At 40.2% G+C, this 135,993-nt stretch overlaps 1 protein-coding gene across 2 annotated transcripts; it reads left to right on the top strand.

Annotated features, from left to right (window-relative positions):
• Nucleotides 1-29,234: 29,234 nt before the first annotated feature.
• Nucleotides 29,235-135,663, top strand: ATXN7 (ataxin 7). Of its 2 annotated transcripts, XM_063122059.1 has the most exons (13): nucleotides 29,235-29,284; nucleotides 29,369-29,461; nucleotides 52,339-52,611; nucleotides 54,774-54,842; nucleotides 74,591-74,695; nucleotides 117,773-118,025; nucleotides 119,122-119,381; nucleotides 120,647-120,729; nucleotides 122,304-122,569; nucleotides 125,471-125,669; nucleotides 126,068-126,189; nucleotides 128,457-129,411; nucleotides 130,509-135,663. In XM_063122059.1, exons 3-13 carry the CDS (start codon nucleotides 52,350-52,352, stop codon nucleotides 130,524-130,526), a joined length of 2,592 nt encoding a protein of 863 aa, XP_062978129.1. In that variant the 5' UTR covers nucleotides 29,235-29,284; nucleotides 29,369-29,461; nucleotides 52,339-52,349; the 3' UTR covers nucleotides 130,527-135,663. The 2 variants fall into 2 exon arrangements, with proteins under 2 accessions (XP_062978129.1, XP_062978130.1); XM_063122060.1 differs by lacking the exons at nucleotides 29,235-29,284; nucleotides 29,369-29,461 and adding an exon at nucleotides 51,413-52,042.
• Nucleotides 135,664-135,993: the final 330 nt, after the last annotated feature.

Below are 135,993 nucleotides of genomic sequence, written 5' to 3'. Positions count from 1 at the left end.
CCGAAGCTCTCTGGGCAGTTTACAAAGATTACCATGTTTTTGTGGCTTCTTTCATCCGCAGCTTCATTGCCATATCATGACTGTTGCCTGTTATCACTTCCTGGCCTCCTGCATTGACGCCATTATCATCATTTGTCATGGATGCTGGCAGGATCTACACTACTGCTTTATAACGGTATTGAAGTGCACTGACAACTGTTGGGGCCCATGACAGATTCCATATACTGTTTTCAAACTGCTTTCAAAGTCTTATATCCTGCTTGGTGTAGATCTGGCCGCTGTCACCTCTCTTGCCACCATTACTTCAGCTTGCTTCCATTTCTTAGTTGGTGATATTGTCCCAAAGGAGTTTGCCATGGTACCATCATCTTCCTTGCTGCTGCCACACTGACCACAGCTTTCCTTGAATACCCCCTCACTGTTTCACTAGCTTGTTTGAACCATTTCAACTTTGTGTCATCATGATTGGAGTTGCTTCTCTTGTTGCATTCATTTACTCGTTTCCCACACCACTATCACCTTGTATTGCAATTGCTGTGCTTCTTTCAGTGCTGTGGTATGACAGCTCTTCTATTTCCCTTACTGCCACTGCAGTAACACAATCAGATTGGCATATCCATTAAAAATATTGCCATGATTTCTTTGTCATTACTTTTTTGGTCATTTCTGCCAGTTGTCTCATTACCATTACATTTTCAATATTGCTTTATAAAAGTGTTTATTATCTTTTCCTCCTCACCTTAAAAATGTTGTAGTATTTGTTTCACATTACTGCCTCTGATAACGTTTGCATCATTAGTCTAGTGGCCTTTGTTAGGTTAACACAGTTTCCTTTCTTTATTTCATGCTTCCTGTATCTTCAAATACTTTAAGAAACCCTTTATTTCCGATCAATTTCATATCATACATCCCACGTCTATTATTATTTTACTAATAATGCTGAAGTGATGTCTACCATTTCTATTATTACTAACATGGTTGCTTCCACTTTCTTAACATTATTTCTACTATGCTAGCTTTGTCATTTTGATCTCCATCAATGTAAATATTTTTTGACCTGATACTCTTCTGAAGAATTACTAATGGGTTAAGTGCTAGAATGCTTTTGTGGTTTCCTTTGCTTTGCCATTGTTGTTTAACTCTTAACTGTTGCCTTTTCTCTTTTTTTTTACTTCCCTTGCATGTGTTTCTCTAGCAACATTTACTTCTGTTGTAATGTATAGTACTGCATACCTTTAGGGTTGGGTCTAGATTTAGTCATGCTTAAAGTACAGCCATTAAAATCAATGGTACTTAAGTTACCATTGATTTCAATGGTTCTACTTTTAAGTATGACTAAAACTGGATCCAACCCATAGATTATAATGTTCAGCTAAGCTTCTGTTGTTGTTTTAGAACTGGTGGTGATAATATTGGTAAATTAAAACAATAGAAGAGTATTTGGCCACAGAATTCTTCTCCTGCTCATTTGTTTGGGGGAATCCAGGCATGCTAAATTGGGCAGATACCTGTAACTCATCCCACTGAATCCACTTCTCTTGTAATGACTGTATTCTAAAACTAAAAGGTATGGTTGGATTCCAAAAGTCACTAATACCAAATACTGGATACCAAATATAAACTACCAAACATAGCATTTTAGAGATCTAATTACACATATTCAGTGGCTAAACTCGCATTAGGAGCTGCAGCAGTAATTCTCATGTGGATTGAAGCAAGGGTGAACTTCAGTAAGCATAACAGTTTTCTTATTTAGGCTGGTCTTCAAGATTTCACTTATTGTTTTCCTGACAATTTAAGCATCAGCTGCAGACAGTGGAATAAGGAAGGGTGTTCATGCTGAGAGATGTCAGGCATAGAGGCATAAGTACGCCTTGTTTTGCTTATGTTCTTATTGCCTTCTTGTTCTTTAGAACTGCCTCTGGCCTAGTCGAAGATCCAACTGTGATTTAGGGTGGGTGAGGCTGTAGGAGAGAGACAGTTATGGAAATATATGCAAAGAAAAAAGAAGTTAAAGAGGTATTGAAGCTACCTAAGCACTGTAGGGGGCTGTAGCATGTAGAAGGACAGCCCCTAAATATTGCAGTGATGGTAGTGAAAACTGTATTCCTGTTTAATCACAGGCTTTGATATTCAACCATCATGAGCTGTGCCATATGGGATCTATTTATTTTCTTTCAGGCAAATGTGTCTCAAATTTGAAGGTATGGCAAGCATGTTCATGCACATACCTTTTTTGAATAATTCCATTTTTGTTGACATTTTATAATGAACTAATCAGTATTTTAACATATTCAAAATGTTTCGTTTCCTTTGCAGGGCCTTTCTTTTGTTTTGACAGTTTCAAGAAATGTTTTATAATGCTCTGAACACTGATAAGGAAAACATGAAGGTGCAGATTGTCCTGCTTTGAATGTGAACTTGATTAGGGATTCATTTTGATTCTGAGGATAATCTCTAATAGAAACACAGGGAATGTTGTACAAGATCGGTCCAGTTCGGATAGTTCAGTATCTTATTCACATTTTAGAGCCTCAGGCCATTATTATAAATATGCCTTTGTGCTCATAGAAGTTCTACTAGCCATCACAAGTATGTTCCAGGCTCCAATTGTAAAACTACTTCTTAATTTATGGATCTCATTATGGCAATGATAGCTTAGTAGTATTAGGGTTGTATTTTAGACTTTTAACCTTTAGCAGATCTTTCAGAGAGAAAGTTCAGGAATCCCTCAGTGGACCGTTCATTTTCTCCTAGGTCCAGAAAACAAATGGAGGTGTTGTCTCTATGTTATTACTCTGACTAATAGCAGTATGAAAACATGAATGGGTTATATACCAAACACCAAGGTTGGGTTTGTACATGAAGTTATACCCAGGTTTATGTTAACCATGGTTCGTTTTTTTAGCCATGAATTGGCCCAGTTCAACACATCGCAACAACCCAGGGCTTTTTAAGAACCTGGATTATTGTGAATTGAATGGGGACAAGCTAGTGTGCTGGCTCCCACTTTCCAAGTGCTCCTGCTGCAAGTGGGAGTAGCTAAATAACCTAAGGATACTCTGTCCCTGTGTTATTTAGGCTTTCGTGCAAACTGGAAACTATGGGTTGTTGGGAGAAAGACAACTCAGAGCTTGAACCTGTGTTTTAATTCTGTAGGTGTGATCAGGTAAGAGGAGTCAGGTTGCTTGTTCACAACAAGCTAGAGTTTGTTTGTTTTTTAAAACACACACACACACACACAGAGGTTGTTGTGATGTGCAAACTGGGCCACTGTCTTACAGACAAGAAAGCAAACTATGGCTTTTTTATTATTTGTTTCTCTATGCTCATTTTGCCAGTCTTCACTGTGGTTTTATTCTCAGGCTGCATACATCTGTTTCCAGGTGGAAAATAGTGCAAACAAGCCAGGGATAAGCCATGGTTCTGGACTCAGACATAACAAAAAGCCAAGATTTAAACAGGCCAGATTTTGTAAGCCAACAGTGAACCATTACTTAGGGTTATGTGTGAACCAGGCCTTGCTGTGTTGTACATGACAATATTTTCTCAGAGATGAAATTCAGTGTCCAGTGAAATTGGTGGCAAACATCCTATTGTTTCATGCAGAGATCCTTAAGCGATTTATTCTAGAGAGTCCTGGATCAGTTCTGGCTGCACTGGATCAAAATTTGAAGGCCTAAGCACCTAGGTCGCTGTCCACATACTGTCCACCGCTGTCCACCGCTGTCCACATACTTATTATTTATTAAAAACAATATGATGCAATATTTTTGCAATTACTAACACAGATTACAAATGCCATTTCATAATTTTATTTTATTTATTTTTTATTTATTCCCTTTCTATGACTCTCAATAGCTGAAGTTCTCTGGGTCGTTCACAACAATTAAAACCATGAAATGCAACATAATAAGATGCAATATAACAGTTTAAAAATACTGTATAAAATAAAAATAAAATCCAAAATAAAGCCTTGCAGCAGTGCAAAGATTTAAAATATAGTAACAGACTTAAAACAACAAAAACTGAATGACTAAAATACCTGAGAAAATAAGAAGGTCTTCACCTGGCACTGAAAAGAGCACAAAACACAACAAAATGATAAAAGCAGAAGATTAAAACAGCTAAAATCAAATAGCACCATATACACTATGGTTGCAATACGGTCCTAATTCAGAGGCCAAGATCAGTAGGTGAATTCGTTTGAAGGCCTGTATTGATGGGTCCAGGCAGCAATATTCTGCTCTAGCAACAATACAAACTGCCCCTACAGAATGAACATTATTTTATGTAGTTTGTCTCTTGTATTTTTGGTTTCTAATAGCCTAACTCTACTTAAGTATACTTCTTTCTAAGTAATACTTTTCTCACAGCTTTGAGTACCTTGTTTCTAAAGCTGCCTAGTATCATAATAAGACTTTTGCCATTAGGGAATGTGGCTTCAATAGTCTATGTTCTGGTAACCTCCAAGGTAGATAATTACAATGCGCTTTGTGTGGGGTTACGCATGAAGACGATTTGGAAGCAGTAAATTGTGCAAAATATGGTGGTCAGATTAATGGTGGGGGCTGGAAGGTCTGAACAAATAACACTGATTCTGGCCTGCTTGCACTGGCTGCCTGTAAGTTTCTAAACCTGGTTTAGAACCTGATGGAATGCTACTCCCAGTATGAACCTGCCCATATACTGCGCTCATAATCTGAGGGCCTCCTCCAAGTGCCTCGTCTGAGGAAGGTTCAGAGGATGGCAACAAAAGAGAGTGCCTTCTTGGTGAAGGTCCCCAGATTGTGGAATGCTCTTCCCAGTGAAGTCTGCCTGGCATCAACATTGGCATCTTTTCAGTGCCATATTAAGACTTTCCTGTACTCCTGGGCATTTGAAGGTTAATGATGGAGCTTTTAAAGTCCCCCCCCCTCATATCCTGATAGTTTTATTGATAAGTGTTTTAATGCTTCAAACTTTAAATTTTGTTTGAGAGTTCAAGTTTTATATTATGTTAATCATGTTGTGACCACCCAGAGAGCTTTGGTTATTAGCCAATATAGAAATGTAATGAAAGAATGAATAAATGAATGGGTCAAGTAGGAGAACCTGACTCGCCAAAGCTAAACTGATCTCTCATATTTATCTGTCTTATCACTCTACACTGATACTTACATTTTAATTTAGACTTTGACCATTTCCATAACTTTTTATTACTTCAGTTCTTCCCTCCTATCAACTTTCATGTGTTTTTTAAAGAGAGAGAGAGAGAGATTTGAATTGTCAGCCTATGCAAGGTGAAGAATCAGTGTTCTATAATTGCATACAATAATTTCGTTTATCAGTTTTAATAATCTTCAGTTCTGATTTGCTTTTAAAACAATCGTGTGTGTCCTGTATGATGAGCAAATCTCAATGGCAATAAAGAGGCCTAGTCTAACAAAACTTACTTTATATTCCTGGTAGGTTGTATAAAACACTTGCACTTATTCCTTCTGGAGAATTTAGCTTGAGACTGCACTACACTACCTTTGGGATGTCATTGAATGTTGCAATGTGGGCAGGGATATTTTTATATTTGTGAGTTTGTTATAACCCTGCTCACTTTGCCAAGAACTCTGCTGTGTGTAGCTGTAACACCACAGCATGTCATGGGCAAGGTTTGATGAAAATGTTTGTAGGTCTATGACTAGCTTGTTGCACTTTCAGGCTAAATAAATCCCTGGGTTGTCAGCAGCAATTGAACAAGTTGAATATTGTTACTTGTATCTTGTAAGAACAGAGAGTTTTAACATTTTTAACCCCCAACTCATCTCCCCAAGCTATTATAGTTGGATGATGACTCACGTAGCTTTGATAAAAGCTAGTACAGCATGGTAAAGGATTTTTTGCTTCCCTACCCACTGCAGAACTGAACCTGGTGACATACAACCTGGGGTAGGAGAAGTGGGAGATAGTGGCGATGGCAGTGCTCCAGTTGCCCAGCAGAGCATCCATCTGCTCTTCTGCTTGGCAGTACGTAAATAGCGGCTGAGTTCGGACGACACACTAATCAACGGTTGTTTCCTATTCTGTTCCTATTACCCTCCCTACAGTTGATTAGCGTGTCGTCCGGACTCATCCAGCATCTGCTGCTGGGGATGCTAGGAGAGCCTGCTTCTGCTGTCTTTTCTTCTCGTACCCCAGGTAAATTTGGGCTGTGAGAGGCAGGGGAAGGTGGTAGCAGAAGTTGTACAGGTGCTCGAGATGCAGGTCTAGTAGGGCTCTGCTTATAGCCTGGTGCAAGCCACCTTCTGTTTATGAAGAATCTAACAAGTGCCTTTTCTTTTGTAAGTTGCTTTCACTCTAAACATAAGAACATAAGAAGTGCCATGTTGGGTCAGACCAAGGGTCCATGTAGTCCAGCACTCTGTTCACACAGTAGCCAGCCAGCCATCGGCCAGGAATGAACAAGCAGGACATGGTGCAACAGCACCCTCCCACCCATGTTCCCCAGCAACTGATGCACACAGGCTTACTGCCTGGAATACTGGAGATAGCACACAACCATCAGGGCTAGTAGCCATTGATAGCCTTTGCCTCCAGGAATTTATCCACCTCTGTTTTAAAGCCATCCAAATTGGTGGCCATCACTACGTCTTGTGATAGTGAGTTCCATAATTTAACTATGCGCTGTGTGAAGAAGTACTTCCTCTTATTTGTCCTGGATCTCCCACCAATTAGCTACATGCGATGACCCCAGGATCTAGTATTTTGAGAGCGGGAGAAAAATGTCTCCCTATCCACATTCTCCACACCATGCATAATTTTGTACACCTCTATCATGTCTCCCCTTAGTCTCCTTTTTTCCAAGCTAAACAATCCCAGCTGATGTAACCTTCCCTCATAGGGGAGATGCTCCTGCCCCTTAATCATTTTAGCTGCCCTTTTCTGCACTCTAAAGTTTTCTCTACACATGTTTTTCATCGATGACTGTCAATTTCTAGGGATTTGATGGTATTCTGTATAGCGTTTGTGTGGAAATATTCTGATACCTGATGAAAAAATAATAATTTCTCCTTCAAATTTTGATTGTGATTTTTTCCCCTTCAAATGTGAAATTTCTGTGCTTCACACCCGCTGCATTTTTTTTTATTTTGTCAGGCCTCAAATTTAAATTTTTTCAAACAGTTAATTGTAAAATATTGTTAAATGCCACTACATTTCAACTATTATAATCTCTTAAAATACAACATTATGGCGTATCAACGCTGAAATCAATTTTTTCTCAATACAAAATATTTAAAATTTAAATTTCATTATATGTCAATTACTAATATCAAATATTGGATGAATATGTGGTGAAATCTTTATTGAATATTTAGTAAATATTCAAAATCAAAATTTACAGAGGAAAATTTGGAGGAACAATTTTAGGATGCAGTATTTTTTTAAACCCTTTACTGATATCCATTTGAGTGGTAAATGGTCATTTCCAAATGTTTTGTTTCATATGGAGATAATTAGCTGTGATCTTCTGTGACAAAGAATGTGACATTCTGGGGAAAGGGAAATATATGTTTTCCATACGTTCTCCCAAGGACCTCCCCCACCCCACACATTTTTCCAGTTGAAAAAATTGTTAATGTTTTGTTGCAGTGGAACAAAAAAAAATCTCGTATGAAATAATTTCTTTTGGAATGAGTGATATACTTTTTAAGACCTCACTCACTCAGAATGTACCAAGCATATTTTTATTTAAGCCAGTCTATGGAACAGTATTATAGAACACTGAGAACCTCTTCTGCACCTAGAACATGTTGACATCTTCATGAGAGGAGCATACAAGGCCTTCACTGCTTATGAATTGCTGCTTGCCTTCTTCTGATGACCTTTGATCTAGTTTGGAGATAACCAAAAGCAAATATCCTGTGTCTGATGGCCTTTTGTTCTAGCCTCTCCCTTGTGGCCAACCTCTTCACCTCTCCTCTCAAACAACTGACACAGACATTCAGCCACAGACTGGGAAACAAGCAGCTTATTGCCCTGCCTTGCTGGATAATAACAAGGTCAGTTGAAGGTGGGGCAGAAACTGAAATATACCTGTTGTGGATACCAAAGCCTTAGTTTAAATTGAAAGTCTGAAACATTGGGTGGAAACTAAGCTTTAACCAAGACCCATAGAAGGAAGTGGATTAGGTCTAGCTGGATGTTATAAGTAAACATGCTTTGGATTGCTCTATACATTTAATAATGTCAAAAAGAACAATTTCATATGCTAAGATATAAGTGATGTATTTTGTGTTCTTAAAGCAGTACTTTAAACTTAGGCTTGATAAAATATTGCATATATATTCCATCTATCAAAAAAATTTCAGGTGTTTCCCCCCTGGCTTCAATATTTCTGGCAATTTTACATCTCCAATTGTTGTAGAAAGCAGTTATACAATCTCCTTCCATCCTTATTATTTTCGTTTAAGTAATATTTATGTTTAAGGATTGTGCTGATACTTACCAGGTAACAGAATAGTTTCACCTTCCCATTTAGTATGTGGTATTGCTCATTACCTTATGCCATCTATATTTGTTTTACTAAATTAGTTTTACATTGTTTGCCCTAAAGGCACTTCTGATGTGATGTGCCTTTATCACTCACTCATAGGCCACAGCTAGACTTAAGGTTTATCCTGGGATCATTCAGGGTTCACCCCTGCCTGAGCACTGGATCCCCTGTGTGTCACCTAGATGAACAGGTTTGACTCCTGGACGATCCAGGGATAAACCTTAGGTCTAGCTATGGCCTAAGACACGATAACCAAAGGTGGGTTAAATAGTCAATGGTGGGTTATTATGCAGCAGTGAATACTTTAGCATGGACTAATACTGATCTTAAAACAATTAAAGCCTATGAAAACAAGCATATTTTATTTAGCATCTAAAAAAGATCAGATTTGGTGCCAGGAGAGTAGGTAAGGAGAGGGAGTTCCAAAGTTGAGGTGCCACCACCAAAAGTCCTCTCTCTCTCTCTCTCTCTCTCTCTCTCTGTCTCTGGTAGCCACTCACCTTACCTCTGAAAATGAGGCACTCAGAGGCACTCAATATTCTTATTGTTGGGTAGCATACAATTTGAGTCAGAGGAATCTCCATAGTTTAAAACAAGAAAACTAGAAATCTCCATAGCTTAAAACAAATTACGTGTTTTCAGTTCCAGAACTTGTTCTTGAGAATAGTTGATGTAAGAAGAGTGCTATCAAATATGTATGATATGTCTTTCCTTCACCAAATGTCCAGTGAAGTATTAGTCAAATATTGAGCCTGTTCAGATAACATGCTAAGCCATGGCTAGGTCACTAAACCTTTTGCAACAAACAGTGAGTGTGTTTAAACTGTTGTTATGTAGCCGCCATAGATGTAGCGATGGCCAACAATCTGGATGGCTTCAAAAGGGTGTTGGGTAAATTCCTGGAGGCAAAGGCTATCAATGGCTACTAGCCCTGATGATTGTGTGCTATCTCCTGTATTCGAGGCAATAAAGCCTGTGTGCACCAGTTGCTGGGGAACATGGGTGGGAGGGTGCTGTTGCACCATGTCCTGCTTGTTCATCCCTGGCTGATGGCTGATTGACCACTGTGCGAACAGAGTGCTGGACTAGATGGACCCTTGGTCTGATCCAGCATGGTGCTTCTTATGTTCTTATGTTAGGAATGGTTCAAACGACACACTAATTCATAGTTCATATGACATGCTAAGCCATAATGTTTAGCTCAAAATGTTTAACCACTATGGCTTATTATGTTGTCTGAACAGGGTCATTGTCAAATAATGAAGTATTTTAAGGCATTCATATTATGAAAAAATCCATAAAGAAGATAATCATTGATAATTATGTATCATAGGTGTGATACATAAGCTAATTATAGAAAAAAGCTATTATTGTGAAACAGTGAATTTACATTTAAAGAAAATATTTAATTGTTATTTTTATTACACTTCTTTTTTGCTCTTTCTCCAAGGACCCCAGGTCAGTGTAAATAGTTTCTTCCACCTTATTTTATCATCATAACAACCCTTGGGATAGTTTAATCTGAGAGTGTTTGGCTCTCCTAATTGGCTTTATAGCTGACTATGGATTTTTACTTGGATCTCCCTGATCCTACTCATAGATCAGCCTTTCCCAGCCTAGTGTCCCCAAGATGTGTTGGATTACAACTCCCATCATCCCCAGCCATGATGGCCATTGGTGATGCTGGTTCAGGCTAATGGGAGTTCTAGTCCAACAAATTTGGGGGGCATCAGGTTGGAGAAGGCTGCACTAGATAGTTCCCTTTCCCACTAATGAGTGCTTGCATTTTTCTTTGAATATCTCTGAAGTTATAGAAGGTAGCTTTGCTATGCTGCTATGTTTGCCTGTGATTACTACAGAGCTAGGGCCTCTTCTTGATGTTTATCCATTGCTGCCTCTGTTCAGACTCTGACGATTTGTTTTTAAAAGTTGGGGTTTTTTAGATTGATAACCAAGTTCTTTTCTCACAGGTTGGCCTTATGTTGTTGAAGAAATGTTGTTAAGTGTAATTATTGCGGTCATATTTTCTGAGGTTTGGTCCACAACCACAGGAGCTAAAAGTTTACTTAAATTAATAGATTAAGAGTCATGAAAACCTTAGTTCAGTTGTTGCCCTGGTGAGAATTACAGTTCCACATTTTCAATTACTTCATGTAAGGTTTGTGGAAATAAATAGACGTTATATAGCAGCAATTTTTCATGAATTTTTCCTGAAGCAATTAGTATCTCCTATATCTGCTCTAACATTTTTAGATAGCTTCGGCTATGGGGCGGTATATAAATGTAACAAATAAATAAATAACATTTTTTAAAAAATAAAGTAAACTCTCCAATTATTTTGGTGCTATTTATGAAGCACTCCTTTATTGTTCTCTTCAAGCATAACAAGGTGTGTCATACTGCAATAGCTCCACTGTCAGGTTTCAGAAATTAGACTTGTGTCTCAACCTGAGGAACTGCCTGTTCTAGGATGACATAAGCACATTTAATGTTTCATAATATTACACTGTGTAGAAGCTTCTAGATAGAAGGCATGTTTTGTTTAATTGTTTTTTCTTTATAGGATGGGCTTAGTTAATTATTAGTTAATTATCTCTTAATTATTAAGATAATTATTTTTATATATTAGCTGAGAGCAATTGAGCTAGTAATTAACCTTCCTTATGTGGACTGCAAAACAGGAGATAAGACATGGGTAGAAGGTAGATCAGGATCTACTGGTACATCACTGCATATCTTGCAGCAGATCAGCAAGGGATTTTGACTCTGAATTGTTTAATAATAGCAACAAAGGTTCCCCCCCCTCTTCTATATCAGTCTGTTAGAGTCTCTGATCTGTATTAATTCAGATGTAGATCTGTAGCTACTATGGAAGTCAACCCAGTTCATGGGGTATAGTATGTAACTCAGCCTCATTTAACATCTGGCTTCACTCATCTCCCAGCCACTATTTTGAACCTTGCTCCAGTTGGTGGATCCTAGGTTTTTAGCATGGGTGGGGGGAGGAGAAGTAGTTCTCTGATGCCTGGAGTCTGCTCATATCTGATTTATCTTATAACCTGGATTGTGGTGGCTTGGCTGAATTGTTGTAATTTCTGTTATGTAGTTTTACTTTGTCTTTTGAAATGTCTTTTTAAAAGACCATCTCAGGGATCCATTTTAAATCTTCTGGTTATTATCAAGAAACATTTTAATCTGTTATGCGCTTTCCCTAGAGTGATGGATGATGTGAAAATGAATTAAACTCTATAAATGTACATGAAGGCTGAAAAGTGCCATAGGTATAATTATAATTATTATTATTACTACTTGCCATTTGCCATGCAAATGGTGTCATATGCTAATGGCACTCAGCTCTATTGCTCTTTGTTACCTAACTTAAAGAAAGCAGTTGCCTACATTTGATAATGGGCTAGATGTAAGCAAACGAGTTGAGAATAAATCCAGAAAAGACAAGTGCTCTTGGTTAGTAGAATGCCTGTCCCATTGATTGGGATTCAACCTGTTCTGGATGGAAAGATGGAAAGATCAGGTTCGTAGCTTGGGAATGCTCCTGAATCATATGTTGTCATTGGATCTTCAGGTGACAGCAATGGCGAGGAGTGTATTTGCAACTATGTCTTGTGCACCAGCTGCATCTGTTCCTATTTAAAACCTATATACACATTACCTGTGAGTAAGCACTCTTGAATGTAGTAAGAATTCTGAGTAGATATACATAGGATTGCTCTGTGAAAGTAGTGTATTTTCAAATGCAAGACTCAAGAATGAATTACTGACTGTTAACAGTACAATCTTATGCATGTCTACTCAGAAGTAATGTTGGGTTCAATAAGGCTTACTCTCAGGTAAGTAGCTATAGAATTGCAGCCTAAATGGAAAGTTTGTATTATAGAGTTGTGTAGCTGGTAGTAATTGCTGTACATTTAAGAATTGATAATAAAGGGCTTTGTTTGTTTATTTTTTATTATTATTATGCTTCTATACTGGCAAAACCCAAAGCACTTTGGGCAGTTCACAGAATAAAAGTTGAAATCATAAAAGTACAGCAGCATGGTAAAACGTAATATAAAACCTTAAATTTAATACAAAATAAAACCTATGTAAAAACTAGAGTAAAAGCCAGGAGCAGTGCAGAGATCTAAAAATACAGTTTTTAAAACTGAAGGACTAAATGGTTTGGGAAAATAAAAAAGATCTTCACCTGGTGCCATGTGGGCCTCTCTGAAAAGTGCATTCCATAACCTGCATGCCATCACAGAAAAGCCCCTCCTTAGTAGCAACTGGATCAGGTATATATGAAAGAAGACGATCCTTCAGTTAACCTGGCCACAAGGTGTTCAGGCCTTCGAAGGTTAATACCAGTACTTTGAATTGGGCCTGGAAACAGAGTAGCAGCCAATGCAGATCATAAAGCACTGGCGTAATACAATAAAATCAGCCAGTAAATTATTAGTGTCCCATTCAATTAAGAATTGAATTGTTGCTTTTTCAGTGTATTTGGCAGTTTTGCTTTGCCTCACTGTCACAACAGGAGGTAATTTCCATTGTATAGATGGAGAATGGAAGTTGTGAGGGAGCGACTCCGTAGCTTACATGATATTTGAACAGTTCTTTCAGGTCCAAATTCAGCATTCTGTCCACAATATTGTTTGTCTACTCAAAATTGACCAGTGCTACTCTGAAGAGGTGTCTGAAGAAGTAGAGAACACATTGTCCCTCAGTTCAATTAGGAAAAGCTTGTGTTCTTTTCCTGTATACTTCTCACCTGAATGAAGGACTGAGGTATACTTCTCAACTTTCACTGTTATGGTATAAAGCAGGAGTGTTGAGTCCAGGAGTTGAATTGCCCCCCCACTTGATGTCACCTGGTCCTGCCCCCCACCTGTTTTCCTTTCCTCCACAGCTCTCTCTGCATGGAGAAATAGACTTTGCCAGCACTTGGAGAAATGTGCCTCTAAGTGCTGCCTGAGTAGCTGGCTTTGTGTGGTGTTCATCATCCCCAATTGGGATAACTAGCGATGCGCGAAGCCAAATCCCTGCTGTTCACTCAGTTCAGTGACTGCAGATAACAGCAAGGATTCCCCTGCATGCCACTCAACCGCCCAATTGGGAAGGGAAGCAGTATGCTAAATCTGCAGTCACTATAAACTGAAGGAGAGCTGACTTCTTGATGGATGGTGTTATGAAGTATGCTTTAATATACATAGACCTACATATTATATACATGTAAACCAAACACATACATGAGGAATCTTTTGGTGCTGAACACTTGGCACTTGAGAAAACCTGATACCCCTAAAAGCTGGGAGAATCAGAAACTACAACAACGTCTTTGAAAGCCATTCTTTGCTTTATTAAAGAAGAATTTAAAGTGAATTAAAATCACACATTAGAGGAATTAGAATCATACATACATCTGGGGAATTAAAATCATGCATTAACACTAAGAAAGTTAAAGATAAGCATTTAAAGTCAGTAGTGAAGCTAGGTGCACTGATATGCATAGAAAATCATGTGTGTTTTAAAGAGGTTTGATTGAAATGCAGCACCTCAAAGAACAGTTTTAACTCCTAGCAAGGTGCAAGCTGATCATGGAGGAAATGGGGAAAGAAATAAGTTTCAGCTTGGGATAATTTGAATGGGAGAAAAACAGACTCTTTTGGGGGATTGTGAGAGACTTTTTGCAGAATGGGATAGAGCAAATTTATTTATTTATTTATTTATTTATTACATTTATATACCGCCCCATAGCCGAAGCTCTGGAAACGTATAGGCAGCCAATGCAAGCGGGCCAGAATCGGTCTTATATGTTAGAATCTTCTGGTTTCGGTTCAGGGGTTTGGGAGCAAAGTGAATGGAGTGGTGAAAGAGCAACAGGGAACTCCCAAACACAAAGGCTTTTGCAGTTTCTAGTGGGATGGAATATTCGGAAAAAGGGAGGAAATGAGAAACATTGCAGTATGGACCACTTAGAAGGAAAACAGAAGATAATGCAAAGATTTACCTCTCCTTACCTATTGACTTGTGAATTGCTGGGAAACTTTATTGAACTTCTTCTCTGGAAAATAAGGGGAGACAGACAGGAAGAAAAGGGAGGGGGTTGCTCTTCTGAGCAGAAAGGATGGAAGAAATCCTCTCTCTCTCTCTCTTTCTCTCTGAATTTGGGTTACTCTGTTTATCCTTCTTCTTGAGATTTAGAAATCAAAATGAAACAAAGCAAGTTCTTCCAAGATTGCTCAGGGATGTGACAGGCATTAAGGGAAGAAAGAAGACAATTTGCTTCTCTTTCTTTCTTGATATGAGGAAAGGGGTAGAGTTGATGGGTACATATCTCTGGGTACCACAGGTTCAGGTGAGTAAGATAGACCAGGGGATTTTGGTGATTGTCTTAAACAAAGGTGACAAAAGACTCTTGTAGGCATGCCTGCTTACAGTATTGGGTTTCACAGCTTTAAAATAATTGGATTCTTTATTTTTCCTTCTATTTGGCTTAAACAAGGCTAGAAATCAACATAAATATTTCAGTGGTGGTGGGGTCCTCTGGTTGTAGCCTTGAGGCAAGATCTGAAATTTGCAAGTGTTAATGTTCAGATATTAAGGCAATCAGTGGCTGATCAGAAAGTTGTTTCCAAAAAGTTTGTAGCTCCAATTGACCTGTGCAAAGCCTCAATATCCTATGCAACATCATTGTTTGCTCTTCTCCAAGTCCAAAAAACCCTGGTCCCCTTCAAGATGCTGGCCTTTTCTTCCCAAAAACAGCAGACATTGGAGTTCCTTCGTAACAATGCATGCAATTGCTTTCCATTTTGTTTTCTTTAAGGAAAAGTAGTTCCTGACAGTTTGGATGAAGTTATATATCATATAAACGATGTTCAGGGGGTAAGATTCAAAATTTTAAATTCACTTATATAGGTCTTGATTTCAGTAGAACTATCTTAAAGTAAGTGCAGTTAGAATTGCTGGCTTAAAACCTCAAAATTGAAAATGCAGATTTATTAAGTAGGTGATTCAATAAGTGAATCTCCTGCTAAAGATGCTATATACTATGGTATTTACTTTGACTAGTTTACATTACAGTGATTGGTAGTGTTCAGCTAGAAACTTGTTTTTAAGTTTTTTATAGTTAAAATCCATAAAAAAATATTATCAATATTATTAGAGGTTTTTTCCTTTTAAATTAGTTCTTTGAAGACAGTACTTTTAAGTTTTCTTATTGGTTTTCCCCCTCCTTGCGCCATGACATGTATTTACCTTCCTTGGTAAATTAGTCCTTTCCTTTTGCATCATTCACCATCATCAATGATGCCAGCAGGAATGTGAAAAGCTGAGCTGTATACTTTCAGTGGAATTTGCAGGGAAATATTCGTTTATGTTTGCATTCATGACAATAGTTCAATAGTTTATTGTTTTGTTCATCAAAAAGTTTTTGTTTTTAAATCCTGGCTATTATGTATGTATGTATGTATGTATGAATGAGAGAGAGAGAGTACTAGCTAGCTTTGTTTGCTACCCTCTTACAAATTCATCTTTTAAGGACTTTGAGTTTGTGTTTAAAGGCCTGGAAAGAGAAACAACTAATCATTGCTTGAAAGAGGAAGGATATACCTTTGCTTATGAAATCAAGCAACTTCTGGGAACTGAACTCTTAAACTTTCAGTTTCTCTCTCTCTTTTGAAGGATTTTAATGCCATGAAACTTAAAGCTGATTTATAGAAAAATAAACGTCATAGATTGTTATGTTCATAAAAAATGTCCCATTGCATATACATACAATATGGCATGTATGTAATGGCATTTTATTTTTATTTTTTAACTTGCTTCTATTGTGGGGTGGGGGAGCAGTAAGGGACAATTAATTCACACAAGAAAAAAATAGAATTGCTAGGCAGTTTTATTTTTATATTTAATCTGTAAAGATCTATATCCTATTATGAGTTCCTGCCCTCATTTGTTATATTATTTCTCCATTCCCTCTCTTAAAATTGAAACCACTTAAAAAGTTTTGATTTCTTTTGAGAAATTCAAAGAGGCCTCCCCGCTTTTAGAATTACAATATAAATGTGTATTAAGGAACAAACTAGTAAGCATTCAGCAGGTAAACTCGTAAGTGAGCTTTACCATAATGCTACCTATGGCAGCTCCAGAAAGACTTTCTGGAGCCAGAGAATGCTGTCTCCTTGCAGGATCAGACCCCTGATTCTGCACTCTCACCAAGAGACCTTCTGCCACCTTGAAAATATTGCATCAGTTTCCTGCAGCTGGTGCATAAAATGCTGGGCAGCCTGGGTGGTTGCCACTTCAGGTGTGAATGAGGGCAAGCGCCATCCTGTTGGTTGGACAGAGGTGAGGAGGGAAGGGGTTGCCTGTACATTTGTCTGCTTGTGTGTATATATAGTATTATTAGACCCGCATTTATTGCCTGCTGTCTGGAGATGTGTTTTTAAAAGGAGACAAAGAGGTGGAGGGATACAGTGTGCAGCCATTGAAACAGGGCAGAGGGAAATATGGCAGCAGAAGGCAGCTGGATCATTGCATAGAATCATAGAATAGTAGAGTTGGAAGGGGCCTATAAGGCCATTGAGTCCAACCCCCTGCTCGATGCAGGAATCCACCCTAAAGCATCCCTGACAGATGGTTGTCCAGCTGCCTCTTGAATGCCTCTAGTGTGGGAGAGCCCACAACCTCCCTAGGTAACTGGTTCCACTGATGTACTACTCTAACAGTCAGGAAGTTTTTCCTGATGTCCAGCCAGGATCTGGCTTCCTTTAACTTCAGCCTGTTAGAGTGCAACAGTATGTTGGTTGCTCCCAAGGTATCTCCCATATTAGAGAGCTTTAGTTGGCCTGGTAGTACTTTTCAGTTTCTGCTGTCAGAGGTTAAACAGGATCCTTGGAGAGGTGAGGTTTACTACTTGTGTACTCTATCCCTTCCTGGCTTATAAAAGCAGCTGGTGTGTGTGTGTGTGGACTGATTGAGTAGGTAAGGGTTGTGGTGAATGCCTCTTTACGGCAAGATGTGATTCTGTCTTAGAGGAGAGGCAATGGTTAGACCTTTGTTTAAAAACAACAACACACCTCTCCATGTTTGGTGATGAGAGAGGGCCTTCTCGGTGGGTGCTCCCAGGCTAGGTTTGGAGGCTAGGTTTGCTCCCTCTCTGCTGTCCTTTCGTCAACAGGCAGAGACCACTTTAGTCAAGAAAGGTTTTGGCATATAAATGGGTATGTTGGGTTGGATGGTGTTTTACCCTTCTGTTGCTATGTTTTTATAGTATTTTAATGTATTGTTTCATTATTGTTTTAATCAAGACTTATTTATGATTGTTAAGCTGCCTTGAGTGCCATTTTTCTTGTTAGAAAAGGCAGGATACAAATAAAATAAATATGAGAATCCACTATAGCTGGGCAATTGGGGTCTAAATTTATATCACCCTGTACCAGCTATAGCATCTAAGTCAGCATGGATACAATCAATTTTATCTGCAAAGTGTCTCATAAATTGGTCACAATGGGCTATTGAATAGCCAATATTTTTCTCCAGTAGGCCAGAGCATAGTTGGCCTTTCATCTCCTGAAAAACTCCATTGGGCGGTTCTGTGCAGATGCAGTGGTGATGGTGAAGTTTGATTTCTTTGCCATTCTCATTGCCATGGATTAGGCTTTCAAATGAGTTTTAGCCCATGTTCTGTTGGGCTCATTTTGCGTTTTCACTTAACTTCACTGTCTCCGTTGTTTCGTTGCCCCAGCTCCCTGGAAGACTAGAAAGCACTTTTGGCTCAACTCATGGGAGAGGATGCTTGGGAGTGATCATATTAACCGCCGGGCCATTTCCTCATTCCAAAAGTTAACTAGGGCTTCATCAGAATTGACTACCAAGGTGACAAGAAAATTCCCAAGATCCATCAGAAAACTATCCGGTTCCTTCCTGGGGCAGACCATCTTAATTGCCCTTTCCGTCCTACAGAGGCTCAGAGTGCCAGTAAGTCTAAACCTCACTATCCATGACAATGGAACTATAGAAAGTTCCTCCATTCCTGGATCATCATCATCCTACTCAACACAGAAAAGCAGATCCACAGTATGCCCTGCTGAATGAGTGGGGCCAGATATTAATTGGGATAGACTCATGGTTGCCAGGGAGGCCATGGAATCTGAGCCATTCCTGACAAGGTAGCCTCAATATGAATAGAAATTTGCCAGCCCAACAAGCTAGGAGACTCCAGCCCCATGAGACCAAACCTGTTAGCTGGGCTTTATAACTTGGAAGGTTTCAGCCTTGGAAACAGGTTCCTTTCTTAGTTTGAATAACTACCATTGGGGAAGGTGCTCAGTAAGAAGGTGCTAGAACACTTCTCCTGTAACTACTAGAAAACAGAACAAGTTTGTGATGGTAGTGAAATGATTGGTAGCCATATGTTTACTGATGAGCCCAAGGAAATATTGTTGGACAAGAGTATGTCATTTGCAGACATTGTGTCATGTTGACATTTATATTCAGTTGCTGTGTGTGTGTGTGTGTGTGTGTGTGTGTGTGTGTTTTGGTAGAAAATTCTCTCCTTCTGGACTTCTGTAGAAGCTGTCTATTTTAGTCTTTGATTTGGAACAAGAAATGCTTCTGGCCTAGAGAATTTACATTTGTCCACTCTTAATGAGTACTGAAATTATTCTAAACTGATAGTGAGATATCTAGTGCTCAGAATAGTAACTATTTCTGCCCAGGCCAGAATTTCATGGCTGGAATATTTATTCGGTAACAATAGATACAAAAGGAAAATTAAATGTAATTATTTTTTTTCAAGGATGTAGCATGGGAGCCACACAGAAGTGTGTGTGTTAGTGTAGAACATAGTATTGGAATAGATTCAGTACTAAATAGTTATGCATCTGCATAGAAGTGCAAACTTCCAGTATCCTGGTCATGAGATCTATTACCTGAGAGAGGAAAAAAAGAACACGATGTTCTCCTTCCCCATTGTAGTGACACACAGCATTCAGAAAAAAATGGCTGAGTTGCAGAACTCACCCTTGCCTGTAGGTGGTGTTACATGCATTCAAGACTCCCCTAGATTATCTCCCTTGATGTTTACCATCACTCTATGGGCCAATTTGCAAGTCAAGAGAAGCCATCTTGAAAATAATCTATGGTGGGTTGATTGTTTCTTTGCTAACCCACATTACTCCTGACAGATGATCAGGTGCTCTGTAGCTTGCTGTAAATTGTTTCCCCCTTAGTCCTCCCATCAACTCCTGGCATGTTTCCTATGGACTTTTGTGGCACAATCTTAACAACCTACTCCACTACTCTATTAATGAACGCAAATATGCTCATTAGCAGCGCAGAGTTTATTTTGTAGACTTTGTAGTTACTGGGTTTTAGGGAATTAGCGCAAAACTCTCCAAAGGTAAAAACAACAACATATATTTTGTGCAGATCTCCCTGAAGAGGTGTGTGTGTGTGTGTGTGTGTGTGTGTGTGTGTGTGTAAAATAATGTTAAATCTGCACAAATCTCCATAAAGTGGGGGGAAATGTTAAATTTGTACTGATCTCCCCAAAAGTGGGGAAATGGTGTTGCTGTATAGGGAGGCAACAAAATGAAGGAGTAAATTGACTAGTATCATGTCAAGTCATCATAGAGAGGGGATATCAGTAGCGAAATCACAACAAGTGACCAGGGTTTTGCCTCCCTTGCCACACAGTTCGGTAGCCCTTGTCGACAGGACGTGCACAAGCCATCTTGTCGGGTTCACATGTCATGAAAAGGCATCTGAAAACAAGCCACCCATCACCTCTGAATAGTCCTGGGTAGCTGTGGGGATGCCATTTAAATTCCCCACAATGTCCCAGAGAAACATTAGGTTGGGGGCATGGTGGGAAATATAAAAGGCAGTTAGATCCAACAACCAGGTGCTTTTTGGAGTGCCAGACCAGAATTTTTTTAGAAAGAGGGTCCAAAGCAGGTGTCATCAGCCCTGTGGAGTGTTCAGACATCTTCACATTCATTATCTTGAAATCCCTGTAAATTTAATCAGTACTATTATCCTAATATTACCCATGGTAGGCTGAGAGAGTGTCTCAGTTCGACGCAAAGGTGAGATTCAAGTCAGGGACTTCTTGATTTGTAGCTTAGTCTCCGAGTCACTATACTACACCAGTTCTACATCGTGGTCTCTATGCATCACACATATGGGCTTTGCGCCTGCGCAGAGACCGAACCGGAACCTACTATAGCTGAGTGGAATGTTTTTGGCGGGAACCCCTCCCCCACGCTACCATGCATGTCCATGGGGTTCCCGCCCTTACCTCAGTTCTTTGTCGTCCGCCATTGTGCCTAGACCTGTAGAACCGAACCTCTAGTGTTTTTCTCTTATAATTCTTCTTTTACCTTGTTCAATCTTCTTCTTCTTCTTAATCTCTCTTTATATTCTTCTCTTTCTAAAAAAAAAAAAAAAAGATTTTTTTTCTTGTTAGATAGTTTTTCTCCTCAGCAACTTCGGTCGCGGGTGCCTGAGCTGCATGGCAGTGAAGGCCCCTTTCCGTAAATGTGTTAAATGTGGAGCTAAGCTCCCTCCTACCGACGGACACTCCCTGTGTGTTCTTTGCCTGGGCGAAGGCCATAAAGTCGAAGCTTGCCATCATTGTATGGCCTTCACCAAACAGACCAGGAAAAATAGAGCCGACTGCCTTCGCGCCATCTTGTGGGAAAAAGCCCTCAGGGCCACAGACACAGCGAAGATGGACAAAACGGCATCAAATAAGTCCGTTGTTGACCGTAGCACCGAAGTGTGCGAGCAAACCAGAGCGGCTAATAGGGCACAGATACCCCTCACGCCTGGTCGGTCATTGGCGAGCTCCGCCGCCAAGAAAATCTCAAAAAAGGCCCGGACTCCCAATACTTCCTCCGAAATGGAGAAGAGAAAGAAAAAGAAGAAGAAGGATGCGGAAAAATCTTCTCTTGGGTCTTCCCGACCGTCCGAGTCGCCTCGGAGGCAAGCAACCCCTCCTACCGTACCGACCGTCTTGGTACCGAGGCCTCACTCGACGCTGAGGTCTCAGTCGATACCGATAACCACGCTACCGACAATCCCTCCCAGCTTATCGGAGGGTGAGCTATGCGATTCGGCCTCAGCAGCCTCAGTTCGAGAGCCTGTAAGACCTCAAGAGGCTCAGGAAGTTCTTCCCTTACCACCCTCGCCGAGACATACACCGAGGCGTGAATGGGACAGGGCTTTCCAATATTCAGACCCCCATTCTAGACAGGATTATTACAATTGGGATCGTTACCAACCTCAACGATATTTTCAAGGTGATCAAGGTTACCAATACCCACCGGAAGAGTATTATGCTCAGCCTCCACCAACATCGAGGGTCTGCCCGTTGCCGCTAGCGCCACCTTCGGTCCAACAGATGTCATCGGTATCGACTCATCGACACCGTAGCCATTCTTCGGTACCGCCCGCTGCGACCGCCACGATACCGATGCAGCAAGAACAACACCAGCTACAAGTGGTTACTCTATCCTCGCCTAAGGACAATTATCCTTCTGACTCCGACTCAGGGCTCTCTCCTACGCCGTCGATACCGTCTCCAGGCGATGCTGTTCACGATCAAGATCCTTCATCACTGTCGGACGATATGGTCAGATTTTCTGATCATATGCTCAGGATGGCCCAAGCACTCTGATTGGACATCCAACAAACAGACGACCCTGTGGACGATCCAATTTACAATGTTTTCCATGCCAAAACTAACTCAGCAATTGCCATTCCTCTTCCTCCTGCTCTAAAACAAACAGCGCAGCTATCATGGAAGACACCGGCCGAGACACAAGCTACGTCAAGGAGGTTAGAAACTCTCTATCGAGTTCAGGAAAGGGATGCAGGATTTTTAGCCCAGCACCCAAAACCAAACTCTATTGTTGTAGAGTCAGCTCAGGGTCAGTCGCGAAAAGCACATTCCGCCCCGTGGATAAAGAAGGCAGAAAATTAAACCTTACGGGCAGGTGGATTTACTCCTCTTCTTCCCTTGGTATCAGGGCCTCGACCTACGAGGCAACCATGGCCCGATACCAACTCTTTCTCTGGGAGAAAGTGGGGTCACTATGTGACTATCTCCCAGAGGACAAGAGAGAGTTGGCCAGAGTTTTTCAGGCGGAAGCCTCCGCCATAGCGAAACAGCAGCTTTCGACCGCTCGACATCAAGTCGACTGCCACTCAAAGAGTATGATGGGGGCCATATCTTTGAGAAGGCATGCCTGGCTAAGATCTGCTAATCTCGCATACGAGACCAAGTCCAGGATCGAAAACATGCCCTTCGATGGCGAGGGCTTGTTTAACAGTAAGACAGATGAGACCTTGGATTCCATCTATAAGGCTCACACAAAGGCGAAGAAAATGGGTTTCTCTGCTGCTCCTGCACAATACAAGCCGAGACGGTGGTCGAGGCCACCTATTCAACAACAGCAACAGCGTCCTCATTACCAAGGGCAGCCAAGGCAGCAACAGCAGCAGCTCCAAAGAAAGCGGCCGTACCAAGGCCGATTCCAGCAGGACAAGCGTCAGCCCGACTTTAGCAAAAAACAGCGGGTTTGACTTCTCCGTCCCAGATCCACCTCCCTTTGCGAACTGCCTAGCACCGTTTTACCATCAATGGGAGTCAATAACATCGGACTCCTGGGCTCGATGGCCTTCCTCCTTCTTCGGGGGTGAATGTAACGGCGCCATCCCCTCCTCTGCTTCTCGAGGTACAGACCCTACTAGCGAAGGGAGCCATCTCCCCCGTACCCGCAGAGCAACTCAACCAGGGTTTTTTCTCCCGCTACTTCACGGTCCCGAAGAAAGATGGAGGTCTTTGACCCATCATGGACTTAAGACAATTAAACAAATACATCACCCCGAAGAAGTTCCGTATGACAACGGTTACTTCTATTCTGCAGCTCCTACACAAAGGAGTTTGGTTCGCTGTGGTGGATCTGAAGGATGCGTACTTCCATATCTCCATCAGGAGGTCGCATCAAGCTTACCTGCGATTCTCAATCGGTGCGTCCCAGTTCCAATTCACCGTTCTTCCCTTCGGGCTTGCCACGGCACCGAGGGTCTTCACAAAGGTGATGGTGGTGGTGTGCGCCCACCTAAGACAAAAAGGAATCTATATATACCCGTACTTGGACGATTGGCTTCTGGTAGCGGACATCGATACCGATGCTGCTGTCTCGACACCAGGGCAGGGTTCGACACGCAAACCTGTCGACCCTCAAGATGACGGCGTGGAGAATAACATCCACTCCTCCCCTCGTACCAAAAATTTAACTGTGGACCATACATTGTTGGCCTCACTAAAGCCTTCAACAAGAAAGTCTTACATGACAAAGTGGCAAAGATTCCAGAAGTTTGCCTTAGAGAATAATCAACCATCAGAATCTTGTCCTATATCATTAATTCTTCAATACTTATTGACACTTTATCAGCAGGGACTCAAACTCACCTCAATCAGAGTTCACTTAGCTGCTATTACGGCCTACCATCGTGGCATGGATGGTTTTTCACCCTTTACACATCCAACAGCCAGAAAATTCCTAAAGGGACTTAAGAATACGATACCGACAGTAAAGTGTATCGTTCCACCATGGAGCCTGTCAGTTGTATTACAATCACTGACAGGTAAACCCTTCGAGCCCATGGCCTCAACAGACCTTAGGCTTCTGACTTACAAGGCTGTCTTCTTAGTGGCCATCACATCGGCTAGACGCGCAAGTGAGCTTAGAGCTCTCAGGATAGATGCTCCTTACACTATTTTTCACAAGGACAAGGTCGTGTTACGCACAGACCCTGCCTTCCTGCCTAAGGTAGTGTCAACCTGTCCCAGCATATCACTCTACCAGCCTTCTTCCCAAATCCTACGACACCTGTTGAGTCTTCATTACATACACTTGATGTAAGGAGAGCTCTTGCCTTTTACAAGGCTAGGACAGAGAATTTTAGGAAAACAAAGCAATTGTTTGTTTGCTATGGAGAGCCTTTTAAGGGACTCCCTGTTTCATGCCAGCGACTGTCACGCTGGATTGTAGAGACAATTGAACTTGCCTACTCTATCTCTAAGCTAGATCTTTTAAAGCCTGTGACAGCTCACTCTACTAGAGCCATCGCAACATCTGTTGCCTTCAGCAGAGGTGTTCCCCTGACAGAAGTCTGTAGAGCTGCAACGTGGTCCACTCCGTCCACGTTTGTTAAACACTACAGTTTGGACACCCGTGCGAGACAAGACTGCTCATTTGGGAGGACAGTGCTGTCAGAGATCCTGAGATGATGCACCAACCCACCTCCAAGGTATGTCAGCTTGCTACTCGCCCATATGTGTGATGCATAGAGACCACGATGAAGAAATGCAGGTTGCTTACCTGTAACTGTAGTTCTTCGAGTGGTCATCTATGCATTCACACAACCCACCCACCATCCCCACTTGGTGGTGTGAAACTTACAAATGACACAGTTTTATGTGGAATGTACTTTATTAAATTTACACTCATGTTTATGGGGGCACAATGTCGGACTCCTGTAAACTGAGGTAAGGGCAGGAACCCCATGGACATGCGCGGTAGCGTGGGGGAGGGGTTCCCGCCAAAAACGTTCCACTCAGCTATAGTAGGTTCCGGTTCGGTCTCTGCGCAGGCGCAAAGCCCATATGTGTGAATGCATAGATGACCACTCGAAGAACTACAGTTACAGGTAAGTAACCTGCATTTCATGTAAGGGAAGAAGGAGAGATGAAGGAAGCAGCAGAAAAGAGGAAGCTGTGGCAAATACTATGATTGTCTTTCAAAAGACGTTCAGCTATTGGGCGGTATAAAATACAATACATACATAAATAGATAGGAATGCTTCTAGTTCCAGCTTCTAAAGCAGGGGTAGCCCTCCTGTTTTAGCCTACAACTCCCATCATCCCTCACCATTAGCTATACTGGCTGGGGCTGATGGAAGCTGTAGGCTAAAACATCTGGAGGGCCACATGTTGACCACCATTCTAACATTTGTGAACATTTCGGTATCCCTGGTCATACATGAAAAGATACCTGTAAAGATACAGTAGCCAGACAAATCACTTCTTTTAATAGCGAATTCAGGTAGCGAGTGTGGATAACTTGGGGTCCTTGGAAAAAGAAGAAGAGATATAGGCCTGCTCAGGGAAACCTCAAGATTTGCAAAAACAAACAAAACCTTTTTAAAGAAGAACCAATGAGGCCTGAGCATGCTCACTAGCCATGGAATGTAGAGTGACAGTTGGAAAAGTAAAAATGAGATGTGGCGGATGAGCGGGAGAGTGGAATGCCTTTCTTGGTGAGAATGATTGGTTGGAACCTTGAACAGGAGCACTTCTTTTAAGAGGGAGGATACACAAGCACTATTTTGCTGCAAGTCCCACTCGTTCTGTAAGGACTTGTTCAACACTATGCCTTAATTCACAATTAGATTGAGAATGCTTCCCCAAAGTATTAGTTTTCATTTTTTAGATATCATGAGACGTGATGACAAAACTCTGTAGTACTAATACAACCATCCCTGGTTTCTATTGATAAGGCCACAGCTAGACCTAAGGTTTATCCTGGGATCATCCAGAGTTCGCCCCTGCCTGAGCACTGGATCCCCTATGTGTTACCTAGATGAACAGGTTTGACCCCTGGACGTTCCAGGGATAAACCTTAGGTCTAGCTATGGCCTAAATGGTTCTATAGCCCTTAATGTTATGAAGAAAGGCTTGTGTGTGTTTTTGCCAAAAATCCGGTGAAATTTCAAAGCCAGAGAGAAGCCTGAGCTGGATTCCCAGTAGTCTGAGGATGAGGCTTCAGTCTCTGATTCTTTGTCCCACTTCAGGATGAGTAAATTATGGGACAGAAGAAAAAATATAATTCAGATAGGCTTAACATTGTGTTACTTATATAATTAATACCAGTTTCTTTGAAGCAGAGTTTGAGTTTATTTATATGAGCTTGCGCTAGAATTTTTTAAATTGAAAGTATATACAGGCCTGCTGCAGGCACACATAGGCACAATTTCTCTTTCTACATGCAGTTACGGTAACAGAGTACATGAGAAACCTTTCTTCCTTTCTCCCAGGAAGACCAGAGCACTATGGGGGGGAAAGAGAAGCTTCTTTTTTCACTTTATGCTCCTTGCTGCCTTGCCTAGCTTCCGCAGCAGTAGTTTTCTTTTTGTTGTGAATTGATTGCGAAGGCGTTTGCCAATGACCAAAATGGGCCTTATAAATCCCTTTGTGTGTATGGAGCTTCACCCTCCACTGAAGTAATTGACTAATCCTTGCCTGTATTGAAACTCTTCCTGTGAACAAGAACTGCTTCTATCTAGGCAAACATAGTTATTTCTTAGCTACTGTAGAATAAATGGTTTCTGTATCACAGCTTCAAAAACATTTTGAAGTAGGTAGTTCAGCTTGTGGCTCTTTCCCCCCTTCTTACTAATTTGTACTAGAGTCGTGTTAAAAGTTTGGGTGTAGGATTGTGTGTGTGATTCTAACATTATGTAATAAATAGATACAATATTGCTTAAACTTGACAATCCGTCAGAGTGATTCTTCAAAGTGGCTACAGGCTGGGAGACCAATATAAAGGGTGTGTGCGCATGTACACGTACATGTACAATAAAATCATATTTTTATGAAAACAAAAAATCCACACAATAAAAAATCCACAAAAAAGGACTCAGTAATGTTTAAATTATGCCATTTATTAATGTTGTTATGTGGCTACATACCTTTTCTGATGAGAGCTCTGTTTGAAAATAATGCTGCCTATCTCTGGCATCTACATTTCAACATTCCTTCTAGGATTACATGCTACTTTGCTTAATGAGAACATTAAATTTCATCAATAGATCAAAAATCCTACTCTGTGCCTACTCTATGCCTTTTACCTTCTTTAGTTTTGTATTCTAAGCAGAGTGTATTTACCCTTGAAATAGTTTTTATCTCTGCTCCTGCTATTTTAGACCCTTTGTAGCGTCAATTAAAACCCCAGTGAGTGGAATGGTGGGTAAAGAATCTCAATCTCTCTCTCTCTCTTTCTCTCTCTCCCCCCCCCCTTTGCCATCTCCACCTCCCTTTGTATCTCCGTCTCTCTTTGGCCACTGAAAATGTAGGTCAAATTGCATCACCATAAAATGGAACAGTCAGAAAGGTGTTTGAAAAATGCTGACATCCTTAGCCTGGGGTGCATGCCGCTGTCTTTTGTTTACATTGAGAATAGCGATGTGGCGATGTACCTGTAAATGAACAAACCTCTTTTTTTAAGGTTAGTAGTGTGGCACCTAAATTACTAGTCAGATTAAAATTATATTTTATTTTTGCTTTCTTTGGGTAGTATATTGAAACTGCACAGATAAATGTGCAATAATTTACAGTAATGAAACATTAGGGAACTCTTCAGAAATGCCCTGTTTATGGAAGCCATAACTGTTTACTTTGAAAAATCCCCTCTCTTCCACATGTAGGTTTAACAATAGATTTTGCAGATTTTTTAATTCATGTGCTTTGTAATAATTAACTCCGTTTTTTGGATGTATATGAACATGCTTTACATATGGTTTAATTTATGCTTTGGACACTGTTTTCATGAGAAATATAATGTATATTCAGTTATGGGGAAACTATTGAGGGTTGAATGTATTTTAGTGGCTAATTTACCCATCTCTTGTATTAAACCTTTGGAGCAGTTAATTATAATAATTTCTGATCATAAAAAAATCAAGGTTGCCCGAGGATTTACTATAAAAATCCAAACTTTTTATTTCTTTCTTTGTATACAAAGTTTGGTATGAAATGTAAAGAAGCATTCAGATACTTTAATATATTCTCATTTGATATTAATGTAATTTAACTAACTAAACTTTCAGATAAATTAAGGAAGATTTTTATTGAGGTATCAATACAATGTCAGCATGTACACTTTTTGCAGTTTGGGTGTTTATATACTTCAGGTAGCTGTATTTATTTAAAGAGCAGAATTACTATATGTGAATACATCTTATTATCTCATTAACAATTGTGTCTACTTTTGAAGATTAACTGGAAGCTAAAAGGAAAATTACTGCAGATGGAGATGAATCTGCTACTGACAATAGCCTGTGATTGACTGTTAGGGCAGAAATAAGCCTGGATGTCTGCGTGCTGTAATTACACAGAGAAAGAAACATCAAATGGAGAAGTCAAATACTAGCGTGAATTCTTTTGAGTGCACTTTATTGTGGAAAGAGTTTCTTCTACAGGTTGTTCATTACTAGAACACTGAGATAGTTGCATTAAAGATACTGAAAGCCAGCAGTTGACAGGCAAATGCTATGCCTATAAATTAAAAGATTTCAGTATTGTTTATATGTTGGGCTACTTCTGGGAGTTTGTTGACATTCTGTCATCATGAATTACACAGCATTCCTTGAAATTATTCTTTTGTACCTCTGTGGTACAGCTTTACCCCAAGAAAATGAAAATTGTACCATCCTGGGCTTGGCCTTTATTTCTTGTAACCAGAGGACCAGGAGAGGATTGATTTTGCTTGTTGAAAGACACTAGATTCTGTTATTCAGTTCTCCATAAATATTTTTTAATTCTGTATACTTTACATTTAATTCTTAATTCTGTTTTTCAAATACAGAATCTACACTGATGAGAGTTTAGCTTCAAACAATTATATTCCAATAAGCTTGAGATCTTATTATTATTAGTATTAATTGGCCTGTGTAGAATAGATCAAGGTAATTTTAGTTATTTTCACTTCTGCATAAGACAACAAAAACTTATTATTGTAACACTGATTGTTACCATGTGTTTTATTGCAGATTTAATCAAACATAAGAAAGCGGAAACTTCCACAGTCCAGACAGATGATGATCAATTGATATATCAACCCTGAGTTTTACCAGACTTTTAAGGTACTGTGACCTACTAACCTATATATATATTCCTCAACTATTATGTCTGTGTACTACAGATGTAAGAGACACGGAGACACAAAGGCCAGCAAGACACTGAAAAAGACAGACACACAGTAATATTAAGAGCTGCTAGATGTGGAGGATTTTTTTTTTAATGAGAGAGGGGTGCATGACTATACAGCCCATAATTTATTTTGGCCAGTAATACTATCTTCACCTACGGTGATGTTTAACTACAGGTCACAAATAAAGAGTGGAAGGATAGTCTTGCTTTGGTGGAAATACATTAAAAATAATGTATTTTTAATGTTTTAATATTGGAATATATTTTAAACTGTTGTATATTTTTATTCATAGGTTTTAAAATGTATATGTTTTAAATTTTGTAAGGCCGCCTTGAGGCCCGGTATTGGGCAAAAGGTGGGATACAGATGATGATGATGATGATAATGTATACCTCACCTTTCAGTTGAATGATCTCAAAGCAACAGATTGTAGTAATACAAAACAAAACACAACATACATCCTCATACACATATATATACAAGCAAGCAACCTTTTGAGGAGTGAAACCAAGAGACAGTGGCATGACCAAAGATGTGCAATGATTTACACTCTGGATCATATCCTACACTTTGAGCACTGTGTTACATTACATAAATTGAAACACGATCAGCATCTGCTTACGTGTTTTCTCCATTTGTATTAGCAAATATAATAAATGAAAAAGAGACTGGTCACGTTCAGCTGTTAAGCTAAGCCATACTTTAGTGTGATGAGAAGGAGCTGCTGTAAGCCTTGGACTTGTCCATTTCCATCCCACCTCCGCCAGTGCAGCTGCAAGGAGGAGTTTGGAAGCTTTTGCTTCCGATTTCAAATTAAACACAGTTTCATCTAAACCTGTTGCTTAAACCTGTTTCAAACTAACCATAGTTAAGATTAATCACAATTTGTCAGGTTTGGACAGCACAACAGGCTGTGGTTAATCTAAAACATAAGGGAAAGCTTTCAAACACCTCAAGAATGCAACAGTGTTGGAAGGGGAAAGGTGTGAGCCTGTGGCTTCTTCTCTTCTTGGCTTCTCCATGCTAAACTATGGTTTAGTGTGATGTCTGAGTGTGGCTAATATGTTTTGCCTCAGGTGGTAGAATATGTTGGCAATGTTGGAGAAGATAAAACTATACCATAATATGATGCTTTTCCTTATCTCATTTCAGTTCTTTTTTTATTCATTTTTTTAAGTTCTGGAATTCTTTGGTTGTGTAGATTTATATATATGGTAAATAACTCAGCCTCCAGTTCTCTGAATTATATGTGTCTACTTTTGTTCTCTGAATTGCTCCTCTGGCTATCACTTTCATTGTGTGTGTATGTGTGCCCAAGCAATAGGTGAACAAGGAATAGGATGGCATAGAGAAAGGGCTATGCAATCGTGCAATGCTGTGGACTTGCCCACCGTCGATTGTGACCCCCAATTGAGTTTTCTGTGGCTCTCTGATCCTTCATAGGAATAATGTTCCCCATGCCTAGTTTAAATGTGTGTTTTTCCTTTTTCTTGACAATGTTATAAGATGGAATTTAACAACTATGATTCTGGAGTCCTGGTTCATAGAATCTAGCCTATTTTAGTAAAATAAATTTTGGCTATGATTTATACTTTTAAAAAATACATTATTCTACCAAGCCTGTCTTGCTTTATGAAACTGAAAGAAGTAAAACATTTAAGTAACAAATATAATCTTAAAGAATGTTAGTCACAATATAGATCCCCTCCTCACTTTAAAATATGTATTCTCATGATGCTCAGCCAAAAAAACTCCTTGAGAACCCTTGTATCTATAGTAGTTTTAGGACATGTTATGAACAGAGGAGCATATTATGTTAGTCTCAGTTGAATGGTCATTGTTGTCTATGCATCACTTTGTCAAGAAATTGTGCAAAGTGGCAGTCTAATCATGTCCACTCAACGCACAGTGGCCTGGTTCAGACATAATTGGAAAACATGGTTTACACAGTGACTCTGTTTAGATGACATGTTAAGCCATGGTGGTTAAGCATTTTGAACTAAACATGGTTTAGTGTGTCATGTGAACCATGACTTATCACATTGTGTCAACCATTCCTAAACATGATGTCTACATAACCACAGTTTAAACATGCTCACGAACCATTTGCTGCAAAAGGTTTAGTGGCCTAACCATGGCTTAGCATGTTGTCTGAACAGGCCCATTATGCATGAGTCTGCACAAGCCTCTGGCTCGCCCTTTCACAAGCTATCCAAAGTTGGAACTATGGCTTGTTTAAACTATAACTAGTGGGAACAACCTAGGATCAAAATATGGTTTATACAATACAATTAATAGCTTCAATCACATTTGCAGAGAAAATTGTAATGACATTGTTGAATTCTCATGCATCATATTTGAATATTCATATGTTCAATTCCAGGATTTTTGACTGGCCTTCCTCAGGCTCATATCCAACTATCATTTTCCTTCCCTTTGCTTCTTGAGTGATACCTGTAAACAACACACACTTTGTTGAAATGGTTAATTTAGTTTATCTAGGTTCTAGAATATTATGTGGCTAACATTATAGAAGTTCCTCCTGCCTCTGCTCTGTATCTTCAGTGTTTAGTGTAAAATACATTTGAGCTAGCATCTGTAAGATATACGACAATATCATGCAGCTGCTGTTGCCCTTTTGAACATGGTGGTGGTGGGGTTGTAATAATAATAAAAAGATTTTGTCGGCCTTGTGGTTAAGAGAGTTTTACCAAAGTCTTGATCGTTTTTGAGGGGAATGATAATTTTTGGAGGTAGATCATTTTTATTTCTATTTCGTAGATAAAAACAGACTCTTTAGAAACAGTGACTCACCAAAGGCTAGCCACTAAACTTGTTATTCTTGTTCCTGTTTTAGATGTGTAATACATTCCAGAGAATTAGGGCCAATAAAAGTAAGTTATGTTCTTATGGAAAGCGCAGTTAAAAGTTAGTATTAATGCATTCACAAAAGCATTAACAAAAATGTTGTATTAAAAGTTTCATTCACATAGAAGCTGAATTCCTGCCACACCACCCTAGTTCAATTAAAATACTTTGTTGGGAGATATGATTTTATTTATTCCAATATGTTTCTTGGGATGGGAATTCTCTAAATGAGGGAAGTCGTTGAGAAAACCATGCTCTTCAAATAAATTGCATCTATAGATTTAGGATTATGATAGGCCTTTATCATAACCCTGCCTTATTAGTGCCAACACAAACTTGCACCCACAGCAAGGCTTTAGGGCTTATAAAGGCAAGTGAAGCAGAGCTGGATATTGCTATTCCACTTACTGAGGATGGGATGCTGCTTTATGTGTTGTAATACAAAGCTCTGCTTATGCCACTGAAGCTAAAGCAGCAGCATAAGTCTAGGTAGCCATGCAGTGGTTGAACCCTTTATCTTTTTTTACGTATGAAAATATTTACGTACCTAACATAAGCTACTTTTGTTTGTGTTTCACCATGGTTTTATGCTTCATTGTTTGTGGCTGTTTTCTGTTCTCTAAATTACCTAGGGCATTTGAGCTAAAGTTTATGTCTTCATATTAGTTATTAAGTTGGCTTCTGCTTGTTGCCTTTACAGCAGGATGGTATAGTATCTTATATTTACATTTTCCTAACAAGTTAATGCCAGTCATATAGTATGATGTTCTTTTCATATTTTCTGTGTCATTTAAAATCATAAAAGTTAGTTGCAGAATTAAGCCGCCTGAGTGTTGATTTTGGCCAGGTGGTTGGATCATGTAACACCTGTACTGTACCAGGTGCCCTAATTACCCAGGCATTTTCGAGCCGAATTTAAACGGAAAACCCTTAAATGCTTTGCAACTAAATTATTTGAAGAACCACTTTCACCCGTACCATCCTGCCCACATTTTAAGATCAGCAGTGGAGGCTCTTTGACGGCTGTTACGTTGGCGAGGACCTATTCTCCAGTGGCTCCACTACTCTGGAGTGGGTTACCATTTGGGGTCTTTCAGGCCTTTAGGAAACGTCTGAAGATCCATCTGCCTTTTCTTAATTGATTTATTGGACTGTTCTTTGCTTTTAAATACAGTGATGTGGTAGTACTGTTTGGGCCAGATGTTGTGTATTTTTGCTGTTTTATTATTTAATTTCATTGCATTTGTTACATTTCTGTATTGCCCAATAGCCAAAGCTCTCTGGATGGGTTACAGAGATTAAACCCTTTAAAATACGTTATAAAAACCACGTAAATACAAACATATAAAAAGACAGCACACACAGAGACACACATATATCTAAAACAATTTTAAGCAATCAACAATAAGAAAAATCCAGGACCTAATTAAAAACTCATCATATGTTGCCAAACGCCTCAGAGAAGAGGAAGGTCTTAACCTGGCGCCGAAAAGTTAACGTTGGCACCATGTTAGTCTCATTGGGGGGATCATTCCATAATTGGGGGCCCTCCATCTTCCAAGACTCCCTTTACATTATTGTATGTGATTTTATTATGGAAGCTGATTTGGGAGGGCTTTTGCTTTAAAGGAGAACTAGAAATATGTTAAATAAATAATCATAGAATCATAGAATAGTAGAGTTGGAAGGGGCCTACAAGGCCATCAAGTCCAACCCCATGCTCAATGCAGGAATCCACCTTAAAGCATTCCTGACAGATGGTTGTCCAGCTGCCTCTTGACTGCCTCTAGCGTGGGAGAGTTCACGACCTTCCTAGGCAATTGGTTCCATTGTCGTACTGCTCTAACAGTGAGGAATTTTTTCCTGATGTCCAGCCGGAATCTGGCTTCCTGTAACTTGAGCCCATTATTATTTGAATAGTTTTATTAAGCAGAAAAAATGAAATCTTTTGCATGAAGTACTTCAAATTTTCCATAAGATCGAAACATCTTTTTATTTCTGATGTTTTAATTTTATCTGGGAGGTAAGTTTTGGATCATATCTGATCCACTGTTTCAAAATGCTCAGGTGGATTACAATATATATTATTTTACATTGGTCTCTGTGCATCACATCTATGAGTTCTGCACCTGTACAGAGCCTTAGAATGTTTTACAGCTAAGACTCCTACGCATGAAGCCTGCTGTCCCTCCACTCCACACAAATGCCTAGAGGGCACAGTCTTTCCTTTCCATTCAGTTTTTCTTCGACTGCCACAGCTTCAGCGTTGTTGAGACCTTTTGTGTGCTATATTGCTATTTTTTTTTCCTGGTGGTTGAGCAAAGTCTTCTCGGTTTTTTATTCTTTCTAACTATCTTCTATCTTAATTTGGCTTGCTTCACGCTTTCAAACATTTTAACTTTTTTTTTCCTTTCATGTGGTGCTGTCTTTGTGGGCCCCTCCAGTGGCCTATAGTCCTTTAGGCCTTTTTCCATAAATGTGTGGACTGTGGGCATAAGTTACCACTAAGAGATGGCCAGATTCTCTAGGGTATGTGATAGAATGGTGTACATATTGCCAAGATTTTAGAAAAGAAACACAGTGTACCCATTCTTCCTGCTTTCATGCAGTGCTGCGGGAGTGCGCCCTGCAATTGGTGGACCTAGTAAAACAGTTAGCATTGTGACTAAGGCCTCTCATCGGTTCTGGCACCACCTTTGTTGGCTTCATCGGACATAGTTCCTGCAGTAGTCCCACCCTAAAGACCCACCAACATCGGAGTGCACCATCTTGAAGGACTAAGCCCATCTCAAAAAGCACTAAAATACTAGTATAATGACTGAACCTAAAAAGAAAAAGTCAAAACCCTTTCCTGTTTTACAGGCCATTTCTCAGCAGATACCTTTTCTGTCACCACCTCCTCCTGAGATACAAAATCTCTCCAGTATCTCTGAACAACGCCTTTATTGCTGGATCTACTTCAGAAGGAGAGATGGGAGACTCCTCCCCTCCCCAGTGCCCTCCCCCCCCCGTCAGTCTCCTGACAGCTAACTGATGTGGAAGCCCATGCACCATCACCCCTCTACAGTCACTCGCCAGATTCCAGAAGGGACTTGCCTGATGCATACTACTCAAGAAATTCTGACAGTTTTTATATGGGCAGAAGGGACTGGTGCCCATTCTGGCAAGAGCCTTACAATAGCTGATACTCTCACTCTCCATCCCATTTTTGGGACAGGACGTCTCTCAAGAAGGGAAACCTCACAAAGACCCTACAGAGAATTTCTATAGTATTCCAAATTATACCCTCATCCGGCATAAAGAATTTGGCCTGTATCAAGACACAATCTAGGCAGGCTCCTTTACAGATGCCTCATTCCATCTCGGCAGCTCTGGACAAACCTCCTGTACTGTCAGCCATCCTGATGATGATGCTTCCGGTAGCACAGTTCCTCGCACTGGAATCACGACTATCCATGTATCATCATATGTTCCTCACACTACAACTTCTTCAGTCCCAGTACTTCTGCCTCCTACCATGACTACTATTATGGTTTTAATTTTTGTGAACCACCCAGGGAGCTTCGGCTATTGGGCGGTATAAAAATGTAATAAATAAATAAATAAACAAATACTCTGGAAAAACAACTGGATCACCAGCGCAGTTGGAGTCAGACAATCAGTCAGTTATCCAAATCTGAATCAGCTTCTTCTCCATACAAGGAGTTGGTGACCATTCACCACCATTACCTACAAAGGACAATCACCTATATACTGAGCAACTAATTCATATGGCTGCATCCTTAGGACTAGATGCCTAACAAGTGGATATCCCAGTTGGTGACCTAGTAATAGACTTTGTCCAGACTGAGACCATGAGAGCTGTAGCAGTGAGGGAGTCTTGAAAAAATCTTCTGTTGATGTCTCTACTGCATCCCTACTGCATCCAACATGATGATTGTGCGTTTCTCTTTCAGCACCCGCTCCCAACATCCATCATCATTGTGACCAGCTACAACAAGGCTTCCTTGAAACCTATCTCTATTTTGGCTGACCTGAAAGGGTGCAAAATAGATGCGATGGGACGTAAAAATTATTCCACCGTTGCACTGTCAATTGTGAATTATCAAGCATATACCCATTCTTCTTATGGCAAAAGATCGCCTCTCTGCTTGAATATCTGTCAGACAACAAGAAGGAAATGGCACGTCTCTTAAAAACAAAGTCATAGCCTTAGCCAAGGAACAAGCCAACACAGCCAAACTTATTGTGGACTGTGGAGTGGTGCCAGTGGCAGGAACATTGCGCTACATAGACATGTGTGGTTACAGTGTGCATAGAGGATATACTGTTTGATGAACCACTCTTATTTATTCAACAACAAATGACACTATAGGCCATGTCTATAAGATCAAGATCTCAGCCAAAATGAAGGGAGGAGGTACACCACCACCACAACCTTACTGTTAATGCTCTAGGCACTGGTCCCAGTGCTAGTGTCAATTGGCTTAGCCGTCCACTGATTTGCTCCTTTTGGAAGGCAGGATCCCAACAATCTAAATACCCCTTCCCTTTGACCCATTACAGACAACAGTTCTGTTGAAAACAGGGTGATGGGAAGAAACTGCATCTTTGACTTGCTGAGACCAACTCCCTGACCTTCGATACCTACTTAAGCCAATCAGAACAAACCACACGAATCAATGTTAAAACATGGTGGTTCAAAGAAGGGGTGTTCCACAGATCAACATTTCTGTCACCAACTAATATACCTACCTTTGTGCAGCGGAGCAGGCTCTAATTGCTTCTCACTGTCTCATGCTTCCTGGTATTGATGGGTCTCAGTCCCTCTATATGCTTTCCCTCCCATTCCATTTATCACAAAGATTTGACAAGATGGATCAGACATTAACCTGATCACTCCATAATGACCCAGACAACTGTGGTTTACCATTTTCATGGCCTTGTCGAAGGGAGTCAGGCTTGCATTACCCAACCTGCCATTGCTCTTGATCCAAGCCACGTACAATGTTATGTTATTATCCTATAAAGCCCTAAACAACATGGGACCACCTTCCCTTCTATACACCCAGATGATATTTAAGATCTTCAGAGGAGGTCTTGCTGCTCATTCTGAAACTAATGGAATGTTGCCTTGAAGAACCTTGATGGTGGGGCCTTCTCTGTAGCAGCACCCACCATCTGGAAACCCTCCCTTGTAGGGTTCGGGAGGTGGAACATGTAACATCCTTTAAATGCCTCTTGAAAACATCTTTTCAGATAGGCTTTCCCTCGACTGTAACTGCTGCTGGGTTTATTTTGGTTTTATATGGTATTTGTAAAGTTTTAAAGCTTTATATTATGTTCTGATTTGTTGTATTTTGTGGTTTTAATTGTGAACTGCTCAAAGAGTCTCAACTATTAGGCATGATAATAATGTAATGAAATAAAATAAAGAACAGCCACATTTGGCATCTGGACCTACCATCCCTCTGCCTCAAAACGTGGCAGTTTCAACGTTCTCACCCATCCTAGTAGATGTCAAACAAGTGTTAGATGCAGCCAGAAAGCCCAATATCTGCCATTCCTGTCGTAAATTTGCGTGTATTCCATATATATATACATGCCAACTCTATTTCAGGCGACCCTGTCTTTGTTCTCTTCACTATATTCTTCAATTCCTCTTGATGCTTCACAAGAAAGTAGTTACCTTATTGTATTTACAAGTTTATTTAGCAGCTTTGTCTGCATTTCACTGTCAGTTGTTTATTCGTTCAGTCGTTTCCGACTCTTCGTGACTTCATGGACCAGCCCACGCCAGAGCTTTCTGTCGGCCGTTGCCACCATATAATATGTTCTCTCATCCAAGTACAAAAAGATTTTTACAAGAACTTAAGAATTTATATCCTCCAGTTTCCAAACTGGTCCCTAATTGGATCTTATCTGCTGTTTTGAACACTCTGATGTCCAAACCCTCCAAACAGCTTGCTACAACTGACCATCATTTGCTTACCCTCAAAATATTTTTCTTGTTGCCATAATGTCAGGATGTCAAGCTAGAGAACTTGTTGTCTTCCCATCCAACCCTCCTTATACTGTTCTGCATAGACAAAGGGATGCTCAGACCAGATCTGTCCTTTTTATCAAAAGTGATAATCCTTCCATCTAAACCAGGAGTTTATTCTTTCTGCCCCATCCCCCTGATCCAGCTACACCATTGGAATCCCCCCTTCATACCTTGGACATCAGAAGAGTCCTAGCTTTCTAATTACTTTCTTTCGGGAAACCCTGAAACTCTAGCTGTTATGGAGGTAAAATTAAGGGCTTCTTCGTTTCTATGCAACAACTCTCTTTTTGGGTTTCCGACACAGTTAAACTTTGTATTGTCCTGGCTAGGCTTCTGGTCCCACAGTTGGTATGGGATCATTCCACTAGGCCTATTGTTTCTTCAGTTGTCTTCTCAAGAGCTGTTTCTCTTCAAAAGATATGCAGGGCTGCTACTTGGTCCCAGCCCACAGTGGTTGCCAAGCACTATTTCTTAGATGTATGAGCAAGGAAGGATGCTTCCTTTGGAAGGGCAGTGCTTTCTTCTATACTAACCTGATTATCTGTTCTCTCCTCCGTTGTTAAGTCAGCTGATTAATCACCCATATGTGTGATGCACAGAAACCATGAAGAACAAGGAAAGTTCTTTGAATGGTCATCTGTGCAGTCACACAACCCACCCTCCTACCCTGCTACAGGTGTACTGTAATTTATTACACCATCCTCTCAGCTCGGGCATCTTCAGTGAAAGTGGGAAATGGGAGCATTGCACTCTAGGCGTACGTGAGAGTGTGCTGGGAAGACTTCCCACCTAAAAGTCTTAGTTCTAGAAGGTTCCAATGTAGGCGCTGCATTTGCACAGAACTGATAAGAGTGATTGCACAGATGACCACTTCAAAAACTACAGTTATAGGTAAGAAACCTGTCCTTTCTGTGCCAACATTTCAGCTATGAATTTAGTGGAATCTTGTACTTAGGGTTCCTAAATTACCATGACTATAGGTGTTGTGCTGGCCAGATTTAGAAATAGAACTAAGTCAGCCACGTAGTCTTGATCCACATGTTATGAATCTATATATGATTATTATCATGACAATGACCAAAGAACCAATGAAGAGAAAAGAGAGCGGGGGAGAAAGAGTGTACAAAAATTAAAAGAAAACATTTTATTTTAATGTGTTACAGTTTGAAGTTCTTGTTTTAAATTACTCTTTATATTAGATGGTGTTAAGGTTTCTCCTGAAGAAAGATTTTACAACTGTGATACATTGGGCTCATTTGAACAACAAAAATTTGGCACCTGTTGACATCTTTAACTCCCACAGCCCTCCTGCCATTACCCTTGTCTTATCTTTGGGTGCCCCCTCTCACTGGTTTAGGTGACTGGACTCCTAATTGACATTTTGGACTCAAGAAGCTGGTATGCTTTCTTTTATGGAATTGCTGCTTCATTCATATTAATTTCAGGAAGCCTTCTCAACAAAATAAAGTTAAAAAATGTTTTATTATTTGCATCTGCACTTGACTCTGTAACCTTGAAGGACTTTAGCAAGGCCTATGCTCCCCCACCTTTTTTTTTTTCCATCTCTCTTTCCATATGTTGATTTTTCTTCAGGTCGCCATAAGACTTGCTCAACCATTTCAAATTCCATATCTGACAAGTGGGTTTCTCTAGTGTGTCTACGAATTCATAATCTTTATTTTTCTACCATTTAAATAAATTCAGTATTGTATTCTTCTTAAGTATTTTATCATATTTATCAAATAATTAACAAACTTTAATCACATTTAATTGATTTAAAGGCAACAGCAATAGAAGACTTCTTTTGCCTTGTACTATGTACATGTGAAATTAGCTCCCTGGTTCCAACCCCCATAAAAATCAGTTTCTGAACCGACCTTATTATTCCTAGTTTGACTTGACAGTCCGTAATCTTGTCCACTGAAGTGATGAATTGATCTTTCTGGTGCCACTCTTCTCTCTCTCTACTGGAATACTGATGGACTCGCGACATGAGGAAGAACAGTTTAGCACAGAACAGTTTAGGGAATTATCTCAACTTGCATAACAACTATCAGGAGTGGACAACAGTGTATGTGTATATACACACACAGAAACACACATGTGAAACGGAAGAAAATAATGACATAAACCAGATAAATAGTAATAAGACAACAGAGCAGTATTTATGAGGTAGAATTAGCAGTGCTTTTCCTTGTATATTCCAGTTACAGATTCAGATATATTTCCAGAATTTTGAGTTTTTGACAGATTTGACTGACAGAAAAACCACATGGGACATAACTCTTGTGGGTCAACAAGAGGAAAATGACTGGTTGCCAGGAGATGATTTTAGGAGTTTCACTGTTTGGTGTCTACTAGGAAAGCTTATTTGGTTTCTGAGGGTGGTTCCAGTCAGAGGACTGGATTGCTAACAATCAAAAGGCATTGTGCAGCTATTTCATCTTTTCTTCTTAAATGGATAAGAAACAGGACAAGCGAAGCAGTGGGAAAACATTGGGAGGATTATAAAGTGAAAAAGATGTCTGATCCTCCATAAAGTTCTATCAATGAGGCACTGCAGTTGCAATAAAAAACCTCATCTGGAAGCACCTTAAACCTTTAGATAATAAATGTACAATATCGACCTAGTTTTCTTATAAGTTACCCATGATTTATTTATTCAATGGTTAATCCATGTTTCACTGCCCTATCCAGGATTTGTCTGGCAGACAATTGAACAAACTGCAGTTTGTTTCTCTCCTTCACTTATTCTCCCTTCCTGTATCCCAAATGCCTTTGCGGCACTGTAGTACTGGCATGTAGAGCAGCTGGGCTTTGGTTTGTTTTTTACCACTCTTGCCCACTGTCTGTCACCTGGTGAAACAACCCATGAACAGCTCACAGTTCTGCATTCAAACATAATGACAACCCATGGTTTAAGCAAGCCAGAGTTCACAACCCAACAATAAACCATGTACATTGATGGTGCTATATAAATAAATAATAATAATAATAATAAACTGTGGGTTCTTTTTCTTAGTTGTTTGTAGTTAACAAACTATGGTTTGTTAGTATGGCCGGATTCATACATCACAACTCAGAATTCAACAACCCATACCATGGGTTAGCAACCCAGCCATTATCTGACCTACAATACAATCCTATACATGTCCACTCAGAAATAAGCCCAAATAAGTGTGTATGGGATTGCAGCCTTAACCATTAATGGCTAGAAACTTGAAATTAATTGGGTGGCCTCTAGACTTCAAGATAATTATGATTAAACGAGCCTCAAGTGGACTTTGAAAATAGTATTATTCCAGCAGGCATTTTTTGGCTAGGACTTTGGCTGATTTTCTCTATTACTGTTTTATTTTTGTTTTGATTATACTTGTTTTTATTTCTAACTTTTTGTTAGTCACCTTGACTTGGCATGTGCCTAGAAAGATGAGATATATATTTTAATTTTAAAAGTCCTGTTGATCTGATATGGCAGATCACAAACTAATTCCATTTTATGTTGTAGTAACGAATGTAATCTTTTCTACATAGGCATATATTCTTACACTTCTCATATCTATCTGTCTTGGTGCTTGCTGGCTTTCTCTTGGCTTATGTTTGCTTCTTTTTTTCACAGTGGAGCGTGTAATCTTGATATGGCACAAGAGTGCTTGAAAATTCTACATAAGTAGTAGACAAAAACTTTTGCTAAGCATGAATCCAGTTTGAAAGTCCTCTAACTTTCCTCATTCCACCCAAAATGCCTAATTACCTTCCTTTCAGCATTGCATCGACAAATCATTAATTTCTATTACCTGCCTTTTACAAGGCACTTATGTGAGCAATAATCACTCAGCAACACTTCCATGGGCCCTTTTAGGAGGACAAGTCATTCCTAATGATGTTGGATAGCGCTGGGGAAGAAGAGCAGATAGTTATGCTCTAATAATAAGGAGTTGAGGTGGCATTTCCTCATGAATGGGCTTGTGACTGATCGGTCACTTCTGAAAGCTTGTTCTCTGTATCTTGGTCTGTAAAGAAGTTTAAAAATGTACAAGTGCTTGTCATTTTATTCAGGTGAAATGTGTTTTTTAGAGCCATAGTTCTGAAAGAAGGACGTGTAGGAGCTGTCTTGAGCCCTCTCATCCTCTTGATAGATTGCATTTTTAAAAAAAGATTTATGGCTTATTCCATTCCAAGGGCTCAAAATGGTCTACTTACATTTTTAGAGTTTCACATTAAGAAACAAATGAGATTCCAGTAGGGCTTATTTTCTAAGACCCAAAATTTTGTATGTCTTTGGTAGCCAGACATTATTTGTGGTTGCCTATGATTCTCCCACAAGCCTCCTAGATTTAAGGGAGAAGCTGGTTTAGTCTTTTACTTTGTACTCTGGGAAACACAGAGATTGTTGCTGCTTCTGAGTTTCTCCAAAGTCTGGTGCAAATCTGACTGATCTCTTATGTGAATTCTTAACTGTGTCTGATAACTGAAGGGAGAGTGGAGTCTGTTTTCCCGTAGCTTATGAAATGAGAATCCCACTCTCCTTCCAAGTTCTCCACAACGTTTGGAAAACTTGAGAGACCTTGTACTGGGCATCTAGGGGTGGGTGGTTTCCAGAAAAAGTTTTATGGTCACTATTGGTTAGGTGATTATCATATTTGTGGATGCCCATGTATGCATGTGTGAGAGAAGTTCACTTCCCTTTTGGCAAGAAATGAAGATCCATTTGGTCCAAAGGTACACAGAACAGTAATATAGATACTTGGAAACTCACTAGAGCTTGTAATACTGTAAAAGTTCCTTTTTTAGTTAGAACTATCACCTCTTTCTTACTAGACTATGGGGTCTATCTTATTTCCTGTTCTCCATAGGGGACGTTATTCTTCAAAACACTAGAGTTGTAAGGAAGAAAGCACCTTTTCCTGAGTCTTTGTGAAACAAATGAGGCAAACTGCTTTGACACTATGTGTACAGCTATTGGGGGTGGGGTTTAAAAGAATGTTTAGAATTCTTTTAACTTAATCAGTAAAAAAAAAAGGCTGTTAAACAAGTAACAGAGCAATTTATTAAACCTTGGAGAGCATCCCAGGGACCATAGCTCATGTCAGGATCCCCCTCCTGGGGCCCGTAGATACTTCTGCGACCTGGGGGGGGGGGAATTAGACATCAGATCCTTCCCGTTCTCCCACAGCCTTTCAGCTGCTGCAGAAAGTACCACCATGGCTTCTCTTGGGGACATCAAAAAAGGGGCATTCTGATAGGTGGGAGGGGAGAGAGAGGGGAGAGGCCAGGATCCTACAGCCCCTCTGTTGCCAGCCATGCCCACTGCCACTAAATGGTCTAGATAGGGTCAGAGGCCCATCTAAGCTATTTTTTTTACCTTGAGGAGGAACAGGAGATTAAATTCTTCTGGCAGGGCATTGGATAAACACAGCGGTCTGATCTCGGAGGCCTCTACCCAACCTTGGAGCCCTCTATTGGGAATAAAATCCATAGGATTGTGTTCTAAGTAGTATAAGTTAAACAATTGGTTGAAGAAATAGTCTGTCAAAGCTTGTCAATACAGTTATTTCAGAGGGGAGAAATGAAACGTTTTTATTGGGAAGAATACTTCTTTTAAAAAATGTACATTTAGTATTCGTATGTCATTAGAAAGAAATTATTCCTTTCCTTATGACAGAAAATATTGCAAACCCAAAGGAAGTATAGAGCAACCAGTATTCTACTGAACAATAGGATGAACATCATCACTGGAAAATATATTCTTTATTTGCATAGAAAATGTTTCCATAATATGGAAAACACACAAAGTAGGACCTACAACAAAACATTGCAATGTGGAGTGCTCTTCTTCAGTGTTTCAGTCAGCCATGTCTTCCTCCACAATACTGCATTTCATTCTGCCTCACACCTGCCTTTTCCATTCTTTCCACCACAATATTCAGTCAGTATTCTGTGATCACTGAGCATGTGTAGTCTTCATCGGGCTGTTTTAGGGTCACATGTGTAGTCTTCATCGGGCTGTTTTAGGGTCACCCAAAATTAGAATCAGAACTCTGATCTGAACATAGCAAATAGACGGAATGAGAGGAAGCAAAACTCCCTTTGATTGTGAATTCCTGTGAATATTTCTTTTTAAGAAAAGACTCTTAAAATTGGTGTAATTGTTTATATAAAATATTCTTAACCTTCCTTTCAGGGCACACTGCCCTTACAAGGTGGCTTACAATATTATAAAGGTGGGTGCAAGGCAGGTAAGCATCCAAGATGAACAAGAAAAAGGGAGAAACGTCTCAGGATGCTGTAGACAACTTTATTGTGAGCAATATCGGCCTCTTGCTTTCTGTTAGACGTTTTCCAAGGGGCTGTAACAATACATATATGAACAAATGAATGGGACAACAAAGCACTAAAATCATTATAATTGAAAAGGCACATTGCAGACAAGACCTATGCATATATTTACTATAAAACAGTTAAAATATTAAATACTCACTTGTAACAATGTCTGCAGAAATAATTTACAACAGGTTGTCTTGTGTCTATACACTGGCAACTAGATGGGATGAGCTGAAAGCTATGCTTTTTATACTTTTGTACATTTTTTTTCTTTGCGTTTCTTACAGGTGTTGCCATAGCAGGGCAATTCACTCAAGGTCTTCCCATATCTGGACTGAGCTGCAAATACCAGTCTCAAAACATACAATTATATTCACATAGAAATTACAATTGCACACTCAAACCCATACATGCATATGCACAGAAATAGTAGTAGCAGCAGCAGCAGCTGATAAAGATTTCTATGCACCAAATGCAGGCTGGAATAAACGTGTCTTCATTTTTTTAAGACAGCAGTGATGTCAATCTCAGTGGGCAGGGAGTTCCAAAGGAGTGAGGCCACCACCGAGAAAGCCTTATCCCTTGTATCAGCAAGCCTAGTGGCTGTTGCTCGTGGGCTATCTTAATGCTTAATATATTGTCCTTGCTATGTGAGGTTTTATTCTATACTTTAGTGGTACATTTCAGTATCCAGACAAATCATTTATGCACAGTAGCAATACAAATCTGTTTATTCAAGTGCCCATCTGAAGAAACTTCAGCTTTTCATGAAGCAGTGAGAAGCTGTTATTCATCATGAATAATGTTTGCTTGGATTGGAAACATTCTCTCTTTTGTTTTGACATATCCTTTTCTGAAACATTTATAATTTACACTAAGTACCGTGGTATTGCTCCATATACACAGGAGCACTGGTTATGTTAGACAATGACAATGGCAGTTGTCCCCCTGTATTTCCAGCTACAACAAGTGAATATGCTTCACAACCCCAGATATCTCTGCCCTAACAAATCTTGATAAAATAGTTAAGAGCAGGGACACCACACTGACAACAAAGGTCCGCATAGTTAAAGCAATGGTATTCCCCGTAGTAACCTATGGCTGCGAGAGCTGGACCATAAGGAAAGCTGAGCGAAGGAAGATAGACGCTTTTGAACTGTGGTGCTGGAAGAAAATTCTGAGAGTGCCTTGGACTGCAAGAAGATCAAACCAGTCCATACTCCAGGAAATAAAGCCAGACTGCTCACTTGAGGGAATGGTATTAAAGGCAAAACTGAAGTACTTTGGCCACATAATGAGAAGCCAGGATACCCTGGAGAAGAGGCTGATGCTAGGGAAAGTGGAAGGCAAAAGGAAGAGGGGCCGACCAAGGGCAAGATATTCTGGATGATATTCTGGATGATATTCTGGAGGTGACAGACTTGACCTTGGGGGAGCTAGGGGTGGCGACAGCCGACAGAAAGCTCTGGCGTGGGCTGGTCCATGAAGTCACGAAGAGTCGGAAACGACTGAACGAACGAATAAACAACAACAACAAATTATATTATATTATATTATATATTATATTATATTATATTATATATTATAATATAATATAATATATTATAATCTGGCCTAACAAATAACACTTGAATAACCAGAGCATTCCAGGCTATATAGTCTACTTAGATCAGCAGTAGGGAACCTCAGGCCTGAATGCCAAATTTGGCCCATCCGAGGTCCCAATTCAGCCCTCCAGGTTTCCCCTGGAGGCCACACCTTCTTCGCCTGAACCACTAGTCATTTGGTTGTTTCCCAACTTTTGTGCAGTTTTTCCCCCATTCGAAAAAAATTGAATTGCCTCTTCTAAGGCTTAGTTACTGACAGTAAGATTATTAAGCTAAAATATGATGGTATTTTTATTATTATTGGCCCCACCCATTTTGCCCTTTTCCCACTCCATCCACCACTGGAATGTGGCCCCCAAGAACTTTTCCAAAATGTAACATGGTTCTCGGGCTGAAAGTGGTTCCCTACCCCTGATTTAAAACATGTGATTGGTTTTTGCAAGTGATTGTGGAAAGCACATGTTCAGGTATAGACTTGCATCCTCCGTCTTGTTCCCAACCCACTCCACCTACTCTTAATCTGTTCTATTATCAAAACTGTGCTGAATCGCCTTAAGCTGGCAGCTGCTAATGTGGATATAGAAGAATTAAGAATTTGGTCGTAGACCTTGACGTTCAAAATTTGTTAAACTTAAGCCATTTCATAATTGCCTGCCTACCATGAGCTTTGAATGATACCTACAGTAATTGAAGAGTTGTGTGTGTAATAGTGGACTTCTATCATCTTAATTAAATCATGATTGAGCATATACTTTTAACTTAATCCCAGACATTGAAAACTTGTTGAACCTATACAAATAATGAAAATGCTGTACACTTCAAATGGTGTTGTAATCATCATATGCACACTGCTTGAAATAGCCTCTGCATGGTTTCTATTCAACACAACAGCTTTAACACGTAGAGCTGTTTGCCATGTGAATTCCTCCAATCAGTTAGAGCCGTAAGAACATGTGGCAAGGCATGAAGACTCAGTGCTGTGCAAGCAATTCATATAGCAAGCTGTCCTATGTGAATGCCAAATGGTGGCTGACAAACCCTAAATCTCCTGATCACTTTTTGCTTTTAAGCCCTTAGGACGGCCTTTAGGAGCTTTCATCAAAAAGTTTAAATACTAGTGAATTTTCTCTTCAGATTAAACTTTGAATTTGTGCCATGGGGTGGTGAATATACTTTACAAAACATGAATGCAGTTTTAGTTAGATTTATCCTTGTAATGACTAACTATAATGTTTGCTATGTTTTCCTGAATAGTTGGTTTAGCCACTAAAGTATTGCTATATTATTCTTGAAAGAGAAAAAAAATCTACATGTCTGTTCTACTTTATTATCTCCAGTCCTCCAGCAACATTTAGCATTAATTAATCATAATCTTTGTTTTGTATAATTAATTGTCAATGATCATTCAATACACATGAAATTCTGCCAACTGTTAAGAGTGTTTTGGGTGTGTAATATTTAAAACCTATTAGCTGCCAGTAGAAAAATTGGCGATGAATGTCATTCCAGTCTTGCCAGGGAGACTTTTTCCCAATCTAGATAAAACACTGTTGGTACAAAGGGCTATTAACTTTTGTATCTTTGTTGCAAAAGAAGATGCATGGAATATATATATTGTGCCATTAGTGCTGCAATCCTATGGACATTTATTTGATGGTAGTCCCACTCAGTACAGGTATTTTTATTTCTCAGTAAATATTGTTAGGATTGGACTGCATTTCCTGTGTAGAATAAACCTGCATGGTTTTATTCTTAAAAACATACACATACAAAAGCAAGTCCAACTGAAATCAGTGGGTTTTCCTTCCAAGTAAGCATATTAAAGTTTGGGTCTAAAGCTGCTTTTTATTTAATACATGGAACAGCAAATATTTTTCTGATTTAATAACTTTATATTAACATTTTATCTATTTATTTATTTATTTATTACATTTCTATACCACCCAATAGCCGGAGCTCTCTCGGCGGTTCACAAAAATTAAAAACATTAAAAGTATAGAACAACAGTATAAAACCATAATATAAAATACAATTTATAAGCTCAACCAGATAAAAACAGCGGCAATGCAAAATTACAAATTTAAAACACCAAGTTAAAATTTATTTATAGACTGTTAAAATGCTGGGAAAATAAAAAGGTCTTCACCTGGCATCTAAAAGCATATAACGTAGGTGCCAAGCAAACCTCCTTAGGGAGCTCATTCCACAGCCGGGGTGCCACAGCAGAGAAGGCCCTCCTCCTGGTAGCCACCTGCCTCACTTCCTTTGGCAGGGGCTCGCGGAGAAGGACCCCGGAGGATGACCTTAGGGTCCGGGCAGGTACATATGGGAGGAGGCATTCCTTCAGATAGCCTGGCCTCAAGCCATTTAGGGCTTTTAATGTTAATACCAGCACTTTGAATCGGGCCGGACCTGGACTGGCAGCCAGTGAAGCTGGAAAAGGACTGGCGTGATGTGGTCTCGTCGGCCAGTCCCTGTTAGTAACCGTGCTGCCCTGTTTTATACCAGTTGAAGTTTCCGGACCGTTTTCAAAGGCAGCCCCACGTATAATTTTGGCTTATGGGGGCTGGGAGACTGGATCCAGAATTTGTCTGCTGCAAGAGGAAGGGACCTTCCGTAAGAGGAAGGGCTGAGCTGGAATGATGTTGTTCCACCTGATTTTTGGAGATCCTCTTCTCCTCCCTCCACCCCCTCCCCAGGTCACCCATATTCATCAGGGTCTCCTGACTTTCTGGGTAGCATTTTCAAGAGGAGGGGCTGTTATGGTAAAAGAGGCATAGGAAAAACTACTTCAGCCAGTGCAGTTGATCCAGTTTAAAATTGAATCCACCCCAAAGAAGACATTTTAGAGTGGTCTTTTTGAAATCCTTTCTACTTTTCTCCCAAAATTTTGGGGTACTTTTCCCAGTTGAATAATAAATGTCCTACCTCTTCATGTTGGGACTTCATAGAATATTTCACAAAGTTTGACTGCAATCAAATAACAAGAGTGCCATCCCAGTCTTAGCAGTAATATTTTTGGAGGTGCTAGTCAATAAAGATGTGATCTGGGGGCGGGGGGTGCATGTAGGCTAGGATTATTTGCATTTCCGCAGAAGATTTGAAGATGCATCTCTCAGATCAGGCAGTGCAACTGTGTGATGCCAAAATGTTTCAGATGAACAGTGGATCTGTTCAGACAACACGCTAAGCCATGGTTAGGCCGCTAACCCTTTTGCACCAAATGGTTTGTGCACATGTTCAAACCATGATTATGTAGCCACTATGGTTAGGAATGGTACACAAGACATGCTAAGCCATAATGTTTAACTCAAAATGTTTAACCACATTGGCTTAATATGTCGTCTGAATATGGTCACTGTATAGATTCCTAAGGAGAACACGAGGAAAATCAGATAGAAGTGCCAGGTCATCTTTCTCATTTAACAGTTGCTAACATTTTTAGAATACATTAGGAGTTCACTTTCACAAATACAGAAGGGTATACAGATAGTCTTAGGACATAATCCTGTGCATGTTTAGACAGAAAAAAGATCTACAACTTCCAGCAATCCCCCAGTCAGCATGGCTGATTGAAGAATGTTAGGAGTTGTAGGATCGTGAGTGTGTCTAAACATGCATAGTATTGCAGCTTAGAGAGTTTGCTCATGCTGTGTGTAAAATAACACACACTGAGTCATAGTTTTGAAATACAGAATAATCAGCACATGTTTAGTGTTTGATAATATGTCTCATTTTTCTAACTTTTAGTATATGTAGACTTTTTAAAATTAAGCCATAACTGACATTAAATGTTAATTTTACCCGGGGGGGGGGGACGGGACTGAATAGGCTAGATCTCTATTTGTAAAAATATCATTTTAAATGTACTACTTTTATTGACTCATACATGTTAAATTTGAACAACCCAGTTATTAAAAGAAACATTTTAAATATAAAAAGTGAGTATTGTTAGAATTCAGGATGTGTGAATTTTAGCATACATCTAGATGCTTTAAGACATATGTGTGCAAACTTTTCTAAAATACAAGTGTGGGACCTACAACAAAATATTGCAGTGTATTTCCATCCCTAAAGAGGAATGATCTTGTACAATGCTCCAGACAGCAATCTATAGAAAGCTGTTCGCAAATTCTCTCCCTCCCCCCTGTTTTTCTGTTTTTCTCTTTGAACTGACATTCAGCTTTCCATAGCTCCTGGCCTTTGGTTGTTTTGTTCTCCCCCTCCTACTCTTTACTTTCAATTTACAAACTTATATATTTCTACATACCTCGGGCATCCCTTATGTAGAAACTGTTCCTTTATTTGTCGGTGGCCCTGTTTCACTTGCAAAAGGCCCTCAACCACCTGATCACACTATTAATATTTATATGTAGTGTGTGCATATGCACACACAAACCTACACACACACACACACACACACACACACTCATGACATTTTAAAATGACCAAGTACTCATATGTCTTGAATTCTTTTATACCAAGATATTTTAGGATCAACTTAAAGTCTGCTAGAATAACGTTTAGGAAGGAAATTCGTGCAGCTGTTGCTAAACATGCCCCTATGAAGAGAATTGCAGCAGTCAAAACCAGATTTGTTAAAACTAGAGGAAATAAGCAAAACATCTTAAATTTTATACATATTTTATAGTTGGTATATACTAGATATAGGGGGTAATGTCACCAGATCTCACTTTCATATTGTGACTATCTCATTTTAATATATATGTGGTTTCGCAGAGTTTCAGTGAGGGCTAAGGAGAGTTTTGATTCCCCCCCCCCGTCATCTTTTAAAGCTTTAAAGCTTTTCGTTTGTGAGAAATAGAGGGAAATTATTTTCCTTATTTGCTGCTTTCCTTTAACCCCAAGTACCCTGGGGTGGGATGGGGTGGATGACAGACGTAGAGATTTGGCAGTCTCAGTCTTCATTCATGGTTTTGACAGATGTAAAGCCAAGCTTTGGGAGAACTGGGCGACTCTTGCAAGCAAGCCGGCGTTTATTGCATCCTATTGGTGGATTGGTGCGAAGCGATTTAAATATTAAATGAGTCCTTTTAAGGCAAGATCGGTGGATGACATTTGTGAAAGGAAGGTGTCCGCGAGGGCGACGGGGCGGGGGATGAGTTGCATCGATGGGGTTAGTTTCCTGCTTGTTTCCTATTCAGCCTCCGTTCCTGTGCTTGACGTGAAAACTTTTAAGGTGGGAGGGAGGCGTCTGCTGTTAAGGTAGCCTTGAGAGGGACAAACTCCCAGCGCAGGAAGGGCGTGGGATGAGCAGGAGCGAATCTGTGTGTGTCGGAGGAGATTTGGGTTACGTGTTTGTAAGACGAAACAATTGGGCGGAGTGGGGAGGGAAGTATCGCACGGGCTTCCTGGCTGCAGGCGGGGGCGGTTGTTCTGTTCCTTTAAGAGACTGTCTCCGAGAGGAAAGGGGCGGGGGCGGTCGTGATGCGCCCGGACCTTTCGGAGGCTCCGAAAATAACCCAACTTCCTTTCACTGAAGTTGGGGACGCGTGCGAAGTCTGGTGCGGGAGAGGGGGCGGGCAGAAGCCGAGTTTGCTGGCTTTGATGTCACCCCTAAACGAGCTCTCCTTGAGCCTGGAAGCGGACCAGTGAGAAGCGCCTTCATCTCTCGGCTATCGAGTCGGGATCCCCGATGACTACGGTCGTATTGGTGACGCGCGTGGTGCCTCCCCCTCCCTCTCGCACCCCCGCCCCAAATAGTAGCAGCAGCAGCAGGGAAATGCTAGTGCGCTTCCCGAGCTCAGCGGGACTGTGCCGATGATTAACCCTCAGCGGCTTGCCCGGGAGGTTAATGGGAAACAAAGGCGATGCGAGGCCTGCCCTGTTGCCCGTAGCGGCAGCCCCGGCTCAGCCTGGCGACAAGTGGGGAATTCTCTCGGAGCTTCCTTAAGCGGCGGCGCCACCTTAAAGAGCCTGATGACTTTTCTCGTTACATTGTAGCAGCGGAAAGAATGTCGGCGCGGGCCGTGGCTGACGTCAGAGGGGAGCAACGCAGAGCGGCGGCGGCGGCGGCCAGCAGGCAGCAGCGGCGGCCCCGGCACGGAGGAGGCGGCGGCGGCGGCGAGAGCGGCCTCGGCCCCGCCACCACGACCCCCGCCACCAGCGCGGCAATGGCGACCGTCGGGGAGCGCAGGTCCTTGCCTAGCCCTGAGGCGATGCTGGGGCAGCCCTGGAGCCATTGGGTCGACGCTGCTAAACTTCACGGGAACGACAGTGAGAGTCCCTCCTTCGTGGGGGAGGGGAAGGGAGGGGAGGGGGCGAGCCTGCGAGCAGCAAAGGGGTGAAGCCAGCTTGTCGCCTGCGTGGGGTGGGAGGCGCTCCGGCTCTCGACCCTGGAATGCAGAAGATAGACAAGAATCTGACCCAGACTCCGAGGTGAGGGGTGGAGGGTGGCCAGGAAGGTACCAGTTTCATCCTGGTCCAACTCCATACCCTTGCCAGCATCCAGGGTTTATTACATTTAGGTAATCCTAAATCTCTCATTGACAGGGTGGCCTCTAATCTTTAGGCACAGGTATTTGATCTCAGTTCTTGAACCTCATTTTCCAATAGAGCAGTTGAGTACTTTGCCCACATGTTGTTATTATGGCAATATCCTTCATTACAATTTTTAGGAACACAGGAAGCTTCCTTGCACTGTGTCAGACTGTTGGTCTATCTAGCCCTGTACTGGTGACACTGACTGGCAGCAGCTCTCCAGGGTTTCAGGCAGGTGACCTATCTGGAGGTGCTGGGGATCAAAATTGGGTCCTTCTGCATGCAAAGCATGTCCTCTACTACTGGACCACAGCGCCTCTCCTTTTATTTACAGGTGTGCTTCTTGAAGTCTTGTAGTGGAGAGTCAGTGGAGAGCTAGAGTGTCGGACTGAGGGTCGGGATCTGGGTTCCAGTCCCCACTTGCCCATGGAAGCTCACTCGGTGACTTTGGGCCAGTCACAGATTGTCAGGGCCAGTCTACCTCACAGGGTTGTGTGGATAAAATAAAGAGGAGGATTATGTCTGCTGCCTTGGGTTTGTTGGAGAGAAAAAGGCAGGATATAAATGTAATAAGTCATTTGGACCCTTCCCCACCACCACCACAAAAAAAATCACATCAAGCAAAAGACATAACTTTCTACACTGGGAATCTAAAAGTGTTTAATATGGCTTGTTAGCAGATATGATTGTTGCTTTTTACTTTAGTGGGACTTAAACAAGCTTCGCTTCTTCAGTGCGAACACCCCCCTCCCTCTTAAACTTTCACTTCTGTTTTTAGTTATCTATGGTCCATTGTGTCATCTGATGCAACAAGCTGTAGTTAATATTAACTATGGCTATACTGTGGTTTTTAAAGCTGAGTTGTTTAAATTAACCATGTTCAGATGACATAGGAAGTGGCATTAAATTAAAGGGTAAGTGAAACCTTCCAAACTCCAGGAAGAGGTGGGGTGGAGATGTGGGGGCAGGGGAGGCTCTAGTTTAAGCACAGCCATTATGTGTTCAGTGGTGTGTTTCTAGAAGTCATTTCTATGACAAAGATGGTATTTTGGAGACTGACTTGCATGGAATGCTTTTGAATTAAAATCGTAACACGGGAAGCATTCCAGAATACTAGCGTATACAGGTGTGCAATTCATCTACATATTGAATGACACATTTATATCTTCTGTGTAGCGCAGCGTTATGATCTTAATTGAAATTATTTCAGATCAACTTCATCTAAAGATTCCAAGGCAGTGAACAAGGCATGAATAGAATTAATTATGCTAAAAACATAATACACGATAAAACATCATCCTAAAAAAACCCAACAGACTAAAATCATAAACTAGCTTTAAAATGCATGGGCAAATAATAACTTAATAACTAATAATAACCTAATAACTTCTGTGCCAGTCAAACTCCTAATGGAAGGGCATTTCAAAAGTGTTGTGCCACCACAAAGAAGGCTCTCCCTTGTTACAATATAATAAACTTCCCCTGACAAGGGTATGCAGAAAAGCCTCCTCTGACACAAGCATAATCTATAAGGAGAGGCACTCATTCAAGTATTTGGGTCCTAAACCATTTATGGGTCCTAAGCTGTTCTTAACAGTCATCTTTTATCAGTTTGCTATAGTAATAATTTGCATCTGAAGGGAGGAGGTTAAGCAACTACTACATTTGAGTAGTTGATCTTTGTACCTTGAATCTGTTTTTCCTTTTGTGCATGTGAATTATGGGAAAGAAAGGTTGTGTTGTAGACTTTCCTGGCAAGTGCATTTTATATCCTTCCTTGCAATGAATTTTTTGAATTAAGGTAGACAAAAATAGTACATCATTTTCTGTGTAGCCACAACACAAGTTCCCCACAAGAACTGCATTAAGTTTTTCTTTTGTCTGTTATGGTCATATAGGAGCAGTCTTGGAAGAAAGCTTCAAGGAATACGGGAAAAACCGAGAAGCGATGCGACTCTGTAGAGAGGGTAAGTCTGATGTGGAGAGGTCTTGTCTTCATAAAACAGCTAAGGAAATGTAAGGATGCTCAGGCAGAGTCTTGTATAGGCTTGAGTTTACAACCCCAAATTGTTGCAAATCTCTATGTAATTTTTGAGATTATTGCAAGCCCAACATCGAGTTTTTGTCTTGAAACCATTACCATAAATCTTAATTTTGTAAAAAAATAAATAAAATCAAAATACTCAAATGAATTAAGTATATTGTTTAGTTTTATGACAAAATTTAGATGAGCTGAAATACAGGTGGCTGTTGTCATGCAATATCCCTGTTGAACATGTTAATTTGGAACACTGCACTTGGCCACCTTTATAGTCAGACTTGGCTCTGCACAGTTCTTGAAGGGCTAAAATGTTTAGTGGATGTTATAATGCTATTAAATGGAATCTTAAAAAGGGCTATCAACAGATGGTGTCTTGGGGCCTGTTGTTTGCCTTGCTTTGTGAGAGGAAAGGAGCAGGCCTAATAAGAACGCAGGAGAAACTTTGCTGGATCATACCAAAGTCATAACTAATCCAGCATTCTGTTTCCCACAGTTGTCAACTAGTTGCCTATAGGAAACCCCCAAGCAGGACATGAGGGCAATAGCTGCCCTGTAAACTTGGGGGTGGGGGTGGGGAATTGAGCTTTATTCCTCTTGAAATGCTAATAGAAATCGTTATTCCTCATTGGAGAAAGGAGGAAAGAGATTGCAGGAGAGCATTGCTTAATGTACTATCTTATTTTGTTGAAGTGGTAGGCATCTTTCCCCCTCTCATTTAAGGGCAGATGGAGTTCAAGAACATAATGAAAATAAGAGTTATGCTTGCAAAAATGACCCGAGCTTAGATAACATACAATACTGTTGTATGTTATGTCCCATACAATCCAGGCATATGCATGACATTATTTTTTATTAGCAGCGTGTTCTTAAGGTAAAGGGTATATCATTATAATTGGACAATTTCTTATTATGCTGAACTTTAATCTTACACTTGTTGTTTTGTTGGTAAATCTTCCCTCTCCTCCCCAAAACTAAAGATACAAAATAGATTGTGGATATAACAACTTGATTATCTTAGATCAGGATGTAATGGGGGCTTTCTGTGCATGGGCAGGCAGTCCTGCAGCACCTACCACAGGCAGCCGTGATATAGCTCATTTCTGGAAGGGCAGATCACGGAAAGGCACCGTTGGATCCTGCCCTTGGTATATTTGAAGTACTATTTATTGATTTGATTTCTACCCCAACGTTCTACCAAAACATGACACTCAAGGCAGCTTACAGGTACAATTAAAATAGATTAAAACAATAAAACAAATCATTAAAATACAGTGAAATGTAACAATTATAGATTTTTAAAAAACAGCACTCAACCCAACAGATCCACTTACAGGACAAAGGTCTTCTTGAATAAAGTGGTCTTTGCCTGCCAGTGGAAGGACAGCAGAGTAAGAAGTAAACCTAGTCTCACAGCCTGGGAGTGGCCACCAAGAAGGCCCTCTCTTGATTCACTACTAATTGCTCCTCTGAAGGCAGCCATCTTGAAAGAAGAGCCTCTCTAGAAGATCTTAAGAACCAGGCAGGCTCATATGCACGAAGGCAATCTTTCAGGTACCCTGGTCCCAAACCATATAGGTCATAACCAGCACTTTGAATTCAGCCCAGAAACAGACTAGTAATCAGTAAAGCTGCTTTAACAAGGGGGTCGGTTGGTCACATACTCCTTATAACTGAACCCGATCAACAGTCTGGCTGTAGCATTCTGGACCAACTGAAGTTTCTGAAAAGTTTTCGAAGGCAGCCCTGCATAGAGTGCAATATAATAGTCTAAGTGGGATATAATTAAGGCATGTGTGACTATAGCCAGATGAGACATCTTTAGGAATAGGCCTCAGCTGTGCAGGCACCCTCCTGGACACTGCTGAGACCTGGGCATCCAGGTTCAAGTCTAAGAGTACACCCAGACTGTGAGCCTTAGTCTTCAAAGGGAGTTGTAACCACATCCAGCACAGATTGAATTCCTATTACCTGAACTGCCTTTCAACTGACCAGGAATACCTCTGTCTTGTCTGGATGAAGCTTCAACTTGTTTTTCTTCAACCAAGTCCGGTACTGATATCAGGCACTGATTTAGAACCAAAACAGCTTCCTTGGATTTAGATGGAAGAGAGGAAGAGAGTTGCATGTCATCAACATTTTAGTGGTATTGAACCCGAAACCAGAGACAATCTCTTTTTGAAGTTGCATGCGTATGGTAAATAGTATGCGGGATAAGGTAGAAAACAGGAATACCATAGGCCAACAGCCTTAGTGTTGAACTGGAATCCCCCGGTACCATTTTCTGAGATGTGTCCCAGTCCCACCTCAGACAGACCAAAGCAGCCTCTGTCACATAACCAGGTCTGAAGCCAGATTGAAATGGCTTCACAACTTTAACAGTGTGGTATCTACTAAAATATTTGCATTTTTAAGTAATTTCAGTGGCGTTCAAAATAAGTCTCATGTTGATTCTTCTGGATAAAGCAGAGTTTGCTTCAAGTGTCTCATGCTCCTTGACAAAGATTTAAAAAGTAGTCTGGGCTCGCTTTAAAACATTAAACAGTAAGGCTAGCCCTGTCTCCTACAATAACAGCTGCTTTACAAAGTTAAATAGCTATGTAATGATTGTGTATACACAAAACAGTTATTAATAAGTACAGATAATATGCACATATCTAACAATTGGCTTGCAATGGTTCTGTTATCTTCTTTCCTTTGACAAAAGAACTTCTGGTAGGATAGGACTGGGAAACTGGATTCCTTTTACAAACTTAAAAAAGAGAGTTTCCTACATTGGGCATAATGCACCACCCCAAAACAATTCATATCTTTGAAATGTAGATATTATTCCTATGTGCTCACTGTGTCAATGTACTGGTTTTGATAATGTAGAAGTTATTTTCCATTATAACTCTGTGTTTATGTTAATTTGACGTAAACAGATAAAAAAGAGCCCATACACACGTCCCAGCTGAGAAACATTAGTATCTTTTGGTGGGTGCAGTCCTAGTTATCTCTGTAAGAGAGCTGATGTGGTGCAGTGTAAGTCCCTGTCTTTCTGTTTCTTCTCACTGTGCATAAAAATATAAATCCTAATCATGGCCTCCCCTCCCCCACTCTTACTTGTTTACAATGGTTGGGCCTTTTTAGTTTAGAAAGAAATTGAACAAGGAGACATAATCAAGGTTTATATCATTATACATGTTGTGGAGAAAGTGGATAGGAAGAACTTTTCTTTCTCTTATAATACTTGGACCGCGATTCCAAATAAACTGATGGACAGGAGAGCAGGATTGACAAAATGGAGTAATTCTTCACTAATTCTTTAATGGAATTTGCACCATAAGATGTGATGTACGCTAGCTTGGATGATTTTTAAATGGGGGTTTGAAAGATTTATGTTGGAAGTCTGTCAATAACAGCTAATTGTGATGTCTATATGTAACTTCCAGGTTCAGAGGCAGCATGCCTCTGAGTACCATTTACTCTGGAGCAACAACCGGAGAGTGTTCTTGCCCCCATGTCTTGCTTGTGGATTTCCCAGCGAGATCGAGTTGGCCACATGCTGGGCTAGATGGAGCATTGGTCTGATCCGGCCGGGCTCTTTTTATGTTTTAATGATTGTTTTCATAATCACAGTACTTGAAAAATGCAGTTGTGATCACTTACATAGTCACATGGGGTGGATAGGCAGGCTGCTTGTTTTCATGAATGGGCCCTTCAGTGTGCTCATGTTTTTCTAGATTACACAATTGTTTTGAACACAGGCTCCTTCCACATACACGTGTTCTTCTATTCACTATAATGTTGGGCACAGTTTTCTGCACACACTTCAGTTTTGTGTAGGGAACTATTTCTGATATAGCTGCTAAGGGTTTTTAGGAGACTAACTCCTTAGTGTACGCTATCTATTTTTTTTTATTGGCTAAATTTTGTTTTGCATCAGGTATAATTTTTCTTACTGTGGGAGTTTTGTAATTTTATAAAATGGTATTGCAATTACAGTTTATGAGGTTTAAATTTGTATAAACTTAGGAAATTAAAAAAAATGTAGGTGGGAATTTAGAATATTATTGTTTTGTGAGATCTTGCTAGGTTGACCATTGGATTACACTAGTACAGATACTAGTTTTGTTAGCAAAAATTAGGTTGGAGTACCCATTCAATTGACTACTACATCACATATACAGAGCATCCACGCTTGCACTGTCAAAATAAAATATGTGTAAAACACCTCAAAGGCATTTTATGGCATATATCTGGTACTGAGATAATGCCAATACTTAAGCAGAGATGATTGAATTAGAATGCACTGATTTGATTTAGTTTTATACAACTTCATTAGTCTTGATTTTGTTAAAGTGGTGATGTTTTTCTCCTTTCAATTGCATACTGCTGAAGTTGCCTTAGTGCAATATAAACAGCTGTGGAAGAATTTGGTGGGTTTTTAGATTTTTCTTGAATAACAGTGGATGATTTATATTTCCCTACTGTGTTCTCGGCATACTTTTAGCATTATGTTTTACACTAAATAGATACTGTTTAATATGCCTTAAGCTTTACTTATAGTTATTTGAAGTCACCTGTTGATTGGAAGTAGGATGCTATATAGAATATCATTTTCCAGTGATTGGCTAGCATGTTTTCCTCTTTAGATAGAAAGTGTTGGCAGGATATTTGGGTACTGCTCTAATATGGGGCAAAGGTATTGCAAGGTATTGCATTCTTTCATGGGAGTTGAGGATTCCCAGAACAAAGAGCTAAAAATAGCAAGTGAAAAATTAAATACAGGAGCAAAACACTCACATATGTTTTCAAAATGCACCTACTATTAAATGTCAGTAACTGCTCCCTGTTTATCAATACTGCTCACAAAATTTGATCGTGGACCTCAAATCCTGAAAATTACAATTCTTCCTTTCCTTTTTCAAGATAATCCTCACATTTCCAGAGGGAAAATGGCAGTACAAAAAGCACTGATTCCAGAAAAACAATAATAAAAGAGCCAATATTTCATATTGGTCTCCTAGTTTTTGAGAGATTGGTTTGTAATTTTGAGACATTTGGAATTGGTCGTACAGGGATATTGGTCACTTCTGCTTTCTGAAAAATTGCTGTCACGTTAAGAACGGCTTTATCAAAATATTTTTGCCAGTTCTATTTTATTGTGTGGGTGGGTGGGGGAAGAACTTGTGTAGTTAATGGTCTAGAAAATGTGAGTCCCATTCAATACAGAATAAGTCTGTCATTTATGGCAGGGGTAGGTAAGCTGGCGCCTTTTGGATATTTGGAGTACAAATGTTCTAATCCTTGACCATTGGTCATGGTGGCCGAGGTTTATGGGAGTCTTAGTCCAAAACATCTGGATGTCATTTATGGCTGTGTTCAAAATCCACAATACTCAACAGTGGGTTAATAGTCAAGTTACAGTTGGTTATTTTGTGGGTACTCCCCCCCATGATCAGAGAAATTACCAACCGTAAGTGGTTTATAAACTGTGCGTGGATTATTCACCCACGGTGTATTGACTATTCCCTCTCCCTCCCTCCCTCCCTTTCTCAGTCCTCACACTTGTATCCCATCATCCCTTGCTGCCAAAAATATATTCCGCCAGCCAAGCAGAGCAGCTGCCACCACTTTGACCACTCTTGCCAAACAACTCTGTAGCCGATGAAATAACCAATGCTGCCCATCACAGGACACAATAACTAACAATGGTTTAAATAGCCCAAGCTGCACATTGTTGGTTAGTTGTGTGGGTTATTTTGGCAAAATAACCTACTGTGGGTTAAAAAACAATCCCGCCACATGACACAATAACCCACGGTGGGTTATTTGACCCATTGTGGATTATTGTGTTGTCCGAACCCAGTCTATATTTGAGTTCTGGCAAGGTATCTACTATCTACATGCCGACGGTGGCCAATTTACTTTGAACAATTTGGATTCACATATTAAAGTAGTGGCATTAATGATCATAATGCAGCCCAAACTTTAGATGTGAGCTTTTCATAATTTCACATGCACACGTTACACCTGTTTGTATTTTGATTCTAACTTCAGATCCCAAATAAAGAAAGTAGTTTCCTTATAGAAGCACCATTTTTTATTTTATAAAATAAATAAATGGACTGGTACTGTAGCGATTTGCTAGTTTCGCCTTGCACATATACGATAATTAGATCATGTATTTTGGAAGGGATTGGTGGCATAAAAGCTTACGGTTACTTCTATAAAGGGTCATGAAGTGAAGGTATAGTCAAGTGCTAGGTCATTTTGCTCGGAAGTATTTTAATAAAGCCATATACCTCTTCCCTCTTTCTGCCGCAATTCCATTTTCATCTTTATCAACTACAAGCTTTAGGAATAATCAGAAGGCTGAACAAAGCGTTTTGGTGATGAGGGAGATGAGAGAGAAGGTTTAAGCACTGAAGAAAACATTTCTGAAAAATGTATCCAACTGCTAAAATAATGCACAGTGCCTTGTACGTTTATGGCACTATATCAATAAATAATAAGACAAGAAATCCTGAATTCCAGTTATACGTAGGATATGTTTTGAAGGTACCTGTGTGCTATGAGATGTTACAGTGTAGCTCCTAGAAGTGTTTGCCATTGGTAGATTTATAAGGAACCATTTTAGTGGACAAGAAGCAGCGTGATGGTTGGAAACCTTTATTATTATTTTTACTTTTTAATATTTAACTTTTAAAAAGTTATGAACGTGATCATTGTGTTTCTCTGTGTTGTTTTCTACCAGTTTAGGGATATTTCCGTTACAAGCTTTTTACTTTGGGACACTGCTTAAGACACATTAGACTGAGTATTCTTTGATGACCCTAACTTATGCTCTTATTCTTAAGTTTGGTTGGAGTAATAGGTTTGAAGGCCACTTTCATTTGTGGAGCTCCATTAAGGTATATTACCAATTTTCCACTGAAAGTATTAGAATAAATACAAAAAAGGATCTTGTAGCACCTTAGAGGCTAACACTTGTTTTATGGCCTAAAATTTTATGGATTAGAGTCCATTCTGTCAGATGCATGTTGAAGTGAATTCCAGTCTATAGAAGCTCATGCCACAAAGAAGATACAGTAAGACATCTTTTATTTTTATTTTTTGCTTTAGCTGCAACAGACTTCGCTCACTGGATAGAGTAAATATGCTTTTTTTTAATACAAATACAAATTGATATACAATCAAGAAGTCTTCTAAAAAGTAGGGGGTGAAAGTTTTCATTTTTATTTTAGCACTTCAGAAAAACAGAACATTTATCTGCTGTCCAGGTACAATTAAAATGACTCTGAAAGGCAGCTCTCAAGAAATATTATTTTTATTTCACTTCTTTACTCTTTTTTTTTTAAAAAAAAATAAATCGGTTATTTCTTCATCATTGGTTCATTATGCAGAAGAAAATTTAAATATTTTTTCTTAGATTTTTTGCCAGTTGAGTATGTCAATAAAGACTAGACCTTATGGGCCTCTAGCATGAAATTTGATGATTTTTTTATGAAGCATGAAACACATATACAACACACACATGGTACAGAGGACACACATGGTGCAAATCAATTAAAAACAATGTTCTTGCATTCAGTAGCTTCGTTTCTGAGATGTTGTTAAAATGTAAGATTTAGCACATGAAAAAGTTGCTTCTTAAGCTTTGCTTTATTGTATTTGATAATCGTGTAGCACTGATGAAGAAAAGTCAAGTTCCTGTGCCCTGTTATGGGCTTAAATTCAGAGTAAATTCCTGACTGGTAAATATTAAATGGTATTCTTAAAGCTGTGTCTGAATCCCTAGAAGTACCTGAAAGGAAATGCTGCTTGCGCACTGTTTATTCTTATTTATTTATTACACTTTTAGACCACCCGATAACCAAAGTTCCCTACATTGTGTTAAGGCAAATTAAAAACATAAATACAAATTCGCAATAAAACAATGATGATAAGACCGCACAGAATAAAACCAGTACCAATAGGTGAAAATGATGTAGCACATAATAAAGCCAGCATGAAAAGTATAACTGTGTAAAGGTCTAAAAGCACTTAAACAGTTTTTAAAAAGCCTTGGAGAATAAAAAGATCTTCATCTGGTACTGAAAAGACCATAATGTAGGTGCTAGGCGAGCCTCTCTGCTGAGGGCATTCCACAAATGGGGCCCCACCACTGAAAAATGCCCTCTTATCTTGTAGCTGCCTAGAAATGTAAAATCTCCGGAAATTTTGAGGTCAGGGGGAAAAACAATTTTTGGAAAAATAAGCAATACTTATTATTTTTATCACTCTTTACAGTTCTAAAGACACTTCGTTGTTTGAAGACTGCCTTCCCCACCCATGCCCTCCAGATATTGTGGACTTCAGCTCCTATCAGCCTCAGGCAGCATGGACAATGGTCAGGAATACTGGGCACTGTAGTCCAAAACATCTGGAGGGCTTCAGGTGTGGGAGGGCTGCTTTAGAAATATAAAGCAGCCTTTCTGTTCCTAAACTTATTTTATGTATATCTTAGTTTGCTCATAAAATTATCGTATTTTAAGACTTCAAAAAGTGAACTCAGTAAATTTGTAATTATTTTCTGAATGGATTAGAATTACATGAAATGATTGCTACAGGATCAGAAAGACACGACTTTATAGAACAAAATCCAAACTGTAAAGAATGCATATGTATTGTCAAGCATGCACAATGTTGACTCTACTAACATTTTGGGAAACTGAGCATAAACGTCTATCAGTAAAATATACTTTAGATCAAAAATAGACTTTAGATCAGTAACTTGGCCCCAAGGTGTTTATGGCTTTAAAGATTAAAACCTTTGGCAAGTGGTTGTGGGCCAGCTCCAGATGCTCTTGGATGAGACTGATTATCTGGATCCATTTCAGTTGGGTTTCAGGCCTGGCTTTGGCATGGAAACAGGTTTGGTCGCCCTGTATGATGACCTAGGTCGGGAGAAAGACAGGGGGAGTGTGACTCTGTTGATTCTCCTTGATCTCTCAGCAGCTTTCAATATCATCGACCATGGTATCCTTCTGGGACGACTGGCTGAGTTGGGAGTGGGAGGCACTGCATTGCAGTGGTTCCACTCCTACTTGGTGGGTTGACTCCAGAAGGTGGTGCTTAGGGAACATTGCTTGGCCCCGTAGATTCTCCAGTATGGGGTTCTGCAGGTTCTTGTCCCCCATGCTGGTTTACATTTACATGAAACCATCGGGTGTGGTCATCTAGAGTTTTGGAGTGCTTTGTCATCAGTACACTGATGACACACAGCTCTATTTCTCCTTTTCATCTTCATCAGGTGAGGCTGTAGATGTGCTGAACCAGTGCCTGGCTGCGACACTGGACTGGATGAGGGCTAATAAACTGAAACTCAATCCAGACAAGACTGAGATGCTGTTAGTGGATGGTTCTTCTGACCGGATGGAGGGTGTTCAACCTGTTCTGGTTCAATGCTTGGGGGTTCTCCTAGAACCATCTCTGTCACTTGAGGCTCAGATTACCTCGGTGGCATGAAGTGCCTTCTACCAACTTTGATTGGTGGCCCAGCTACGCCCCTATCTGGACACGGATAACCTGGGTTCAGTTGTCTATGTTCTGGTAACCTCCAAGTTAGATGACTGCAATGTGCTTTATGTGGGGCTGCCTTTGAAGACAGTTCAGAAGCTGCAGCTTGTGCAAAATGCAGCAACCAGATTGATAATAGGAACCAGACGGTTCGAACATATAAGACCAACTCTGGCCTGCTTGCTTTGGCTGCCTGTACATTTCCGAGCCCGATTTTAACATTTAATGCCTTACATGACTTGGGACCACAATACCTGATGGAACGCCTCTCCCAATATGAACCTACCCATACACTGCACTCAACATTTAAGGTCCTCTGGGTGCCTACTCCGAGGGAAGCTCGGAGGATGGCAACAAAGGAGAAGGGCCTTTTCAGTGGTGGCCCCTCAATTGTGGAATGCTCTCCCCGATGAGGCCCATCTGGCATCAACATTATTATCTTTTCGGCACCAGGTCAAGACTTTTCTGTTCTCTGAGATATCTAACAACATATGTTGAGTTTTTAACTGAAGGAAGCCAAAAAAGCCAGAGGCAAAGGGGTGAAAATGGAGATGTGGTTTATTAAAAATAATTACCAACTCGTTTCAGACCCTAAGGTCCTTCCTCAGGGTAATTCAAGCAATTGATATATCACTTTTGTTTGAATTACCCTGAGCGTACCTTAGGGTCCGAATCTCGTTGGTAATTATTTTTAATAAACCACATCTCTGTTTTCACCCCTTTGCCTCTGGCTTTTTTGGCTTTCTTCTTGGAGTTCCTTCCTTTTTTGGCTTGAATTTTAACTGACCCAGAATAGTTGTTTTAAATGGATATTGTATCTAATCTGTTTTTATGCTTTTTATGGTTTTACATTTTGTATATCGGTTTTTAATGTTCAGTGTTTTAATCTTTGTAAACTGCCCAGAGAGCTTTCACTATGGGACAGTATATAAATGTAATAAATAAATAATAATAACCACTACCACCACCACCAAAACAATCTTTTAAGACCATTTCTAATGTTCTTCCTCCGTCCCCATGAGATTGGAACTGGGCTTCAGGTTTACATGATTATTCCCTGTTTTTCTTCCACACTTATGGTATGGAAGAAAAGCATGGTAATATCCAAATCTGTCAATCCAGTAATTATGTGAATGCTCAATTGAACCAACTAGAGAGGTGAAGAAAACACTTGAGCCTAGTTTCATTATGTTTGTGGCTGAGAGAAGGAAGTGGAAGAATCCAAATATTTCCAGTGATGATAAAATCCAGCCTTCTCCAACCTGGTGCTATACAGGATTTTTCAACTGCCACTCCCATCAGCCCCAGCCAGTATGGCCAATGGCAGGAATCCTGGGAGTTGTAGCCCAAAACATCTGGAGGGAACTAGGTTGGGCAAGGCTGATATCATTGATCTTCATTGATCCTCGGGGACAGTGAGAAGCTCTCTTTATTACATGGCCTGGGAGTAATGGCAGTAATCTTAGCGTAAGCAAAATAATGTGGGAGGATATTGAGAATTCATTGTGCAGTTCTTAAGGCACGCTTTCTGGGATGTGTGAAGATCCTGTCCTAAAGTGTTCAGCTTCATGGGACTAGGACTCTGAATAACATGGAAATATGAGGCCCATGAAATGTTGCCTTGTGAAGCAGAGATTGATAGGACTAGCCAAACAAGTTTGACTACAGTGATTATTCTTAGGGGGAAGAAAACCTGTAGGCTGCACTACTGTTTATGCAGACATGAACTAAAGATATTAATTTTAATAGTGCAGCCCTTGCTGTCCTTGTGTAAATGTGTTCTGTAAGACAAATGTGTTTGTAAATTGTCCAGTGTGTATGGGCTATCATTCATTTTAGCATGAATGAGTTCCAAACATTAAAAATAAGTTACACTTCTAGAGGTATGATACCTTTAATAATAAAAGAGATGTGTGTCATTCTGTCTATCCATGCCAAAATGTCAAGCTCTAGATACAACTTTGACACCTGAAACTTTGCCTGCACAATAAGAGGATACTAGGAGTGTGCACTTCAGGGCTATTTTGTTTTTAAAACACATTGATAAATGTTAATGTGCCCATCTGGTTGAAGCCTGCAGTAACTCCTTCAGACAGTAGCAGTAGACTTAACTAACCAGCTCGTAACTTTGAAGCCCTGGGAGATTAATAGGCCAAGGGGCTCAATTATACGCCTGCTCCCTCTCCTGCTGCGGGGCAGCCCCTCTCAGGGGAATGGCGTGGACAGATCCATTCCTTGTGGAACTATAGGGATGCACCATGGCAGGGCCTAGGGTTGCCAGCAGGCATGCCTTCACTCAGATGGGACGGGTACAATGTATTCGAATCTGACAGTTGCATAAGTTTACTTGAAGACTTTGCTCTATCAAACTAAGGGCTATTCCAACCTGTGTGAAGTCCATATGCTAGTCTGTCTGAAATAAAGGGCATCTGGGTCAGTGCATGATGCACTGCAACTGCTAAAGGAGAATGGTTCAAGACATGCAGAGAAGCTTAAAAAGAGGACATGGGTTTTACTTGGCATTATTTGGCAAAGGCAGGCTATGCATCTATAGATGAGAAACTGTTTCCAGGCACTTCACAATGGGAATGTTTAATTCCTCCACAAAGGGAAGAAATCTGAATAAGGGAGGTGGAGCACAATAATTGGTGGCTCTTCGCTTAACAAATTTAGTATCCCAAGAGATGTACTTGACTGGAACTCAAATAACAGACTGGACAGTGACATTACTTGAATTTCCTATTGTGTTAAGGACACCTATGGTACTATGAGTATGATGCTTGAGATACTGAATTATTATTATTATTATTTATTATTATTTATTTATATAGCACCATCAATGTACATGGTGCTGTACAGAGTAAAACAGTAAATAGCAAGACCTGAAAGACATTAGGTGGAGGGAGGGAAGAAGCTTTCCTGTCCAGAAGAAATTTATTGAATGGGCGACCTCCACCAAGTCAGTCAGATGATTCGAAATGTTTTGGTGACAAGCTCAATTGGACATTTAGTGGAACCCTTTTATTTCTGTGTTCATGCTTCCCTCTGTGCTCGTATATAAAAGTGGCTGGTTTTCAAACTGTACCAGAAGGATTGTCCTCGGAGAATTCCTTAAAATGTGTATACTTGCATGTGTGGAGTTGATGCAAACACAGGAAAGTAAGCTGATGTGCCTGGGAAAGAAGTGATAGGATATAGAGAGGTGAATACAGCTAAATGCAGTTCTGAATAATGCAGCATTATTCGGCTTTGGTCTTTGTTTTTGTCTTTTAAAATACACTAATGCCTAACTCACGTTGCCCAGTTGACTTTCTATTTCAGTCCTCTGTCATCAGTTATTTGTATTCTGATATTTCTCCATTAATCATATATAAGTAGTAAACAGCCTCTGAATTAATTGTAAGAAATTAACCACTCATAGTGGGCCAGGTTAGCCCAGCGGTTTCTTCAACTTACCACTCATAGTTAGTTTCCATAGCTTTAAAAAAAATACTTCAGATGATGTAGCTCACTGTTGCAAAGGTCTGTGATTTTTTAATGGAAGTGTATTGTTTGCGTGTGCTTTTGTTTTGAATATAATTGCTTGGAAATTTTAAAAGGCAAGAAAGTCCACAGAAAGGTTTTGTTGTTTATGAATACAAGACATTAATAGCTTGTTATTAATAAGCCTATTAATTTGCTGCCTCAGGTACAAAAATGAGTCCTGCTGTGTTGTATTCCCGATGCTCCTTTTTGAAGTGATATTTCATGGATTGCCTGAAACATGCTGCTATCATACAGGAGCAGCAGTTCCAACAGCAGGGAAGAGGTTACAATAGCTGGTGCAAAGTCTAACCTATCATGGAATATAGATATGCTGGTAGTAATTCAGTAAGTACAGATAACTCCACTCATGCCTCTTAAAATGTGGAAATGGTAATATTTAGTCTCCCTCGTGCCTTCTTGGCAGTCTCACAGAGTGGAAGGTTCTATAATTCTGATAGGAATAGAGAAAGCTTGCTCCCTCTAGCTATTATGCTCCCTCACTCTGCGCATAAGCTAAGGGGTAGAATGTCTTCTTGTTAATTTCTTTTCTGGCTGTCATGCAATAGGGAATTTTTGTCTCTTTCTTGAATTCACCTTGGAGCATCTTTGTGAGGGTGAAAGAAGAACTTCCCTGCTGTCTGAGTTTGCTAGCCCTGTGTGATAGCTTCATGTAGTGTATTCGAAGAAATTCCACTTCAAAGATTAGCATCTTTTTAAGAGTCTTAAATGCAAACCTGAGAAGACAGCTATATTCATTGATAGACCATCATATCCTGAGAAGCACAATTCAAAACCTCTGGGCATGAAGCCTCCATGCTTTTTGTACTGTAGAATTACGTCTGCTTTGTAGATGCAGTGGGCGGATTCAGACGACCGCAACAAGGTAAGTAACCATTGAGGCTGCTCCCTCTGTGCATGTCATGCACAGTGACTGCCATTTGCATTATTCCTTGTGCTGCAGTGTGGGTTTGTGTGTTGTCCAAACCCAGGGCACGGTGTGGTGTTGGGGTCATACCCACCCTAAAACCTCTACTGCACATCATAGGTTGGGTGCAACTTCTCCCGCCACACCATGCATCAGGTTCGGAGGAATAATGCCAATGGTGGTCATGCGTGCAGCATCCTTGGGGTGAGAGGAAAAGCCATGATGGTTGCTTCCCTCACTGCATTTGTCTGAACTTGGTCAGTATGTACATCTACAAGAAAAAAATCTGCCTGAAATTCTGGAGATTTGCTGAATGAACCAATGGTCTGACTCAGGCCACAGCTAGACCTAAGGTTTATCCCTGGATCGTCCAGGGGTCAAACCTGTTCATCTAGGTGGCACACAGGGGATCCAGTGCTCAGGCAGGGGCGAACCCTGGATGATCCCAGGATAAACCTTAGGTCTAGCTGTGGCCTCAGTATAAGGCAGCTTCCTGTGTCCATGCTATCTGGTTTGTAGAGTCATAATAATTTTATGACTCTACAACTGAACATGTTGGAGAACTACATAGTTGGTATAAAATGGGAGTACAGGATCTTCCATATTGTCTCATTAGAAATTCATGGTGAGATACAGGATGGAATAATCTAGATTCCAGTATTTGTGATGATTGCCTAGTACTTGGTCTCCAGTATAAAGCCAGAAACAGTTGTGTTTTGTGGTAACTGATGGAGTGGTTCCCCCCACCCACTACCATGTTTTTCCCCCTTTACCAAGAAAAAACAGCCTTTCAAAAGTGTATAAGATGGTCATAAATTCAGTTTTAAGTGATTATATGCTTGCATTAATTTCAGCTTTCTTTTTCAAAGTTTGAGAGGGTTCGCTGCATTAGTCTTTGTTGCAACAGAAACAACAATGAGTTTTAAGTGTTGTGCTGACACTTGTGGGTGCCCTGCTTCCATTGCACCCCTCCCTGAGTCTCCACCAAGTGCTTTTAAGGGAGAACTATACTCCAACCCCTGTTAGGGTTAGGGTTAGCTCTGGGTACTCCGACTGGAAGTCACAAAAACAGAGTAGATTTCACCTCTCTAAATGATGTCCTGGCTAACTTTCTCTGTTGCTCTTGGGCCAAGTAGCTTCTTGTCGGTCCTGGCAGATAAGAGCTATCCCAGGAAAACAGACACAGCTGGGAGACTTTTTTCTTTTATCAGCTATGCTAACAACGGTGGTCTACCTTATAGCAGAAAGCAGCAACAAACATCTCATGTTATTTGAGTAGAAGGATCAGGATATAAGAAATATGTCACCTATAGCATTTGATGCAGAGAGAGAGGGAAACAATAATGGTTCTGGATTTATTTATTTTTGTTGGCTTGACATTTTTTTAATGAATGTGTTTTAAAACGGTTGTGTACAAGCAAATCTTTGTTTGTGGAATGTTACTAAAGAATTAATTCTGGAGTGATAGTGATACTTCATGTGCCTCTGCCAAATTTGTTGATAATAGGATTAGAAGGTTTTATATTTTTTTTCCAATGGGGAGCAAGAATTTTGAATTTTTGCTTTTCAATAAGAATTAGAAAGATAATGCAACTGAAGATGATGAGCTACAAATGCTGCTTATTGTTTGGAGTGTGTGTGTGTGTGTGTTGTTTTGTTTTTGCAGATTCAGTCAGAAGGACAGTAACAGTGTTTCATAGGGCAGACCTTTTTAATAGAATGAGGAGATGGTTTGGTTTCATTCAAAATAGAAGATATGTGTTGTGATGGTTTTGTTTATGAAGTCTGTTAATTACAACACAAGAATCCTGCCATAAATTTTGCTTTTATTCCCTTACTAGTTAAAACTGGCAATTCTTTATGACAATTGTATACATTCTCAGTAAATCTACTGTTAGCAACATTTCTTCATATTGTAAAATTTTAATGCTTTTGACAGGAATCCCATGACATTTCTGAGACACAATATTAGACTCTTAGAGAGTATATATTAGTCACAGAAGCAAATAATGTTTCTTCATTCATGTAATTTCATTTGACTATGGTAAATCATCAACGCTAAAAATTGATCCTGACGACTATGTAGTAAAATAACTAAATGTTTCCAAAATACTTCTAGTGTTTGTGATTGTAAATTGCAAATCAGTGTGCAAAAATGTGTTAAATGAGGATTAAAGTTAAGATTTTAAGGAAAGATCAAGGAATGTGATCTTTATTTTGTGAATAATAATTTAGTAGTAAACAAACTACATCCACAGTATTCCAGGATACACCCTAGAGTTCTTAAGTAGCCAAGAAATCAATTTTAAAGTGACAACTTATTCACAGAATCTTGTTCCCTACACAAATACCGTAGCGGTAATTCAAACTAGAGCTAATGGGGGATTTCTTGGTAGAGGTGCAGCGGCTGATACTCTGACTATAAAGTTCTGTTCAAGTATTCAGTAGAAGGATTATTACATCAGCGATCAATTTGTACTCTACCTATTAAATGCAGATATAGTTGGAGATTATGCCATCCTCCTGCCTTGTTGATTGTGTGTTTTGTTTGTTCTTTGTCCAGACAACGATGATTATAAATCCCATTCTGTCATAGAATGTACCTATACTAAGTTTGTTACAAAACTGAGAATGATTGTCCCTTATTGCATACACTGTCTTCCTGGCTAAAGAAGTGAGATGATTTAACTGTCCATTGTATACTCTTGAGTGTGGCAAGTTATTCAGATTAAGTGGATGATGCAGAAATTGACTGTCATGTTTAGTACCAGTGCAGCCTGTGCCTGAATATACAGGTGTGATTCAAATGTAATGGGATACCATGGTTTCCCACTCCATGAATGAGTCACAGGAAGCCTTGGGCTCATGTGCTCATTTCTCCTATCTCCTCATTTGCACCTGTGAGGAGGAGTTTTGAATGAGTCACTTCCAAGTTTAGACAAACCACCCTTCCCTGTGATGTTTCAAATCAGAATTGTGGTTTGTTTAAATTCTAGTGAGATCAAACTGTGGTTTCAGATCTTGGTTTGTACACTACCGTATTTCTTCGATTGTAAGACGCCATCGAATCTAAGGCGCACACTAATTTCAGTGCCACCAACAGGAGAAAAAAGCTTTGATTCGAAGAAAAAATAAATTTCTCCAATCAGCCAGCAAATTTTACGGTACATACATGCAGCGGAGGGGGAGAGGAACAGGGAGCGAGCGAGACACAGGCGCGCGCGCACACGCATAGAGACAGGTTACATGAATGGGAAGCAGGAACCAATCGTCCCCTGCCTGGGAACGGACAGCCACACATGCATTCAAAAGCTGGTCTGCACCATTCACACGGACGGGAGGGGGTGGGCGGGCGGGCGGGCGGGCGAGCCCAACCAGCGCTGCTCAGGTGATTCTTCCGCTTCCCATCTCCTTAACAGAGGCGAGGCCGAGCTCTTTGGAAGCTTGCTGGCCTGCCGGAGCTGTCCCTCCCAGCCGGCTTCCAGCGGCAACGTTTGAGATGCTCCGAGACGTTGCCCCTCTCCCCCCCCCGCTTCTCTCTCCACTCCCGTCTCTCTCGCTCGCTCTTCACCCCCTACCCTCTTTCCCCGCCTGTCCCGCTGCAGACTCGACAAATGTAATTACCGTATTTCTTCGATTCTAAGGCGCCATCGAATCTAAGGCGCACCCAATTTTTAGAGCTGTTACTTTAGGGGGAAAAGTGCATCTTAGAATCGAAGAAATACGGTAATAAATATTCATAGTTCCCTGAGTTATAACACTAAAGCCCTATTTGAATGTAAGGGTGGCAAATCGTGAGTTAATTAAATTTGACCCGGAATGTACAGATTTGCACATAAAAAATCAACCTCTGATTGGAAGCACCACATCAAATGTGGTTTAATTAATCCACAGTTTGCTGCTGTTACATGCAAACTGGGTCTAAAACAAAGAATCTTTTGTTTAAAATTGGAAGCTTGTTCACATAGCAAGAAAACATGGGATAAAATCCAACATAAGCCGTACTTATATTAGAGCCATTTGAGATAAATGAGACTTAAGTAACATTTCATTGAGTCTACTCTAAGTGGGACTTAAGTTGGATTTTACCTATGGTTTCCCATTACTTCTGAACCAAGCCATATGAGGTATATTCATAACTGCATATTAATATATAGAAATATTAAGCCTAATATTGTTAAATATACTACCCAGTTAATTTTGTCTCAGATATTTGTATCTTTACTTAGAGAAGAATCGTATGGGTATTTGGCTCAAATGACAGACGGATTTGATCTCTATCCATCGAAAACACTGCTGGGCTCTTGACAGTTGGATGGGAGGTGTGATGGAGGGATTTTTCACTTCCCTGTCCTCTGGATGAGCATTTTTTCTTAGATGGGTCTCTGAGCCCATCTAGCTCGCTTGCTCTGCCAGGTGGAAACAGGGGCTGAGAAGCTGTTGGATCCAGTGGATTCATGTCCTTTTCCCTCCCCACCCACTGGAAAGCCCCCAACACGTCCGTTTTTTCCCTTCCGAGGTTGGAATCGTGACCTCAGGAGAGGGAGTTGCGGCAGAGCTTTCTGTAATGGCTGGAGGGGCTTAGAGCGGGTGGGGAGAGCCAGAGATGTCTCTCCACTTCTGAGTTCAGGGCCCTGCCTCTGGTCTCGAAGAGGGAGATCTGCTGTATACTGTGACCCCCCTCAGATGCTGTCTGTTAGGCATAGGATTGTTTTCTTTATCACAAAATGTACACAAGAATGTTATTAGTCTTAAGTATCTTTTAGTATATAAACGGTGTCTGCATAGTTTTGCTTAGAAGCTATGTGATGGTAAAATTTCAGCATATTACTTCAGTTTGTAATGTGGGAGATGGTATATAAAATACCATTCCAGTTTAAAGTGGCCTTTGAATATACAGTAGACTTCACTAAGATTGCACTGAAAATCCTAAACACTTGTTTAAAAAAAAATCTCACTTTTCTGAAAATGTTAAAAAAAGAAAGAAAGAAAAAGCCTATATGGAATGCCTATTAATTTGTCCTGGAATGCGCACCCAAGTTTCCTGTTCAGTTTTCTCTCTCTCTCCCTTTTACATGTGTGGAAGATCTTTGTACCAGATGGCTTAGATATAATATGCTGTTAAATAAAACTATTAGATACATAATGCTGCCTAGTAAAATCTATGCCTTTAAAATATATGCAGCCTGATCCTGTGCATGTTTTCTAGGAAGTAAGTTCCACAGTATTCATTGGCAGTTAAACCCCCATGTAAGTGTGCATAGATTTACAGACTAAGAAAAGTTTAAATATTTTCTCCTACTTACATGCAATTTAAAAATTAATGTAAAAAACAAATCTATTGTCAAATCTGAGGTGCTATTTGTGTATAAGTTATTTCTATATTTATGTGTTTAAAGTTTGTGATGTTCTATTTAAGGTGATGTAAAATCATTTTCTATCCGTCTGTTTATAGATAGTGACGAATAATAAGCCATCTTATTATTTATTCTGAAAAAGATAATGCCTTTTCGTAAGATTTCATTTCATAGGTATTGAGTGTTCATTTCCCCACCACCACATGCTACTTTTAAAATTTGGCCTCAATGATTCACTGGTCTGACATCGTGAGGTTCTCTTACAAAAAATATACAATTATTGTGATCAGCTGTGATCAGCTATCCTTTGTCTTTTTATTTTAGATATGCCAATATTTGGTCTTTGCCCAGCTCATGATGATTTCTATTTGGTGATGTGTAACCACTGTAATCAGGTCGTAAAACCACAGGCATTTCAATCACATTATGGTAAGTGCTGAACCACTTTTTAATCATTAGGGGTGAGGTGAAATCAGGATTAAGCCTGGCAATTTTTTATTATCCTTCTTTGTGATCTTTAAAGCTGATGATGCATATGACATTATTTTAAATATAGTATATATGAATTGTGCAAATATGAATTGTGAATTAGAATTGTTTATTCATGTTAAATTATAGAAAGGGCATACCTACAAATTTCTAGTCCTTTAGAAGCAAAAGAACCAAGTTACTTGCATGGTATTCCCTTGATACCATCCCCACCCCAGAGATTTTACCTGATTTACCTTTTACATGTGAAGATTAGGAATATTCTTTACATTTCAGTCAAATGAGGTGTCTTTATGTGTGTGTTGTGGCCTTAAAGTTTAGTATATGTTACCTGCTTTAAGACCTCTTCTACACTGTCAGAGTAGGAGTGTCTAGTACAATGTTATCTGACACAACTTGTACGATTACAATTCAATATCATTCCCTTGCTCTTTTAACTTCTGAAGTTTGAATTCTGTTCAAGAGATTCCCCCAACCTTCTGGAGCATATTTGGGGAGCGGAGGGGACTCCGGGGTGGGGGGAATTGTTCTTCCAGTGGTTTCCATTCCATTGGCAGATGTTCAGGATTTATACAACGCAGAGAAAACATCAGAAGGAAATCAAACTTTTAGGACTTTAGAAATACAGCAAATGTATCATGGTTTATATGCACTTTACTGTGGGATGTTCTATAGTGGAAAAAAATATATTGCTGTTGGAGGTAATTAACCTCGTTGTAGAACGCTTTCTGTGAACTGTGATTTGGATGTGTTATTATTAATTGATGGTTATGATTATGTTGCGTGCTAAGTATAGGAGTGCTTAAGCACACATTTTTTAAAATTATATTAAATGACGTTAAGGGAGTTTTTTCAGTGGTTCTTCAAATACTTTACTCCACAATTGCAGGAGTTGGCTTTTGCTTCCCCACCCCCCAGCAGGACTGCTATAAAAATAATTGCTGTTTTATAGTACTGATATTAGAACCTGATGATACTACCAGCATCAAGCACTTGCTAGAACTTGATTTTTGCCTCAGTATGAAACCCCCTATGCAACCATTTTTACCACCATTACAATAAAGATGGTATGCAACTGGTAGTAGCAATTTAATGTAGTGCTGATGCAATTTTATTAGCAGAAGTGATGGATAGTATCTCTGCCAATGGTGCTAAGAGGATAATATTATATACACAACCAAATGGAACTCAAGTTATACCATCTTTTCTCATCCAGAATCAGTGGCTTTAAGTATCTCTTGAGGTCATCTTAGTATTGTGCAATAGTAAGTATATTAGTATACTTAGTATTATAGTGTATATTAGTTACACAGATATATCCCTAGAAAGCATACTTATATAAGTAATGTAGTGGGGAATACCACTAATGAATGAAAAAAACAAAGAAAAGTTTAATTGTTTATGGTTATGTATATTGGCATTTGGTAGTTTCCCTGTGTGAGAGCAATCATCTATAGCATGTGAGCTGCTTTACACGATCTACCTGCTGTAACCACATATTTCCAAATCCATACTATATATAGTTAATATAGTTAGGTATAGTTAGTGTTGGATGTTTATAGAATTTTTCTCTCCATTTCGGGTTACAGCTGCACTCAAAAAATACGGACGAATCGTATGGCCCTAAGCGCCCCGTTTCGTAAATGTTCTGCTTGAGGAAGTAAACTTCCACCTCTGGACGGCCACTCCCTTTGCCTTTTGTGCCTGGGCCACGTTGTTGAAAAGTGCCAATTTTGTCAGGCTTTCTCTGAGCAAAATCGGAGACATCGCTCCGATCAGCTTAAAGCTATTATGTCAACCAAAACCCTTCAAGTGGTCGACACTTCGACCGAGCTGCAACACTCAGGCAATGTTTCTCCTCCGTCTCCACTTTTCCAAGAAGCAGGGCCAAGTGGACAGTCGGCATCTCCGACATGAGCGGTGACTTTAACTATCGCCAAGAAATTGTCTAAGAAAGCTAAGTCCACTAAACCTACAGCTCTTGACCAAAAGAAAAAGAGAAATGCACCATCTCTTTCCCAACCCCAACTCCCATATTCCTTTTGTTTTTCCCTTTTGATTGATTAAAAGGTGTGGCTATCCCCACCACTGTAGCCAGAATGTAGTTAGTGTCAACTCTTGTTTATCCCTAACTGGAATTTTCAGTTTACTTTTTAAGGGCATTTACTAATAAAAATGCTCATGAATTATCTCCTGAACAGTTACGGCTTGCTTTGAGGAGCTACCAGATTTCTTCTTTCTGTATTTGCAATGAATGAACGTTTTCTTTATTGTTTAGCTGATGGGTCTGTTCAGTCAGTATTTTGTGATTTAATTGGTTCAATTTCAGGTCTGAGCCAAATAACTGACAAATAGGAGGGATAATGTGAAAAACTGTTTTCCCATTTACGTGCCCTTCCTTTATGTGCTTTCTACAAGCAGAATCTTGTGCATGTTTATTTGAAAGTAAGTCCTATTGTGTTAATGCGTTTTGCTCCCAGGTAGGATTGTAGCCTCAGGTTGAGTTTCAAGGAAACCTGTATTGCTACTATGCTGGTGAAATCTCCCACCCCACTTGGTGAACAGAGTGCTAGACTAGATGGACCCTTGGTCTGATCCAACATGGATTGGCTTCCTAACATGAACAGCTTGAAGGCTTTTAAAAAAATTATTTTATAGTAAAGATTTCTATACCATTTTCCTTGACACTATAAAACACAATGAGACAGGAATAACCAATTGTATAATTTAAAACGATAAAGACAGTGACCCTGTGCAGACGACATGCTAAGCCCTGGTGGTTATTTATTTATTTATTGCATTTTTATACCGCCCAATAGCTGAAGCTCCCTGGGCGGTTCACAAAAATTAAAACCATTCAAAGTATAAAACAAACAGTATAAAAACATGATATAAATACAATATAAGCATTTTGAGCTAAACCTTATGGCTTAGTGTGTTGTGTGAACCATGGTGGCTACATAACCGTGATTTAAACATGCTCACTAACCATTTACCGTATTTCTTCGATTGTAAGACGCACACTAATTTCAGTACCACCAACAGGGGGGAAAAACCGTAAGGCACACCCACGATTCTAAGAGGCACCCCATTTTTAGAGATGTTCATATGGGGAAAAAAGTGTGTCTTAGAATCGAAGAAATAGGGTACTGCAAAAAGGTTAGTGGCCTAACCATGGCTTAGCATGTTGTCTGAACAGGCCTATGTGATGTCTGAATTAACCATAGTTACAGCAGAAATAATGCCTCAGAGGTGAAAAATCTGAAGTTTTGAAACTGAAGTTTTCTTTTGTGCAGAGCTTGCCACATTGATAGTCTCAGAGTATACACTTACCTCTCCCCACCAACACCTAAACATGAATACAAATTATTAGTTGGGAACAGAGTCTTGCCAGTTGCCTTTGATGATTTAAGATTTGTCAAAACAAGGAAGAGCTTTGTTTCCTTTTGGCTCTCTTCCTGGCTCAATCTTTCTGACTTGTATGCCATTGCCCATACACATACACTTGCACATTTTACTGCTTCTAATAATTTTTGCTGGTAAGCAGTAACATTTTCCTAGGCATGCTCATGTTGCTTTGAATATTATAGTTCTCTGGCTCTGTTCTCCATGGAATAGTATGAATCTGGTACAAAAGGGAGAGTGTCCTTGAATTATTCATATAGTACTTCGTGTTTCCCAAAGGATTCTTAAGAATGACTTTTTAATTATAGTCTATGATGTGTGTGTTTTAAATCACAACAGATTTTTAATTTTTGCAACTCTTTTTTTAACCATCAAAATTTTGTTTCAGCAAATATTGTAGGCTGTAGGAAGACTTTATCTTGAACACTTAGAATATCTTAAATACTCTGAAAAAATAATAATGAACTCTGATTATCTGAAAGTAGTTACTAGTCTCTGTAGACTTAAGATTCTTTGAAGAATAAGTAATTACCAATCTGCAGCCAAGTTTCTCAAAGTATGTAGGAGGACTTCCCTTAGGACACCTGAAAGGGAGATGGAGTATTTCAGGAAAGGCTAAGAAAGATGGAGTCCCCACACACCACAACTACCCAAATGCTTGCAGGCCTACTAGGACCCTCGTTAATCCAATTTTTCTGGATATTGATCCTCCGCTACCCTATCCTCCCAAACTGATTTGGGAAGGAAACTCAGTAAAAGATGCTTCATGTTTGGTATTAAGTCATCACAGAGACAGTCTGTGCTATTCCTGATCCACAGATCTTGCACACATGCATATGCCTACATGAAAGGCTCCCCACTTATTCACCTGCACAGCAAAGTTGGCACTGGACTAGGAGGGTCATAAAGTAGATTAGGCTGCAATCCTATCTACTTGAGAGGTAAGCCCTATTGAACTTGGTAGGACTTACTTCTGAATAAACATGGGCCGGATCTACACTACTGCTTTAAAGCGCTTTATAACAGTTTTGACAACTGTATATGGAGTGTGTCCTGGGGCCCAACAGTTGTCAAAACTGTTACAAAGCGCTTTAAAGCAGTAGTGTAGATCCTGCCCTGGAGTAAGATTGTGCTGTAACGTTAGGGTATGTGGGCAGAATCCAGTGGAGCACTGATGCCTCCACAGATTCCTTTATGCCCTGCCATTCCTGTTTGCAAGAAGACCCACTACTTGCAGAAGGAAGATTTAGCTCTTCCAGATCCACTGGAAATGAGCGGAAACACTCGTTTTGGGAATGGGCAGGTTTATTTATTTATTTATTACATTTTTATACCGCCCAATAGCCAAAGCTCTCTGGGCGGTTCACAAAAATTTGTCAAAGCTCATATAAGGGAGCTCCGCCAACCTGCCCCAATTGATAAACAAGTGTTTCGACTCATTTCAGGGCTTCCCCTAGCAAACACTAAATGACTATCCTGCTCACGCAACAGAATCAGCAGGACCCACTGCTTGAACCACAGAATCAGTGGGGCACAAGAGTATTGACAGAGGTATAAGTGCCCTGTTAGATTCTACCCAGTCTTTGTGTGGGGGGAAGAGCTCAGAAAGTTTAGGCAACACTGATATACATGTTACCAAAGCCAGTGGTTATGTTTTTCTTTTATGACAGTTTCAATAAAATGCTCAGAAATCTACTTGTTCTGTCATCTGTAAATATGTAATAGGATTTTAAAAATGCCATAAGTGCATGGCACATTGAATTGAGTGCTTAAGAAATAATGCCAAGCCATATTTTTGTTAACATATAGAAGAACCATGGTTTGGAGCTGCTTTTGTTTCCAGTCCTCACAACGCTCCTGTCCACAGATGTTGTAATCTCGTAGAACATGCAAAGTTGTAACTATGGTTAATTCAGACATCACATAGGGCTTGTTCAGACAACATGCTACGCCATGGTTAGCCTGCTAACTTTTTTGCAGCAAATGGTTAGTGAATGCATTTAAACCATGGTATGTAGCCACCATGGTTAGGAATAGTTTACACGACACACTAAGTCATGGTTCACATGACATGCTAAGCTATCATATTTAGCTCAAAATGCTTAACCACCGTGGCTTAGCATGTTATCTGAATGTGATCATTTAAAATATGGCTTGCAGTTCTGCTTTAAACTGAAGTTTCTGATTTGGGCTTCCTGGTTTATTGTAAACCATGATTTGGGCATTGTACCAAACCATAGTTAAGCTTTCATAATCATGACTTAACATGGCGTGTGAATTGAGCCAAAAAAGTGAGACAGATTTCCATAAAGGAGGCTCAGGCTGTTTAGGTATGTGTTCCAAAGTCCCTATTTACTGTCCTCAGTGCTTTGTAGAATGGAATTAAGCGTAGCATGTTGTATATATTTTACAGGCAAGCAAGATAAATACGGTAAAGTACTTTGCATACCAGTTAAATAGTAATATTCTTAATAGGGATAACTTGCAGCATGTTGTAGGTTCATATATTGTATGTTGAGTTTATATTGTCACTGTTCAGTCTAGATGTGGTGGTTTGAAGGCCACTAGTTCTTCCTGGTTATTAGTAGTGCCAGTTACCCAAGGTAGAGCTTTTAATGTGCCTGAATGTGGCAAATAAGAAGTAAAAAAATATTTTAAAAAAATCTTTGTTCATGAATTACCTAATATTGCATCCTTCCTTGACTTTGACTGGGAGTTCTTTAATGATTGATAATGCAGCCTTGCAAACAAGTCCAGTGATGCATGGTGGAAAAAATGTTTCATAAATTTATTAATAAAAATTAATATATGCCAATTGCAAATACAATATTAGGCAAGTTCGGCAGTTTCAAAGTTGTAATTAATGTTTTTTTAGGTGATTATCCTTAGCAAATATGTGAGAGAATACATATATGTAATTGAAATATATTTCAGTCTCAGGGTAAAATGGAGCTAATAAATAATGATAGTGAAACTGAAGTTACCCCAACCACCTTAGTGGAAGGGAGTTGATTTCTATTGAAATAAACAAGTGGTTGTCAGCATACTCATTTTTTGGGTTGCTATGTCAACAGTTTTCAGTACCACTGAGAATTTTTTTCCTTAAATGTAAACGAAATAAGGAAAGTGCATGCTATTGTCTTTTACTTTTTCCAATAAAAATGTCTATATAATATAACATTTAAATCTCATTAAGTGTGCTTTAATTTACCCCCTCAGATATTTCTGGTAAAATACTTGTGGTGCATTGGGACAGCAAATTAGCCTAGTATACATTTCTTAAAACATTTATTTACTAAATACAAGTTAAATAAACATGCTAAATTAAATCTTTCTAGGGCAGAGATGTGGCCCTCCAGATGTTTTGGCCTAGAATTTCCATCAGCTGTAGCCACAATGGTGAGGGATGATGGGAGTTGTAGGCCCAAACTGCCCAGAGAGCTTCGGCTATTGGGCAGTATAGAAATGCAATAAATAAATAAATAAACCTCTGGAGGACCACAAGTTGCCCACCCCTGCTGTAGGGCATCAGAACATTTTCCAATGCAAACTGAAAATTTCCCTATGCAAATTAACCTTATTTTTCATAAAAGCCATATCACTGAACAGGTTCACAAAACTTACTATACCACAGATGTTTTTATTAACTCCTCTGCCTATATATCTCTGTTAGTAATTTCTGATCTAAAAGGCAAAAGTACCAACTTCTCTTAACATTTTTTCCTGAGTACCCAAAGCTAATTCCTAACTCAGTGGAAGTGAGCAGATAGTGGTTGTTTACAACACAGATTTCGGATAGAAAATTCTTGCTTTGAATTTGTATTTGGCACAATAAGGCCTAGACACCATTGTTCCATAAACCCGTCAATCTACAAATGTTGCTTTGCAGTATGTTGTGCAAAAGGTGACGTACTCATTGCATGAATGACTTTATTTTAATCTTCATCCAGTATTTCATGTTAAACTTTTCTTTGATGCAGGCAGATTATTCTGCAAATCATTGGTATCAAAGAACGGACATTTCAATGAGATTAAACTGATTTTACAAGCCAGCACACCAGTTCATTAGGTTATATAGGTCTCAGGTTGTGTCAATTCATATGGTAGCTTTATTATAGGCTGCTGTGGTAGCTAAGATGTTCAGACAGTTTTGCAACCAGATGCAGTTAAATGTTTTCTTGAAGTTGCAGCAGGATACACGATTCCTTATATGGTGTAGTAGTTCTGCCCTTAACAGTGAGTGCAGACCTCACTCTGTTAGTTCTTTTGAGGCAGTGTCTGTAACCTTGGAGGGGATTGTCTGTCATCATAGGGTAGGGCAGTATGTGGGTGGGTGGAGGAATACATTTTTTAAAATTAAATCTCAGTATTGTAGTGTGTAGCTTTGCAGCTGGTCACTGTGAGGTCCTGCTTATGATATTTGGGATAGGAAACTGACCAACATAGTAACTTCTGCTTACCTTGATGATGTATGCTTTGAGTTCTTGAGCAATGATAGGCCAAAATCTAGGTACATCTACTGTATTTCTTACACAGATGCAGGGTTGGGCTATGTATCACCATGGTGTTATGGCAGTATCCCACTGATACGCTCTTTGACAGCAAGTAGAATTAGACTGTTAAACAAGCAGGAAAGTAACTTTTACCTGCTGCTTGTACCTCAGATTGCAATTAGTGTAAAAATAGTTTCTGAAAAGCTTGTTGGGTTTTATGTGGTATCCGGAACTCTAAATCCTCCATCTGTTGTGATATAGTTGCCAAAATAAAAACTGTAGCGCCTCTGTTTCTTCACAAAAGGGACCCTCAGACTAACAAGCTAATGCTAGACAGGCACATGTGGTGACGGACTACCAAAAGGCCTGAGTTAATTATAAATTTAGCAAATTACCATTAGAAGCTTCAGCTGGTTTCATATAAATACTTATCCATTCCTCAAACAGTGGTTCACCAACTCCAAATTCCAGCAGCTGGATTTTAATCTCTAGTTCTAGTAATGGCTGATTTAATTTCTTCTTGGCAAGGCTCTATGCAATTCTATAGCTGCTGCAAGAAACATGCTGGCATGTCCCCAGAAGCATTTTGCACTTAGAGTTTAATGTTGGATTTGTTTCAGTAAAGATACACCATCCAATTACTTAGTTATTTTAAAATAGCACATCATTTAATAAAGTATCACCATTTGGATAGCCATTCAAATATAATAAACAAACAAGGGATGTGAGAAAGGCTTGAAAAATGTACCCATCACTTATTAATCAGAAGCTAAGAACTCTTAGTTAATGTGAACCATAAGGCCTGCCAGACTTGCACTGGTGGCTGTGTTATGGAATAAAAAGGTGTGTGTCATGTTTTAATTTTAATATAACAATATGTATTACAAAGGTTTTGCTTTTCTGTTGAGTTGTCATAAAAGTATGGTTTTATTTAAGATGTTGATGATTCTGGACTGCAAGAACTAATTAGTGGTATCTGATAAAATGCTGTGGTTATTGCTGGTCAATTTACTGAATAATCCGCAGTTAATATTATTTGCTGAAGTATTGTAAGTGCCAAAATGCTGAACATAAAATAGTTCTGTACACTTTGTTTTCTTCTTGCTTTGATTAGTATGAATTGTTTATTATGTTTAGGAATTAACCAACTTTTTCAGGCAAGTAGGCACATTTGGAGTTTTGAGAGGGTATTGTGGGTGCTCTAACAAAATGGCTGGAGTGGGTGAGCTTGTCCATTCACAAAATGAGTGGTATATAAACCCCATCCTTAAATTGCTAGAAAGTGTCCCCCCCCCCCAAATATATGCATTTCATAGGTATTCTTTACACATTAATGTATGTATATTACAAAGCCTAAAAAAAGGTCTGGCATGTGGACACGACCAGTCACAAAATACCAATTTCAGAGAAGGCAAACTGGTGACTAAAAGGAAAATAACTTTTCCAAGTACAAGGCAGTGATGGGGACTGAGTTTATTTATATATATATATATATATATATATATATATATATATATATATCCTACATTTCTCAGAGGTGGGGTCTGAGCCCCAAATGCCAGATTACATATTTGTCTCCACAACAAAACTTCCATTTCTCAGTGGGCAAGTTAATGATGCTAAGGGAAGCACACACACACACACACACACACACACACACACGAGGCAAAGCAAATGAGTGCACACACACACACACAGCAAAACATGCATCTCTCACAGTCCAAAAACATACATAATATATACTACCACCACCAAAAAGTAGCTAAAACTCCCTACACATTGCAAAAAAAACCCACCACCAGGCAAAATATACAACACAGGCAAAATATTTTGTTTGAAATAAAGATGGCATAGGAGGCCAGCACTTGGCTTTCTATTTATTTATTTATTTATTTATTTATTTATTATTTATTACATTTTTATACTGCCCAATAGCCGAAGCTCTCTGTGTTCTACCACATCAGCCTTCTGGTTCTGTTTAAAATAATTTTTTTATTGTTAGCCCCCTTGGGTGCTTCTTCTTCACCCAAAAGGCAGGATATAAATTAAAGTAAATAAATAAAATCAAAGCTCTTGCTCCAGGCTGTCCGGAGGTACTGAACAGGAACATTCCTATTAGAGAGTTGAGATACACAGGGATATTTTGTTGCATGTCTCACTTGTACTTTAATACCTCTTGTATACTATAGCCTATTTTTGCCTATGGTTTTGAATGGAATCAGGCCTTAACTGGTTTTAATGGCTTTATAGGTACAGGCCACTTTCTCTTAGCCAGAGAGCTTTTTATTCCGTCTCTTGGGTTGGTCCCAGGTTTCATTTGGTTTGAGTATTGCATGTTTTTCCAAAATTCCTTCTGCTACCTCATGTATTTTATACTATGGTTTTATACTGTTGTTTTATACTTTGAATGTTTTAAGTTTTTGTGAACTGCCCAGAGAGCTATTGGGCGGTATAGAAATGTAATAAATAAATAAATAAAAAATGCCAGTATTGCAGCATCCTACCAGCACTTATTTATTTAATAGAACATCCCCTGCACTGCCATTAAAAAATAAAAAGTCCGCTACAGCTAACAGACATACAATTTTCATGACTGTTGAGTTGTATCCCCTAGTTCACTTTATCTCCCTCCTTCCTTAATATGTGTAACTGTGAGTTATAAATTCATCACAATGTTCAAAACTAAAAGTAACAGTATTTGCATTACATTGTTTTAGCATCTGATTTTAGCAGATCTATTTTACTTATATATAGTAAACAAAACTAAAAAAAGTACACTATGTTAACTTTACATGTTGTATAAATATTACAGAAGGTCTTCCAATAGTCAAAAGTATTTGAAATGAAATTATTTTATTAGGAAAATAAATCAGTAAAGTGCACGTAATGTGGTTCAAATGCTGTATTCAAACAAATTAAGAACATACCTTGGAAAGTATTTTTATTGGAATACCTGTAAATATTTTAAGAAAAAAATAAAGGCAATGAAAATTGCTAACATACTAATTTTAGCATACCCAAAATTATGCATTTATGGGCAATATCCAAGAGGGACATTGCACAATTGCTGTTCCTGCTAATTCCATTGCACAAGTGGGACCCATTGTTTGCATGTTGGAGATTTAATGCTTCCTATAGGAAGTCCAAAAATGAGAATAAGTGCTTGTTTCTGGATTAGGACAGGTCGGTAGAACACCTTTATGTGAGCTCTGCTGATTTACCCTATTCTAGAAAGAAGCATTTCTTGTTGCTTCCAAAAGTACTAAATATCTGTTGCTCAAGTGCTGGGTCCCAATTAGAATCAGTGGAGGTACAACGAAGTCTGCAGGGGCACAGCACCCCATTTGTGCTTTTATTTATTTAATAAGCATACTTCGAAGCAATAATTACCTGAAAAATAATAATTTCAATTTTGAAATTGTCTAATTTGACTGTTATTGTATCCATGACTACTTCATGTTATGTAACAAAGCATTTTTAGAAATGGATTTTTTCCTGGAACTTATGTGAACCACCCAGAGCTTATGTGAACCACCCAGAGAGCTTTGGCTATGGGGCAGTATACAAATGCAATAAATAATAATAATAAAAATAATAACTTATTCTGTGCAGAATCTAACAGGGCACTTATGCTGCTGCCTATTCCTTTCCATCCTGCCAATTCCCTTCTGTGACCAGTGGGCTCCACCAATTCCGTTGTGCAAGCAGGATATATAGCAAGGGATATATAGCGCTTCCTACCGGAAGCCCCAAAATACTAATTTCTGGAAGGAGGCAGATCGATAGAGCTCCCTTAAGCGATCTGCCTTCTTCCAGATACTAACATTTCCACTCATTCTGCGTTGCCCTGGAAGCACTAAATCACCATTGGACAAACAGTGAGAGCCATTTGCACAACAGCGGGCATAAGTGCCTCATTGGTTTCTGCCCTCTGCCCAACATCTCTGCTTCTTACTAGTACAGAAATCCAAAGCTGAAATGAATTGTGTGTGTTGGGTGGGTGGGTTAGGATTTGGGAAGAATAAAATTCAGTTTGGATGTATGAAAGCAGCAGTACTTCACAATCATGCTTTACTGTTCAGATTTATAATGTAGGTTTCATATTAACATGACTGAAATGTACCAAGCATGCCCTATCGCTGTTGGATGTATTTGGTGCTGGCTGCAGATGCAGGGGGAAAGAACACTGTCATTTTGTTACGTACTGCTTGTCTGAACTTTTTGTTGCATTTACAAAGTTTCCTATCCACTTGAACCAGTTTAGGGAGGTGACATGTGATGAGAAGGTTGGCATAAGGAACTGGCCTCAGGCCCAGAGCTGCTGTATACGTAGGATGGTGAAGAGATAGTTAGAGATGTTAAGGAAAAAAACAAAAACCCTGAACAAAACATTGGGTTTCCAAAGATTCAGTTTCAACAAACAAGGATTGTCAAGCTGCTGCTTGCCTGAAATAAGTTAAGACAGTTCTAGGAATCTCCTCATAGAAGAGGCAATTACTAGCCTAATGTTATATGATAAGACAATGTTTCAGAGGAATTGTCCAGTACATATTTCTTGTCCTTTTAATAGTTTATTCGTTACACATTTTGCATTTATGTGGTTTATTGTGATAATAGTCTCGGTGCTTGTCATCATATTTATCATAAGAGGGTGGAAGGTGGCGATTTTACCACGCATATGCAACTGATGTGTGGTAAAAATTAATCCTTGTCCAACTTAATAGAATAATGTATACCCTGTTCAAGCATTCGCTTGAATGGTCCAATGCCCTGCCCCCCTCAATTCAGATCTTGCTATCCTACTCATGTTAAAACAAAAGAAAATAGAACTCCCTTTCAGAACTTGCTGGTTTAGCATGTCAAGGTCTGAACTGAGGGGTTGCGTGGGGCCAATGTGCCCGGAGATGTAGGGGGCTGGGGGCCAGTGTGCATCACCCCATCCCAGTACACACTTGTAGCCCCCATGCGTTCAAGTGAATGCTTCAATGGAGCTATAGACAATTAGCTTATTAAGGAAACACATACACACTGTTGTATGTTACCAATTATTAAATGGTTTTCTGTATCCATTCGAGGAATAGCTCTCTGAGTGCTGCACAGTTATTGGAAAAAGGATTTGCATATTGAACTTTTGGGTTGAAATCCAACACTAGCTAGTAGGGTTCAAGCTGAGAATCATGAAATGGTAATGATTATCATAGAATCATAGAATAGTAGACTTGGAAGGGGCCTATAAAGCTATCGAGTCCAACCTCCTGCTCAATGCAGGAATCCACCCTAAAGCATTATGTCATGGACTTTTAGGTGTAACTCTAACAATTAATCATCTAGAAGAGAAGTGCAGAACCGCAGGCCCATGGCCCCAATCTGGATCTTTGGGGTTCCAGAGGTGGCCACACTCTCCTTTCCTGGCCCCACACCCTTTACCCGAACAACCAATCATTTGGTAATTCCCAGCATTTGTGCAGTCCCCCCCCCCCCCATCTCAAAGGTTGGAATGCCTCTCCTAAGGCTTAATTACTGGCATTAAGAGCTTTAAGATAAAAAATGCCAGTATTTCTGCCCTTTCCCTTTTGCCCACCCCTTTTGGCTTCAGCCCTGCCCACTTCTGGAACATTGCCTCCAAGAACTCCAAAATGGAATCTGCCCCTCTGGCTGAAAGAAGTTCAACACCCCTGATCTAGAAAGTGGATGGTAGTGTTAATTATCCTTTATCCAGGAATCTTTTAATTAATAATACTTTACAGCAATGCACTTGTTTTTGTTTTTTACAACTACATGCAGTCATCCTACATTAAGCTGCATTGATTTTATAACACCCTGCGTCATACCAACCTGTGGCCTGTTGAGGCATTTCTGCTAGTAAAGGCAGTATTTTATGTATTTTTCTATAAAATTATATATAAAGCAACTTACACAATAAAAGCAATCAAAGTAGCCTCCAAAAGCACTTAACAGTTGAGAACAGGGCAGGAAAATTCTGGAAGGCACATCAAAGAGGCTTTTGCTAAATAAAGTCTTATTTCCTCTGAAGGCAGTCAATAGAACCATTCACTGTGGTGTGACTTAGGTAAAACTCTAAAATAGCACACGTCTACCCACCAAATCCTGGAATTCCTGGATCCAACATTACCTTTCCTCAGATCCCTTTTATCCCAATGCCTCTCCATTTTTCAGTAGTTAACCATCCTCTGCATCAATGTCTTGTGCTGATGCTTCCCATCTGTGCCAGCTACTGATTTCTGCTCCCAGGTCCTGCTTGGCTGCTTTTTTCATTCCATGTATTTATTTATTTCAGTTTTAGACCACCCAGACACCTGATCTACACTGTATTGGACTTGCTGCCTTCTGTAGGTAGTAGGTGCTTTCTTCACATTTTATAAATGTAGTAAGCTGGTTGTCCTCTTTTTAGATCTTTGGAACTAGTGGGGGGTGGCCGCTAACGTAAGACAGTTTGTTGCACTATCTGAATACAAACTCAGAGGAGGCTGCTTAAACCCATGATCCAGTGTGTGGTGCAATATGGCCTAGATGCAGCTTCAGCATAAAATCTCTACCCTAACTACCCAGCTATGTGGAAGGGCAAGATACAGCACTGATGTGTGGTTAGTGTGGCCAGGCTTAGAAGAATATTTCCTAAGCAGCACCATCATATTTCTAAGTACTGACCTAGAACAGAGATGAAAAAAAAAGAATTTAAATAGTGTCAACTTCATGCTTCTTGGAGCCCAATAAGCCAGGTGCCTGCGGTCTTTCCTCTCCTATCATTTGTGCTGTATGTGTAAAACCTTGGCAAGGCTCCGTTTGAAGTGTTAAAATCTAGGTGGACATAAAACAACAAGGAGATGAAAGTCAAGTGAGAAGGTAATACTTGAAGATTCAGGAAACCAAAGTAACTAAACTCTAATAGTTACAGGATAGATTAAAAGGCAAATAAAGAACTTGATTGAAGGGAAATGTTTTGGTGCATTGTTTCCCATCATTTGGATTTTTGGGGGGGATTTTAAAATTAATTTTTAAAAATTGTTTTGTTTTAAGGATGTTCTAAAGGGTTTATATATAATTAGAGTTTATAATAAGAAGGACCAAATAATGTTCTTAAGGGCTGAAGAGTTCTCAATAAGAGCAACATACTGTTTTGAAGCTCCGATTGAGGTTATCATATAATGTGGCCTGTTTTAGCTACTTCTCCCCCATTAGATCATGTGTACCTGGCAGTGTAAGGTGTAGCCATGCACATATTGCACTAGGAGAAAACCTCATTAGGTTGTTAAGTTACTTACGCCCTTCTTTACAATTCATGATTTGTTTGAGTTCTAGTTTCAAAGCTAAGTGCAGCAAAAACATGCGGAGTTCTGTTTCTCCATCTTCTTAATTTTATATACATGGAGGAAGGTTTGTCCTTTGCTTTCATTTTGTGACTTAGCATATCTCTTTATAACGTTTGCTTATCATCCAGTAGCTTTTGTCACTTCGTTTTTCTCTAGTGCCTTTCACTTTCTGTATTCTCATTAATTTTGCAAGATTATGTATAAAAGCATATAACATGTTTTAGTAGTGTACCTTTGTAAAGAAGCTAATTACAGCAGGATTGATCCAAATTGAATTCATAATTTTATTCAAAAATCTGTGCTATTTCCTCAGATTGGGAAAAATACCAACAGCAGCACAGAATTTCAAGAATGATACCAAATTATACAGAATGATACCAAATTATTCTATGAATGATACCAAATTATTCTATGTCTTAAGCATAGGATAGATTTAGATTTAACCCAAAGGATTAGAGCACAATGTAATTTAAGTGGCTACATGCATTAAAAGGACCCCCCAAATGAATTATTGAAAAAAAAATACTGTTCATTAATTTGATAGGATAATATCGGGCTATACTTCTGCATATATACTTTTCTTACAGCTCTGAAGAACTGAAAGTACTGGACACAAAGTTTCCTTCTCTTTCCTGCATGCACTAACTCTGCTTGACTCAGGGCAAGGGCTGGAAGGGAACAGGAGCCATGATGCAAGGATGACTCATTTAGCTCATTAGCTGGAACATACAGCCTGAGTCTCCACATTCTGCTTCTGGGTCCTAGAGAGAGTACTTTCTTCTTTTCTCTGCTAATACTGTAAATGCAAGTCGGAATACAGTGCTACCTAGTGGTTGTTCTGGCAAATGCCAGATTTCCCAATGGCCCAATCTGCCCCAGGCAATACCTGGCAACTGTTGAAAATTGTAAAGAGGGAGCTAGTGGCACTACCTTTTGATGTGTAAGTTCCTGCTCTTGTACATTAGATCTTCAAATTTCTGCTCCAGTACATTCTCAGATCTGTGGTGGAAGTGAAGCTAAAACAACAATTGCAAATATTAATAATTGAATTTGTTCAGTTTAGAAGCCTAAATTATGTCAGAATTCATATGCAACAGTATCAGGCACAAATGGAGTATGACATACTCTATGTTTTTGCTCGCGGTAGGACCTTAACTTTGTAGCAGAGCACATACTTTGTAAGCAAAAGGTCCCAGGTTCAACCCCAGAAATTTCCACATAGGGCCAGGAAATTCATCTTTTTGAAGCCCTGGAGAGCTGCTGTCAGTCAGTGTAGTCAATCCTGAGCTAGATGAATGAAGTGTTTGACAGTTTCCTATGTTCTTCTGTCTTGAGATTACCTAATTTAAGTCTCATAATATATTATGCTCATAATTTTGTGAATTGCCGTTATGTAAGGTAAATAGCCTGGGTGGGTTCAGATATGATGTGGTGCATGTATATTTTGTGTTGGAGTAATGAGTACCTAAGTACAAAGGCTAGCTTGAGAAATGGCCTTGAACTAGCAATAGGCTCTGAGATACCAAAATAAGACTCTGTTGTAATTCTGGCTACATTTGTATATCACCATAAAAAATAATTTAGTTCCATCTGTGGGCAGCCTGCGGACCGCCTGCAGGCCGGGAGTGGGCTCTCCTGTGGCCCCTCAGCTGTCCTGGCTGCCCCCGAAATTCTCCTCTTCACATTGATTTTGCAAGCTAGCATCTTCCGTGGGGCCTCCATGGAGAGGACAATGCTCTTGCAGCCCCACTCTCTCTGGCTGGCCCCCTGAATGTTAAAGCACCCACTGTTAAAGCTCAAGCACAGGGGCAGGGAACTTTTTTCAGCCTGAGAGCTGAATTGGTTCTGGACAAGAAATATTGGGGGCTGCAAGTTAGCACCGGGTGCGGCCACCCCCCAAAGTGGGCAGAATACACCACACAGATTCCACTGTTGGCATGTAGCGCCCAAATAACGTTAACACATACAAACATACACACACTCACGTGTAAACAGACTTATAGTCTCATACTTGCTAATCACCCTTTCCCCACTGCTGTCAGGCTTTTACAAAGCCTCCAGTGGGGTGGGGGTGGAGGTGCAGCATTGGGGAGGGGAGGGTTAGCCCTTCCTTCCTTAGCAGTAGTCCTCTCTGAAAATACCTCCCACTGCATTTAGGCTTTTTAAAAGTCTATTGGCCAATGGAGGCTTTTTAAAAGGCTACATTCTGCAGGGGGTTGTTGAAGGGTTGGGCTGTAAGCTGTTCCCCCTCCAGAAAGGTCCACATGGTTCACTTGAGCGTGGGAGAGAGGAGGGGAAAACCAATGTTTCCAACTGGAAATAAGAGCAGTGGCCAGAGAATACATGTGCTACAGCATCATGCACCCCAGGGAGGATCCCACCAACAGCCTGCAAAACCGATGAGAATGTGTCTAATTGTGTGTGAGGGGATGGAGGGAAGGATGTCTCTGTGTATGATTTTGTGTGCAGGGTGAACGTTAGAGGAGTGTGTGTGTGTGTGTGTGTGTAAGGTGTATTTGTGTTGCAACACCAGCTCTGCCTCCGCCTACCAACTTGACTCCCAAAGGCATTCCTAGCCACAAAAGTGGCTCGCCTACTCCAGTTTAGGCATGATGAGAATAAGTATGAGCCACAGGGGTCCTTTGGCTCATGCACTGTCCCTCCTCTTCCAGTATAGCCATAAGGAGGAGTTCAGAATCTCTCATTTCTATTTTATATTAACATCAATTTGCCATGCTGTCCAATCCTAGCAAACTCTAGTTAGTCTGAACTATGTTTAGTAGAAAGAAGCCAACTTCAAACTGTGTTTTTTGAAACTGGTTGTTTCCATTAACCATTAAGATTAGCCACAATTTAGGGTTTGGATGTATAAGGAAAATGGAAGGTTACAATCTCTTCCTTACAACCATGACAGAGGGAAAGGGGGAGTGTAGGATGAGTGAGCCAGAAGCCTGCTGCAACATGTTCTTGTCATGCTAAACTGCAGTTTAGCATGATATCTGAACACAGCTACTTGACTGCTTTATAATCCTCAAAATTTAGCATATTTTTTCAGCTTCTGAATTAATTGGACTTTTCTCTTCTTTTTCCTTGCCTTAGCATTGGCAGTATTTCTGGAACATGTCGTTACAGTTCCATCCATAGTATTGATTCAGTAGTTATCAGAGATCCTGTTATCCATGATTATTTATTTATTATTTTATTTATTTAAAATATTTATATCCCGCCCTATATCACTAAGATCTCAGGGCGGCATACAGATAAAAACATACAGTATAAAACAATAAATATACACAATTAAAAACAAATTAAACCATAATCCAAGTTAAAACAATATATAATTTAAAAGCAATAGATGCAGTTAAAACAGTTAAAACAATGTGCCAGTGAGTTTAACCATCAAAGATTTTGTTAAAAAGCCATGTTTTTACTTGGTGTCGAAATGCAATCAATGTTGGCGCCAATCGGGCCTCCAAGGGGAGGGCATTCCACAGTCGGGGTGCCACCACAAAGAAAGCCCTCTCCCTTGTCCCATCATAACGTATATGTTGCATTGGTGGGATGCGGAGAAGGGCTCCTCCAACAGATCTGAGGTCTCGGGCAGGCATATATAAGGAGAGGCGCTCTCTCAAGTATCGAGGTCCCAAGCCGTTTAGGGCTTTAAATGTCATTACCAGCACCTTGAATTCCGACCAGAAGGCAGCCAGTGCAGTTCCTTTAAAACCGGTGTTATGTGGGCTCTGTAAGATGTACCTGCCAGCAGTCTAGCTGCTGCATTTTTCACTAGCTGCAATTTCCGCATCGTCTTCAAGGACAGCCCCATGTAGAGTGCATTGCAGTAGTCTAATCGGGAAGTTACCAGTGCATGCACTACTGTGGCTAGGTTGTCCCTGTCCAGGAAGGACCGTAGCTGGCGGAACAGCTGAAGCTGACCCCAAGTACTCCGTGCCACAGAGTCCACCTGGGCATTCAGTGACAATGATGGGTCCAGGAGTACTCCCAAGCTACGTACCTCCTTCTTCAGAGGGAGCGCCACCTCATCCAGAACAGGCCGCTTACCCACTTCCTGGACTCGAGAACCACCAATCCACAGAGCTTCCGTCTTATCAGGATTCAGCTTCAGTTTATTGGCCCTCATCCAGCCCATTACAGCCTCCAGGCACTGGTCCAGCACCTTCACAGCCCCAGCTGACTCCTACTGATGGCACCCAACCCCAAAACCCCTAATGACCTCACCCAATGGTTTCATATAGATGTTGAACAGCATGGGGGACAGAATAGGACCCTGTGGCACCCCACAGCTTAATTGCCATGGGGTGGAACAGGAATCCCCCAATACCACTCTCTGGGATCGGTCCCACAAGTAGGAGCGGAACCACTGTAACACAGTGCCTCCTACTCCCATCTCGCAGAGCCGACCCAGTAAGATACCATGATCAATGGTATCAAAAGCCTCCGAGAGATTCAGGAAGATCAACAGGGTAGCACTCCCCCTGTCTTTCACCTGGAGTAGGTCGTCAATCAGAGCTACCAAGGCCGTTTCCTGGCCTGAAACCAGACTGAAATGGGTCCAGATAATTCGTTTCTTCCAAGAACGTCTGAAGTTGCCCAGCCACCACACTCTCAAGCACCTTGCCCAAAAAGGGGATATTAGCAATAGGGCAGTAGTTCTCACATACCTCTGGGTCCAGGGAGGGCCTCTTCAGGAGAGGGCGCACTACAGCCTCTTTCAAGGCAGCAGGCACCACTCCCTGACAGAGGGAGGCATTTACCACTCCCTGGACCCACCCAGCCAATCCACCTCTGCTAGATCGAATTAGCCAGGATGGGCAAGGGTCAAGCTTACATGTAGTGGGACTGACCGATTCAAGCGTCTTGTCATTATTGATTATTGCTGAAGCAGATGAAAAAGAAACCTAGATCTGTACTAAGGTACAAACTTTATTTTAAACATACTCTTGGTCTCTTGTTAGGTCTGTGTCTAGATTCTGATTTCTTATTCTCCTCCATCTATTTCAACCAGAAATACTAATATCCAAATAGCAAGCTTCTTTGGTAATGGTTGAGATGGAATGGAATTGTGAAGTTTTTCTATTAATATTCAAGAACTCCTTTCTTTCTCAAATATGTGATCTGCTCCTGTCCAGATCTTCTGGTGATATCAGCAGAGGATGTTTACTTAGATGAACTTCAGAGTACTGCTGGAAAATGCTTTTGAGAATTCTTTTGGTCCTCCAGCCCTTTTTCCGTAACTGTCAGCTCTGTGAAGAATTAGAAGCTTGCTTGTGAGATGTTTTTCTCTTTAGTCAGAGATTTGGCTGCTGAAGAATATTAGTTACTGAACCTTTAGATTATATATGTCTATCTTGTTCTTGCCAAATCTGTCCCTCTATCTGAGGCTAACATTGACGTTTTGCAGATGCTCAAGCAGGATGGATTGGGTAGGGGTGCAGTGTTTCTTTTCTTTTGGGAAAGCAGCAGGTTATGCATCTGGTGATAGGATTTACACAGGAATTGTGTATTCCTTCCGCTGTTAGCATTCTTAAGTTTAAATGATTGTGTAAATGTATATGTAAGCTGTAAAAGCCAGTAATTGGGGGTGGGGGCGGGCCCAGAAATGAAACTGCACATACTGGATTTTATCGAAAGTTCCCAGCGATCATGATGAATTTTCATAAAGAAAAATAAGTCCACCATTGTTAGAACAGGTTTATGGCAACTGAATTGCTTTTACCAAAAAAAACCTTTCATCATGTGTAAAATATCATTTCATCTATAATTCTGATTCCTACTTCCAATGCTCTTGTGTTTCTGCCTCTGTTCTCGCCTTCTGTCTGTAGCTGGTTGATTTCATCAAAGGACTGCACGATCCCAGTCAGTTTCACTTCATAGCTTGCTCTCTCCATGAATACACCTCAAGCCTTCGCCTTCAACTGTTTCAGACTGACAATTCACTAACAACTAAAAAATTCTCAGTGATACTGCATACTCCTGTTCTGGAATACAGTCTCACAAAAGATTTTGGATAATAGAAGCATGGATACCAGTATGGTAGCAAGGTGTTCACCAAGTAGAAATTTGACCATAAAGATGGGCAGTTATTTATGTGGGCAGGAATTCCTTTTCTGATTCTCAGCTCAGTTTTCTGCCTTTCCCTTTGCTTCCTTGAAGTCCTCCATCTATTGTTCCTTCTTCCTCTCTCTTTTCCCCTCAGCCCCCTACTGCCTCTATTTAGTTCCTTATCTGGCCTCTACTTCTTCTGCCCACTTTCTCTGTCCTCCTTTTATAGCCCCCTCCCCCACAAGTTTCATGGAGGGCAAAACTATCAATGGCTACTTGTTCTGATGGCTATACTTCCAGTATCAGACACAGTATGCCTCTGAATACCAGTTGCTAGGGAACACAAGCAGGACAGTGCTATTGCACTCATGTCTGGCTTGTGGGCTTTCCTAGGCATCTCTTTGGCTATGTGAGAACAGACTACTGGACTAGATTGGGGCCTTTGCTCTGGTCCAGCATGGCTTTTCTTAAGTTCCTGTGGCCTTCAATTTCTTAACTTCCTTGGATCCTGGTTCTGTACCTCACTTCTTAGCCCACTTGCTTTGCCTGTTGAATTTCATTTTTGTTTTAAAGATAAAATAGGCTTCCAAAGTAGTAATTATGCTTTTAAACTTCTTTCCTAATGTTAATGTTCGTGGACAAGTGATTAACTTCTGCAGAGTGGACTTTAGCTTACAGCAGATGTGAAATGGTTAAACTGAAGTTCAGGCAATTGCTTGTCAGTTAGTTCTGGGAGCTGGAGTTATGCTAACTGGTGGCATAAGTTTATGGGTGTATTTTGTGTTTTGGCTGGTGGTGTTACAAAGGTACTGAAATACCCAGCCAGCATTCCTGAGGCTTTCTGTTCTGTTGTGTGTATGTTTGGGGGTGGGGTTATGAGATATTAGAAACTCAGACTATTATATTTCTTCCTCTGAGTTTTCTGATGGCACATCTGCATAGGGCTTCAGGAGGAGAAGACTCTTGCCTGTAGAGAATTATGTGGAATCCGATTATAGATTTAATTTCTTGTATATCACCTTGAGAATCTCTGATTAAAGGCAGTAAAGAAATTATAATGATGATGGTGTTACTAGTACAACATACAACCTCTGACTGCACCTATTTTATAACAGTTATAGTTCCTGGCTGTATATACTGGTTGCTGGTTGTATTGAATATATATCCAGTATTGAAGCCTACTTTCCAATTAATGTTTTGGCTAAACCTTTGGGGTCTGATTTGCATTGTAGTTCTCAGAGCTTTGCTAATTCTGGATAGAAACGATGCCATTTCTGTGTATTACGTACAGCATTTGGCCCAGTGGTACTAAAATGTTTAGTAGTGTACTGAATTTTGTAGATCTGAAAAAACATAATGCTTTAGAAATGTGAGACTATGTGAAAGAGGTGTATTCAGAAAATGTTTCTTGTTAGGGCTCAAGGAATTCAGCTAGGGCAGGCTATTTTGGACAAAATGTGCATATACGCATGGCACACTCTTGGACATCTAATGTTGGTGGAGTGTAAGGAATCAATACTGAGTCCGATGCTCCCAGGGCTTTCCACAATAAATGTACAATGCCCAACTCATTCCACTTGTCACACAGCTCCTGAACAAGACTTCAGCTCAAAGGCATTCTGGATGCTTCTGCATTTCATTGAAATTATTGATTACTGACTGATGTCATCACTCAGATATAGTTAGGATTTACTATTGTGTATTCTTTGACCATTTTCTACAAACATGGACTGCAATATCCATGTTTATAGTAAGCATAGGTATTACAGTCAGTTTTTTGTGTCTGGTGTTAGGTTTGTATTGGAGTGGACCCGCCACTAAAATCAGAAGGAAATTACCATGAGTTTGGGTAGAATTTTCTAGATTTGTCACTTCTGAATCATGATCAGAAGGTCATACTTTCTGGAAATTCATTGCAAGTTATGCTTATATGAAAGAGCATTATGTATTCCTGAATATCTTCCTCCTTCATGATAATTTTAGTTGTGCATTGCCCAGAGAGCCTTGGCTAATGGGCAATATAGAACTGTAATAATAAATAAATATAAATAATGAAGTGCTGATTCCTGGCTCTGCAGCTTTGTGTACCTTGCAGTATTTTTTAAAAAATCTACACCCAGGAAATAAAAGCTGAATTCTTAGATACTGTATTGATTTATTTGATATCTTTATTAATAACTGATATCTAGTCTTCCATGAGTAGCCTTGGGAACTAATGCCAAGTATAAGGAGTAATTGTCCTTCATTTGTAAGCAGCAGGATTACTATAGTTACCCCCATTCCTTCCTCTAGCCTGTCCTCTTTGTTAAGAAACAAGTTGGGCAACTCCTATAAGTTGTCTCTAATGATTAAGGTGACCATTAAGGACATAAGAAATGCCATGCTGGATCAGACCGAGGGTCCATTTAGTCTAGCACTCTGTTACACAGTGGCCAACCAGCTGTCAGCCAGGGATCAACAAAGCCCACAGTCCTTCTTTAGGTTGTGGTTTTCAGGCTTATTGTTTAGTTCTATGCAGCAGAAGTAGTGATGGCCACCAATTTAGATGGCTTTAAAAGGGGTGGATAAATTCCTAGAGAAGAAGGCTATCAATGGCTAGTAGTTCTGATAGTTATATGCTCCCTCCAGTATCCAAGGCGGTAAGCTTAAATGCACCAGTTGCTGGGGAACATGGGTGTGAGGGTGCTGTTGCACTATGCCCTGCTTTCTGGGTCTCTGGTTAACAGCTGGATGGACTAGATGGACCCTTGATGTGATCCAGCGTGGCACTTCTTACTTTCTTAACCCATGGTGATCCATGCACTGGTCGCCTCATGCGACTGCTGCAGTGTCCTCTATGTAGGGCTGCCATTCTGCATGCTTCATAAGCTAGAATGCAGCAGCTATGGTGCTCACTGGGGCATCCAACTATGCTCACATAACATCTTTATTAAAAGGAGCACATACAAGGTTATGTTATTGTCATTCAAAACCCTAAACAAATTGGGACCAGGATATCTAGCAGACTGCTTTCCCTTATATATATCCAGCCACTCTTTAAGATTGGTGGGAGGATTGTGCTGGTCATTCCAAAATTAGCAGAATGTCACCATGCCATGCCTGGACAATGTGTCTTCTCGGTAGCAGTGCCTACCCTTTGGAAAATTCTCCCCCGTGCAGTTCGGACGACAGAAAATGTGGCATCTTTCAAGCATCTCCTGAAAAAGCGCTTGTTCACCCAGACTTTCCCTGGTTGTAATTAAATTAATCATACTGCTCCTTCTATTGTTTTTATTGTAATTGTAATTGTTTTTAATGGTGTGTTTTTCATATTATATTTTAAATGTGTTTTTAATTTTTATATGACTCCAAACAAAACAAATATTTATATGTGAACCATTTTGGAATTTTATTAAATTTAGTGGTATATCAATATAAATATATAAATAAATACTTGGAAATTATTTTTATAGCAAATTTTCTACATATTTTAAAAATGACAATTCATTAGAGGGCACTCTGTTTATATTGTTTAAATCTAAAGAGAAGTGAGCACTGAAAACTGCTAACATAATCCATTTATATTACAATCCTATGTATATCTACTTAGAAGTAAGTTCCATTGGTCCTGTTTGCATGTAACAACAACCATTTAGTTTAAAACATGGGTGGTGTGCATGAGCATCACTTCTGCTTTATCACACAACCCGCGATTGGCTCCTTCGTAGGTTGTGCAGTGTGATGTCCAAATCAGGACCACTGGACTATTTAGGGGCTAAACAACCCAATGGTTAACCCAACAACAAACCATGGGTTAACTGCTGGGTTGTTTAACCCTTAAACCACTCAGTGGTCCATGTTCAGAGGTCATGCTGCACTAAATATTTCAAAACTGGAGGATCCAGAATTGTCGGCAACTTTCTTGATCCCATTGTCCTAGGGAATCCCCTTTGGCCTTAAGAAAAACGTTAATTGCAACTTTTAAACTGTCCAGTGTACTGGCATCTTCTCTCCCTTTTTTATGATACTAAATAATGTTATATAGCAATGGAAACTTTTGAGGAGAAAATAGCACCAGAAAACTTGTCTTTTTCTCTCTCTTTTTTTGTCCCACATAAAATATTACAAACCATGCCTGGATCCAAAAGGTTATGTTAACCCCAGTGACTTACACTAATTCATTGAGAATTTTTGCCTTGTCTTCTTTCAGTCACACCCAGTGCCGTCTGCTTTTGAATCTGTTTTCAGTTTCAAAATTTGCTGTGTAGCTTGGGGAGGAGGAATGATGAACTGGTTAAAGAAACACAAGTCCAAAGCCCACTTGGAGACTTGGAACTAAATTCCTGGAGGTGAAGGCTATCAATGGCTACTAGTCCTGATGGCTTAAGAGCAACCTCCAGAAAAAATTGGGTGTTCATTTGTTTCAAATGAAATTGATTCTGCAGAGTTATTAGAATCCTTATATATGAGTTAATTTTACATTAGATAGTAGTTGAGACATTTTTGAGAAACTTGCAGCTCAAAGTTGTGACATCTAAGTAATGTATGTTTGAAAGGAATATACATTCATATACACAGCATTGTTCTGATAGAATGTCAAAAATAGTGGTCTGGGGGGAAAGGAATATTAGAATTTAGAATTAAAATATAAAGTACAGTTTATAGAACAATTCTGAAATTTGTGTTATAAGAAGAATGCTAGTTGTGAAAAGTTATATTATATAGTCTCTTTGAAAATTAGAGCATTGCATCCATTTTTATAATGCACATTGTAGCAAGATCAGTTTGTGTATGTGTGTGTGTAGTATTACTTTAAAGATGAAAAAATTGGGGTAGCAAGTGATTAGCACATTATCATGGTAAATTGTTTAAGTACAGCCTTCTCAAACTTTGGCAGGTTATCTGAAAACAGAAGGATTAATTTACATCAGCAAGGGCTTCTGGTGTGACCACGTTAGATAAAATTAGACTCCACCTCTCTGTTTTTATTAGTTATCTGCCAGGACCTTTGTGACTCAAGTGCACTTCACTGTAATAGCAAATGTTACATAAACCCAAACATGGAGCCTGTTTGGAGTTTGTGGGCAGACTCAAATTATGATGCAAAGCTTTAGTAACAAGTGTGCAGTGAAGCACAATCAAATTATGTGAATGGGGGAGTCAAACAAGGCGGCTTTCCAGAACAGCCTTTTCCCTTTGCACAGAGCTTGAAAGCTCTGGGTAACTTTTCTGGTGCAATTTTCAGAGGCAGGAGTTGGCAGGGAGCCCAGATCTGAATGGAGTTTGCGGAAGGTTGGTATAGTTCTGTACTAACATGACATGAAGCTTAAGAGAGTTACACTTTGTACATTTTTCTAAGTTTGTTTGTTTGCTCTGCCAGAGGTGGAGCTGAGTAGTGTTGAAGTCGGGTAGATGGCCTTTGCAGAGTTAGTTGATCAAAGTGGATAATCTCAAAATGAGGGATTTAACTGCTGCAAGCAGCCCACATAAGCCATTCTGAAATGTGATTTGGCCAGAGTTCAAAAGCAGATGGGAGTTGAGTTTGCTATTAACCCAGACGAAATGCTGAGGTCTGCATTGAGCGATCCATGTGTTTTGGAGAATATAGCTTTTTTCAAACTGTATTGTGAAGACATGCAATTGTTTACAAAGCTGATGTCTACAATTCCAAGATTAGCGGTTTTGCATGCTTGAAACTCTTAAACTGTTGTTTTCTTAATGATTTTTGTGCTTAAACTGTTTCTGTGATCAAAAAAAGTTCAGTGAACAAGCTGCGATCTGTTTTAAAGCTGTTTCTCTGCAGAAGTTTGAAATTCATGCTTGTAGCAAAAGAGAAAGCATTTTTCAAAAAGGGAAGCAATAAAAGACACAAAGGGAGTTGTTTTGTGTAATTCTTTCAGCCCTCTAAATTTGAGTGCTATTTTTGTTTTGTCAATTTATTAATAAACACAAGCTTAATAGATTAGTTTAGCAGCTAATCACCTGAAGAGCCTATTTAACTCCCCTTCATTGCTCAATTGAACTATGTAAATTTACAAGTCAGAGTGCTATAAACCCCGGGCCTTTTGTTTACAGCAGGAGAGGGTGATCATTCTGCTGTTGTAATTCTCATGAGACTGGAATGTGAAAATAAATCGTTAGCCTAATCAGGCTATGTATAGTTATATTTTAACACTGTCAATGTGCAGTCCTCCTGTACATGTTTACTCTGAAGTAAAAGTTATTGAGTTCAATGGGGCTTATTCCAAGGTAAGTGAGTATAGATTTCAGGTTAAGACAATTAACCATGATTCCCCCCCCCCCCCCAATAATGCTGAATGTTTTCACGTTAGATAATACTTAACTGAATTTTAGGGGTTTTCTAAAAAAAAATTAAAATCGTATCTGCTATGCACAGAGTAACTCTTGCTCCTTAGGTATGTTCTGCACCTTCGTTTGATTATTTCACTTACAATATGTGAATTGTAAGCTAAAGCTTCTATTGTAATCCTTCAAGGCAGCACATATAGTAGCCATGCAGCAGGAGTCTAGTAGATTCTGACAATGTAACTGCACTGAAGAAGTTTTCACAGTGTTATGGAAAATACCTCTTTCAACCTTAATCAAAAAATGCTGCTACTACAACTACCCAAAATGCCCCTTCTCAGTTAAGGTTTGAAAACAAAGTAGTTTGCTTATACAAAGTTATGCTTTTGTTTTTGTTGGTCCCATTCAGACAACACGCTAAACCATGCTGCTTAACCACAAAATAGTTAACGGAATGCATTGCCCTTAATGCATTCCATTAACCATTTTGTGGTTAAGCAGCATAGTTTAGCATATTGTCTGAACCAGGCCACTGAAGCCTAATCTAGTATTCCTATCTGAACCCCCTCTTTACCACAAAAAAGGGCAAATTACAACATTTATTTCTTTAAATATATTATAATTTCCCGTGTCTCTGAAGTTATCAGAATGGAAAATCCATAAATGAGGAAATTGAGCAAAAACATGTTTCAGCTAGTACCATGCTCCCTTTTTCCTCTTGGCAGGAGTATAGCATCATGTTGAACTGAAAACACCTCTAGTCTTCAAATATTGGAACCCCTGCATATTTCAGATTTTCTAGACCCATTTCAAACTGGCTTCAGGGTGGCATACGGAGTTGAGACAGCTATGATCGCCTTAGTGGATGATCTAAGCTTGAGTATTGACCAGAGGAGTGTGTCCCTGCTGGTACTTCTGGACCTCTCAGCAGCTTTCGATACCAATGACCATGGTATCCTTTTGGAATGCCTAGTGGGGTTGGGAATCGGGGGCACTGTGCTTCAGTGGTTCTGGTCCTATCTCTCAGGCAGGTTCCAGATGGTGATGCTTGGGGATAGCTGAACCCAATGAAGGAGGAGTTGTATGGCATACCACAAGGCACCATCCTATCCCCAATGCTGTTTAACATCTACGTGAAACCGCTGGGGGAGATAATCCGGAGGCATGGGGCAGGGTGCGATAAGTATGCTGATGACACCCTAATATATTTCTCTATGCCTTTGACAACAGCATCAGCTGTTGGTTATTACCTTTAAAGTAGGGGTGTGCACGGACTCTCCGCTCCGCGCCGCTCTGCCCATACTCTGCTCCTCTTCACCGCGGAGCTCCGGCTCCGAATCGGAGCTCTGCAGTGGAGGGGAGTGGTGCCAGGTAAGGCCGGGAGAGGAGGGCGGGGGGATTACTGGGCCCTGCCACCGGCGCCTGCGGCAGAGCCCGGTAAGGGACCAAGGGGGAGGGGGGCCTTACCTGCCTCCGTCCGTGGTCCGTCGGCTTCTTCAATTGAGCCCGCGGTTCAACCAGGAAGTCTGGGCCGCAAGTGCCCAGATGGCTCAATTGAAGAAGCCAAGGGACCGCGGACGGAGGCAGGTAAGGGAGAGGGGGGGTTACCAGGCCCTGCCACTGTCGCCGCATGGGCGACAGCGACAGCGGCAGGGCCCAGTAAACCCCACTTACCTTTCCAGCGGAGCTCCGGATCGAGGCGAAGGATCCGCCTTCACCTCGATCCTCTTCGCCACGCTCCGCCGGCCCCCCAATCCTCTTCGCCTCTGCCTTAAGGGGAGGCGAAGCACCCCGCTCCGCTTCTAATTCGCCGGTCCGATTAGAAGCAGAGCACATCCCTACTTTAAAGCCCTACATGGTTTGGGTCCCGCTTACCTGCGGGATCGCCTTCTCCTGTACAATCCGCACACTCAGGTCCTCTGGGAAGAATTTACTTCAGTCAGCCAAAACTAGGCTGACAACCATTACCCAGAGGACCTTCTCTTCTATCACTCCCAGACTGTGGAATGGCCTGCCGAGATCTGCCAGCTTAACAGTCTTTCTGAATTTAAAAAAGCTATAAAGACGGATCTCTTCCGACAGGCCTACCTAGTTGACTTTTAAAATGTCTTAAAAGGTTTTAGGATTTTAACAATGTATTGGTTTTATGCTTTTAATCCGTTTTTTATATTTTATATTTTTGTATTCAGTGTTGTTACCCGACTCGATCCAGAGGGAGAGGCGGGTAAGAAATAATAATAATAATAATAATAATAATAATAATAATAATAATAATTCAGTAATCCATAAATTGTGCCTGCTGGCCATTGTAAGTTAGTTAACAAGAAAAAGTACCAGGAATCCCATCCTATGTAACTGAAAAATAACCAGTTCTTCTTCGTGGTCTCTATGCATCACACATATCCACTCACTATAGCTGAGTGGAACGTTTTTGGCGGGAACCCCTCCCCCACGCTACCGCGCATGTCCAACGGGGTTCCCGCCCTTACCTCAGTTCTTCGTCGTCCGCCATTGTGCATAGACATAGAACCAACCTGCTTAGCGTTTTCTCTATTAAAACCTTTTTTTCTTCATTCTTCTTCTTACCTTCGCTCCTCACTTTAACTTGCCTTTCTCAGCCTCTATTCTATCTAAAAAAAAAAAATTTGTAGTTAGATTTTTCCTCAGCAACTTCGGTCGCGTGAGGCCTTTATGGCAATCAAAGCACCATTTAGAAAGTGCGTCAAGTGTGGAGCAAAGCTTCCTCCGTCGGACGGACATTCTTTGTGTATTATTTGTTTGGGAGAGGGGCATGTGGTAGAGATCTGCCACCATTGTATGTCCTTTACCAAACAGACCAGAAAGAACCGGGCAGACCGACTCCGTTCGATACTCTGGGAAAAGGCTCTTAAGGCCACGGAGGCCCCTTCGATGGAAAGAGCTGCGGTTCACAAGTCCGTTGCCCATAAAACGGCAGTTACAAAGACTGTTACGGGAAAACCGCCAGACCGCAGCACTGAAGTGCAGGCCAGAGCAAATAGGGCTGAGATACCCCTCACGCCTGGTCGGTCTTTATCGAGTTCGATGGCTAAAGAGGTTTCTAAGAAAGCCAGAACTCTGATACCTTCTTCTGAAATGGAGAAGAAAAAGAAGAAGAAGAAAAAGAGGGACGCGGAGAAATCCACTATAGCGTCACCTCGACAGCGGGAATCGGCCAGGAGCCATTCCACCCCTCCTGCCGCGCCGACTACTTCGATACCGAGGTCACCTTCGGTATCGAGATCGATGTCGGTACCGACGGCCACGGTACCGACATGCCCTCCAAGTTTGTCCGAGGGTGAAATTCGAGATTCCGTGTCGGTAGCCTCCGCTCGGCAACCTATGAGGCCGCAAGAACTGGTACAGCCTTCTCCAAGGCGGACCTCAAGAAGCGATTGGGACAGAGTATCGCAGTATTCTGATTCCCAGCCTAGATACAGCACTTATGACTGGGAAAGATACCGTCCTCAACAATATTTTCAAGGGGATCAAGGATACTACCAGCAGGAAGGTTATTATGCACAACCTCCTCCAACAACAAGAGTCTGCCAGTTGCCTCTGCCTTCTCCTTCGGCTCAGTTAATGTCGACGGTATCGACGCCTCGACACCGTGTACAGCACGCAATACCATCTGCTGCATCCGCTACTGTGCTGCCGCAAGACGAACAACATGATTTGCAAGTGGTGACGTTATCATCACCAGAGGATAACTATCCTTCTGATTCTGAATCTCAACATTCAGTTGCCCCAGCTGCTCCTTCACCAGACGATGCAATCGAAGATGCCGATCCGTCCTCGCCTTCGGACGATATGGTACGTTTTTCGGACCATATGCTTAGGATGTCCAAAGCATTGGGACTTGACATACAGGAAACAGATGAATCGGTAGTCGACCCAATCTATGATGTGTTTCAGTCGACAACGAACCAACGTTTGGCCATTCCTGTTCCTCAAGCCTTGAAACAAACGGCTCAACTGTCATGGAAAACCCCTGCAGTGACACAGGCAACATCAAAGAGATTGGAGACACTCTATAAAGTTAAGGAAGAGGATGCACAATTTTTGCTTCAGCATCCTAAGCCGAATTCCATTGTAGTGGAATCGGCACAGGGACAGTCACAAAAGACTCATTCCGCACCTGTCGACAGGGAGGGGAGAAAATTGGACCAAACTGGCAGAAGAGTTTACTCGTCCTCATCCTTGGGCATCAGAGCGTCGGCGTATGAGGCAACTATGGCGAGATACCAGATTTTCCTTTGGGAAAAGATGGGTTCCCTATGCGAGCATCTTCCTGAGGATAAAAAGGAGCTCGCAAGAGTCTTTCAAAACGAAGCGACGGCCATAGCAAGGCAGCAATTGTCTACCGCTCGACATCAGGTGGATTGCCACTCAAAATCAATGATGGGGGCCATTTCTTTGGGGGCCGTCCTGTTGTCGATGTCTTCGCTACCGAAGACAACGCAATTTGCGCCAAGTATTGCAGCAGGGCAGGAAGAGGAAAGCGCTCTCTAGGAGACGCCTTTACCAGGACTTGGAGAGGAAATCTCCTGTACATGTTTCCTCCCTTCCCACTGTTGACAAGGGTGTTAGCCAAGATCCAAATAGACAACTCCAACTGCATCCTCATTACACCGTGGTGGCCTCGACAGACGTGGTTCTCTCATGCCCTTCGGTTATCGAGAGGGGATTACATCAGGCTTCCGTCGACACCGAAGCTACTGTCCCGACACCAAGGCAAGGTTCGACACGCAGATCTGTCGACCCTCAAGATGACTGCATGGAGAATACCAACCATTCCTCTGCTAGAACCGGAGTTTTAACTGTGGACCATATTATGTTGGCAGCACTAAAGCCTTCCACGAGGAAGGCTTATGCAGCAAAGTGGCAAAGATTTCAGAACTTTGCATCGGAAAACGACCAAACACCAGAGTCTTGCCATTTATTATTAATTCTCAATTATTTATTGACACTTTTCCAGCAGGGACTTAAGCTCGCATCTATCAGGGTTCACCTTGCTGCGATTACATCTTTTCATCGGGGTGTGGATGGTTTTACACCTTTTACCCATCCAACAACCAAGAAATTTTTGAAAGGTTTGAAGAACACGATACCGACTGTGAAGAGTATCGTGCCGCCATGGAGCCTGTCAGTTGTGCTGCAAGTACTGACACGCAAACCTTTCGAGCCCATGGCTTCGACAGACCTTAGGCTTCTTACTTTAAAGACTGTCTTTTTAGTAGCCATCACATCGGCAAGACGAGCAAGTGAGCTTAAAGCTCTTAGAATAGATGTCCCGTACACTATTTTTCATAAGGATAAGGTTGTGCTACGCACAGATCCAGCCTTCCTACCTAAGGTAGTGTCAACTTTTCATCTGTCCCAGCACATTACTTTGCCTGCTTTCTTTCCCAATCCGACTACACCTCTTGAGTCTTCCTTGCACACTCTCGATGTAAGAAGGGCTCTTGCTTTTTATAAAGACAGGACAGAGACATTTAGAAAAACAAAGCAATTGTTTATTTGTTATGGTGAGCCTTCTAAGGGACTCCCTGTCTCTTGCCAGCGGTTGTCACGCTGGATAGTGGAGACGATTGAATTGGCCTACTCTATCTCTAAATTAGAGTTAGTGAAACCTGTGACAGCTCATTCCACCAGAGCTGTTTCAACTTCGGTGGCCTTCACCAGAGGTGTCCCACTGGCAGAAGTCTGTAGAGCCGCAACGTGGTCCACTCCATCCACGTTTGTCAAGCACTACAGTTTGGACACCCGTGCGAGGCAGGACTGCTCATTTGGGAGGACAGTGCTCTCGGAGATCTTCAGATGATGCACCAACCCACCTCCAAAGGTATGTCAGCTTGCTACTCGCCCATATGTGTGATGCATAGAGACCACGAAGAAGAAATGCAGGTTGCTTACCTGTAACTGTAGTTCTTCGAGTGGTCATCTATGCATTCACACAACCCACCCACCATCCCCACTTGGTGGTGTGAGATTTACAAATGACACTGTTATACTGTGGAATGTACTTTATTTATTTACGCTCATGTTTATGGGGGGCACAATGTCGGACTCCTGTAAACTGAGGTAAGGGCGGGAACCCCGTTGGACATGCGCGGTAGCGTGGGGGAGGGGTTCCCGCCAAAAACGTTCCACTCAGCTATAGTAGGTTCCGGTTCGGTCTCTGCGCAGGCGCAAAGCCCATATGTGTGAATGCATAGATGACCACTCGAAGAACTACAGTTACAGGTAAGCAACCTGCATATATTAGGGGATTCTTCTCTAACTCCTGTTGTGTGTTGATGGTTTGGAGTTAATTGAATGAGCCTCAGAGTCACTCTCCCCTCTTCCCCAATTGTGTACTGAAATCTCTCTATCCCTGTTATCAGTCCTAAGAAAATAAAACTGTCTTTTATTCTGTCATTATTTTTAGCTATCTATATGCAATAACTTTACATGGAGGCCTTTTGAATTCTGTTAGTCAATGTAGTGGTAGATGTTAAAATATTTGTTTGAAGGAGAGCAGAGGGGTCTCTTTTTATTGAAAGATACAACCTATAGTTATGGTTGTTTTAAGTATGAGAAAGGAAATCAAAAATTTACTGGGGAAATTTCCATAATGGTTATATGATACATTAATTCATATGATGAATATTATACTGCTTTTTTGTGATTTAAGGGAAACTGCCATTAGTGTACAATTAAGTAACAGTGAAAAACAGTAAGGAAGTGACTTCTGTTAAAAAGGACGATGGTCATCTTCTTTCCTCAGCCCTGTATTCTGCATTATTGCTTCTAAAAGGTTCGCTTGAGATTTCTGCATAAGATTACTACCTGGCACTTAGTTCATCATTTGAAAATTACTGATGACTGTCCTATACATTTCTATGTAGCTTCTGTTTTGTTGTAAGGATTATTTCAGCTATTGCATTTGTACTAGTAATAACACAACAAAGCTGAGAAAGAGTTAAATCCAGTCCATTTGAACAACTGGAAGGTTCCCCTAACCCTTTGTGGGAGATTTAGGAAGCTGGGGAAATCCAATCCATTGGTGGTGCCTGTTCTGCTGGCGTAAGGATGCCAGTGAATACAGCCCAAAGGAATAGGACTAGCATCTCCCCATAAAAGGCTTAATGAAATTCATTTGAGACTTTCAATATAGGAACAGGACACTGTTGGGATACTGGTGTGTCTACTCTACCAAACAGTCATGTGTTGTGAGGAGAGCAGATGCGTATGAGGAGAGAAATGCCTGCAACAGATGCAAAAGGAAGTGCAGATCTCTGGGAAAAGATGGAGCACAGCATGATATTTAGATATAAATTAGAAAGTAGAAGATGTCTGTAGAGAGGTGTTTTTTTTAAAAAAAAAAAAATTAAAAATGAACCTGAGCATAGTTATTGTGATATTAGTGATAATAACCAAAATGGGGGAAATGCTGTATCTTACTAGATACCATCATTGTGCTTGTAGGTGTCTAAGATCTTTCCAACCCTGATTTTCATTGTCTAAAGGCATAATTTTTTAATTTGTTTAAAACTGCACTCTGAATTAGTACTATAGGTTTTCAGTGATAAGGAGCTAAAAAAAGACCACCCTGTTTTTACACTTCAAAATAATGTGGGAAAACTGAATCAGAATTATACAGCAATGACTGCTCTTAACAGTAACAGGCCATGTTTCAGCCAAAACTGTCCCTTAGACATTCATTGTTGCCCTGCAAATTTGAGATCTTGATCTCCTTTCCTCCACTCCTCCTCTTTCTCCACGTCTTCTAAGTTAGGGATGGGAAATGTGCAGCCTCCAGAGGTTGTCTGACTGCAACTCCCATATCCCTAACCATTGGCTACGGGAGTTGTGATAACCACCAGCATCTGGAGGGCCATACATTCCCCCCACCCTTGCTCTAGGCAATGACCTAAGTAGCTCAAAGAAGGCATCATATCAGCCCTAGCCTTTAGCTTCAGCTATCTAAAATGCAGCACTGATGATAAGAACTTAAGAGCTGTGCTGGATCAGACCAAAGGCCTCTCTGGTTCAGCATTCTGTTCAAACAGTGGCCAGCCAGATGCTTATGGAAAGCCCATAGCAGGACATAAATGTTATAGCACCATCCCATGCTATGGGAGGAGCTAGTATGGAGTATGCTTCCCATTCAGTTGGAAGTCAGCAGCCATCCTTTTCCCAAGAATCACTCAGAAGATTCCTTTCCAGAAAGTCAATGTCATGAGTTCTGCTGGCACTGCATGTCTCTTCATACCTCAGGCTTTGCTCTGTATGTTTCAGCGCATTCTGAACCAGCCACCTCCTGGTCTTTTCTTCACACTAATAGAATCTCAGTATGCATGTGTATATCTTAACAGGTCAGATTCTTTGTGATAACTGATCAGACATAATTTCCTATTGCGTTACCATCTTAGGAAACCTACTAGGTCAATAAGCTACTCTCTATCGACCAGTTGTCATAAATCTTTAGTAAATGATTGCTTTTATATTGGATAGAAGGCATGTATGAAACAATATTTTCTAAAAACAAATGCAGAGCAGCTGACAAATGAACTGACTAGATTCTGATTTACAAAAATGACTAAGAGAATCTGAGTACAAAAGCAGTGGTTCTCAAATGTTCTTTTCCCTCTTGGGTGGCTTGAAAATTGCTGGGGATCTTAGCAAATTGTTCTACAAGTCTGCTGAGATCTGTAGCATGTTACATCTACATACATAACTCATATATTAATAACTAAGTCTTGCCTTTCTAATGAAATTGGTATACCTATTTTATGAGCAAAGTTTATTTATTTATTACATTTATTTATTTATTTATTTATTTATTACATTTATATACCACCCCATAGCCGAAGCTCTCTGGGTGGTTTACAAAAGTTAAAAACAGTAAACATTAAAAAAGTATACAAAATTTTAAACCATCAAAAACATAAGAACAACAGTATAAAAACAACAACATCCATTTAAAAACAACAGTTCTGGGGTCCGTTAAAAGACAAACAGCGTTGTTAAATGCTGTTCAAAAAGTTTTGTGAAATCAGGTGTAAAGTTTGTCAGCTGTAGCAGGGCCAAGTAGAGATATTTCCATGTGTCCTGCAACCTGCCCACAGCCCAGCTGCATGGAGCTCACTGACCACTAGTGGTCCATAGGCAGCAGTTTGAGAACTTCTGGTCGAAAAGAATTATCAGTGGAATACTAGGTCCTTTATTTTTGTCTCCAGTCTCATATTGCAATATTTTTCAGGAGAAGACAATTCTGCTCCCTAGCACTTTAGGCAGACAGATAATAGAAAAAGGGATGGGTAAGGGTCATGCAGACCAATGCTCTGTGTCAAGTTTCTTAAGAAAAATGAGTACTGTCCCTCCTATCCCAGCGCAGTATAGAAATACATTGGAGAATCACTACGAAAGAATTAAAGGGTGGTTAGGTGTCTTAACCACTTTGGAAGTGTCTGCATATTCCCTTTTTGTAGTCACTATTTTTTTTTAGGACTACATAGTATATTATATTAAAATTATGTCTTTTCCTTTGAAGCCCCCAACTTTGTGTTGAGACTGAGACCCCTTTGGGGATATTTTCCTCTTTTTCTCTTCATATACAAAATGAATGTACTTGACCAAAAAGCATTTTTTTCCTAGTGAGTATGTAGTTGCATTTTCATTTTTCTTTGTATAAAGATGTTGTAAGATGATAATATAGACCAGCCTGCTCTTATTACTTTGGGCTGTGGGGACAGAGTGATTAATAATCATATTTTTGTTTGTATACGCCACAGATTGGGAACATGTTACCCTCCAAAAGTTGTTGAATTTCGATTCCCATCATCTTTATCACCACTGTCTATGGTGGCTAAAGCTGATAGAAGCTGGAGTCCAACATCTAGGGAGCCACATAGTCCCTATCCCTGGTTTAAGCTGTTCTTTTAAATGTTTCTCATTTTTTATTATTATGTATGCTGTTCTTTATTGTTTGCCACTAATTTTATCACTTCATAATATGAGCTTTCACTAAATTATAGTAGAATTGTGTTTATTATTGGGTTGTTCCTGGTTTCTGTGAATGGATGGTCTGCACCGTTGGATCTCAGAAGTGCTTTTATACCTGTATTGTTTATCTTTTAGCCCCAGAACAGGGCTAGGGATGGGAAAACCAGAAAATTTGTATTCTCCAAAAATTGCTTTGAATTTAATTTTGGCTCACACCTGGTTTTGACCTGGTTTTGCTCATTCAAATGGAAAAAGTGTGTACTTCCCCCCCCCCCCATTGACTAAAGCATGAAAATGTATTTTGGGGGAAATGTGCATTTCAATGTGCACTTAAAAAACCATGTATTCATCAAATGTGATCAGAAATTTGGCACATTGTGAACATATCTTGAAAAAATGTTCACATTCAGGATTGTGTATGGAATATATTCCCATCATTTGCAAACAGTAACTAAATTGTCATAAATCCATAAACAAGGCATCAGGCCAAAATGTAGTGTTCATTTTGTATTGGCCAATAAAACAATTCCATTTATATCTCTTCACCTGCTGCACCAGCTTCTTATTCCTTTGTTCTTCCCCAACTTTTCCTGCTATTTTTAGGGTTTGGAGAGCTCAGGCAGGGCCTGCCCCGTGAGCTCCAAGCCCTGCTTGTGCCTTGCTTCAAGGAGTTGGGCCATGCGAGCCTTTGCTGAGTGCCCGGGATGCCTCTGGAAAGAGTGCAATTCCCCTGGCCATGCCATTAGCCTTGTGTTAAGAGGACCTTTCCTTTCAGGGCCCAATTGGCGCGGGACAGACAGACTGCAAAGCAAAGCATGCTTTCTGGGACCTCCAGAAAGTGTGCAATCCCAGCCAAGCCTCCTAGCATTAAGAGGGCCCATAAGGCCCTAATTGGTTTTAGATGGGGTGGGGAGAAAATGTGTGACTTCCTCAGCCTTGATGCTGTTGCATTCATGTCCTGCTTGTGGGTTTCCTGTGGGCAACTGGTTACCTACTGTGTGAACAGAATGCTGGAGTAGATGGACTTTTGGTCTGATCCAGCATGGCTCTTCTTATGCCTCCATATTCCTACTCTCTGCTTTCTGTTCTTTAAGCAGTTATTGAACCATACATTGTCTCCTTTTGACCCATGACTGTTAAGTTTTCTCAAGAATCTTTTGGTGAGGGAAAGTCCAAGGTAAACAGTGTCTACCAGATCACCCCTGTCCACATATTCATTGACACTCTCAAGGTTAATGAGACAGGGCATGTGTTTGCAGAAGCCTTGTTGATTCTTTTTCAGCAGGACATGATCTTCTAAAAACTTGATCATGTTACCTTTAATAATATTTTCTACCAATGTACCTGGAACAAATGTTCAGCTAACCAGCCTTTTAATTTCCTGGATCCTTTTTTTAAAAAACTGGCACGACATTGGCCACACTTCAGTCCTCTGATACAGAGGACAATCTTACAGATATGTTACATATTTTGTTTAGAAGATTAGAGATTTCACATTTGAGTTCTTTGAGTACTCTAGGATGGATGCCAACAGGGCTCAGTGATTCGTTAGCTTTCAGTTTGTCAATAAGGTATAGAACTTCATTTCTTTTAATTTTTTGCCTCAATTCTTCAGATTCCTTAAAATAGCATTTCAGGCTTGGGTATCTGCCATACATCTTCTGCAGTGAAGACAGATTCATTCAGCTTCTCTGCAATCTCCTCATCTTCTTTTAATCGCTTTTAACTGTCCTGTCATCCAACAGGACAGCTGCCACCCTTACCAGTTTCCTGTCTCTGATCTATTTAAATAAGTGTTATTAGCAATATATTCTTCAAAGTTCTTATTTGCATCCTGTATTGGCTTCTTACAGGTCTGTGTTCCTTTTCGTTCTCATTGGTGCAAGTCTTCTAATTTGATGAAGGAAGCCATTATTTATTTATTTATTTATTTATTCATTCTCCCACCTTTCCACTGCTTCTGATGTATTCAAAGATTTTTTTAATTATTTTTAATTACCACCCGCTAAGACAGTTTTTCCCTACAATAATGTGTTATAGAATATAATACACAGAGGTTGTGTATAATAGCATAACCATTTGGGGCAATGGCATAGCCATTGGGGGCTAGGCTAATAAATTTGCTGTTTCTATATAAAAGTAGACCACTATCCCATTTATTTTAGCCAATTTTTTTATTGTATTTTTTTACCGCCCAATAGCTGAAGCTCCCTGACATAATATACATTTTCATGATTTAAAAGCCCCTTTGACTCCAATTATTTTTCTCTAGGCTTTTGGATAAACTTTAGGATACATTGCTAAATTTAGTTTTCTGAGTGTTTTGGTACAAGAAATATTGGTTTTGCAATTTTGTCTAAATTTGCCATTTCCCCACCTTATCTGTTGTAGCCTAATATTGGAATTAGCAAAGAAAAAGCAGTAAGTTATATTTGTCTTGATTTAAATACTATGCCTAAAAATGACTTGTCATGGAGTATTTAGTAGCTCTATCAATTCCTCATTGAATACTTGTTTTACAAAAATAAGACTCTTCCGTCATTTTAAAAAGATGTAAAATAGAAGATGCTAGTAACTTGCCAATGATCAGATACTATTTTTAACTCTGACAAGTATTGGGATTTAGGATTTGCCAAGTGTAGAGTAGTTAAGAAGGTGGAAATATCCAACAATTTTTCTTTGCTTCATATAAGGGTTCTGTCATGACTAATATTGGCTCTAGCTACATCATAAAGCATCGCTGAACTTTTAAGGCCTCCAAATAGCAACTTAGCAAATCCACTCTGGGATTCTTGCCATTGTTATAAAAAGACACTTGGCACTTAGTACTTTGTCCTATTTAGAAGCACAGAATTTACTAGGCTATAAAATGCAAATACACTTGCACAGCACGTAGTTTTGTAAATAGGCTAAATGACTTGTGTTGGATATATGGGAAGATGTATTTAAGTGGGGAAGTGCAAATCTTTCTTGAGTGCAAAAGCAATCCAAGAATTAATAGAATGTTAATTATTGTAATAGTTTTTATTTGGCTTTTATTGGCTATATATTGGAGACCCTTAGAACACTTAATAAAGACTTATTAAAACACCATACCTTTCCTTTCATTGAGTTGTTATTTGTAGATATTTATGCCTGTATTACTAAGAGGAAAACATGGACATGAAATCAGTTTAGAGGCCTATTTGGCTCTACAGCGACTTTTGCTCAGAGGTCTTGAAATGGCCCACTATTGGAATACAGGATTGTAACAGAAGCATATGGTTTATTTTTAGTTTACATATGCAGTTTTGAGATTTCAGGGCCTTCCTTAATTTGATGGTTGGTTGGGAGGGTCTGTGCCAATTAGTTAATTGGGATGGAGGGAGTTAAATGCCTAAAAGATGTGGAAGGAATGGAAGGAATTAGCTGGAGGCTGATCTAACAATTATAAATAAGGTTGAATTACATTTTTTTCTGTCTATTTGGGGTGGGGAACAACCATATTGTTACGCAGTGTTTTCCAATATCAAAATGATTTGTATATGCAAATGTGCAATGCCCAGGGATGAAATGGCAAGCCTGGGGCATAGATGAGCAGTTAGTGCACCACTGAGTACCAGCATGCAATCTAGTCTATATTGAACAAGCAACAGCATCAAACTTGAATACGGGTATCCTTCACTTGCAGTACTTTTTGTTGTCATTGATGCAATTTCTAGCGCAGACATCCCTAATCCTCTTATATCTAAAATATATTTGGGGGAGGCAAAAAAAAGGGGGGGAGAAAAGGAGATATAAACAATGTAAAGGGTATAGTTTAAAGAAACCTTTTTAAATTGCAGTAACTCAACCAATCTTTATAGTCTTTACAAGATAGGTTTTCCTGCCAATGTCTTGATTTTGCAATGAAGAGAATTTTCAGGCTTTAAAACGGTAGAATGCCAAAAAAAAAAAAAGGGGGGGGGGAAGCCACTCACCTTAACTTTGAGCCATTTCCAGGGGTCTACTTTTGTTGGTGTTGCCCAACGCATACAAAGCTGTGCCCCCCCCCTTGATTTCCTGAAGCCCCCAAGCAGAGGTGCCCACCTTTCCTGTTGTGGAGCAAGATAGGCTAGAGGAAGAGGGTTTTCTTGAGTAGGCCTTGCGTGGCTGGCTGCTCATCCCATTCACTAACCTGCTTGGGCACTGAGATTGACGTCTTTCAGGTACCTCTGACCACTGGGGTGAAGTGAGTGGTGACTGGAGAGAAGTCTTGGCTGTGGTTCTCTGCTGGTGGAACTTTTTAGACCTTCCAGTTCTTTAATCACTGGTGTTTGTTTTATCTTTCCTTTCCCATTTTAAAAACGGTGTTGATGTTTCCTTGTATTGTTTTGCTTTATGTTATATCATTGTAAATTTGTTTTATTGATGTTCTGACCTTTTTTAATTGAAGAGTAAAATATAAATACTTTAATTAAAATTTTACTTGCTGCCAGAGTGCTTTGTAAGTTTTCTCTGTAGTCTTTACAACAAAGTAAGCCAGTATTATACCCATATTGTAGATTGGGGTATATAGGAGCATGGATTGAGCCAGAGAGTGGGTTGCCTGAAGTCACCTATTGAATTTTTGTCTGAATTGAAGCAGGAGATTCCAGGCTCACCACTTCAGTTCCTTTATGTCACACCACTCTACTTTCTGACAATTTCTTCTTTTTTCTAAGTGATAGCTTGTGGGAGGGTGTGATGCCATATCAAAGAGATGGGAGCACTCAGTTTATGTATAAAAACATTGATACATGCTGCTGTTTGTTTATATATGCATTGATATATTTTTTAAAAAAAAATCCACTTCTTTTTCATATAAGATTCCAGGGCAGTGTACAACATAATAAATTATTTTAAAACCTAGTACAGTACAATAGCATTCACATGAGCTAGACATAATCGAAAGCATCAATAAAATAATCAATTACAGTTTCAGTTGCAAAGATAGACTGAGAGGTTATATAAATTAAAATGCCTGGGTAATAGACATGCCTTAACCTGATGACCAAATGATTGTAAATTAGGTGCCAAGCATGCCCCTTTAAGGAGGGAATTCCAAAAGGCCACCACAGAGAAACTCCTCTCCATTGTAATTACATAGTGCACTTCCATGAAGAAAGTACTTGTACTACTATGGGCTGGTATGAGCAGAGGTGCATTATGTAACATTGTCACAGCAGTTACAAAGATACCAACAATACCCAAGCAATAAACTACAAAATAAACAGTAATGCAGCAGCAACATATAAAAACAGCAAACATAATGCAGAAAGCAGAGATGTCGCAATAATTGATCAAGCAATCATAAGTTTTGTGGAAAAGTTTTTTTTTACTGTGTTTCATGAAACAAAAGCAGTTTCAGCTTGCGTGGTAGAAAGTATTTCCATGTTCTCAATGGTCAGTAACACATGCCTATTTTCCCCTTCCAGAAAGAAGACACAGCTCCTCCGGAAAGCCACCTTTAACCCCTCCTTCTTCTTCAGTATTCTCCCTCTTTTCCTCTCTGTCTTCAAAAAGCAAAGGTAGCAGCGCAGGTGGGAGCAGTCGCTCATCCAGTGGTGGGGGAACTAGTGCATCATCATCATCCAGTTCTAAGTTGTTGAAATCACCCAAAGACAAGCCAATCAGTGGAAACAATAGGCCAATGCATCTGGTACATAGCAAAGGTCCCCATGACAAAACGTGAGTATGCCCCTGGGGAAAAACCTAGAAGTTTAGCACTGGCACAAACACTGTCTCTTTACATTTGTGTGACTGTTTTTTGGTCTATGACTACTTTCCAGCAATTGACTAGGATCCAGAGCAGATATGATGTAACTCTCCCCTGTGGCCCTGCCATTCCTTTTCTCATCAGTAACATTAGTCTAGTGGTACATACTGTGCATACACACTGGAGTTAATGCTAACAATGGTTACGTTAAACCAGGGGATAAAAGTTGGTTTTCAAATCATGAATAAAAGTAACAGTGGTTAGCATTAAACTTAGAACAACAAGGGGAATTCACAGGGTACATAAGAAGAGGAAGGGAGGGAGAGTTTGTGAGCCCACAGGATACTCCCCAAAATGTACTCCCCATGTGAGAGAGACCATGCCAGCAACATCACCGCCACACATTTTTGTTTTTGGAACGTTTTGGAACGATAAAGAGAAGGTGAAAAGCCAACCCAGAAAGAGAGAAGTAAATATGGTAACACGGCAAAGAAGTTTAGAGTCGGTCATAAATTGAAAACCAGGATTTAAAGTGTGTCCTCCTGTATCTAAAAGGCTGAAAATTACTGAATAGAAGGGCAACCCACGAATATTTCTATTGTATGTAGTAGAAATCATAGAGAGGTGTAGTATTTATGTGTTAATGCTAAGAGTTTTTGAGGACATAGCGTAAAGGTGAACAGCTAAATACGATGTCTGTGTACCTCAGAAATGGAGGCAAACCTGATCAAATACACCAAAAACTTTTTATAAAAGGGAGATGAGCAAACCGAAATCCTGTTATTTAGGTTTCCATGTTGAATTGAAGATCTCTGAATATTTTGAAGTAATTGAATCCTGTATGAGGGGTCTGTGATGTGTGGTCATAGTATACCATTTAGTAAAATGCCCCAGTATCCCACACACTTAGGGCATCTAGAATAGAGACACATGTAAACTATTTTGTTTGATGCAATGGAATCGTCATTTGGGATTAAATGTATTCCCAATATAAACTGGAGTCTAGATAAGAGTGACATTACTGTGTGACGATTATATATGGTGCTCCTTTATATTTCCTCTTCACAGCATGACTCCATCTGTCAAAGTGGAAAAAATACATCCAAAGATAGATGGTGCATTATTGAAACCTGCTGTTGGTCCAACCTGTTCTACTACTGTGAGCTCCTCAATAAAGACTGGCCTTAATCCCTCAATACCAAAGCCACCCTTGCCTTCCCCTGGACAGATACTGAATGGTAAAGGTCTTCTCTCTGTGCCTCCATATTTGGAAAAGAAACAAGACGAGAGTACAAATAATAGGAAATTTTTACACAAAAGATTGTCAGGTAATTTTTAGAATTTGTGTTTATATAGAATGCTAATTTTAAAACTGCAAATGGCATTTTTATACTCTGTCATGAAAGTTAAGGTAAAAATTATGTATTTGAAATTGCTGAGATAATGTATGAGAAAGATTTAAATACTTGGAATGCTACATAAATGCTAAATATTATAATTTTTACTAGCTGGGGATCCTTTAATTGTAATAATTTGGCATGAATTAAAAGTACTTAAATGCTGGGTAATAGTGAAGACTTTTCAGTACTTCCCTTAGAAAAATGTTATTTAATTAAAGAGCCAGTGTGGTGTAGTGGCTAAGGTGTTGGACTGGGAGTCAGGTGATCCGGGCTCTGGTCCCACTCGGCCATGGAAACCCACTGGGTGACTTTGGGCCAGTCACAGACTCTCAGTCCAACCAACCCCACAGGTTTGTTGTTGTGTGAATAACATGGAGAGGATTATGTATGCTGTCTTGGGTTCCTTGGAGGAAAAATGGTGGGATATAAATGAATGAATGAATGAATAAATAAATAAATAAATAAATAAATAAATAATACCTTATAATATTTTTTTAAATCCTGAATTTATGGGCATGAAATCATTCAAGAAATAGTGTACGCCTTTATGTCCAGCCAAGATCCAATAGAGCATGCAGAGTTTGTTCTTTCTATGCACATTTCAACTTAGAAGCTTTGAGACAAGTTCTGAACAGTGGGTTTATTTTTAGAACATTGCCACGTTCAGACGACATAATAGTCAACCCTGTGTTAATAGTCCACTCCACGGATGACTATTGGTACCCCCAATGCGACATGCTAATAGTCATCTGAGGAGTGAGCAACCTCTGGTCCTCCAGACGTTTTGGCTACAGCTCCCATCATCTGTCAAGATTGGATATGCTGGCTAGGGCTGATGGGACTTGTATGCCAAAACATCTGGATTGCTACAACTTACCCATCCCTGGTGTACATTCTTTAAAGCAGGGATGGGTAACTTGTAGTGCTCCAGATGTTTTGGCCTAGCTGACATATCCAACGGATAGTGGGAGTTGTAGCCTGAAACATGTGCAGGGCCACAAACAGTCCATCTGTAATGTATGCCAATTGAGACTTCATGGGAGGTCATAGAGGAGCCTAGGCTTAAAAAAAAAAATTCAAAAATTCCATATCTGAAATGTGAAAATGATCTTGGGTTTAGTTATCATTAGAGTGAACAAATTAGGCTTCTGAACAAACCATATATTATAATAGATTTTTTTTTCATTTAACAGAGAGAGAATTTGATCCTGATATCTACTGTGGCGTCATTGACATAGAAACCAAGAAACCCTGTACTCGGTCTTTGACATGCAAGGTAGGATGCCTTCCTAATTTACTAACTTTTTCTGAGTATCAGGACAGAAAAGTCAAGAGTAATTTAGCTCACTCAAACAACTCCCCCAAAGCAACTTAGAAAACTGTAAAGAAGGCTAGTAAAGAGGTCAGGTCCAGATTGTAATGGACAAGACACTTCAAAGTTTTCATCAAAGTGTATTCCGACAGCACAGGCATTTCTATAGGGTTGCTTATCGGAATGCCTGGAGTCTAAATACAACCCAATACGCTCTCTCCCTTACCCCCCACTTTTTGAAAGATTGGGGGCACCCAAAAGGCTTGGCAAAATAGGAGTTCTGCTTACATAAGACTTTTTTGAGATGGGAAAGTAAGGAAATTCTGATGAGAAAATTTAGGTGCTGGGATTTCTATTATAAAATAAAACATATGAAATGATAACAATTTTAAGCAATCCCAGTCCAGAAATAAATGTGAGAAATGTATTCTTAGCATTGCCTCAACCCACTTACCAAGCTAATACTGTACCTGTCCTTGCTTTTCTTATTACCTTAGATAATTGGCAACTTTGAATCTGTAATTGGAATTGAATTGAGTACTTTGGGGGTACTTATAGCAATACATTGCAAAATAATTGTTTGCAGTCTGCTCCCTTTGATTGTTGTGCATAACTGCTGCATTGTCAACAGAGGGAGCAACAGCTAATGTAATTTAGCAAATGACATCTCTGTGCCTAAGGGAATATTAATAATGTTTAACGAATTGTACCATTACAGTATTTACATTGGTCAAATTCTATATTTACAAATTTCATAAGCACTGCAGGAATTCCGTGCATGATCAAATGTTAATGCTTGAACAGTATATATAATCAGTACATATAATTAGTACCCTATATACTGAATTTCATTTATGGGATGAGAAGCTGCATTGGGATAATTTGAGTTTAATGCCCACTTTTGATACCTTTACAATGTCAGATGCAGACATAACATATGCAGTTTGCAGGTATGTTTTGAGGTTTGTCATAGGTCACTAGAGGCCAATACACATATGAAACTTGAGATCTGATCATCTGTAGTGAAGCAGTGAAATATTCTCTTCCCCATTTTTTGTCTCTCCATATCCCCTGTATTCTTTCTTTCTTCCAAACCTGGCCTCTGAGAATTAGACAGAGATTCCTCCTGGCCAGATCTCCCTAGTTCTCCCGATGCGACTTCATTTAGCACCAACTCCAAACCCCAGTGTAACCTAGAGAACTTTATAAACTGACAATGTCCTATGAAGCTACATGCCTAGATTGAGGTCTTTAGTAACTGGGAAATACAGATTTGCTTGCATAGTGGGTAACCTACTCTCTGTCTTGTCTACTGCTCTGTTGCTCCTAATCCACAACACCAAATAAATAATTATATCTCATATGTTCTCCTTTCGTAAAAGCGAAAAGAATAAACTCCAGGACTTGAGAAAGCTCCTCATTAGTAGATTGTCTGGATAATAATAATTTTCTTTGAGGGCTTGTTTCATATATATTACATGATTAATTTCCACAGTTCGTCTTCAACCTGGAGTAATCTGTTGTCTTTTAATTTGCAGGCACATTCCCTAACTCAACGGAGAGCTGTACAGGGTCGGAGGAAGCGATTTGATTTATTACTAGCTGAGCACAAAAGCAAAACCAGGGAAAAAGAATTACTCCGCCATTTGGATCATCATCAGCAGATACCCCCTCTCAGGGAACCACATCCCTCACCTTCAAGAACTTCCCAGGAGCTGCACCAAAATTCTCATGGAGTTATTCCTGCAGAATCAAAGCCTTTAGTACCTAATAAACCCAAACCTCACACCCCCAGTCTTCCAAGGTAAGTAAGATATGAATATCAGCTGGGTGGACTGGCACTCTTTTAATTATAAATTAGTGATGTTTTGCATCATGACAGGCACATACTCGCTTATCCAGTCCACCTGCTCCATTTGTGTCAGTCAAACAACACCACTTCTCCCATTTAAAGTACTTTCAACCTCACTATCTGCACTGGCCCATGCTGCAGCCTGATATTTGAATTTGAATTTACATTCTGCAAAGGACATACTTTACAGCTTTTATCATCATGATTTCAGTCTCCCCAACATTGATGACAGTGTAACATGCTTTGATTGTTGCACTCCAACAAGCACTTGGTAGATGTAAATCCATTCTGCTTATGAAGTTTAGCACATTAACAAGTTAATGAAGATGAATGATCACACCACCTAGATGTTTTCAGGGTAATGGTGCAGCCTTGGATGGAAGTGCCAAGTAATTGGGGGTGGATGGGTTGTCAATGCCAGGCTCCACTCTGTGTAGCCTTTTATGAATTTGCGACCAGGAGTGACCATGTGCCTCTATATAAGAGGTGAGAAACATGTACATGGCCTTTGGCCTTCCTTATGATTTCTTAAATCAACACATTGTGTAAGCAGTAAGCTTTCCAGGCAACCATTGAGGAAAGACTGTTAAGCAAATGTGCAAAGGAAGAGGAAGGCTTGAATGCATCAGAGGCTGAGTATTGTCCATAAGAGCCATGCTAGACCAGACCAGTGGTCCATCTAGTCCAGCACTCTGTTCACACATTGGCCAACCAACTGTTGACCAGGAACCCACAAACAGGACATGGGTGAAATACGGGTCCAACTTATGGCTGATTAACAAGGTTGTTTTTCTGCTGTATTTTCTGTATATGAAAATTCTCTGGGTATTGCAATCTGATAGAGAAAGGTGTGAGCAAACAGTACACAGATACACTTCGTACCACATCCCACAACCCACACAACAGTGAACAAATCCATGCCAATGAACAATCATATGGGGACCACTTAGTGACAAATAGGACCATGTGAAACAACTTTAGGGTGGATTCCTGCATTGAGCAGGAGTTGGACTCGATGGCCTTGTAGGCCCCTTCCAACTCTGTTATTCTATGATTCTACGATCTCTCAATGACTGATCTAGATTTTTGTGGGGAGGGGGAGGGTTTAGCATATAATAAACTATTGCCCTTGTGGTTAAATCTTTAAAAAGAGACCTAATAGGGTACTAACAGTTGTTGCTAGATCATGTTTTAGTTCATTTAAAAATGTATTTTAACATGCAATTATTATTATTATTATTATTATTATTATTATTATTTATTTATTTATTTATATAGCATAGGGACTTCCTGTGAGAAATAAATAGCATAATTACTGATAGTTTATAAATTTTCAGTTTAAATTTTTCTCATGAAAAGCAGGAATTCAAAATGTTTAAGAACTGGCCTTTAGGCGGGAACCACGTGCACATGCGCAGTAGCGTTAGGGGGGTGGTTCCTGCCTAAAACGTTATACTAAGCTATTGGAGGTTCTGGTTCGGGTCTAAGCCCGGGCGTGATGCATAGAGACCACGAAGAAGAATCTGTTCGCCTTCCTGTTTTGTCCTCGCAGTCCTCCTGTGGTATAGGTTAGGCTGAGAGGGAGTTACTAGTTGAGTAGGGATTTGAAACTAGGTCTCCCTAATCCTTGTCTTACACTAGACTGGCTCTCCTTCCTGGTTTCTTCCTCTGTACTATTGCTATTGTAGTAGGGTCCTATTGGTTTTTCTTTGGGGTGTAATTTTACAGTTCACCTGGTTACTCCTTGCTCGGGAGGGTTGTACACATGTCTTCTATTAGCTTAACTCAGCATCCAAGGCCTTCCCTCCGGTGCGTCCTCCGAGGGAAGTTCAGAGGGTAGCAAGAACAAAGAAGGCCTTCTTGGTGTCCCCCCACCCCCACCCTTGCAGTTATGGAATAATCTCTGATGTGTCCTGCCTGATGCCAACATTGTCATCTTTTCAACACCAGGTTAAAGCTGCCCTCTTCTCTCAGGCATTTGACAGCATACAATGAGTCTTAAATTAGCCCTTTGATCGTCTTTGGCTGGTGGTTTAACAAATTGTACTTAGATATGGTTTTATGTAAATGGCTTTCTCTTTATACTTTGTATAATGCGTTTTAATGGCTCTTAATTTTTGTGACTCACCCAGAGAGCTTCAGCTATGGGGCAGTATTGAAATGGAATGAATGAATGAATGACTAAGTGATAAATTCTGCTTAAAAAGAAATGGTCAGAGAAACCATAGAGCCACAATGGTTATTAGCTAGCGTTTTTATGAGGGAAATGTATACACACTTGTGCGCACACACGCATCCTCCAAGAAGATCAAGGCAATATATATGGCCTCTTTCCACAACACCTCCCCGCCCCAGTCAAGTAGGTTAGGCTGAGAGTGAATGACTGGGCCAAGTTCATCTGCTGAGCTTCATAGCTGAATAAGGATGTGAACTTGGGTGTCTGAGTCCTAGTCAGCCTACTATCTCAATGCAGGTTCCCCCTTCATCACAGTACTTAATGCCTTTGACTGCTAGAAAAGGTAGAAAGGAGTGAGACGGGATGATTCTCTCCATACACTCTGCTCTGCCTTTATTTATTATAAAGTAGCCTGGATAGGCTACTTATCTAGAACCCAGTAGGGAAATACTAAAATTGCTTATTTCTCACTCTGCTATTGGATTGGTCTGAAAACTCATTGGCCATTTCCAATGAGTTTCATTTTGCCATACATACAACCCTGGTTTAACCATTACTTTGTTTATAAGTTTCCTATGAAATGCTTATGTGTAAAAATGCATCTAATACCATTTTTAAGCAACGTGATAAATCAGTCCTTAATATTGCATTTATTCAATTATTCCTCCTTCATGAAGGCCTCCAGGCTGTCCGGCCCAACACAGTGGGAACGCCCCTAGTGAGTCTCCATCAGTCCATGAATCTCCACATGCTCCCCTGCCCGCAGCTGAGCCAGCATCTCGGTTATCCAGTGACGAGGGAGAATGTGATGAAAAAGAAGAGCCTGTTGAAAAACTGGATTGTCTTTATTCAGATCATCATCCTCAACCAGCTGCTGTACGTTTCAAGTTATACTTTCTTAAGAGAGGGGCTGTTTTGTGTTTCAGATTTGTGAATTAGCAGCAGTTTTCTCATGCTGCTAAATACTGGGCACTGAGTTTGGTCATGGTTGCTGTAGTAGATGTTACATTATTCTGTGGCACAATAGGCTGTTTTGAGAATCCAGCGATATGCTGAAAGAGATTCCAAAAGCCTCCATTGAGCACTAGTATTCTAAAGGGAAATAAGATTTCCTATCAGCAGGCTGGCTCTACTGGTATAGCGACATATGTAACATATTCACTGGAATGAACACTTAGGACTTCCCCACCACCACCATGTTCTTTTATTGCAACTGTTATGTCCGTCTGTCCAGTTAGGAAAATTATTAATGTGAATATTCCTCCTTTCCACAGTTTTGCACATTTGGTAGTCGACAAATTGGAAGAGGTTACTACGTGTTTGATAAACGATGGAACCATATCCGATGTGCACTTAATGTCATGGTGGACAAGCATCTTAACTCGCAGATGTGGAAGTGAGTAGAAACTGAACAGACTGTAATCTCTCTCTCTCTCTCTTATTAAGTACATTCCATGGTACAAAGCCTTATATCATGAACAATATCTATAAAATTCAACAATCGGTCAATAAGCTGTTCATAAACAAACTTTCCAAACAGGTAACTGGCAAACGTAATTATAAATTAGAATGAGACTGTCCCAGTACTTTGAAACATTAATCTAGCAGTAACATACAACTGCTCAGTTATGATTAGCGAAGCAAAGTCCAGAGTATAGCCAGTACTATCATTAATCCCAGGAGCCAAGTTCCTTGAGTGCCCAGTCACAAACTCCACAGCTATCTTACACCAAGCACAATCAAAGGTAGTTTAGGCTGCATCTTCAAATACCATTGTTTCCCATGGAAAAAAACACAGGAATTTCATGTTACACATGCTTTAAAAAAGGATAGTTCTCCATAAATAGCTGTGTCTTCAAGGGCTGCAACAGGAAGTCGTTCACATTACAGCTATTGGATGACACGGTGGGGTGGGGGTGGGGGCAGGGGGAAGTAATCCACTTCCCTAATTGTCAACAGTATTAAATACTGAGAACATGGGGAAAGGGTCCTCGTGTGGGTTTTGTGAGATTTGATCATATCCATGTCACAAGTCTTAATTTCTGCAGAAGGGGAATTTACAAGCTCAAAACAGTAGCCTTGTAACTTGTAGGAAGGTAAAGAGTGGAATACCAGAAGCTGCTCAAATTACGCCTTTTTCATATCTGATGTATGCTTTATTTTTAATTTCATTGATAAGCTGGCAGGTGTGCGAATGAAATATCCAGCCATAGCTGCTCCACTAAATAAGCAATGTTCATTCATTGGTCATTTAAATATCAACATTCTTTGACCCCTCAACAAAGGGAGTGGGAGAGGAAGAGAGAGAGAGAGGGAGAGAGAAAGAATGGGAATTCAGGAGTGGCAGGAAAGGAGAAACAGATACAAAGCCATGTTACTAAGGAATGACAGTGTCCATATCCATGCCAACTATAGCTCCTAGACAATCAGTATTATATTTTATTAATAATTTCTAAAACGAGCATTAGAAGAAGCCACTAAATGATGTGCAGCAATAACTTAAAAGATACATAGGCAGTATGTCTAGAGAGTTTGCTTTCATATAGGGGAAGCATATGACTAATAGCCATGGCCAAGCATACTTTTAAAGAGAGAAGAAATCCCAATGATGTGTGCTAGGTTTCTCAAAATAAGTGGTAAGGAACGGCAATCATCTACAAGGTCACAATGGAATAACAATTCATCTTCAGTTCAGCATATAAGCAAAGTAATCAAGGACTATTTGAATGAATTTTAAAAGGTGCTACTGGTATACCTCATTTTTACGTGTTTTTGTTTTCACACACAAAATAAAGTCGCAAAATGCCTTTTCTCTTGCAGTTAATTATGGATGGTTTCTAAACATTATTAGCAGCTTCTAAATTAATGGAAGTGATTCATGATTTTCTGGACACATCTGGTATAATGATTGTTGCAAGTGTTCATCCCATCCAAAGTGCCAGCTGGAGATCCACCCAGCACGACGGCTGGGCACCTTTGTCGCTTGCGCTGCCACCTCAAGTCGGGGCTGCTTCGCCTGTGCCGTGTCTCTCCCTATGGCGGAAGGCTCAGCGGGGCCCAACTGAGGTGATGGCTGAAGGAGCCAGGGCCTCAGTCAGCTCCAGTGTGGGACGGCACACCGCGTGCATCATCCGTGTGGCCCGTGAGCAGACTTGGCCAGTGCTGGGAGGAGCAGTACGAGACAGGTTCCCCCACTGCCCACATCTGTGATCAAATATAATAGCTGAGGTTGCAGAGTGCATCCCAGCCGGTCTCCACAGGCTAGATGGGGAAGCTCTGTGGATTGGATTAGGCCCACAGGCTGGAGGTTCCCCCATCTCTGTTCTAAATCTGGAAGACGTGCCACATGCACAACACCAAGCAAATAGGATAGGCGTTGATCTCCAGCTTGAAAGAAGGAGGCGATGGAACACTCCTTGTGTTCCTCAAAATTCAGTACCTCGGTGTTTTAAGCAAGGAGAGTGCAAACCTTGGTTAAACTAGGTGGCTTCTTCGAGTGGCCTTATCTGTTCGTGATACCCTCTTGTATAGGGTATAGGCTTTGTGTCTGTAATCACAAACCTTGTCTGTCTCTCTCTGTTAAAATATTTCATTTATTTTTATAACGTGAGCAAAGTGGAATTATCTGCGAAGCATGTTACCTGATTTTTTTCTGCCCTCTAGGAAAATTCCTCCAGCGACAAGCAACACTGCATCCGTACGTGCTCCACACCGGACAAACTCCACACCTGTGTCACAGTACGGCACCAGCACGACAGGTTTTCTCTTACCCACCACCACAGCTATGTCCTCACCCGTGCTCGTGTCTCCTTCCTGTTTATCTCTTAGTGGTAAATCGGTACCATCCCATGGGACTACGCTAAATGCCAACCCTGCTAGTTTTGGTGCAGCAGAACCTGCCTGCAGTATGCAATCAAGACAAGTGTCTACATCCCCTTCAACACCTCCAGTGCTTTCCTCAGTACCTTCGCCCCTGTCCAGCAAACCTCAGAAATTAAAATCCAGCAAGTCTTTTAAGCCTAAGGAACCTTCCGCTAGCAGCGCCAACTGTAACAGTACCAGTAGCAACAGCAGTAGCGGCAGCTCAGGAAAGAAGCGTAAGAACAGTTCCGCGCTGCCAGTACCTTCTTCTCATTCCACCGAGTCCTTTAGGAAAAACTGTGTGGTTAACTCTGGAAACTCTGGGGCTTCTTATCACTCGCCTGTGATGTCTTCATCCCACAGTGTTGGCTTCAATTGTATGACTAGTAAAGCTAACTCCGTTAGCCTCAAACACGACCAATCAGGGAGGGGCCCTCCAACCGGGAGCCCTGCGGAATCGATAAAAAGAATGAGCGTGATGGTGAACAGTGGCGATTCCACTCTCTCGCTGGGGCCGTTCATTCACCAGTCTAGCGAACTGACGGTAAACTCACATAGCGGGTTTTCACATTCGCATCCTTCCCTAGATAAATTCATAGGAAAGAAAAGAAAGTGCTCGCCTGGTTCAAGCAGCATAAACAGCAGCAGCAAAGCAAACAAGGTTGCCAAATTGCCGCCGGTGAACAACATTCACACAAAACATGCCGGTGCAATCCCAGGGACGCAAGGTCTGATGAACAATTCTATCCTTCATCAGGTATGAACTCTTTACTTGGGCCAGATGTATGTGCAGGTTAATGGCTGTGACAAATGCTCATTCTGAGTGCAACTTGTATTTGTATATTGGAGATACTCTTCGTCTTGCCTGAGAAGGAGATGCTGCATATCTTGGTTATAGATTTTATGTGTGGTTTATTTATTTATTTTAAAGGTAATAAGATCGTTGATTTTAGAAGCGTCATTCTGTTCCACCTGTTGGAACTTTTTGAATTGTCAACAGATAGCGTAGAATCCCGCCGTTCGGAAATAGTACGGCCCACCAAGAATCATTCGCATATCCTGTAGGGCTTTTCTCTTGTCAGCTACAGAAAGGCACCGATTCCTGTGTAGTTTGGGACTTTTCCCTCTCACAGCCAGCAACAGCTGCCGCATTGGGCTTTGAACCACAAGCTGTTTGGAAGTGGTTAGGTATGCCATTGAAATCAACTCTCGTGCATAACTTTGTGCTAACCTCTTAAGGATTTCAGGGAGTTTCAAGACCACTTGGCCCGTTCTAGGCTTTATATCATCAGTGAGTTATCTTACTACATTTTAGAAACTGTTGCACAAACCAAGAAAGGTGTTGTTCTTGTTTTTGTTGTTGTTACTGAGCATCCGTAGTCCCCTAGTTAGTAATTCCCAAATAGAATATCAATTCAGTAACCAGAAGCAGTCTGCCTGCTTGAGATTGAGTATGTTGCGGATTTTGGGTTTGACAGCAGTAAACCACAGTGAAGTAAGTGGAGGATAACTTCTGGCCCGGGGAATAGGATTGGCCAATGAACAAAGTCATATTCTATTGATCAGTAAACTTTTAAAAGTTTAGAAGCCATCTTGACAACTATTTTCTTTTACCTAACCAAAACGGGTCAAGTAGATTCTTTCTGACTGTTGTCGCAACAAAAATCCTGTACAAAAACATTCAAGTGATGATCAAATGGGGAAACGTTTTTAAAAATTCACTCTCCCTAAGAGACAAGACATTTGGCTGTTACCTGCTGGATATCGCCAAAGCATGTTTTTGGTATAGCTTTACTACTTGAACCACTTATTTATTTATTTGTGTTCTTTTTTCTTTCCCCATTTGTGTAAAAGCCAAAGGCTCGTCCTTAACAGTTGACAGTACCATGGTAGAACTGGATTATGTTCACTACAAGCGGGGGGAAAAATCTCCACCTGGAAATTCTGGACTCCAAGATGCCTTTTGAGTTCTCCCAGCTTCCCACAGTCCTCAGGTGTGGAAATCTACTGGACTGTCACGCAATCAAGGAGTTTCCCTGAAGCCATGTCTGTAGCAGTGAAGCTTGGAAATGGACACTGGATTGCCGTTCAGCCACAGGATTGTCCCTATCAGTGTTACCAGTGGTCTGGACTGCTTGCTACAAATCCCTGTGAGCTATTACTTACAGGAGTACATCCTTTTGCCACTATTTGATCTAGATTGGTTGGGCAAATCAACGTTTGGGGGAAAACATTACTGTGGACTTGTTTTTCTTTTCTTCTGATGGTGTCATAGGCATAACTAACCGCCACTCTGGCACTATCGAGTAGAAACCCCTCAATAAGGGGGCACAATGTGTTAGGCACAATAAATTAAAAAAAAAAAAGTCGCCCTCCAGAAGGGAATATGGCTTTAGTGTTTTATAGCAATGTTCCTTGATTGGAATGCAAAGATAGCACAATTTAGAAACCCAGTCTACATTTTGCCCAGCGTTTTGCAAGTAATTTGGGATAAGAAGCTGTCAGGAGTTCTTAAAAAAACAAACACAAATGTTTGTGGCCAGCATGCAAAAAGAGTCTTTAAATAGTGAAGATCACGTGGTACAGAACAATTTTATGGGCTTTCTCCACCAAGAACAGCTGCTTAATATCCTTCGTTCGTTGCAGTGGAGCTTGTGTGAGGCTCCTGTGCAAGGCCCATTGAAATGAATGGAGGTTGCACAGTGGCATTGTTTGCAGGAGGGCCTCTGCCTGCAAGATTTTGAATAAAAGTGCTTTGATTTTAAACAACCCACAGAAACCCAGATGCAAAACTCTCACATTCAAAATGGTGAATGACCTCTAAAACGATTCCCAAAGAATATATTTCTTGACCTATACTGTATGCCATAAGCCTTTGTTGTTTTTGGGAGGTGGGTGGGAAAAACAGAAAATGCCAATCTAAGTTGGTGGTACCATCCAACCTTTAAAAACACGCGCGCGCACTCCTATAAGACTGAGTCATAAATGTTTTTCTTGAGTAACTTTCTAGTAGGTTGATACAACCAAATTATTCACACAACCAAATTATCACCCCGTTTTCTAAAGTCCATGTTCAGATTTTCTGATGACTGCATTAAGTGCCAGTTCAGATTCTGAGCTCAGTGTTAAATGCATCCCATCCTGTGAGCAAAGGGGGAGTATTTTAAACCTGTCATCCAATCCCAAATCGTCATTTTATTTCTATGAGAAAAAAAAATATTTTGGAAAGTAAAATCCTCAGAAGGGCTTTAATATTATCATTTGATCTGGTTGATTGTTCAAGTGAATCTTGAAATAAAACTCGGAATTTTACCCATTTTAAGTGGAAGAAAATGTATAAACCCAAACCATAGCACATAATCCACGGGGAGCTTTCCTTTTTCAAGTCTACAAAAATGCACTTCCTGTCTATTTTAATGGAGTGTATGTTGGATTGTGGATTCAGACAGCCATTTCCTTTCCAATGAGAACTCAGTTTTACAATCATCAGGTGAGGTTAGATTGTCTGAAGGTGTCAACTAGCTACAGTTTTGATTTCAGCCTGCTAGATTTTAAGAGCTTCTTAAAGGAGCATCTGTAGAATTCATTGCACCTTGGGACCCCATCAGATTCCTTCATTCACTTTCATTCCTACCACTTGATGACATCCATTGAGCTGGTCTGTGCAATCAAAATAAGTAATAGCTTAGTTAAATTGCACCGCATGTGCAGTGTGATTTCCATAATCACCGCCCAGTTGCAGCTCATCATGTTTTCTGAACTTGGGTGGCATGGGTTGTTGGAGGGAGAAACAACCTTCCAATAACCCACGGGCTATTGGAGGGTTGTTTTCCACCTCCAACGAGCCATACTGGCCAGGTTCGAAGACAACAAGTTGTGGCTGGGCAGCGCTTATGGAAATTGTGTTCAGTATGCATTGTGATTTCAATGAACTTTGTGGCTTATTTTGTTAATGTGAACCAGCCCATTGAAGAAGAAAACTCTGAATCTACCCTCCATAGGGCTTGTGCAGGAAAAGCTCTCAGTGGAATGACTGTGCCTGTAGACTTTTGCCTTAAAGGGGCACCAGATCTTGCTGAGATTAGACAATCTGAGCCTATCTAGTTCACACAGCCCAGCCTCTCTCTCCCTACTATGGTGGTGCATTTGCACATCAGGGATTCTAAAGCCGCCACAAGCAGCAGCTGCTTGAGGGGGGGCGGGTTGTTCGTTGGTTTTTACCTGTTGAGGTTTTCAAATCGACATGAAATTTGCTACTGAATTATCAAAAAGCAGCGAAGCAACAAGACTCTATGCAGACAATACTAAAAGCCTTGAATTCACAAAAGATCATGTGTTGGTTTTAAGCTAAAGAAAAATACTTTGGACAGTGATTATGCAAATATTAAAAATGACTGCATACTGAAGGGATGGGGAGTTTTGAACAACCCCTTCAGTTTATAGAGGATACTCTAAAATGTTATAAAAACCTCTTAATTGGCGTACTTGGGAAGCAGGAGGGGACAACCAAAGTAATGTATCTGCTCTGCAGAGAGAAAATCGACACAGGCTCCATCCCATGTGTTGGATATTTTCAATCACAAGTGCAATTTGGTTTTGATAGATTTACCTTCGAAGGCAGACAAATTTTTCATAAGTTAAACCTTAGTGGCTTTAAGTACTCAAAAACGTCTCTTTGTTTTATGAATATTATGTTGCTCTAAAAGCATCAAAGCAAGTCCCAGGCTCCTTAAAAAAAACGTTCAGATCTCTGTGGAACGTTCAGCATTTTACCACTGTGTTCAATTTATATGGGTTACAGCTACAAGCCCAATTCCCACTGAATGTCTGCATCACAAGCCACGTTGAAAGCAATGGGAGCGTCCCACACACACAGTCATGCTCTTGCACAAAGCCGGCTCAGTAGATTCAGTGTGGAATTGTGTCCTGTATCTGTCTGTTATGGCTTCTCATTTTAAAACATGCCATCAATAGATCAAGAGGACGTCTTAATTTATGCCTGCCCTCCAAGTGTAGACTTGCTTAACTATTATACAAACAATATTCCATTTTGGAGGCTTAGTAATGAATGGAGTAATTGTTTTTGAAGCTTTTATTGTCCGACAACATTCTTATTGTAAATAATTAAGGAAATTTCAAATTTAATTTATCTTGCAAGATTTGCAGTGACTGGGTTATTTCTTAGAAAGATTTTGGTATTAATTTAAGAGATACACTTTTTTATAGTCTTTCCAGCTTCTCATTATGACTCCTGCAGTTTTCTTAACCTAAAAAAAAATAAATTAAAATGTTGCAATGATGAACAAAGAATTATACAAAAATAATGAAACCCATACTTTTGTATCTTTATTTTGGAATTTCTTGCTCTATTATAAATATTGAAGTATCCCTATTTCAGAAGACATATTTTGTTAATTGATTGTACATATTTAAATATGTATTTTTGCACAGGTCTTTTTTTCTTATATCCAGTTTTGGTACAATTGAAAATCATCTAGTATTTATTAATTAAAAAGGAAAAAAAAGCAAATACCCTTTTTTTTATATAATTTGAAGTGGTTCACTGCCAAGCCAATAGTTAACATGCCTACTTTGCAGTTTTTAAGGGATGTCTCTGTTTGGGGAGTGGGGATGTGGGGAGCAGTGTCCCTTTTTAATGTCTTGGGAGTTGCTGGATACAAATGAAGGCTCTGACGTTGCAGCCCTGTGCCCACAGGCGCCACCCTTCCGAGTGAGGAGGCTGTGTGGTACTTGGGCTGCATATTGTTGGCCTGCTCTGGTATACATAGCGTTGCTTACTGTTGCCTGCGTCCCACAAGACTACATTTAGTTGCGATAGACTGCTTCGTTTTCTTTTTAGCATTTGTGTGTATGTGCCCACATGTGTGCACATTTGTGTGCGTCTTTATATGGTTTAAAACTAATGGAAAAACTGAAAGTGCCTGATTTATATATCTAGATTTTAAGCTTGGACTGTTTTTTAGACAGCTTCTCCTTTAAAGACTTGAATGTTCTGTTGAAAAAAAAAATGGAGCTTGCTTTTCCCACCTACATATAACTTTCCATTAATGAGAGTGAGAGGGGAAGGATTCAGGGGAATAAAGCAAACGATGAGACTGAAGCGAGTCCCCAGTTTGAAAATAATGCCAAGAGTTCTGGAGGTACCTTTCAAAAGGTAAATTCAAATAACTGTTGTAATGTTCAGTTAGGAATTTTTTTTTTAAAAAAAAAATACAGAATGTTGACATTATTTTGTATTATGGAAAAAAATAACGTTACCTCTCACAGCAATTTTACAAACTACTGACACAAGCTACCGACAACCTCTGCACACAACCCTCACTGAAATGAATGGGAGTTTTAAAGCAAAAGCACAACCCCCCCCCCCGTATTCATTCCAACGAGGATTGGATGGGAGAGGCGCTTGTGCTTGTAGGTGGCTTCATCACATCTTCCGGCAAGTTGTCTTCCGGCAAGAGTTATTATTGCCAAGGATTCTTTTAGTTCTGTCTTTTGGGGAATGGGGAAATTGTACGGTGAAGGGGATTGGACTTGAAAAGATGGTTCTGCTTCAGCAGAAAACCTGTTATTTTAAATGCTTTGTGCAAAATACCCTACTTTTTATGAAAGGTGATTATTGTTATTATTTTTTAATGAGCACTACATAATGTCAATGAGAATGTAGGCCATGGAAGCTTCTTGCTTTTGGAGTTGAGCCTGGCTCCATGGGGGGAGGGGGGGTAGAGGGGGGGAAGCAATCTCCTGTGTAAAATGTGTGAATAGTTTGATAATTTGTATACATATTCAAGAGCATCTGCTCAGAGCTGAACTTTTGTGTTGGCTGCTGTATAGTACATGAACAAATGTCATGGGATAGAAAAAAAATTACTTTGGATATTTAAAAGAAGAAAATAAATATATAGTCTATTTGTTTTGTAACAAGTTTCTGTAAATAAAATAATTTATACTATTTATAAGAAAAAAGTTGTGCTTTTGCTTCATGACCAGAAAATCCGCTTTTTAAATAAACATGTTTCTTAAAAAAAAAAAAAAAAAGACAATGCAATGATTAGAATGTCTTTAGGGGGTTGTATTTTATATTTCTGCTTCAAAATGAATATAAGCAAAAATTTGTCTGAGCCGAGGAAAAAGAAGTCACATTAGTTTCTGCTTGCAAATAACCCAGTCTGTGCCTGCAAGTCAAGTAGCTGCCTCCTTAACCACCTCTTCCGAGTAAACTCTGGAGGATTAAAGAACAAGAGAAGACCACAGTGGTTTGAACTGTGGCGTGCCTACGCTACAAGCCAAGGCCCAAGATAATGTTTATCTCTAGCCTGCC

The sequence above is a fragment of the Elgaria multicarinata genome, chromosome 3 (genome assembly GCF_023053635.1).
Source record: "Elgaria multicarinata webbii isolate HBS135686 ecotype San Diego chromosome 3, rElgMul1.1.pri, whole genome shotgun sequence".
Classification (NCBI taxonomy): domain Eukaryota; kingdom Metazoa; phylum Chordata; class Lepidosauria; order Squamata; family Anguidae; genus Elgaria; species Elgaria multicarinata.
The sequence above is the reverse complement of the archived record's forward strand: the minus strand, read 5'-3'. Positions and strand labels throughout refer to the sequence as shown.

Bases quoted from the DNA above. Each gene is read 5' to 3' on its own strand.
- ATXN7 (XM_063122059.1), top strand. From the start codon at position 52,350: ATGTCGGCGCGGGCCGTGGCTGACGTCAGAGGGGAGCAACGCAGAGCG. The intron at 74,696-117,772 runs GTAAGTGCTGAA...TTCCCCTTCCAG, and splicing joins GGCATTTCAATCACATTATG to AAAGAAGACACAGCTCCTCC. The intron at 118,026-119,121 runs GTGAGTATGCCC...TCCTCTTCACAG, and splicing joins AAAGGTCCCCATGACAAAAC to CATGACTCCATCTGTCAAAG.